This window comes from Papio anubis, chromosome 11 (genome assembly GCF_008728515.1).
Source record: "Papio anubis isolate 15944 chromosome 11, Panubis1.0, whole genome shotgun sequence".
In the NCBI taxonomy this organism is placed as follows: domain Eukaryota; kingdom Metazoa; phylum Chordata; class Mammalia; order Primates; family Cercopithecidae; genus Papio; species Papio anubis.
The window spans coordinates 85,925,829-86,062,027 of record NC_044986.1 but is presented as its reverse complement, the minus strand read 5'-3'; the positions used below and the strand labels follow the sequence as shown (position 1 = coordinate 86,062,027).

The 136,199-nt window shown below is 46.0% G+C and overlaps 1 protein-coding gene and 1 long non-coding RNA gene across 7 annotated transcripts; one reads left to right on the top strand and one right to left on the bottom strand.

The window, feature by feature from the left end:
* Nucleotides 1-31,140: 31,140 nt before the first annotated feature.
* Nucleotides 31,141-61,034, bottom strand: C11H10orf71 (chromosome 11 C10orf71 homolog). Of its 6 annotated transcripts, XM_031652361.1 has the most exons (4): nucleotides 58,658-58,813; nucleotides 51,576-51,643; nucleotides 41,870-41,972; nucleotides 31,141-38,940 (listed from the first exon to the last, which is right to left on the bottom strand). In XM_031652361.1, the coding sequence occupies exon 4, from the start codon at nucleotides 38,791-38,793 to the stop codon at nucleotides 34,486-34,488; it is 4,308 nt and encodes a 1,435-aa protein (XP_031508221.1). In that variant the 5' UTR covers nucleotides 38,794-38,940; nucleotides 41,870-41,972; nucleotides 51,576-51,643; nucleotides 58,658-58,813; the 3' UTR covers nucleotides 31,141-34,485. The 6 variants fall into 6 exon arrangements, with proteins under 6 accessions (XP_031508221.1, XP_021798948.2, XP_021798946.2 ...); XM_021943256.2 differs by lacking the exons at nucleotides 51,576-51,643; nucleotides 58,658-58,813 and adding an exon at nucleotides 60,938-61,034; XM_021943254.2 differs by lacking the exons at nucleotides 51,576-51,643; nucleotides 58,658-58,813 and adding an exon at nucleotides 58,879-59,317.
* On the top strand, nucleotides 59,314-63,728 carry LOC108587586. Its single transcript, XR_001906313.2, has 2 exons — nucleotides 59,314-59,422; nucleotides 60,954-63,728. It is a non-coding gene; the product is annotated as an uncharacterized LOC108587586 (long non-coding RNA).
* The last annotated feature ends 72,471 nt before the right edge of the window (nucleotides 63,729-136,199 follow it).

The window sequence follows — 136,199 nt, the reverse complement described above, 5'->3', positions numbered from 1 at the left end:
GCCATTGCTCTTTAGCACACCTCCTTAGGTCCTGGGCACCACCCCCTCCCTCTTGCTGGGTGCATTGTCAGACAACGCGGGAGTTGTGGCTGCCTGATCCTGGCCTGGTTCAGCTGGGTGCACCAGATGCCACAGCAACCCCTATCTTGGGACCTCTGCTATGGCTGGGAGAGGAGGCTTGCCAGCTGTTGGAGGGCTGCCAACCCTGCCTGGGCCACACTGCAGTGGGGAGTTGAGTGGGAGAGGGCACTCATCCATCCTGAGCCAGGGTCTAGAGAGCAAAGGAGGGTGGTGCAGGAGGAAATTACCCAAGCTGGTGGCCCACCGGGTCAAGGGCTGCCTGGCAGCTGCCAAGGGGGCAAGATGTTCCTTGCAGTCTCTGGTGGCCGCATTCCTCCACTCAGCAGAGAGAAGCAGCCCTTGCCCTTGCCCTGGCCCTGGAGACCCTCCTCTGAGGTGGAGTTCCCCATGCATGGTAACACTTGCTGCCTGGGGCGGAGGAAGCGTCACAGGCCTGGGAATCAGAGGCCTGACATTCCCAGCTATGTGACTGTGGGCAAGACATTTAACCTCTCTGTGCCTCATTTCTTTATCTGTATCATGGAAAGAATCATCCTAATTTTGAGTACAGAGGGTTATTATGAGGAGTCAAGGAAATGATGCATGTGAAGGCAGTTTTTGAACCACTCTCAGGAGAACAAGGTCATTGGCAGCACATGGTGCTGTTTGAAGCTGCCTCCTGCTGCATCAGTGTGGCCTGGCAAAATGCAATCTAAGAGCAGAGAGGAGGCAGCTCCAGGAAGTGAATTGCGTGGACTCTCCCCAGGGCTTTGCCTGCCTCAAGGCCCCTCCTCCTCCCAAGGTCTGGATGGGGCAGTGAGAGGGGGCTAAGTGATTGTGTAATGGCCACATCTGTCAGCGCTGGCCAAATGTTTTTTTTCAGGAGTCAGGGAGCTAATGGCCCTGCAGCCAGGAGAGAGTTTCTCCTAAGTGGAGCACTTTACCCGAGAACATAAGAGCAGCATGGCCTCAGGCCACAGGGACCCAGAGAACAGCTGCTCTGCTGCAGACTTGAATTAGTGCCCTCTCCCCACTGGCTTCCCTCACACCTGCTGCCAGAGGCCAGCCTGCAGGTGGCAGTCTGAGTGGTGGTGGTGGTGGGGGGCGATGGCAGCCCAGTGGGGGTGTCACCAGACCCAGCCTTGAGTCCAGGATCCCACACAACCCACTGAAGCAAATCTCTTGCCCTCTCCAAGCCTCAGTTTCCTCATCTGTAAAATGGGGGCAGTGAGGATTAGGTGGGATGAGACAGTGAGGGGCACTGTGGCCAGCACTCAGTGAGGTTGCTGCTGCAGAGGAGGGTGTGAGCTGTCCTGGACAATGGCCAGCGGCTTCAGACTGAGGGAACTGGAGAAGAATCTTCTGGGCAGAGAGAAGCCTTATAAGTGAGAGGGATGCAGAATTCCAGCGACTCTGGGCCACTGAGCGTGTTGTGCTCCTGTTTTCACCAAGAGTGCACCTGGGATGATATGCAAATCCTGTGTACAGAAGTCCAACAAGACCTTACACATGGTAAAGTGGCTTCTGTCTCCAAGGAGCTACAGAATATCACAAATTCTCCAACTATCAGATACATATTTTAATTTTTAATTTTTTAGGGTCAGGAAATAGTGGTACATATTTATAGGGTAAATGTGATATTTTAACATAAAAATACAATGTGTAATGATCAAATCAGGAATATCCATCACCCCAAATCAACTATTCTTTCTTTGTGTTGAGAACATTCCAAATCCATTCCTCAAGTTATTTTGAAATATACAATAAATTATTGTCAATTATAGCTACCCTATTGTGCTACCAAACACTAGCTCTTATCTCTACCATCTAACTGTATTGTTGTACCCATTAACTAATCTCTCTTAATCCCCCCATCCTCACCACCCTTCTAAGCCTCTGGTAACCTTCATTGTACTCTCTACCTCCATGAGATCAAATTTTTTTTTTTTTTTTAGCTCCCACATATGAGATAATATGCAATATTTACCTTTCTGTGTCTGGCATGTTTAACTTAACATAATGTCCCCCAGTTCCATCCATGTTGATGCAAACAATAGAATTTCATTCTTTTTTATGACTGAATATTATTCCCTTGTGTATATATACCACATTTCCTTTATCCGTTCATCTGTTGATGGATACTCAAGTTGACTTCATATCTTGGCTATTGTGAATAGTGTTGCAATAAACATGGGAGGACAGATGTCTTTTTTCAATACACTGATGTTTTTTCTTTTGGATATATACCTAGTAGTGAAACTGCTGGATCATATGGTAGCTTCATTTTTGGTTTCTTGAGGAAACTCCATACTCTTTTCCTTGGTAGTGGTACTAGTTTATGGTCCCACCAACAGTGTACGAGTGTTCTTCTTTCTCCACATATATGCCATTACCAACTTTTTAAAAAAATCTTTTTGATAAAAGCTACTTTAACTGTGGATATATTTTAGAAGTCTTTTTATTTTGAAATAATTTTAGAATCACTTACAAGTTGCAAAAGTAGTACAGAGTTCTCATGTCCTTTTCACCCAACTTCTCCCAAAGAGAACACTGACATAACAATAGTACAATGATCAAAACTGAAAATTGACATTGCTACAATACTATTAACTAACCTACAGACCTTATTTGGATTTCATAAATTTTTACATATGCTCATTTTGGGGGAGGAAGGTAATGATTGCATGAAATGTCATCACATATACATTTTCCATCAGGATGTGGAACTGTTCCTTCACCTTCAAGAGACTCTCTCATGCTACTCTTTTGTAATCATACCCTCCCCAGATGTAACCCCTGGCAGTACTCATCTGTCTTCCATCATTATACTTAAAAAATTTTGAGACTGTTATATACATGAGATCACACAGGGGTATATGTTTTTTAAAGAAGATTGTTAAACATGATTGTTATTCATGGTGATTTAAAACATTAACCGTAGAGAGTAAACACTGACTACATATAACATGTATTAGTCAGTTTGGGCTGCTATAACAAAATACCACAGACAGGATGGCTTATACAACATAAATTAATTTTCTCTCACTTCTGGAGGCTGAAGTTTGGGATCATGGCAGCAGCAGTGTTGGCTCCTGGTGAGGGCTCTCTTCCAGGCTTGCAGACAGCAGCCTTCTTGCTGTGCCCTTAAGTAACCTTTCCTCATGGGATAGGGGAGGAGTGAGATAACTCTCTGGTATCTCCTCTTATAAGGACAGAAATCTTGTTGGATCAGGGCCCCAGCCTTATAATGTAGTTTAATTTTAATTACTTCCTTTAGGCTACATCTCTAAATATAGCCACACTGGGAGATTGGGGCTTCAACATATGAAGCCATTGAATTGGGGGTGGGGACACAAGCATTTAGTCAACACCACATAACTTCTAAAATGCTTTTTAAACACCTGAATCTAATTCCATCAGATAGCATATAGTGACATTTAGGAAACAGAAAAAACTTTTAAATTAAAAATATATTTTATTGTGGCAAAATACACATGACATAAAATTTATCATTTTGACCATTTCTAAGTATACAAATCAGTGGCATTAAGTTCATTCGCATTGATGTGCTACCATGACCAACGTTCATCTCCAGAATTTCACATCTTGCAAAACTGAAACTCTGCACCCACTAAATGATAACTCCCCAATCCCTCCTATCCTTAGCCCTTGGCAACCACTATTCTACTTTCTGTTTCTGTGAGTTTGACTGCTCTAAGTACCTCATCTAAGTGGAATCATTCAGTATTTGCCTTTTTCTAAATGGCATATTTCACTTAGCATCATGTCCTCAAGGCATTCATATTATAGCATGTGTCAGAATTTCCCTCCTTTCTAAGACTGGGTAATATTCCACTGTAAGTATACTCCACATTTAGCCTAACAAGTCATCCCCCATGGATACTTGGATGAGCAACCAAACGAGGGTTGCTTCTGCCTTTGGGCTATTGTCATTTTTGAGACCCTGCTTTCAATTATTTTGGTGTATTTCCTATTCCCCAAAGTGAGATTACTGGATTATATGGTAGTTCTGTTTTTAATTTTTTGAGGGACTACCATACTGTTTTCCATAGTGGCAGCATCATTTTATATTCCCACCAACAATGCACAAGGATTCTAGTTATTTTTTATTTTTTTACAGTGACCCTTCTAACGGGAGTGAGATGACATCTCATTGTGGTGTGTTGATTTACATTTTCCTCAGGATTAGTGGTGTTGAGCATCTTTTCATGTGCTTATTGGAAGAAATTATTTCTGATGTGGAAAAAACTTTGCTGATGGGGATTCTTTCAACGTGTACAGGATTGAGTAGGACAATGCAAAATTGACTTTGGTGATGTCTTATCAACTTTTGGGAACAATTTGTCAAGAGGAGATGCAATGCCAGCCTGCTTGTCTTGGTAGAGGAGTCTGTGGGAAGCCACAATGTAGCATATGGACTCATGAATCTTCTCTCCATTTGGATCTGTATACTACAACCTACTCACGTGGTAAGAAGAAAACAAGGAAGCCTGGTGAATTATGTTGGATGTTTTCTCCCCATTGCTAACCTTCTCTCTTCTGGCCTCTCTCCCTAAAGACGTCCTCTGCTACCAGGTTCCTCGTATCCACCCAGAGACGGTGTATATGCATATCTCTCATTCAAACAAATAGTGGCAAGTCACACACACTGTTGGGTCTTTGCTTTTTCCTTCTTAAATACATATTTTGGAGGAAGTCCTGTATCAGGGCCTAAGCTTCTGCTTCTGGAATGTTCTTTTGCAGTTCATTCTCAATCCATGCATCTCTATTCCCTCCATCCATGCACTTAAACTCTAGAAACTTCCTCTCTGCTTCCTCCTGACATCTGGCCGCTGCTCTTCTCCTGGTTTGTTCCTTGCACAGATGGACACCTAGTGCCCAGACTGTTCCAGTGAACATCAGAGTGAAAGCAGTGGCTTGTTAGTAGCAGTGTGCCTCATGATTTATATTTTTTTCTGCTTTAATTTCTCCTTTCCCACTTTTTAAAAAGATAAGAAAGGCCAATAATCCGGTATAGCACCAACACTGTGGTATTGATAAAAATATGTTAACACTAAAGCACTGACTATTTAGCTTAAAGTGTCCACGCACGGACTGATGCTCTGAAGTCGAACTGTGGTACCAGAAAGTTGACTTAGGGGTGCAGGTACAAAGTTTGGAGACCCATCCTGTGGGAAAATTGATGTATTTATGTCAAGAGTCAATGTAGTCCCATCTGAGAAGAGCAAAGGTGTCCAGGGTGTGGTGGGGGAGGCCCAGAACACAGGCTTAGGCCAGAGGCCAGGGGCCTTGAGAAGCAGGGTAGGGGTCTGAGCTTTACACTGTAGGGGCTGCAAGGACGTTTTGGAATACCAAGGAAGTTTTGGAATACCAAGGGTTGCTGGGCTGAATTTGTCTTTGATTATGAAAATAAAGATTATTTATGGATACCATCTATGTGCCAAGCATTCAGCCAGAGGCTTCTCACCTATTATTTCTGATGCACACATACATTTATAAGGCTGGCATTATTTTGTTTTTTACTTTACATCTGGAAGAAGCAGAGGCTCAAAGGGTTTAAGTGACTTACCTAGAGACAAAAAGGCTAGTGATCAGCAGAGCCAAAATACATATGACATGGATGCCTAGGCTCCCTCCTTTCCTGGGAATTTGTCCCAAAGCAAAGGCATGGTCTTCCCGAGATCGGCAACCTGTCCTGAGCTCTCCTACCCGCCCTGCTGGAGAGAGGTGGGCCTGCTGCTGTCTGCAGTGCTGTCAGTGGATTAGAAGCTTCTTCTCCAGGACTGCCAAGCTGAGGAACCCCTCAACCCTGCCCACTCCAAGGCAGACAGCTTGAATCCCAACTGTCAACACAAGGAACCAGGCACCCCACTTCCTGTGCCCCAACGTGGCTACAGGGATCATGCCCTGGCTGTAAGAAGACTGGGAGTACCAGGCACAGTGCTGGAGCAGAATGTGGGGAGTGCTGCATTCCTGGTATGAAAAACACTTAGATGGTTCCTGCATCAACACAGTTTTTATGTAGATGTGTATCCATGTTGACATGCATTAAGAAACAGATAACTGGCACAGCAAAACATTGAGATAAAGTTTCCTTTTAGAATATTTTAGTGGAATAAAAAAGGGAGTTGATTTAAAGTAAAAGTATTACATCAACTGTGGTCCTGAGAGTACTTGGCCGAGGCAGGTGAGTGACCAGACTGATCTAGAGAGAGGGCGCTCACCCAGAGAGCTGGGAGCGGGATGCTGACACTCCTGTTTGTACCTCTTGGCAGCTGTGTAGTAAAAACCCAGACCTAAGCAGCCAGATGGGGTCACAGGAGGAGATGCCACACTCATCGCAGCTTGTTGAGGCAGCTGGACATGTCCACACAGCTGTCAGATGGGCCTGACAGGTCATCTCATGGCCACTGGCGCCTTCCTCCTTGTCTCTGTCCCATTCTCATTCCCACCGTCTCCACCAGTTCCCAGATCTGGACTGAGTCTACCCCATCTCCACCAGTCAGGGTCCTACAGGTGCCTTCCCATAGGTGGTTTCAAAGAGCTTCATGGAGGGAGGGTTTTCAGGTGTGTAGGTAAAGCTGGCAACAGTGGGGAGCCATTACATCCCTGGGCCCAAGTAGACAAGGGCTGGCAGGGTCCCTGAGCCAGTGTGCCCTACCACTTGGAGGGGGGCTGCTGGACAGGAGTCTTGGCCTGGGGAGAGGCATTCCACTACACTCAGCCCTGAGTCCCAGAGAGGGACAGGGAACACATATTTCTGCCAGGGTTTCCTCCTGCTTTGCTTCCCGGTCAATCCTGCACTGCCCGTCACTGCAGTGGAGGGGGCTGGAGGGTGTGGGGAGGAAGCCAGCTGGAGATGGGGCAGCAGGTCATCCTGTTGGTGTCTCAAGACTGGGGCTGGGTTCTGCCTTCCAGCCTATCTTGGGGGGGAGTCACCAGCTGTCACAACATGGGGAGGGAAACTTGACCCTAGGCCAGCCCTCCCCTGGCCAACTCAGGGGTAGGTGGAGGAATTAGATGTGGGAGAAAGTGTGAGAGTTCAGGAAGTCCTGGGCAGAGTTAGGAGGCTATTGGGACAACTCTGCCCACCTTTAGGCCCCCTGAGGCTGTCTACATCCCCGGCTCTGTGAGCTTCTTGGAGCTCCAGCTCAAGTGGCCATCAGTGACTCATGCAAATGAGTGGTACCACCACTCTCACTTTCATTAATATCCAGATCTTTTTCTCCAGATGTCTGTACAGAGCTGGCTCCCTAGTGTTGGGCCTGAGTCAAAGACCAGTGTTCCTGGTGGGCTCCTCCCTCCCAGAAAGCAGGCACAGTGATGGCTGCTCTGGAATGAATCGTGAGTGAGGCAAGGGAGACAGAGCCCCGAGCACAAGCAGGACCCCAAATGTAGTCCATATTGGGCATGTTTCTCTTATCCTGAAAAGGCCACCTTGTTCTTGGTTCCCATTTCTCTGTGGGCAGAGGAGTGCCAGGAGAGAAGAAGGTCACACATGACAGCCAGGCGTGGCTGCCAGTCATACTCTGAAGAGCCCGCTCATGCTCCCTTTTTTGGTATCTGTGTCACCATGTGTATGGGGGATTAAAGAGCAGATGTGGGGTTGACACAAATTCTCAAATTCCTTTGTTCTTTTAGGATACTTTTTTACCTCAGTGTTGTAGGGAGTGTAGGGGGAGAAGCAAACACAACTTGGGAGGAAATATTTCATCTTGTTGATGAATATCCTGCCTCCCTCCATCCCTCCCTCACTCCCTGATACCTTCTTTGACTCTGAGGACCACCTGCCTCTCAGCTGGTCTTTTTGCCTACCACCCCCATATGTAGTAGGTGTGGCAAGCAGCTTCTAAAATGTCCCCCAGTGATTCCTGTAGCCCCCTCCCCTTGAGAGTGGATTGGATTTAGTAACTCATTTCTGATGAATAAAATAAGCTATGGGATGCCACTTCCCAGATTAGGGTAGAAAACGATGGCAGCTTCCATCCTGGGTGCATGCTCCCACTTTTTCTTGGACAGATCCTCAGGAGAGGGTGGGTCCCCAGCTGACATATCTTGAGGCAGGAACTGAGGGAGGCCTCATACCAACAGCCCCAGAGGAGCAGAGGCCCACATGCATGAGTTTGAAAGAGCGCCCTTCCCCAGCAGTCTTCGGATGAGACCGCAGCCCAGGTCAATAGCTTGACTGCAGCCTCATGAGACACTGAAGGCCAGAGACACCCAGCCAGGCCACGCCCAATTCTCACCCAGAGAAATTGCAGGATAATAAGTGTTTTTTGTTTTAAGCTGCTACGTTTCAGGATAATTTGTTATGCAACAGTAGTCAGGGGATGCTGTTATTACAACTGAGAAAGGAGGACCTGGACTTGGTGTGCTTGGCAGTGGGAGCCATCAGGGTCCTGCCTGTGGCCCCAGGAGTGGGGCAGGGCAGCACATTCCCATACCTAGGAGCTCTTGTCAGTGCTCAGTGCTAGGGTTGAGAGCTGATGGAAGTCTCCACTAGGGTGGGGGAGACTGGGGTCCCCTCTTCTTTTATTATTGACTGAGCTCAATGACTATTTTATTAATAATACATGGCTGGCAGTGATGTCTGTGAACGCATGTTTGCCTCTCAAGCGTAATTGTTCTGTCGGGCCTCCCTCCTGTAGATTTATCATTCCGTCTCTGTTCTTTATTTAGCAGTTTTATTGCCAGTGATTAGTAGTGGCATCAGTTGGAGTCCCTCTTTATGGGGAAGATTCATCTCTGTTTACTCAGTGGGGTGACTTTGGAGGGTGGTGGTTTGTCAGAGCCTGGCGCCCCACTGGCCTCCCTCATCCAGTAGCTCCAGGTCTCCAGCGCCTACAGCACCTTCAGGCTGCCCCTGCCAGGCATTCACCCTCCTCTCCTGGCTTGGCCCAGATACCCCTGCAGGCTCGGCTCTGCCTCCTCATCAGGATGCCTCAGTGGGCAGGGGGTACATGAACAGCTTCACGCTTTACTCCCTCTATCCCCATTTAGAGGAATTTAGAATCATAATACCTTCTGAGTTCCCTTTCTGTCCCTCCAAGCACCACCTCCTAACATCCACTTCTTAGGAGGCTTTTGTGCTGGGAAAATGTTCCTGTAGTAGACCTGGGTCTGTGGGGAATTGGCTGTTGCCACCACTTGCAGATTCTTCATTGCCCCATTCACTATTGTTGCCCACCCCACGTGTGTTCCAGGCATGGAGCTTTCTAACTTTGGGTGAATCTGACCTTCCACTGTGGCAGCCCTCAATGACAGCTATGCCTCCAAACACTGCTTGAAGCCTGCTGAATCCAAGCTTTCAGGTTCACACCCTCATGATAACCTGCTGGCACAGGGCATCTCTCCCAGTGCACCTGTTCCCTATCTGATGAAGAGGACGTTCTTCTGCAGAAGGTATGTGGAGGGCTGGAAAGGCAAGGCAGGCTGGCAGCAGGGGTTCATGGGGAGGAGCATGTCTCTGAATGGATGTAGTCATGCCTGCTTGTGGAGGGAGTAGAGGTTTCTGGACAGGACTGGTCCAGGTCTCTGTGCAGGGTGGGGACCTTGCCACACATGGCCCCTGACGTGAGTTGGCCTCAGCTTGCCCCATGCAGGACCCCTCCCTGTTTCCTCCCACACTGCTGCAGTCTGCACAGCATGACTAGGCTCTTCCCTGAGCATCCGTGGCATTGGCACAGCCGCTTAGGTTTGCAGTTGGGGAAACGGAGGGCTCAGATCCCAGTTCCACTCCGTGTGGGCACAATGACCTTGGTGTGCACTAAGCCTCAGGTTTTTCTTCAGCACAATGTTGAGAGAATAATTGCTATCAATAAGTGGCTTACCAGGCCTCTAAAACATGAGTCCTGCCATGCAAGGCAAGGCGGGCTGGCTGGCCAGGGCTTACAGCCTCAACTTCTGCCATGGACGATTCCCTTCCTACTCTCGTACTAATCAGCCACCTCCTCCAAGCTGTCCCTGAGGGATGTGTCTCGTCTGACCCAAGCACGGACATTCCATCTTTCCCCTATTCCCTATTGTATAGTGGAGCATGGTGGAGACCAGCTGGAATGTTCCATTGCTCTATTGCTGAGTGACAAATCATTTTAGAATCAGTGACTTAAGGCAACGCCAATGCTTTATTATATCTCTTGGGTCTGTGGGTCAGGCATTTGGGAATGGTTTGGCTGGTGGCTCTGGCACCAGACCTCTCATGTGGTTGTCCTGGGGTGATGGCTGGAGTTGGAAGGTCAAGGGCTGTGGAAGATCAGGGGAGATCCAGCATCTTGTCATGTAGTCTCAGGGCCTCTCCCTGTGGTCTGCCTATGTGAGCTAGTTGAGCTTCCTCACAGCATGGTGGCCTCAGACTTTTTACTTAACCCTGGGTTACAAAGAGAGAAACAGGTAGAAACTGTATCACCTTTTGTGACCCAGCCTTGGAAGTCACATAGGGTCACTTCCACTGTACTCAATGAGTGGAGGCAGTCACAGAGGCCCATCTAGGGGAAGGCAGGGGAAGAAACATAGACTCTATCTCTTACTGTGGGAATGAAAAATTTCCAGGAGAGTATGTAGGATGGGAAATAATTTTGTAGCATTTTGGAAAATACAATCTGTCACATTCATCCTACAGGAAAGTAGACTGCAAAGAGACCTATGACCCAGGGCCATCAGAGTACAGGGTACTGCACCTTCAGTTTGGAGGCCACCATGGCTGCATCCTTCCTCTTTTTGCTCCACTTCTAACCTCCACTCCAGGCAGCAGCTCAGCAATCCCCACTGAGGACAGTCTGTGTCCTCAGTCAAGGTTCCAGGAAATGACATCTGAGACCCAGGCTGACCTGTCTCTCTGTCCCAGGCCTTCCTTTCAAGATCACTTCCTGTCTAGGGATCCACCCCTTTTGCTATGATTGACACCAGGATCCCCCTCTACCCTTGCCCCTAGGAAGACCTGCTCTAGCCACAGGCTTATGTACTGACACTGTGTTCCACGTCCAGGGAGTGCTGGTCCAGCAGCAGAGGCAGCTTCATCCTGGGGCCTACAGAGTGTGCTGACCCTCTTGCCTAACACATCCACAAGCAGTGAGCAGGGAGAAAAAATTCTTATTCCTTTGTTGTTCTGAGAGTTTCCCCAGTGACGTCCATTTTCTTCCCCCTCCCATCTGGCTCTGACTGTGATCTTCCTCACTAGCTCAGGGCATGTATCGGTGGGGGCATGACTGGCATGCCAAGCTGCTCCTTGGTTTCTTCATGAGCTCCAAGGGGCCTTGAACCCTGTTTTGTGACCGGTGGTCTACCATCTGATGCTAATCCACACTCCTGTCTTTCTGCCTGCTGTCCTCCCTCCCTGTTCCCTTCCTCTCTCCTTCCTGTCTTCCACACATGTTTACTGAGCATCTACTACATTCCAGGTGCTTTGGATACAGCAGAGAACAAAACAGACAGAGATGCTTGCCTTTATTTGGGTTGTATTCTTGTTGAGAGAAAAGAGACAATAAATGGTAGACTCAATTTAACTCTAAATTATGGGGTGCTATGGCTTGGATGTTTGTCCCTTCCAAATCTCATTTTGAAATTTGATCCCAAAGTTGAAGGTGGAGCCAAATGTGAGGTGTTTGGGTCATGAGGGCAGGTCCCTCATGAAGAGATCAATGTTCTCCCTCCAGGATGAGTGAGTTCTTACTCTGTTTGTTCCAACAAGAGCTGGTTGTTGAAGAGCCTGGCACCTCCCTTTCTCTCTTGCTTCCTCTTTCACCAAGCGATCTCTGCAAAGTCTGGCTCCCCTTTGCCTTCTGCCATGAGTGGAAGCAGCCCAAGCCCCTCACCAGATGCAGATGTGCAATTTCAAACTTTCCAGCCTTCAGAATTGTGAGCTAAATAAACTTCTTCTCTTTATAAATTACCCAGTCTCAGGTGTTCTGTTGTAGCAACACAAACTAAGACACATGGTATGTTGGCAGGTGGTAAGCACTGGGAAAAAAGTAACGAAGAGGAATAGGGGAGGGGAGCCTGGCAGTGCTGGGATGATGGACTTGGGTGATAGGAGGCAGAGAGGCGGTGAGGAATGGGAAGCCCTCATGGGTGGGGGATGCTGGTGGCCATTGCAAAGCCTGGTATGACACTTACCATGCCAGAAACTCTAGGAGTCCGAATCCCTCTGACTTTTCTCACACAGGTGCTGTGCACTTCAGGGCCTGCCTGGGAGCTTCAAGCAGAGCACCAGCCTATATCTCACAGCCAGCATTGCTCACAGACAGCATGAGGATGTTCTCTGCTCAGGGTCTGAGCCCTGAGCCTTGAATACTATCCCCAAAGCAGAGATGCTCCTTAGAGGCCATAGCCACTTCTGCCAAGATTGCTTCACCAGATTATGTTCTTGGAGTTGGTGCAAGGAAGGAGGGAGTAACTTTTTCCAATTAAGCCTCATTCACTTGGTCATCTGAATCCAATTCCCCTTCAGTCCCTCAGTCTAGGTGTTATCCTTTATTAAACTTGGGCCTTCCCTGTGCATGTGAGACTCCAACTGCAGCTGCTGCAGAATCCAGAGCCTCCACTGGGTGCTGAGAGGCCCTGTGCTCCTGGAGCTCTTCTTGCAACTTTTTCAGGCTTGTGTTGTGGGAGGAAGTGCAGAGAGCAGTGACCTTCTCAGCCTCCAGGAATGGGAGGGGTCCTGCCCCTGGCTCAGCCCTGCTAGGCTCTCAGGGCCATCACTGGACAATAAAACTCTGCTGAGCAGTGAGGGGCTGTGGCCAAAGGAACCAGAAAGTGATGGTGACAGTGCCTGACACTTATGAACATTTAGTGGGTACCAGACCCTGGGCATATTAACTCACCTAATCCTCATTGCCATTGTATGAGGTTGGGATTAGAATGATCCTCATTTTACAGATGAAGATACTGAGGGTCAGAGTGGCCTGCCCAATCACTGAGTAAGTGGTAGTCCAGTGGAAATGTGAACCCAGACAATCTGATTCTAAGCCTGTGCCTTAGCTCCTCATAGGTGGGGCTTCTCTTTGGTACTGACTGTGAGCTGCCTCCGTGGAGTAGGAGTTGGGTAATTGGTATGTTACTCTGGCATGCTTCGGTTGCATGTCTTTAGGGATCTCCTTCAGTGGGAGGTGGTGGTTGGGGGATACCTTCTCTCAGACCCCTTGACTGAGGAAGGCCAGACAAATGCTGCCCCAACAAATGCTGCCCCAGCTGACATCTTGCTTCAATCTCGTGAGTTACCCTAACCCAGAATATGTAGCTAAGCCACTCTTTCATTCCTGACCCTTGGTAGTATGAGGAAATAAGGTGGCTTTTTTAAAAGCCACTATATTTTTGGTATTTTGTGATGTATCAGTAGATAACTAATACAGTGTTTGTATGAATTAATGTTGTCTCAAGCAGTCTACTAGAATTCCCATAACTCCCTATTCTTGTCAACACTTGGGATTGTCAGAATTGATTTTTCCAATCTGATGGGTAGGTGATACTGTTTTATTTAGACTTTAATTTGCTTCTTGAACTTTAGAGCTCTATTGTTAGGCACATGCACATTCAGGATTGTTGTGTCTTCTTGATTAATTGGCTCCTTTATCATTCTGAAATGTCTCTATTTATTCTTTGTTCTAAAATTTACTTTTGCTCTTGCAAATGAGAGGAGCTCATTCTTTTTATGGCTGAATACTACTCCATCGTGTATAGGTGCCACATTTTGTTTATCCACTTGTCTGTTGATGGACACTTAAGTTGCTTCCAAATCTTGGCTATTGTGAACAGTGGGAGTGCAGACATCATTTCAATACACTAATTTCCTTCTGTTGGGTACATACCTAGCAGTGGGATTGCTGGATCATATGGTAGTTCTTTTTTTAGTTTTATGAGGTATCTTTAAACTGTTATCTATAGTGGTTGTACTAATTTACATTCTCACCAACAGTGTACATGGGTTTCTTTTCTCCACATCCTTGCCAGCATCTGTTATTTCCTGTCTTTTGGATAAAAGCCATTTTACCTGGGGTGAGATGATACACCATTATAGTTTTTTTTTTTTTTTTTTTTTTTTTGAGATGAAGTCTTGCTCTGTGGCCAGGCTGGAATGCAATGGCACGATCTCTACTCACTGCAATACCCACCTCCCTGGCTCAAGCAATTCTCCTACCTCAGCCTCCCGAGTAGCTGGGACTACAGGCACATGCCACCACACCCAACTAATTTTTGTATTTTTAGTAGAGACGGGGTTTCACCACATTGGCCAGGCTGGTCTCAAACTCCTGACCTCAGGTGATCCACCCACCTCGGCCTCCCAAAGTGCTAGGATGACAGGCGTGAGTCACCGCGCCCGGCATCATTGTAGTTTTGATTTGCATTTCTCTGATGATCAATGATGTTGAGCACCTCTTCATATGCCTGTTTGCCATTTGTATGTCTTCTTTTGAGAAATGTCTATTCAGATCTTTTGCCCATTTTTTGATCAGATTATTAGATTGTTTCCTATAGCGTTGTTTGAGCTCTTTATATATTCTGCTTATTAATCCCTTGTCATATGGGTAGTTTGCAAATATTTTATCCCATTCTGTGGGTTTTTCTCTTCACTTTGTTGATTGTTTCCTTGCTGTGCAGAAGCTTTTTAATTTGATGTGATCTCATGTGTCCATTTTTGCTTTCGTTGCTTGCGCTCAAGAAATTTTTGCTCAGATCAATGTCCCGGAGATTTTCCCCAACGTTTTCTTGTAGTAGTTTCATAGTCTAAGGTCTTAGATTTAAATGTTTAATCAATTTTGATTTGATTTTTGTATATAGTGAATGATAGGGGTCTAGTTTCATTCTTTTGCATATGGATATCCAGTTTTCCCAGCACCATTTATTGAAGAGACTGTCTTTTCCCCAGTGTATGTTCTTGTCACCTTTGTTAAAAATGAGTTCACTGTAGCTATGTGGATTTGTTTCTGGGTTTTATATTCTTTTCCCTTGATCTATGTGTCAGTTTTTATGCTAGTAGCATGTTGTTTGGGTGACTATAGCTCTGTAGTATAATTTGAAGTCAGGTCATGTGATTCCTTCAGTTTTGTTCTTTTTGCTTAGGATAGATTTGGCTATTATGGATCTTTTGTGGTTCCATGTACATTTGAGGCTAGGTTTTTCTATTTCTGTGAAGAATGCCATTGGTATTTTGATAAGGACTGCATTGAATCTGTACATTGCTTTGGGTAGTATGGATATTTTAACAGTATTGATTCTTCCAATTCACAAACATGGAATATTTTTCCATTTTTTGGGTCCTCTTCAATTTCTCTCATCAGTGTTCTATAGTTTTCGTTATAGAGATATTTCACTTCTTTGGTTAAGTTAATTCCTAGGTATATAATTTTATGTGTGGCTATTGTAAACGGGATTATTTTTTAAAATTTCCTTTTCACATTGTTCACTATTGACATATAGAAATACTACTAATTTTTGTGTGTTGATTTTGTATCCTGCAACTTTAGTGGATCTGTTTATCAGTTCTAGTAGTTTTCTTGTGAAGTCTTTAGGTTTTTTCAAATATAAGACCATATCATCTACAAACAAGGATGATTTGACTTCCTCATTTCCAGTTTGGTTGCCCTTTATATCTTTCTCTTGTCTGACTGCTCTAGCTAGGACTTCTAGTACTGTGTTGAGTAATAGTGGTGACAGTGGACATCCTCGTTGTGTTCTAGATCTTAGAGGAAAGGCTTTCAGTTTTCCCCCATTCAGTATGATACTAGCTGTGGGTCTGTCACATATGGCTTTTATTATGTTGAGTTATGTTCCATTTATGCTCATTTTTTGAATTTTTACCATAAAAAGGTGTTTAATTTTATCAAATGCTTTTTCAGCATCAATTGAAATGATCAAATGGTTCTTATCCTTCATTCTATTGACATGATGTATCACATTGATTGATTTATGTATGTTGAACCATCCTTGCATCCCAGAGATAAATCCCACTTGGTCATGATAAAGGATCTTTCTAATGCATTGTTGAATTTGATTTGCTAGTATTTTGTTGAGGATTGTTCCATCAATATTCATTAGAGATATGGGCCTATAGTTTTCTTTTTTTGATGTGTCTTTATCTGGTTTTGGTATTAAGGTAATACTGGCCTCATAGAATAAATTTGGAAGTATTCCCTCCTCTATTTTTTGGAATAGTTTGAGTAAGATTGACATTATTTCTTTAAATGTTTGGTAGAATTCAGTAGTGAAGCCATCAGATCCTGGGGTTGTCTTTACTGGGATACTTTTTATTATGGCTTTGATGTCATTACTTATTATTGGTCTGTCCAGGTTTTGGATTTCTTCCTGATTCAGTCTTGGTAAGTTGTATGTATACAGGAATTTGTCCATTTATTCTAGATTTTCCAATTTATTGGTATATGGTATATGGTGAGCTCATAGTGGCCACTAATGATCCTTTGAATTTCTGCAGTATCGGTTGTAATGTCTCCTTTTTCATTTCTGATTTTATTTACTTGGATCTTGTCTTATTTTTTCTTAGTTAGCCTGGCTAAAGGTTTGTCAATTTCATTTAACTTTTCAAAAAAATCAACTTTTTGTTTGATTAATGTTTTATATTTTTTCATATCAGTTTCATTTATTTCTGCTCTGATCTTTATTATTTCTGTTCTTCTAATCTTGGGTTTGGTTTGCTCTTTTTTTTTAATTCTTTAAGATGCATCATTAGATTGTTTATTAGAAGTTTTTCCTCTTTTTTGATGGAGACATTTACAGCTATAAACTTTTCTCTTAGTGTTGTTTTTGCTGTATTCTATAGGTTTTGATAGGTTGTGGTTCCACTATCATTTGTTTCAATACATTTCTCAAGTTCCTTCTTAATTTCTTCATTGACTCACAGGCCATTCAGGAGCATGTTTAATTTCCATGAATTTGTGTAGTTTCCAAAATTCGTGTTGCTATTAATTTTTAGTTTTATTCCATTGTGGTCAGAGAAGATGCTTGATATTATTTCAATTTTTCTGAATGTTCTAAGACTTGTTTTGTGACCTAACATATGGTCTATTGAGAATTATACATGTGCTGAGGAAAAGAATGTGTATTATGTAGCTTTTGGATCTATTAGATCCATTTGGTCTATAGTGAAAATTAAGTCTGATGTTTATTTGTTGATTTTCTGTCTGGAAAATCCGTCCAATGCTGAGAGTGGGGTGTTGAAGTCTCCATGTATTATTGTATTGGGCTTATCTCTCTCTTTAGCTCATATTATACTTCCTTTATATATCTGATGCTCCTGTGTTAGGTGACACTTCTCAAAAGAAGACATTCATACAGCCAACAGACACATGAAAAAATGCTCATCATCACTTGCCATCAGAGAAATGCAAATCAAAACCACAATGAGATACCATCTCACACTAGTTAGAATGGCAATCATTTAAAAATCAGGAAACAACAGGTGCTGGAGAGGATGTGGAGAAATAGGAACATTTTTACACTGTTGATGGGACTGTAAACTGGTTCAACCATTGTGGAAAACAGTGTGGCAATTCCTCAAGGATCTAGAACTAGAAATTCCATTTGACCCAGCCATCCCATTACTGGGGATATACCCAAAGGATTATAAATCATGCTGCTATAAAGACACATGCACACTTATGTTTATTGTGGCACTATTCACAATAGCAAAGACTTGGAATCAACCCAAATGTCCATCAGTGACAGACTGGATTAAGAAAATGTGGCATATATACACCATGGAATACTATGCAGCCATAAAAAAGGATGAGTTCGTGTCCTTTGTAGGGACATGGATGCAGCTGGAAACTATCATTCTCAGCAAACCATTGCAAGAACAGAAAACCAAATACCGCATGTTCTCACTCATAGTTGGGAATTGAACAATGAGATCACTTGGACACAGGAAGGGGAGCATCACACACTGGGTCCTATTGTGGGGAGGGGATAGTGGGGAGGGATAGCATTACGAGATATACCTAATGTAAATGATGAGTTAATGGGTGCAGCACACCAATATGGCACATGTATATATATGTAACAAACCTGCACATTGTGCACATGTACACTAGAACTTAAAGTATAATTAAAAAAAAAAAGAAAAAAATGATAAATTAGACTTCAGCCAAATGAAAATAAATTGCTTTACAAAATATACCACTACAAAACTGAAAATACATGCCACGAACTGGGAGAAAATATTGGCCAAACATATCTCAGGTAGAGAGATATGTTTGTATACAAAATAAAGAATTTTCAAAACTCAAAAAAAAAAAAAAAAGAAAAAAAAGGTGCATGTGTATTTAAAGCGGTTACATCCTCTTGCTAAATTGATCCCTTTATCGTACTGGTGTCTCAGTATGTCTCAAGCTCCCCCAGTCCACTGTCTCTGGGTCTGGTTCAGTACCAGGCCTCACCTAAAAGTTGCAGTCCTTATGGCATAGACTGCCTTTCAAGTTTACTTGGAAACACAGAGTAGTGTAGCCCTCAGTAGTGAGGTTTGCAGGGACTCATGTTTGGACTGCTGAAGTAGGCAATTCCCCTCTGGGTAGGGCTGGCTTAAATGCTCCCTCTGTGGGTGGATGTCAGCTGTGTTTGGTCTGGTTTTCCTTTCTGTTCTAACAGAATAGCCCGAAGTTCAGTGCCTCACAATTGTTATGTTCTTCCTCCCCCAGGGCCCAGAGAGGCTCTCTGTGCCAAGCCACTGCCAGGGGTGGAGGAGGAGTGGTGTTGGCAATTCAGGACTGTTTTTTCTGTCTCTTCAGTGTCTATCTCAGCGATACGAAGTTAAAACCAGGTACTATGAGTGCTCACCTGATTTTTGGTCCTTAGAAAGGTGTTTTTTCTGTGTAGATAGTTGTTAAATTGGTGTCCTTGCAGGGGTGATGATCAGTGAGCTTTCTATTCTGCTATCTTGCTCTGTCCTTCCATCTCTGCTATTGATTTCTAATTTAATTTTCTTGTGGTCAGAGAACATGCTTTGTATTGTTTGAACCCTTTAAAATTTATTGAGATTTGCTTTATGCCCCAGAATATGGCCTATCTTGGTAAATATTCTATGTGCACTTGAAAAGAATACTTTTATGATGTTGGTTGAAGTGCTATATAAATGTCAATAAGATCAAGTTGGTTAATGGTGTTTTTCAAGTCTTCTATATCATTACTGATTTTCTGTCTACTTGTATCAATTATTAAGAGACTGATGTTGAAATCTTTGTGATAGAGTTGGGATCTGTGTTCCCACCAAATCTTATGTCGAATTGTAATCTCCAGTGTCACAGGTGAGGCCTGGTGGGAGGTGATTGGATCATGGGGCAGTTTCTCATGAATAGTTTACCACTATCCCCTTGATGCTGTTCTTGGGATAGTGAGTGAATTCTCATGACAACTGATTGTTTAAAGGTGTGTAGTGCCTACCCCCAACCTTTCTATTGCTCCTTCTCCTGCCATGTGAGACATCTGTTCCCCTTTGCCTTGTACTATGACTAGAAGCTTCCTGAGGCCTCTCCAGAAGCAGAAGCTGCTATGCTTCCTGTACAGCCTGCAGAACCATGAGTCAATTGAAGCTCTTTTTTCAAAAAATAAATTACCCAGTCTCAGGTATATCTTTTTTTTTCTGTTTTTTTGAGACGGAGTCTCACTTTGTCATCCAGGTTGGAGCGCAGTGGCATGATCTTGGTGCACTGCAACCTCTGCCTCCTGGGTTCAAGCGATTCTTGTGCCTCAGCCTCCTGAGTAGCTGGGATTACAGGCACATGCCACCACACCCAGCTAATGTTTGCATTTTTTTTTTTTTTTAAGTAGAAATGGAGTTTGGCCATGTTGCCCAGGCTGGTCTTGAACTCCTGGCCTCAAGTTATCTGACTGCCTCGGCCTCTCAAAGTGTTGGGATTACAGGTATGAGCCACTGCGCCCAGCCTTCAGGTATTTCTTTATAGCAGTGCAAGAATGGACTAATACACTTTGACTACAATTTTTAAAATTTATCCTTGTCAGTTTATAAGTTTTTGCCTCATGTATTTTGAAGCTTTGTTTTTACTTAGGACCACTATAACTCTATTATCACCTTCACTCTTTGTAATATTTGTTTCTCTGAAGCCTGTTTGTTCAATTCTGATGTAGGCAAGTTAGTTTTATTTTTATTAGTGTTAGCACAATATGTCTTTTTCTATGCTTTTACTTTTAAAACTGTTTGTGACTTTACATTGAATTTGAATGTCTATTGACAGGTTATAATTGGGTTTTTCTTTTTCAATCCAATCTGACCATCTCTGTCTCTCATTTATATTTAATATCGTTATCTATTTTGGATTTAAATCTACCATCTTGATATTTGTCTCATATCCTCTTTGTTTCTTTTTTCTGTCTTTCCCTATCTTCTTTTGGAAACATTATTTTCTATAATTTCATTTCACTTCACTGTTGGTTTAATCTCATGTTTTTTTTTTTTTTTTTTTGTAGTTGCTGTAGAATTTACAATTTAATCCTTAATTTAAAATAATCTTATAAAACCTTACAGCAATATTTTTGTCTACCTCCTTTTATCCCTTGTGCTATTGTTGACGTATATTTTGCTTCTGTTTACATAAATCCACATGCATTGACATTATTTTTGCTTTAAACAATTATCTTTATCTCTAGTGTATATTCAGATTCTCAGCTTGCCATCAGATATCATTTTCCTTCTGCCTAAATAACTTACTTTTATATTTCTTGAGGTACATATATTCCAGAGATAAGTTGTCCTAGAATTTTTTGTCTGATTTTATTTAATCTTTATTTTTGGATGACATTTTTGCTGGCCAAACAATTATACATTGACAGAGTATTTCTTTTAATACTTTAAAGATGTTGCCACACTGTCTTCTTACTTGCATAGATTCTGGTGATAGGTGTGCTGTGATTCTTATCTTTGATCTTTTGAATGTACTATGTCTTCTTTTCCTAGAGCCGCTTTAAAATTTTTCTCTTAATCACTGGTTAGCATGATTGTCTTCAGATTTATTCTGCATAGCATTTGTTGAACTTCTTGGATTTCTGGGTATATATTTATTACCAAATTTGTGTTATACCATTCTTACATCACTATAAAGAAATACCTAAGACTAGGTAATTTATAAAGAAAAGAAGTTTATTTGGCTCACAGTCCTGCATGCTGTAAAGGAAGAATGGCACCAGTGTCTGCAGGGCTTCTGGGGGAGGACTAAGGAAGCTTACAATTATGGTGGAAAGCAAAAGGTAAGCAGGCACATCACATGGCGAGAGCAGGAGCAAGAACGAGTAGGGAAGGAAAGGTGTTACAAACTTAAATGACCAGATCTCATGAGTACTCACTCACTCACTCTACTGTGAGGATGGCACGAAGCCATGAGGGATCCGGCCCATGATCCAATCACCTCCCAGCAGGCCTCACTTCCAACACTGGGGATTACAATTTAACATGAGATTTGGAGGGGACATCCAAACTATATCACCAAATCTGGAAAAAATCAACCATTATTTCTTGAATTTTTTTCCTTATCTCTTTCTTCCTCACTTTGATTCCAATTACGTGTATATTAAACCCATTGATATTGTCCCACAAGCCATTAATACTATTAACTTTTTAAAAGTCCTTTTCTATGTGTCTCATTTTATATAGTTTCTCTTGCTATATCTTCTAGTTCACTGGCATTTTCTTCTAATTGTCTAATCTGCTGTTAACTTGATCCAGTATATTCTTCATTTCAGATATTGTAATATTTATCTCCAGAAGTTACATTTGGATTATTTTTTATATCTTACATTTGTCTCCTTATCATGCTCATGTTTTCCTCTACATTCTGGGATGCATAGAACATGTTTATTATAGCTGTTTGAATGCCCTTCTCTGGTTGCTCATTATTTCTTTCATTTAGGGTATGTTTCTATTGAGTGAATTCTTTTACCTGATTATGAGTTGTATTTTTCTGCTTTTTGCATGCCTGGTAATACTTGATTGGCTACTGAAAATTGCTGGATTTTGTTGTATTCTTCTAAATGGAGTCATATTTTGTATGGTGAACAACTAAGTTACTCGAAATTAGTTGGGTCCTTTAGAACTTATTTTGATAAATATTCTATAATCTGTCCAGAAGGATAGCCACTACTCACATGCGTCTTGTGAACACTTTCTGTTTAGCTAGTACAACTGAGTAACTAAACTTTGAATTTCATTTAATTTAAAACAGCCATATTTGGCTAGTGGCTACGCTATAGGATGCTGTAGATTTCAGGTTTGCTTTCAAGCTTTCTAAAAGGTAGAGCCAGTGAGCCTTTATTCTAAGACTTATTTAGCTTTACTCCAAAGTGACACCCTTCTGAAGATTCTAGCCAATGATCTGTGTCTTGTGAGGTATTTCCATTCTGATGCGTGGGACGTGAACTCTTCCCAGCTTTGTATGAGCTCTGGGGATTATTTTGTGTATGCATTACTGGTAGTTCATTTCCTAGCAGTTTCTTCTCACATATATGTGTACCATTACTCAGCCCAAGACTTTAGGAGACCCCTCTGCTCATTTCCAAAGCTTTCCTTTGGTGACGCTTCCTTCTCCCCAGTATTCTGCCCTGCAGATTCTGGCTTTTTGGGTCTCTTAAAACTCTGATCTCTGTGTCTACAAAGACAAACCACTAGGCTCTTCTTGGGTTTCCCCTCCCTGCATTGCAGCCTGAAAATTTCCTTCAGATAGTAAGGTGGTAAAATCCTAGAGCTCACCCTGTGCTTGTGCCCTGTCTTCAGGATTCCAGTCCTATGCTGCCTATTGCCCAAAATCTAAAAATTGTTTAGTTTTTTCATGCAGAAGAAAGGGAAGACAGAAGATACATGCCTTCATGATATATACTTCAGTTAGTTATGGTGGTTAATTTTAGTGACTGGTAAATTCAGCTAAGAGCTTATTCATAGAGTATGATAAAATTATTCATATTCCTTTTGATATAAAATTTCCATTAAAAGTTGAAAAGGCTTTTGGTGTAAATCAGAGTGACCCATTTTGATGGGTCTACTGATGATGATACCTTGAAAGGACACATCTCACCTGGGTTGCTGGAGTCCCTGTCTAAGTGGCAGAGAGGAACGACTCACACCTAGTAAATCCTCTCTACAGCCATCAACATAGGGCTTAGCTTTGCTTAGAGAAACCCTTACCCTTAGCTTCTTAGTCCATTTTGTGCTGCTGTAACAAAATACCACAGACTAGATAATTTGTAAACAATAGAGTTTATTTGGCTCATAATTCTGGAGGCTAGGAAGTTCAAGATCAAGGGGCTGCATCTGGTGAGGGCCTTCTTGCAGCATCATAGCATGGCAGAAAGCATCACCTGGCTCAGGGGGCATGTGTGTGAGAAAGGAAAGGGGGTCACACTCATCCTTTCATCAGGAACCCACTCCTGAGGTAACAATATTAATCCATTCATGAGGGTGGAGCCCTCATGACCTAATCACTTCCTGAAGGTTCCACCTTTCAACATAGTCACATTGGGTATTAAGTTGCCAACACGTGGACTTTGGGGACCATAATCAAACCATAGCCTTTAGCATCTTCTGCCAACAGCCTGAGAAAACTGAGACTAGATTCTAATATGATGTGGGCATTTTTGGGAGGGAATTTCTTCCTACCTTCTTTGCTTCTGGTGGCTTCTGCCCCACCCCTGACCCTTGCAGAGTGTGAGAGGCAAAGTTCTTTCCTAGGGCTGGGTGGGCCATCCCCGTCAGCAAAGATAATATGCTGTAGGAACACAGAGTGGTCTGAGTTCCTTCAACAAATTCATTTAGCTGGGTCAGCTGGTTTAAAGTTTTTGGAGCCTCAAGAATGCTCAAAGGAAGCTGTTGGAATTTTCTTGGACATTAAAAACTCTTAGTGGCTAATTTGACTTCCTAAAAGCCACCTGATTTGACCTTTAAAGCCACCTGTTTCAAAAACTCATAGAAAAATTGATGGAGATATGAACATGTAAAGCATCCTTTGGATGCTCTAGAAGTTTTGAAAGCTCCTCTGTGCTTCATAATGTTTAAATTCTACCCACAGATTTAAACATGGATGTGTGTATGTTTTGGGTAGTGATGCTATTTGCCTTTTGGAGCCATTTTTTCCTGTGATAATATTTATTTCTCCATCTATGAAACTAAAATTAGACAGATTCATTGGATTGAGGGGAAATGAGAAGAGAAATAAAATAACTATCTTAATTTACCCTCCTAGTCCTGAAGAATAGCACCCCTGTTCTTTCTTAGGTGACTTAAAAGTTAAAAGCACATCTGTACTAACTTGGCCTTCCCACTTGGTAAACAAACACAATGAAGACTGTAGTCTGCAGCTGAATTATCCCTGTGGTAATAAACACAGAATTCAGGCATATCCACCACTTTCACTTAATACAATTTGCCTAATGTCCTCGTCATTACAAAACCAAATAATACTTCAGTTCTAATTTGAGCTTTGGATGTTGTTGTGAGTGCTGGGCAAGCCTTTTGGCCTCCTTTTGTTGGCAGGCATGAGATTTCTCATCAAAGAACATTAGTTAGATGTAAGTACTTACGTACGTAAGTGTTACATTGCAGGACCCCTGTTCTTGGATACCTGAGATCCCATCTGTGGGGTTCAGTCTAGCCACCACATGGGGGTTGGGGGGAAAGCACTCACCGTGACTTGGAACTGGAGCTCAACTACATGGTGTCCAACAGCTAGTTGGGAAAAGTGAAGAAACACGGTCAACATGGCATTGGTTGCTCTTCCAAAAAATTTGTTTTACTGGTTTCAACCCAACAATTTAAAATAAGAAAATAAGAACTCAACATAAGAGTTAAAAGATGTTTACTAGTTGCCTGCCTTGTACCTGGCACTGCGTTAGCCTCTGGGGATACAACATGATGTGGATAGGCAAGATTTCTCCCTCCAAAACTGACCATTGCCTGGGTTAGGAAGACAAACAGTTAAATAGGCAATGACAATATGTCCAATGATGGGAGGAGTACACAGTGCTGGTGGACTAAGAAAGTGAGGTGTGTGATTAGGAGTTAGAGCATCAGGGACAGCCTCCTAGAGGGACATAGTATCTAATTAGGGTATTTGAAGGTACATAATAGATATACAAGAGAAGGTTATCTGTTTTGGGTCTCTAGAAATTAGAAAAGACTGCAAGGTTAAACTCTGGAGGAATTAGACAAGAGAAGGTTATAAGGTTGGGATCTGTAAGAATTAGGCAGGAGAGGGCTGTAAGATTAGGATCTGTAGAAATAAGACATTAAAGACTGTAAGGTTAGGATGTGCAGAAATTTCACAAAAGGAAGCTGTAGGGTTAGGATCCACAGGAGGTAGAAAAGAGAGGGCTATAAAGTTAGGATCCTTAGGAAGTAAATAGGAGAAAGTGTAAGATTAGGATCCATAGAATTTAGGCAAAAGAAGGCTGTAGATTAGAATCCACAGGGAACAGACAAGAGAAGGCTGTGCGTTAGAACCTACAAGAAGTGAACAAGAGAAGGCTGTAGGTCAGGACCCACAGGAAGTAGTCAAGAGAAGGCTGTAGGTAGGTCAGGACCCACAGGAAGAGGTCAAGAGAAGGCTGTATGTAGGTCAGGACCCAAGGGAAGTAGTCAAGAGAAGGCTGTATGTAGGTCAGGACCCACAGGAAGTAGTCAAGAGAATGCTGTAGGTGAGGACCCACAGGAAGTAGTCAAGAGAAGGTTGTAGGTCAGGACTTACAGGAAATGGACAAGAGAAGGCTGCAGGTCAGGACCCACAGGAAGTAGACAAGAGAAGGCTGTAGGTCAGGACCCACAGGGAAGAGTGTGAGGTTTCAGGGATTGTGTGAGGGTAGAGAGGGAAAGGAGACTGGGAGAAAGAGAGGGCTCTGGTTATCTGTTGCTGTGTTATAAAGCACTCCAAAACCTAGTGGCTTAAAATAACAACAATCTTCATTGCCTTTCACAGCTTTGCGAGTCAGGAACCTGGTCTCTGTCAGCCCATGGATGGAGCTGAAACAGTGTGGATGAGCATGCCAAACTGGCTGGCCACCTCTCCTTCTGATATGGTTTGAATATGTGTCCCCACCCAAATCTCATATTGAATTGTAATCCTCAGTGGTGGAGATGGGGCCTAGTGGGAAGTGTTTGGGTCATGGGGGCAGATCCCTCATGGCTTGGTGTTGTCTTCATGATAGTGAGGTCTTGTGAGATCTTGCCACTTAAATGTGTGTGGCATCTCCCCCTCCACTCTCTCTCTTGCTTCTGCCTTTGCCATGTGATGTGCCTGCCCATGCCTAGCTTTCTGCCATGATTGGAAGCTTCCTGAGATCCCCCACCCCGCTGCCCAGAAGTAGATATACTATGCTTCCTGTACAGCCTGCAGAACTGTGAGCCAATTAAACCTCTTTTCTTTATAAATGACCCAGTCCCAGGTATTTCTTTATAGCAATGATCACACCTGTAATCCCAGCATTTTGGGAGGGTGAAGCGGGCGGATCACTTGAGATCAGGAGTTAGAGACCAGCTTGGCCAACATGGTGAAACCCTGTCTCTACTAAAGATACAAAACTTAGCTGGTCATTGTGGCTCCTGCCTGTAGTCCCAGCTACTTGGGAGGCTCAGGCAGGAGAATCACTTGAACCCAGGAGGTGGAGGTTGCAATAAGCCGAGATTGTGCCACTGCACTCCAGTCTGGGCAACAGAGTGAGACTCCTTCTCAAACAAACAAACAAACAAACAAACAAAACAAACCCCAAAGCAAACACACACACACACAAAACCTGCCTAGTACACCCTCTCATATATGTGGTCCCAGGGCACCTCCAGACCATCTTTCCATACGGGCTGATAAGGCTTTCCTTATGGTGGAGTGACCTAGGATATACAGACTGTCTCTGTGGCCACTGGGACTTCAGGAGTGTGTATCCCAGAAGACCAGCGGAAGTGGCATGGTGTTTTCCCACCTTTGAGGGAGGGGGTCAAAGTTTCTCACCTTCTGAGGCAGGGGGGTTTTAACACAGCCACAGAAGAAAGGGCATGCGGAAAGGGCTAGAAATAGTCTGTTTGGTCATCTTGGAGAAGCTCAGGGAAGCTGAGGTGTAAAGAAGCTCTAGGGACAGGCAGGTGATGAGGCTGAAGAAGATGGGACTCCAATGCATGATGACTTTGCACGCTGTGCCCTGGAGCCCGGCTCTATCCTGAGGTGAGCAGGAACATTTTGGTACTTCCTGGATCAGGAAGGTGCATTAATCAGGACCTCAGGCTACCCTGTGGGAGCAGTTGGGAGGGAGGTCATAATAGAAGTGGGAGCAGTGAAGAGATGCCAGTCCTGTGAGGGATGATGGTGGGTGCAGATGGATGATGGACTGATAAATACCTGGAGGCATAATTGACAGGTTTGGGGCCTGACTGAATTGGGGGCAAGAGATTGGGAACAGGGGGTATGGCAACCAGGACTATGGCTTGGACCACCAGGCAGTGTACAATTTCTCTACACCCTTGCCAACACTTGCTATTTTCCATTTTCTTTTTGATAGTAGTCATCCATTGGATGTGAGGTGGTATCTTATTGTGGTTTTGATTTGCATTTCCCTAATGACTAGTGATGTGGAGCATTGGTCAAAAGGTTTCAATCAAGAGGTATCCACCTTTTGGGAAACTAGCACATTGGACAGTGGAGATGTGGTAACTGTGTGTGGGTCAGAACAGATTGGAGAGCCACTGAGATCACCTTGCCCTGTGCGTAGAGACATAGTAACTCTGTGTGAGTCAGGACAGATGGGGAGACCCACTATCACCTTGCCCTGTGCATGGAGACGTAGTAATTGTGTGTGAGTCAGGACAGATGGGGGGCAGGGGCACTGAGATTACCTTGCCCTGTGCAGGGGTCACTCCTCACACAAATACATGAGGACTACAAGTGCAAGAAAGCAGTAACGAAGTCTCCACTTCTGTCAGCACTGGCTGGCAGTCTCTGCTAGCAGCCAACCATTCGATTAACTATTGACTTGGCCTGCTGACTCTTTCAGGCTACATCAGTGAGGAGGAATGGGCTGGGAAAGCACAGGAATGCTGAAGGAGACCAACCACATATATGACCTTTCTAAATGGGAAAGAGGGCCACACGAGCCAAAGGTTTCCATATTCAGAGGAAAATAGAGGAATGATCATGAATGACAGGAAGGCATGTGCTGACAATGTTCTCATGAAGGGGCCTAAAGGAGGGCTCTAAAGCCCAGGAAGGATGGACACAAGGGATGGGAGTTGGGGCTGGGACCCAGGAGCAGGACTGATGCCAGGCAAGGACCCAGGGAAACGGCATCCATGTGACAGTGCCTGGAGCAAGCTGAGGCTCGAGAAAAATTCTGAGACAGTGCGAAGATTTAAAAACTAAACCACAGTTTGGCAAATGATGAGCACAAGAAGGTTAACTCTCTGCTTGGAGATAGTGGTCAGTGGAGCACTTTCACCCTCGGACATCTACTTGCGTTGGTCAGAGCCCCAGGCTTCACCCAGTTGAAGGTGTTACCCTCAAGTGTCGCACCTTGACATGCTGAATACTTTGAACTGAAGAAGCAGCCCCAGAACCAAGGTCCCTCTGACCTTCTCTCGACTCTGTCCCTTGCCTCTTTGCTTTTCCCGAAGGGTAAGGAGGAGCTTTCTTGACTAAGGGAAGTTCCTTCAGAAGGAATGCAATTGTCTTGGACCCCTCTCCCTAGCCTGTCAAACAGAGATGAACTTACAGGAAAGAAGGCTTGGAAAGAAGACTGGAGTGGATACTACATCCAGGACCCAGGGGAACTTTGCTCTAGGGTGTTGTCTGTTTTGGGACCATTTATCGTCTCTAAAAAATCATTTACTCTTCTTCAGAATTGCAAGTCCCAACTCCTTCTCCTCTACGAAGGGGGTATTTAAGTTTCAACCATCTGGTTCTTCTTAGAGTTTCATACTTTGTGCAACTCCCCTGTGCTTGCATGTTAATAAATTTGTAGGCCTTTTCTCTGGTTAATCTGTCTATTGTCAGTTTATATCAGCAGATTCAATTATGGAACCTACAGAGGGAAAGTTTGAGTTTTCCTTCAAAGGAAAGTCTTTATTTCTAACAATGCTCCTCCTCCCTTCTGTGGAAGAGTAGCCCCCGATAGAGCTTTGGGGCACACCTGGAGGAGGAGAGAAAGTTGTGGCAGCAGGAAGCAGACAGGCCAGGTGGCTCTGGGCAGGGCTGGAGGCTGCATTGGGTTGCCCTCGAGGGCTGTCATGCCTTTCCCCATTCACCACTTCCACATGGAGAAAGTAGTGCCTCTGAGTTCTTCTTGCCCCAGGTTCTTCCTCCACATAACCTTCCACAGGAGGGTGTCCCCTGGGCAGAACTCTGGGCCTGGCAGTGCCTGGCCAGTATGTGGGGTCCAGGTGTGGAACTGTGCTCTGGAGTGGCATTTGTAAGACTGGGTGAACCAGAACCTCTCAGGAACTTGCACCTCTACAGTGACTCTTTCCCACACTTGGAGAATCTGATGAGGTGAACTGGAAATAGGGCTGGGATAATAACAAGTGTTAATAAGTGCACAGATGATTCTGAGGCCCAGGTAGGCTGGAGCATTCTGCTGGGAGCCAGCAGCTAAGGGAGGAGCCCACTCTTCCACCTGGTGGAAGGTGAAGAGCCCACTGCTCAGGTGGCTCTGTGAGGTGACACTGAGGAAGCCTAAACAAGACTCTGGTGGTGACAGCTCGGGGATGTGGCTCCGAGTTTGCTCACTCACTTTGGACTTCACATCTGAATGATTTGGAAGACCTGTACAGACAGGCGTATCCAACTTCATGGTGTATCTGGGCCAAAATGTTTCCTACACACACAGAGTTCAGGTTTTGCCACAGAGCTCCCCTTTTGTATGCAAATGTTTTACATCGTGTGCCTATGGCCACTTCCCGTTGAGACCTTGCATCCTTGCCACTGGCATACTGGAGCCCCAAAAGTAGCCTGGGGTCCCAAAAGATAGTTAGGTCTCTTCTGATATCTGAATCCATCCTTGTCTTAGGAAAGGGGTCATCAGCTTCCATTGTACATTTCCATTGGTAGGGAGCTCAGTTATCCCTAGTGGTTGACGTAATATCAAGACGATGCTAGTGGCTGGATGTGGTGGCTCATGCTTGTAATCCCAGTACTTAGGGCAGCCAATGTGGGTGGATCACTTGAGTCAGGAGTTCAAGACCAGCTTGGCAATATGGCAAAACCTCATCACTTCTAAAAATACAAAAATTAGCCAGGTGCGGTAGTGTGCACCTGTAATCTCAACTACTCAGGAAGCTGAGGCAGGATAATTGCTTGAATCCAGGAGGCGGAGGTTGCAGTGAGCTGAAATCATGCCACTGTACTCCAGCCTGGGCAACAGAGCGAGACTCTGTCTAAAAAAAAAAAAAAAAAAAAAAAATATGATGCTCGTCCTCAGAGATGCCTTCTTCACATTGAGTGTCAATCAGCTCCCTGCAACTCCCCCACCTAGATGTGCTACTCTCTTTCTTTGCACAAGACATCTGCTGTGGAGACATGAAGACATCCAATGCACCTCCCTAAAATTTATCCAGGCTAAGCAGTGGCTGACAGCATGTAGAATTCAATGCACAAATGGATCAGCCACCCAGGGAAGCTTGTGAAGATGGAGATAGGGATTCTGGACTTCTCACAAGCCCCTGGTGATGTGGAGGCTGCTGCTCCAGGGACCACACTTACTGGCTGAGCATTGAAAAGTCCACTTAGAAGTAAGAGGGGCCCAAGTCCCTGGTGTGGCCCCTCACTTAGTGGCTCTGTGACCATGGGCAGTTAAATCCCATCCTGGTACCTTTGTTTCCTTTACAGTAAAATGTGGCTAATGAGGGCATCTCTCATGGGTTTGCTGGGAGGACCGAGTCCAGGCTCAAGCTCCCCACTCATGGGCCAGTGCATGGTACATGCTTGATGATGTGAGCCCTTGGTCATGTTTAGCTGAATAGCCTGGGACCTTCAACTGTTCCCTGGAGGTGCTCCACCTCCATGTCCTCTCCCCAGGAGACATTTAGAGGGGTCATACTCATAGAAAAGGGCCAGGGCACTACACAGAAGATGCAGACAACATCGGTAATTTTCACAAACAACATGTTCTCATAAATCTCACCACTGTCCTACTAAACACAATGGCAGAAATAGTGGTTTTGCTGGGCAACCCCTGTGAGTGAAATATCAATTCAGAAGCTGAAGGACATATCAACCAAGGTCTATCCTGTGAGGCCACACTTGTTCAGCTTTTGTGCTGATTAGAAATGCTGATGAACAATTAGCTAAATTAATACACTTTGACATGGCAAGACAAATCTATTAGTATTTAATCAATGTCATCTTTGATAGATTAAAGCTGGGGATATTCTGAATTTTTTCATAAATTAATGGACAGCTTTGTGTTTCTTGGCTTGGCTCAGGTGCCAACTCCTGGAGCCAGAGCAAGTTAGGTGTTCCTCAGAGCAATCTATTAAATTACTTAACATGTGGGATTGTAATTGTCTTTCTTCTCTGTTAGATTTTAACTCCTTGAATGCAGAGACCAGATCTTATTGTCATGGTACCATCAGCACCCATCAAAGTGCCTGGCACAGTGCAAATGTTTGTAAAAAGGAGGGAGGAAAGAAGAAAGGAAGAGAGAGAAGGGGAGAGGGAGGGAAACAAAGAAGGGAGAAAGAGAAGGAGGGAGTGAGGAAGGAAGGAGGCATACATGACCTCCCTCAGAAGCAAATGGAAAGAGGAAAACATCACTGGCTAGTGAGTTAGGCTTCACTGGATGGAGACTCTCTGCTTGTGTTCTCTGGAGGCATTATCCGCTTCAGGAACACAGGCCCATTGCTGTAAGGGAGTGAGGTGTCCTTCTAGCTGACTTGCTGGGAGCAAGTCTTTATGTGTTCAGTTCTACCCACAGTCTTGCCAATATCGGTTCTAAGGAAGAAGATTGCTTCCCCAAAATGAGTTCCCCAAAGTAATATTTTCTCCTGTGGGGACATAGTTACTATAAGTGTGGTTCTTATTGAATGGAGGGACTCTTCCTTTGTTAGATAATTCTTTTCCTCGGGTCCTGAGAATTGCAAAATGAGTTATTCCTTCTCATGTTTTAGTGAGATGAAAACAAAGTGGAGAGGATGCTTGAGGTGATTTGGAGCCAGGGTCAAAATGCAACTTTGTTCTTGTCTCTTGCACCCAGTGAGTGACTCATGTGAACCAGATTTTGGGATAGTGGTCTGCCTGCACTCCTGGCTGGTTGCCTGGCTGGCAACAGGTGTGGCCAAATTGAATGGCATTGGCTGGGGGGAAAGGAGGGGGCATTGTGTGGTATTTTCACAATGAAAATCAGGTATGGCTGCACTTGTTGGGAAAACAAAAAGATATAAAATCTCGAATCCAAATCATGACCTGAACTGTGCTCAAAGCCCCTGTATTTGTGTGAGTCTGGGACTTGGTTTACTGAATGCCTCCTCATCCTTCCAGTGTGGAAACGGTGCCTTTGCCAACAGGACAAGGACGATGCATCTTGCATGGTCCCCTGCGCCCTGGGCAGCACAGTCCTGGCAGCTGCTGAGGTTTCTAAACAAAGAGGGAAGCACGTTTTGCCCCTGTGTTTCCAGTAGAACAAGCATTAAGAGGCTTCTGTAGAAGCCATGGTGTGGAAACCTATCAGGACCCTGGGTGCTGGTTTTGCTTCCTAGCTGGCTGCCTGCCAGAGGGCACTTGCTCTTAAGATCGAGCAAGGACCCCTCCCCAACCATGGAAATACACGAAAATCTTGGCTTCTTTCAAGGGAAATTCCAGGCACCTAGCTAGCCCTGAGAAGCAAAAGAGCAACTTGATAAGCAGGAAGGTAATAGTAACCTAAAACAACAGCGAAGGAAGCCAGAGTCCTGGGGTGTTTGGTTCCCTCTGGAAATTAAAGAGAACACCTGAACTCGTGACTCTGAGATGTTTTTCAGAAACCTAGACCCCCACCAAACGGATCCACTAGCACAGAGACCTCAGAGAAGAGGGAGCTGAGGACTGAACTCTGAGAACGGCTCTTTGTTCTAAATTTCTTCCTGGGGGACTTGGGGGAAGTCCCACCCACAAGCTAGAGCTAACATTCCTTTCTGCTAACCCAAATTTTAAAACAAAGCTTCTCTTCCTTAACCAATTGCAATTCAGAAAATGTTTGATTCCACCCTATGACCCATAAGTCCCTGGTTCAAGATATCCTGCCTTTTTACGCCAAACCAAGGTGTACCCTCCATGCGTTGATTTACAATTTCATCTACTTCGGCTTTCCTGAAAATTTCCCTTGCCATTAAAAAATTCATGCTTGCAAGCCACGGGGGAGGTCAGGTTTTAAGCGTGAGCTACCTGATTCTCCTTGCTTGGTGCCCTGCAAATAAACACCTGCCTTTCTCTCACTGCAAACCTCAGTGTGGATTTTGGCTTTACTGTGCTGGGCCAGTGGACCTGTTTCGTTAGGTAAAACTCAAACTCTTGAGTGAATCCCGACACTTCACTCCAAATCCCCAAAGGTCAGGAACCGACAGGGGGTGAGGGGGTGAACACACTTTCTTTTTAAGTGGAGGGCACAGGTACTGGTCACTAAATTGGGGCAGCCAGGACCTACTGGAGGGCCTGGCCCTGCAAAGGCATGGACAGGTGTTGGAGGGACAAGGTGGGACACCAGACTGTGGTAGACAGGGAGGTGGCTCTGTCAGTCCTGACCCCCACTGCCCACAGAAGGAAGACAGGAGTCCAGGGACACAACCGTATCTGCAAACTTGTTTCACTTTTTAAAAAGTGGGCCTTTTCTTGATCAGAAAATAGCTTTCAGAGGCAAGTTTCTCCCTGTGAAGGAAACCCATTCTATGCAAATGATCATTTCTGCAAAATTGCCCTGCGCTGGTCCTTAGCCAGTTTGCCTGAGGTGACCTGAAATGGCTGCTGAGTCTGAGCTGGGGGCCTCACGGGTTTGCTCATCAAGGAGCCTACAAGTGAGTGGGTGGGTGCAGGTGCAGAGAGACCCTTGGGACCAGGTGGTGCCCTTACCACACCCACCTGGTTGGCAGGGCCAGGGAAGAGCAGGGCAGGCCAGGAGAGGGAGGAAGGAAGGGATGGAGAAGGGCTGGAGTAGAGTGCACCTGGGAACTGGCATGGAGGGGACTGGGCCAAGCAAGCAGCACCCCTCCATCAGAGGAGAGACAGGGAGCCCTTCGGGTGAGGTTGTCTTGGGATCCCTACTGCCTTCTGGATTTTACGGATCTAAAAAGGCCATGTGTTGACGATCATGTGTGTGTGTGTGTGTGTGTGTGTGTTTGTGTGTATGTATGTGCGTGTGCATGTGTCTGCATGTGTGTGTGTGTGTGTGTTGCTTGTTTTGGGATAGGGGGAAGTAAGCTCCTCTGGGTTCATCTGGGGGTGGGGCTCAGCCTGCGGTAACTCAAGAAATGCCTTCTGTGGCAAAGTCCTCTAGGTCGTCGGTGGAGATGATGCCCAGGCCTGGAGCTTCTGCACCCTCCTCTTCTGGGCTCTGGGGAGGCCCATGGGGGCGCTGGCCTGCAGAGTGCGGGGTGCAGTCACCATGAGGCCCTGAGGCCAGCTGTAGTCCAGACTCGTGGACACTCTGGGGCCTGGCACGGGCCGTGGAGGCACGAGGGCCTTGCCTGAGGAAGGTGGGTGCGGAGAGCTGAGAGGAGCAGCGCAGTGGCATCAAGGCCGTCACAGGCACTGGCTGGAAGCCGGGGTACAGCACATAGGGAGCGGCCAGGGCATCTGGTGGGGTCGGCTCTGGGGAGGCCCCCTCGGAGGACGGGATGGAGACCTTGACATACTTGCCTGTCTCTGGGTCATAGAAGGTCTTGATTTTCACCTGGAGTGGCAAGTCGAAGACAAAGTACTCCCCGGACTGCGGATCCTGGAGGACCTTCTGGGTGGCGGGGTAGGCAGGCAGGGGTGTGAGGGACTGGGGGCCTCCGGGCTGCCTCCCAACAGGCTCCGAGAAGCCGGACACGGAGTGGCGGTGCACGGGAGGGGGCAGGGAACGGACCACAGGGAAACTGTGTCGGAGCCTCTCTCTGGGGCACAGTGGCCTTTGCTGTGTCTGCTCCAAGTCCTCTGGGCAGGGTTTTCCCTCTTGTGACTCGCCGTGCTTCTCCTGAGCCTGGTCGGTCTTCCTCCTCTTACTTGCCAGCTTCTTCGCCCGCCGCAGGGCTTTCTCTGTTTTGGGTGGGACTGCAGGTGGCTTGCTTGCTGCCCTCTCTAGCTGTGCAGGAAGCTCAAGTCTCCCAGGGGTGCCTGCTGGGCTGGTAGCCACATCCAACAATGAACCTCTTGGAGAGAGGGTTCGGAGGTCTTCTGCCGACAGCTCAAGTAGGGGGTCGGAGCCACCCTCCCACACGAGGGCGTGGGTCAGGTCCTCCCTCTTGGTGACCCTGGCAGGACTGGAGCTGGCCCAGGGGCTGGCTTGAGGAGGCTCCTCGGGCAGCAGCTCTTGTCCTCCAGGGGCCTGGGAAGCCTCCTCCCACATGCTGCTGGCAGCAGGGGAGCAGGCACTGCTCTCCCCCGGGGAGCTGGGGTTAGGGGAATTTGCCATTTCACCGGGGACCAGTCTTCTGCCAGGGGGCCCTGCTCTGGGTGTGGACAAAAAGTGACTCTTTAAACCTGGGGTCTGCTCTTCCCAACAGGTTTCAGGCTGCCATGGGGGTGACTGGTCTTCTATGTCGCCCTCGGGTAAAGTGATGGTGGGAATGTGCCGTGGGTCCGCTGGCTTCCCTGAGTCTGCAGAGCTGCTCTTGCAATTGCTTGCCATGAGGCCATGTTCAGCATCTGGTGGTGGCTTCACCCTGTCCCCCTCTCCCACCAGAGGCACAGATGGGAAATTTCCCTTTGGGGCTGGCTGAGAGGCCTCCATCCTGGCCATGCTGGACCCCTGCCTGGGGTCCTCCATGACCTCGTTGGCCATGCACTTCACACGTGTGCTCAGTGTGTTAGTGGGTGTCGATGTACCAAGAATGTCCTGGTTTTCGGGGGCACAGAAACCAGGATCCTCACCCCATTCTGGCCTTGGCAATTCCTCCTCTTTGTGGCCACTGCTGAGGGAGTCCTCCGAGGACATGGTCCTCAGGAGAGGCAGCATGATAGGTTTAATTACAGGGGTGGCTCTGAGGGTGTTGTCTTTAATGGTAAACAGTATGTGCCTGTTTGAAGCAGAAGATGGTGAGGGAGTAAGGTCTTTGGCCTGTGAAAAGGTCGTACTCTTATTTTCCCCAATCCGAGAGCCTCTGAAATTAGCTTCCTCTGCCGATGCCTTCCTGGTTCTTCCTCCAGGCACACTTTCCCCTTCTCTTTGCAATGCTTCCCCCTGGCTGCGGTCTTCCAGGTGTGCGTGCCCATTGCTTAAGGCGCAGTACTGCGGCTCATCCTTCCCCACCACGTTCTCCTTCTCATCCTTCTGACTGTCACCTGCACTCACATCCTTCCTCCTGTCTTCCCGCTGGTTCTCAGTAAACCACGTCTTCTGCTGATCATCAAATGAGGCAAAGGATTGATCTGAAGAGCTGGTGCTGAATTTGGCCTTACCCTTGAGGCTTGGCATAAAATCGGATTGGCTGTCACTGTAAAACACATCTTCCTCCTCAGGAGAGAGGGGCCCTGGGGATAATTTCTGGTTCAAGTGTGTGTTCTGAAGTCCTGCCTCCCTCTCAGGTTCTGTCTCTTGGGACACAGATCTGGAGAGCCCATTCTCTAGCTGGTGAGTCTTCGTTTTCTCTGTAGCCCTTCCAGGCTCAGGATCCCTACTGCAAAGCCTGAGGGAGAGGTGTTTCCTGGGGCGGTGTTCCCTGGAGTCTGGACACCAGCCGGATCTGGCAGGACCCATCTCCAACTCGCCTTCCACCTCGTCATTCTCATAACTGCTCCTCTCAGCAGCCTCCCCGTTAACATAGAAGGGAACTTTGGTGATAGTCGAAGCTGCGCTAAGAGTTAGATAGCAGTCTGCAGAGGGCTCACTGGGGTCAGCTGTAGGGACCTTCTGGGGATTGATGTGTGATGCAGTGGGGTCATCAGCAGGTCTCTCCTTAGAAAGCTCGTTTGGAGGGCTTTCCTCAAGCCCATTGGATAGGATGACACCGTTGCTCACAGGTTCTTGCTTTCCATCAACCTTACCTCTAGTTTTCTCATCAAGCCCTTTCAAGAGAGGTGAGGAACTGTATGTGCTCTTAACACGCTTCCGCACGTCCTTGAGGTTAAACAGCAGGCTAGGGGCTTTGGACTTGTAGCTGTCTCGAGACTGACATTCACTGGGCTCCTTCTCTTGGTATCCGTTTAGCTGTCCCGGGGGTGATGGGGTTTGCTCTGCCAGCTGGCTCTCTGCTGAATCCAGGGTGTGCTTGCTGGGTATGATGGGGGTCAGGAGCTTACTGATATTAAAGGGGGGATCATAATGTTCATTGGGTTCCACAGGCAGGTCAAGAGCATCATTTTCTGGAAACTGTCCCTGGGGGTTGTGTTTTGTATACAAAGGTGGGCCTCTCCTTTTGGTCTGTGTCTTTTCTTCCGAGGTATCTTGTAGACTTTCTTTCCCTTTTTTGCCAGTCTTTGGCTTCCTCCATGGGGGCTGGGCTGGCTTCTCTTGAGAATCAGGCTGTAAGCTGGGAGCTTTTCCTTCCACAGCAAATACCTGGGATCCTGGATCCCTGCACCCCCAGGGTACGGATGTGGACAGAGCCCCTGCTGTGAGTCTGTTCTCTTCCTGACTGCGGCAGGCCTGAACCTGGCAGGGAGAGACTGTGCACTCAGGAGGACGGGGTTCACTTAGCAAGGTCGTGTCCCCATAGTGCTTGGGAGCTTTGCTTTCTGGGACGGTTCCAGCCACGTCCTTTCTCTCCAGCAGCTTTGGTTGGTGGGCATTCCATGACTCAAAAGCACTATTTTCACTGTGCAGAAAGGTGCCTTTGCCTCTCCCAGGCTCACCCGTGGCTGGCTTGTGGTGTGGAGAGGGGAATTTTGACTCAGATGAGGTGGCCGTGTCGTCGGCTGCCGGGAGGAAGCTGCTGGAGCTGTGACAGGCCATTTCTGGGTTCTTGGAGGACTCCTGTTCTCCGTGCTTCCTGCCTGGCTGGTGGCTGTTCTGATGGGTGTTGGAAACTTCAGCGGGCACCCTCCTGACTGTCAGAAATGCAGAATCAAAGCAGAAGTTGACACTGCTTTCTGGAAGAGGAGCGAATTTGGGGGGATTTTTCAGAGCCGGAGGCTTGCTGGTAGTGGGCCTGCTCTCACAACGTTGGCTCTCGGTCCTGTCGAAAGATTTAATTAGTGTTGATACTTTGGAGACCGGCTTGTTGCTGCTCCTTAGGCCGGAAACTGGCACCTCCAGTCTCCTCTGGACTGGCGTTGGTGGGGGGCTGGTTTTGGGGTACTTTTCCTCTCCCTGAACGTACTTGGGTAGCTGTCGGAAGGTGGCTGCCCAGCCTGAATGTTCCGTGCCCTGTGATGGTAACTGGCTCCAAATGCCACTTTTCCTCTGGGTGTGGCTCACTGTTCTCTGGTGAAAAGTCCCAAACACCTGTCGGGTGGTATCTGGGGACACGGCCAGATAGGAGTCATGGAAGGATGTATCCTCTGAGATGCACAAGCTCCGGAATGCCCGGTCTGTGAGGCTGCTCACTTCCCTGTCTGCATCATCCAACACGCTGCCGATGCTGGAGGAGTCACTGAACCCGTCTGTGCACTTCTTGTTTCCCTGCATCATCTGTCGGCTCCAAGAAAGCTGTCCTCGTCAGCCGGCAGGTGTCTCTGGTGATGATTCTGGCAAGTTTAGGTGTTTCCCTCTTCCCACAAAACTGGAGCTTCTCATTCACAGATGTAATTGCAAAGTGGGGAATTTTTGTTTTTTTCTCTGCAAAAGAAAAAGATGCAGGGTGTGAACAGAGTATACAGCTCTACGCAAGAATATGTGCTGGTTCAGGTGGAAAATGGTGCCTGTGAGGGTTAATTTTATGTGTCAACTTGGCTAGCTTGCTATACATCTAGACTGTAGACCAGTCTAGCTGTTTCTGTGAAGGTATTTTTAAGATGTGATTAACACTAAAATCAGTAGACTTTAAGTAAAGCAGTTTATCTTCTATAAGGCAGGTGGTCCTCATTTAATTAGTTGAAGGCTCTAAGAGTATAAAGGCTGAGTTCACAAGCAACACAAACAAAAATAGACAAGTGGGATTACATCAAGTCAAAAGCTTCTGCAGAGCAAGGGAAACAATTACAAAAATGAAAAGGTATTCTACGGAATGGACGAAAATGTTTTCAAACTGCATATCTGATAAAGGCTCCAGGAGATTGGGAGTAGCATCCCGGCATAGGCTCAAAGCCACTGGGCTGTCAGTAATGTTTGTCTTTCATCCTGGAAGCCAGGCTTCATTGGGGTCTGTTGTTTCCATGTCTTGACATTCCAAGTTAGCAATGCTGATTCATCGGCTGATTGACTTGTTTCTGTGAAAGACAGAACTAAGCTGGAGAAAGGATGGGACCTGAGTTCTAGTGGACTGAATGAGCTTATGAGGAGCTAATGACCTGCTCTGGGAAGGCCTCTCTGCACATGCTCTTCAGCCCTACCTTGAAAGGCAGGCTGCTGGCTCCCTGGAAAGTACACGCTCATGACAGCATGTGCTTTTTAGAAGGCTGCATACAAGGGGAGAGCATCAGCCCACGTGATGAGTAGGGGAGACTCTGAGGGCTGGCCAAGCTCACGCCTTCCCCAGTAGAAGACACACGCTTGGTCTTCAGACTCCCATGCAGTTAGCATGGCCAGAGGACATGGCTGTGATCACAGGGATGGAAGCAGCCAGCAGTCTGTGAAAGTTCCTGCCTCTCTAATCAAAGGAGCAATCCTGTTGTCTCCGCTCTGTTAGTGCTCTTCTTCCTGCCTTGAATGCAGACAAGAAGCCAGAAACTGCTTGACTTCTTTGCTGGGGCTGCCATAACAAACGATGGCTTAAACATTGAAAATGTATTGCCACACAGTTCTGGAGGCTGGAAGTCCAAAATCGAGGTGTCGCAGGGTTGGTTCCTTTTGAGGGCTGTAAGGAAGAATTGATCCTAGCGTTTCTCGTTGGCTTTAGGACACACGTCTTCTCCCTGTGTCTTCACATCATCTTCCCTCTATGCTTGTCTCTCTGTCCACAGTTTTCCTTTTTCAAACTTTTAAAAATTTTCTAATTATTAAAAAATTTTTTTTCATTCTGTCACCGAGGCTGGAGTGTAGTGGTGTAATCATAACTTACTTCAGCCTCGACCTTTTGGACTCAAGTGATCTTCCTGCCTCGGCCTACCAAGCAGCTGGGACTACAGGTGCACTACACCCTACCTGGCTAATTTTTCTATTTTTTGTTTAAATGGGGTTTCACCATGTTGCTCTGGCTTGTCTTGAACTCCCAGGCTCAAGTAATTGGCCCACCTTGGCCTCCCAAAGTGTTGGGATTACAGTCATAAGCCACTGCGCCCTGCCCAAATTTTCCCTTTTCATAAGGACACCAGTCATACTGGATTAGGGCCCACCTTAATAACCTTGTCTTAACTAAGTACAATACATCTGTAACAGCCTTATTTCCAAAAGGTCATACTCTGAGGTAATGAGAGTTACGATGTTTTTTTAGGGGGGCCATGATTCAACCGTAACATTGAATTCACTTTGCAGCCCTGAGAGACAAGCAATGGCCACTGAAGGCCAACCTGCAGAGGATGGCAGGGTGGACAGGTGAGGAGCCCAGGTCCTGGCCAGCACTGCTAAGCTGTGAGCCCATGGCAGCACCATCCCACATGAATTTATGTTATTGAGGCTGGTGTGGGGTTTGATGGAACCTGAGTGGCATTGACCACTATGAGTCAGGTTTTCTGTACCCTGAGATCCTATCAAAACAGTCCGGAGTCTCCTGATGTCCTAAATGCTGGGATTCTGATCTTGGCAATGGCTGAACTCAGTAATATTGGGGGTTTCTACACTTTGAATGAAAATAAGATAGTTTACATTAAGATGAAAATAGGTTAGTTGGAGACCTAAATTTAGAAGCTTAGATAGAGTCAACCAAGCCTCTAACCAATTAAACACACCCTCGTATTAGTAGGTATTTGCTATTTGGTTTTTGAATACTCAGCTTGCATCCTCTGAGAAAAAGCACTTGATACTTTGTGGGAAATTTCCTCACCCCTTGGCTTTCAGTCTTTGTGGGGCTGAAAGTCAAGGTGCCTGCAGAGGCTCCCCAGGGCCAATAGCAGGTGTGAGACCGAGGACAAGCCCATGGATTGTAGCAGTTCTCCTGGAGCCACACAAGGATGGAAGCATGCTCAGGCTTCCTTGCTGGTGGTAGAGCTTTCACTATGCTTAAGGACATACCTGACCCCTGATGTTTCCTAGCCTGGAACTTTAGCTGTCACCTTGAGTCTACAAGACCTGCATTTTTCTTTTAATACATATGCATTTCTACCTCATTTGTTCAGTTTCTGCTTCTGTTGCTTGTGGTTGAAGAACCCTACCTGATCCTGGGTTTACATCCTCATTCCAAACAGTGGTGAAGGATGTTCATGGATTTTTCAGATCATTCAGAAAATAACTACATTGCTTCTGCCTCAAGGAAAAGAGAGACTCCCTTCCCACCTTGCTAGCTTTATTCAGATAATTTCTTCAATTCTGATTTGATATACCTGGGGTCAGACGGGACAGTCAGAAACTTGACCTCATTCTCCCCCCACCCCCAGCCCCCACTGTACCTTTCAGCATAATGGCCAAAAACAAAAGGTGTTTCTAGATGCCTGCTCTTGGATTAGTTCCATACCTGTTACAGTACTGGAAGCTGCAGGTGCCTGCTGTGCTGAGTTTCAGGATGTGTAGTTTTAAAACATCTTTTTATGCTTATATTTGGTGTCATCACTGCCCATCTAGAAAGAAGAAAAATAATTTCAGTGGAACCCAACTGACCAAAGGGCCAAGCACAAGTTCAGTGGAAAAAGTATCTTTTATTTTATTTTTTTGAGACAAGGTCTTGCTCTATTGCCCAGGCTGGAGTGCAGTGATGTAATTTTGGCCCATTGCAACCTCTACCTCCTGGGTTCAAGCAATTCTTGTGCCTCAGCCACCCAAGTAACTGGGATTACAGGTGTGCAACACCATGCCCAGCTAAGTTTTGTATTTTTAGTAGAGACAGGGTTTCACCATATTGGCCAGGCTGGCCTCGAACTCCTGACCTCAAGTGATCTTCCTGCCTTGGCCTCCCAAAGTTCTGGGATTACAGGAGTGAACCATCACACCTGACCCAAAGTATCTTTAAATGACAGTTATACAACAATGTAATTGGCCTTCAAAAATGAAAAAGAATCCATACTTGAGCTCAACAAAATTCCAAAAATAGGCATATTTGACCATAAGGTCAATTTATATCCCTCCTAATATCCATTAATTTGTCCATGGTCCAAGACATTTTTAGAAACCTGTTTTAAGATTTTCAGTTTTCTAATATGATTGACCCAGTTGTGAATTATTTTTTGCTAATAAAATCTGACCTAAGGCCCTTTTCCCACTGAACTGATAAGTTGGGTTTTGCAGCAAAGAGAACTGGAGCAGTGAAAGTCAAGTCCACTCAGCAAGTGGCAGCATAGTGTTGGATTCATTGTTGGCAGAAGGCTTGAGACTTCTGACAGCTAAAAGAACCAAAAAGCTGCCCAGGAGGATTTTCAGAATGCTCAGAATGAAGAGTGAACTAATTAAAATAAATCCACTCTGCACATTTTAAATGCGGACCTTTGGGGTTTCCATAAGACCTTTCCCAGCTTGTAGCTCCTGGATATTAATCTAGTTCAAGGTAGTTTATTAATAATATTAATAATCATAATAGCTTGAATTTGTGGCGTCTATTTCTTTGGAGAATCACAGAGGTGCTCTGTGTCTACCACCATACGGCGAGGCCCTATCCCTGACTTCCCAGGCTGGCTTAGATGGGCCTCCTTCATGTTCCCAAAACATACTGGGTTTACCTTTTCCAAAGCTCAGCCGTGTTGTCACTTCATACATCATGACCCATATGTTTCAAGAACTGATGATCGCTGCTTTCTCTCCTCAACTAGAAAGGAAGTTCCTTGAACCAAGGAAGGGAGTCTTGTATACCTTTGTATACTGAGCTCAATAAATAGAAGCTAAATCACTGTTTTTGGTAATGCTCTGAAGTGGGTTATCTTTATTCTGATTTTTTTTTTTCCTGGAGGGCAAACTGAGGCACAGAAAAGAAGGGAAAAGATAATATGAATTTTGTTGAGAAAGACTCCTGGTCTTGGGTCTTATGGTCTTCCAAAAAATTCAGATCGATCCATTTGCATCTCTAAATAATAAGGCCACTCCCCTGCCTGAAGCTCCACTGAGATCTGACTTAGGGATGAGGATGAAACCCATCTGGTGTCACACACTGGTGAGATGGAGGTGCAGAATGACATAGTGGCATTTATTTTGTGAATGGTTAGGACACCCCTCACCCTGTGCTTAGGCTTTCCCCCTAGGCAGTTGCCTCATGGACTCACTGACATTGCTGCTGGAATGAATTTTCCAGATGCCAGTGGAAAAACTCTCTTGCTCACCACTTTGAACCATTTGAAGGAAGCCACTCTGAACTGGCGAAAATTCTTGCTGGTAGAGCACTTTGCCAGTGAAAGGGTGTGTTCCCTTCAGGCAGCATGATGGAGGATACAGTGCACATGGCAGGGCCATGTTCTAAACAAGGTCTTGGAACCTCGTCATGAATGCATAGAAATAAACATCAATATTTAATCACGACCTGGTCAATTCCTATTTATGTCTGTGGCCTTCAAAGACTGTTCTCTTAAATGCTTCTTATCTCTCCCCTCCATTATTTCCTTACCTGTCTCACTCGGCCTTTAGTGTCTGGCCCCCACTCCTCCCTGATGGATCTTCTGATGGCACTTTTGCTCCTCATCTGACTGAACTTCTAGACTGCAATCTAGCCTAATGGCCACCGTCTACTTGAGATACTCTCTCACTTTGACTCTTTCCTTCTCCCCTCCCTGTCTGGATGTTTAGTCTCTTCCTCTCCTTGACTGCTGATTTCCTCTGCTCCCAGTCCTGGAGCCTCTTCTCTCCTCACTGTACAGTCTACATGCAGGTGATTGTCCCCACACCACGGTCCCTGCAAGCATCCACACACTGAGGCTGCGTCCAGGCCAGGCCATTTGCCCGGCTGCAGTCCACGCCTCTGCCCACCCACCAGGCAGCTGGGTGCCCCTGTATCACAGCCCTTCCAACCCACACTTTTAAAGCAGAGTCCATGAGCCTTCTGCAAGCCCACTTTCTCCCTGAGGACCTCAGAAACCTGATGTCACTTTCGATTTCCTCCTCCTGTGCCTTCACCTATGACATCCATTTCCTAGTCCCATGAGTTTCATTTCCGAAGGTCTCTTCCTTACACACCAGTCTCCATCTCCACAGTCACTGTGTGGACCAAGCTGCTGTCTCAAATCCCTCGGCCACTGCAGCAGCCCATTCCTGCCCTGCACCAAGAGGCAGCTTTCAACACTCAAACTTGTTCATATCAACCTCTTGCTTAGAATCCCTTGATGGCTTTCCAGTTTTAAGGAATGAAGATCAATCTCCTTAACTCAGATCCTCTCTTTCCATCCACACCTTGTGCCATCTTTCCCCTCATGCTTGGCTTTCCAGCCACCCTGGTCTTTTTCCAGTTTTATGCCATCCTACTTCCTGCCTCAGGGCTTCTATACATGGTGTTCCCTCTGCCTGGACTTTTTTACTTCCATCCTTTCATCATTACCGGGTTAACTCCAACATGTGCTTCAGAGCCCAGTTCACATGTCCCTTTGATGATGCAGCTTCCTCAGGCTATTCCAAGTCTGCTCATTACACCCCTTTATCATAGGCTATACCCATTATTTTGCAGCACTTACCATAATTATAATTAAGCATTTAACTGGGTGATTTGTTGTTTAATGTTTGTCCCTCCTGCTAGCCTGAGTGCTTATTGGTGGCGGGGTCCACGTTTGTGTTTCTTTTTCATGTAGCACAGTGTACAGTGCAAGCAATATCTGTTAAATAAATGAGAAAACTCTTCCACTTGTCATGATATTACTCACACTGTTGACAGGCTTAGGAGGACTTGCTTTATTGACAGTCAATTATAATCCAATAATCGCAGAATTATCACAAATTTCAAATTAGTGAATTTGAATCCAAGTGGATTTTATTTACTTTCCACATCCCTCAAATATGTAAAATTCCCCCATGGTAAGAAATGGAAACAGGTGGACAGGATTGTTCTTGGAGACTATTGACAGGCTGGCTCTGGGGAAGGCATCCCTCAGCAGCGTGGCATGTACTGTTTATGTCCGGATTGCATTTCTATCAGGGGGAGATGAAAAGAGACTTCATCGTGACTTTGCCATTTCCCAGTTGGTCTCTCACACTGCTCTCAGTGCTCTAAGTTGGGGAGTGGCTTTGATGCCTTCTGGAGGGCCAGCGTCCAGCAAACTTCCACGTAATGTTGAGTATATTACCCGGGGCTCTGTTTACAGCCACAGTGTGAATGGTCATTAGGTGATGCGTTATCTAAATTACAGGGTCAGCGGATGAAATGCTGGCTTTGCCCTCTACCTCCAGGCAACTGTGCAGGACTCAACAGCACTTCCTCCACCGACCCAGGCCAAACTTGCATCAGGTGGAGAAGGTTCTGCAAAACACCAGAGCACACTAGGGGAAACAGGATCCCCCGGCAGGAATTTAAAAATGGACTCTCCAGTTGATCCCCTGGAGAAGAGCAAAGGGTCTGCCATGCCCACTGTGAATATGTGCACGGGTGAACTGGTGGTGCCCTGCAGCCTTGGAGCCCCAAGAATTACACTTAAGGATGTGTATTTTCTTCTCCTTATTGTAGGGTCATCTTTTTGAATCAGAATACTTCAAACAAACTCAATTTGAGCATGTATCCTCATGAATCAGCTTTTCTGTGAGATGAGCACTGAAATACCCTTTGCACAGTCATTGCTAAATTCTAACTCTTCCAAAATGTTTTCTCACATGATGCTTTTTTTCCATGCCACGCCTCATGATGCTTTTATTATTGACTGGGATGTGCTGCTTTTTGCGGATACAATTCTCTCTCCCTCCTAATCCTTTACAAATGCCTATGCATGACCTTCAAGTCCCTGTTGGCAGGGGAGCTCTGCCTGCTCCCACACCCTCCTTCCTCCAGGCCTGTGGTGCCCTGTGCCAGGGAGGGGCAGGGCCCATGTGTCCTGGACCGGATTCCTCAAGTAGTAGTCCCTGTGCCTGGAACATCTCTCCCTGTCCTCGGCCGCAACTGCTGACAACTTCCTCCTCTGTTCTGTTCCTCGTAGAATCTTTTCTTCCCTTTTTATCACTTACATTGCTTTATTCTTCCTGCACTGAGGTGAATCTATCTCTCCCACTAGACTTTGAGATCCTTGGTGTGAGGTCCCTGACTTGGTTCATCTTTTACCTACAGCGTGCCTGGTGCACCCTGGTCACTGGGAAATGTTTTCAGCTCTGGTTGCTGAGTGCACATCTTGGACCCTGGGATCTGATGACAGAGGTTTACTGTGGTGTGCAGAGGGACAGAGGTCCATGTTCCCCTTGTCTTCCTCAGGGCTTCTGGCTGGCAGCCAACCCAGGCCTGAGAAGGTCATGCAGTCCACCTTCTGCTGATCTACCCTGGACCCTCATGTGTCCCAGGTTGTAAGGACAGGAAGTGTAAGGAGAGAAGACTCATAACTCCTACATGCCAAGCCCTATTGCAGGTGTCCCCCACATAACTGAGGAGCGTGTCAGGTCCACAGGACCAGAGCCCCATTTGGTGATGCTGGAGGGCCCAGCTTAGGACCACAATCACCCATGAGGTGAGACAAACAGCCCTCAGAGGGAGGACCCGGATATTCCGTGTCTCACAGCTGGTGACGGAGTGGGCTTGGGGCCAGGTCTTGGTGGTCCTGGGGACACTGCACAGAGGGAACAGTTGGTGGTCTGGCATGGCCAGGCTGCTAGATTGAGCAAATTAAAAATACAGGACACCCAGTGAAATGTGAATTTCAAATAAACAATAAATACTTTTTTAGTGTAAGTGTATCCCATGCAATATGTGGGATACATTCATACTAACAAAATTATTCATTATCTGAAATTCAAATTCCACTGGATGACTTCATCATCATCATCATCATCATCTGGCTACATGAGGGTCTCACCAACTTTTAGCACTCAAAGTGGATCACAAATCAGAGGAAGCCAATGCGGTGAGTCAATACTGGGATGACACAGTGACGGTCATGGCTCAAGTGTATGCATCACCCTGTAGTTCATGACACACTTCAGCATCGTGATCTTGTTTGATTCCCATGACTCCTCTGAGGCAGGTTGAGTGGGCCTTGTTGTCACCATCTTCTAGGTTGAGAAACAAAGGCACAGAGAGGTGCAGGATGTTGCTAAGTGCCACACAGCATGTAAAGACAGGGAAGAACTGGAGATGAGAGTCAGCCTGGGCTCACCACCTTACCACCTTCTGCTTTCTCCAGGATGAAACCCTGAACCTCTGGCCTGTGGACTCAGGCTCCCATAGGCATGTCCTGGGAGGTGGTGCCAGCCCCACTCTTGGCTCATGGGAGAATTGGTGGCTCTGGGGGAGAAAACGAGGGTTTCATTTCACTTTTATGATATGTCCTAAGGATCTTCTTGGCTGAGTTCTCCTAGACATCCACAGAAGTGAAACTTTTGATTCAGCCCGTAAACATGAGTCCTTCCTGTTTGGAGAGGGCTCTGGTGCTGCGGGAGGCTCAGGCAGCTGGACTCTGCAGAGCTGGGGGCTCCCCTGCCGGCCCAAGGTGCACCCTTGAGCTACTGAAGATATGTTCCATTTTCCTCCTCATCCCTGCCCATCTTTCCACAGGAAGCCATTGGGGTTTGCTTCGTTGCTAGGTTTGACCACTTGCCGGTAGTGTGGTTTCTGAGCCCAAGATCTTCGGATGAATTTAATTACCTTAATTGAATGGTGCTTTCACTTCTTAGAGAAGGGGAAACAGGAAGACAGTGGAGATGGCAGGGGTTGGCTTTATCACACCCAGAAGGCTCTAACAAATTGGAATTGATTCCTCTTGCTCTTTTTTCTGGGTTGGTTTTCTGAGCCATCGACTCAGGCATGTCTGAGGAGCAGTTCAGTGGAGTGAAGTGTGACAGCTTCTCCCTGTCTATGCACAGCCTGGAGCCATGCTCACAGATGGTCCTCCACCCGCAGATGCACAGCACACACAGCCTCCGCCACCCCATGCCACAGGGTGCCTTGCTCTGAACCTTCAACTTGCTGGTCAGTTTTGGGCCAAGCTCTTGACCTTTCTGTGCAATTCTAACAGCCCTCTTGCTTTAGAGGGGAATGTCCTTGTCTATGGTCTATGCTTTATGAGGAGAATGTCTTAGCTTGAACTAAAATATCATAGGCTGGGAGGATTAAAATAGACATTTGCTCCTCACAGTTCTGGAGGCTGGAAAGTCCAAGATCGAGGCACTGGCAGACCTGGTTTCTGGTGAGGGCCCTCTTCTTGGATTGTAAATGGACATTTTCTTGTTGTATTCTCATACATCAGGGAGAGAGAGTGAGCGTGCACATGTATAAGCAAGCCCTCTTGTGTCTCTTCTTATAAGGGCACTGATCCCATCACAAGGGACCCCACCCTCATGACCTAATTACTTCCCATAGGCCCTACCTCCTAACACCATTCCACTGGGGTAATCTCAGTGAATTTTGAAGCACACACATTCAGCCCATAGCAGCCAACAATGAAATGGCAAAATTTACTTCCTCAGTTGAGGTCCTTCAGGTGAGGGCAGCAGACACGTGTTGAGTGTCTGTGAAGCAGCAGGTTGACCCCTGCACCTGCCTGTGCTCACTTATTCCTTGATAACACTCCGCATGATAGGCTCCCCTCATCATCTTACAGCTGGTGAAACTGAGCTGTAACTGGCTGGTCAATCATTGGTCCCCTGTTTAAAGCCTGGGAGTGCTGGGTGGGGCCTCACCCAGTCCTCAGCCTCAGTGCCCTGCTCTCTGGTTCCAGGATGATGCCTCCTCAGCTCCTCCCATGTGGCACTTGCTGTGTCTTTGTAACCCCTTGTGACTTTTGGAAATCAGAAATTATAAGTTCATTTAGACTCCTAGAAGAAAGCGTAGGATCTCATAAGCATGACTTGAAGCTCATTTTTGTATTGATCCATTCAACAACTACTCATTGAACACCTGCTTCATGTCACCTGTTTTGGTGCTGGAGATACAGCCATGTGCAGGGCTGACCTGGGCCCTCTCCTTGTGGAATTGGATGGATCCTGGGAGGTTATTGCTTTGTAAAAGCGCAATTACCTCTGATTGCCTTAGATTGACTTCCACTGGGCAGTGCCTCTTACGAGTGTAAAGCAGAGATTTGATTTGCATAAGGGTCATTGTACATCTGGCCTGGCCATTTTGGCTCCACTAGCCTGATATTTGGCACATGGGAGAGGGGTGTCAGCCTGCAGCCTGGCCTGGCTTGACTGGACCCAAACTCAGGTTGTAGACTGGGAAAGCCAAAGGCTCTCAAACTGACTCTGATGCCACTGTGCCCTGGGAGATAACAAGTTTGGCTTTGTCCAGCCCCAGGAACATGATGTGGTTGGGTGCCATGATGGCAGTGTTGTCCTGCCGGGAATCTGAATCTTCTACAACCACATTACACGTGCAGGGGCCTCTAAATCCTGTAGCAGGCAGAAGTCAAGTATGCCCCAGGGGTTGTGGTTGAAGAAACCAGCTTGCCTGGGCTTGCCAGACCCACAGAACTGGATGTGAGCATGGGTAGCAGGGGCTGCTGCCCTCTGGGGACAGACTGGAGGAGAGATGCTTTCTCTGTGAGCTCAGCCCAGCCTGAAGTTGACTTCTGGCTTGGGTAGCCAGTCTTCCGTGCCTGGATGGGTCATTCCCCGGAAGCTTCCACATGCTGCTCAGACCCAGGGCTGTGCCTGCAGTTAGAGGCCAGGGAACCAGGCACAGGGAAGGCTGGGCTTGATCTAACCCAGGACGTGAGGGTGCCCAACACCTGGTATCACAGACCCAGGGAAGAACCCTATGGCAGGAGAAACAAGAAGTCACAGGAGAAAAGAAGACAGGAGGAGAATCGGGCTGGATTCAAGCAGTCTCCCACAACCTGTCCCCTCCTGGTTCCTGTTCCCTGATGACCAGGGCAGGCCAAGCAATGCTTAATAACCAGCTCTCTGGGGCAAAAAGCACTGGATTTGTAGCACTGACTGATTTCTTGCTGCTCTCCTGACATCCCAAGCAGAGTTGGGACGAGGTGTGCTCAGTGGGCCTTGCGGGGTGCAGGGGGCTCTGGTGTGCCTCTGAATCCCAGCAGGCTCTGGAACTTGTGCTGCTTAGACTTAGGTAGAGTCTCACTCCACAAAGGCTAACCTGCGAGCTGTCAGCAGCACCTCTTCACGAAGTTTCTGACCACTTCTGGAGGTGGAGCATTATGGAGGATCACTCCTTAGAGCTCCTGGTGGCCAGATGGGCTAGACTCAGCCAGACACAGTCGCTGGACAGTCCCTTCCACCAGGAAGGAGCTCAGGCCTGGCACTGCCAGCTGCTCCATGACACACTCTCATGTGTTCTCTGCAGGCCTCAAGGGGCCCAGCTTCAGCAGCCAGATGCTCCCTGAGCAAAAGACCCTTGGCTTCTCCTGGTGAGCTCAGAGGTGCTTTATAGGAGCAGCCATGCCAGCATCACAGGTAAAAGTAGGAGCAGGAAAGATCTGGAAGGGAGAATGTGTGATCACAAACAACTCTGTTCACCCCGTCTTCCTCTCCCAGGGCTAGGTGAGTGCCAGTCCTGCTCTACTGCCCAGGAGCAGTTGCCTGAGGGGCAGAGATTTTGGGAGAAAGCAGGGTCAGCCTGGCAGCCATGGTTCTGCTGCTCATCCTTCTGACCCTTGCACCTCTTTGTTGTAACCAATCCAAACTGCAGGGCCACCCTGACTGCCAGGCCAGCCAGGGCAGCTGCTGGAGGATGGACACACGGCTCCTTCAGGAGCACAGGGGCCATGCAAATGGTGGGTCCCCCTGGGATCTGGGCACAGGTCCTAGTGCTGCTCTGTGCCCTTTAGCCATGGTTGCTGAGTACAACCATGCTCAAGGGACATGGCATGTGAGAGCCTTTCTCATCTGCAAGTGGACCCCATGCCATTCACCTGGCACAGGGGCTCCCAATAGACTTTCTAAGGCCCCATATCACTGGCGCTGCCTAGGTCTCTGGGCAAAATCACCCCTGGTTGAGAATCACTGTTAGAGAATCAGGGAGGGAGCACTAGCCCAGCACCAGGCTCTTTCAGCCTTCACTTATTCATGTATTCACTTGCTCTTCCCCTTCACATTTCCTAGGAACATCTTGCCCTGGATTCTGGAAATGGCAGGACCTGACATGAGAGTCATCAAATAGGCAGTACCGGCAGTGGGAAGAGCGGAGATCCAGCTCTAAAGTGCTGTTGTCATGGGTGTCACTTAACTGCTACACCTGGAAAAAAGGGATAATAAAAACCAGCCCAACAGTGCCTGCCCCTGGGACTGACCACTCCCAAGGTTGCTCCCCATGCTGGACACAGGAATTTTCATGAAATCGATCCCTGTGGCAGGTACTGCTTGAGAGTCTCCCCATGTTGGAGTCAGCCAACCCACCAGGTCCTGGGTCCCCACCACAGCAGGGAGGATGCCTGGACTAGAAGGAGGTTCAGAAATCCCTGACCATTGCAGCCCCGCACCTCACCTGCCAGGTCACCGGGGAGCAAGTGAATGGCAGGCACATCCTCCTCTCCGTGTCTCCACAGAGCAGAGGTTTCTCCTCTACATGTAGTAAGAAACACACTTACATCATGGCACAGAACATGCCTGGAGACATATGTATCAAGGAAAATTGGACGAAGCAAAGCTTACCCTTCGTGTATGTACTGCTCCATCCTAATCTAATCCATTCTATTCTTTCATCAAAAAAACCTCTTCACAACTTAGTAAGTGATTTCAGGACTCAGTAATGACTTATGAGTTATAGTGATTAAAAAAACTCTCTGAGACCAGAAATTTTAGGCATCCCTAATTAGGCCCAACTTATGGGTGCCCTGTTTCTGGTAATGCTAGATTTTCATCTGGATGGAGAATTGGAGACCTAAGGCCCAAACTCAGCGACTGATCAGATTCACCTGGGGAGAGGAGGATACCCCCCACTCCCTGGTGGCAAGTCCATGGGCTGGGCCTTGCCTTTCTGCTCTAGGTTGTGTTTCCAGTCTCCACACAGTGCCTATGCCTAGTATGGGGCCATTTATTTGCTAAACAAGTGAGTGAATGAGTAGATGAGAGAAATTTCTTTTATCCACTGAGTGGGGACTGAGTACCTGGTATAAAGGTACTTTATAACCTAGTATTATTAATTAATATTTATTATTTAATTAGTATTCACAACGGCCTCATTACACAGGAGTTACTCTTGTTCTTTACAGAGGAGAAACGTGTGTAGTGCAGAATTTAATACTGGTGGTGTGGGGCTGGAACCTGGGGCTGCCAGAGAAGTGGTCCCTTTCACCTGTCTTTAGAGAGCCTCCTGTAGCAGCTTCTTGAATGCCAGCTACAGGTTAAGAGTCTCTGGTCAGCACCACACTGTGCCTTTGGGGACCCACCTGCCCCTGGCTACCTTGTAGCCTCCATACTCCTGGTTCTTACCCACAGGTCTCCTTAGAGCTCATCTTGAGACCTGTGACCATAGGATGTCCTTCTATACCCCATCACACCTGGGATTCCATAGCATGGGGTGGAATTATTCCATATGGAAATATTCCATAGCAAAGAACTGGAAACCCTGCCCTGGCCCTTACTTACTGGGGCATACAGCTCTCCAGTTAAAAGCTTCAGAATCAGACAGCTTTTGGACTTGCCACTTAACTTGTGTGAGCCTCAGTCTCGCTTTGGTGACCTTGGGGCAAATGGAAAGGCAGATCCAGCAGCCTGATGCTTGTGGAAACCCATTATGGATCAGGAAGTGGGTGGTGAAGGGACAACTGTAACCTATGACAAGATTCCACCTTGGAGAGCCTTGTCTAGACAGAAGCCCACTTGAGGGCTCCTGGAGGAAGAGGCATTTGTTTTTGTTGGGATTGGGGTATCCCCTCAGGAACCATCCTCTCTCCAGCCCCTGGGAAGGGAGCCAGGCACTATGGGGAAGGGAACCCCCTGAAAGCAGTCCTGGAGAGTGCCAGGCTTGGCAGAGAGATGAGGTTCAGGCAGAACTCCTGAGAACCATGGGAGGGCAGGGTTTCTACAGAGTCCATTGCATCGTCTATAGACCAGGTCTTCCATATGTAAACTGGTGCCATGAGACTGCATGACACAGCCTGAGAAGCAGAGCTGGAAGAGCTGTCACCAAGCGTTAGCACCCTGGCAATCCCAGGCACCCATCCTGTTCATGGAACTCCTGCCACCTGTCCCTCACTCTATATCCATGGCCTCACTCAATGGGCGCAACAACTGGCAAATTGAGTAGGACTGATGCCAAAGGAATTTTAGGTGGAGAAATTGAAGGTCAGAGAAGTTGAGGAAGGAGCTTAAGGTCACACAGCCAGAGAGCAGCAGAGCCAGGATTCAGGGCCAGGTCTCTGCAGAATGCATCGAGGCAGAGAGTCAAGAGATGAGATGGTCTTCCATCTGCCACAGGTTTGTGCAGGGTGAGGAGTGGGTAGCAACCTCTCTCCTAGCAAATTCTCACCTATCTCTCTCTGAGTCTGGTCCCACCAGGGAGCATTTGCTTTAGTAAAGCTAGAGAAGGCATGTGTAGGACTTGGCTCTCCTGCAGAGGTCATCTTCCCTGCCCTGGAAACCACGAAGCTGTGTGCATCTGGGATAAGGAGAAGGGGGCCTCACACAGAGCACCCCTGGGAATTCCTAAACCTCTCACATAGGTCTGAAGCTGTGCCTGACCTTCTCCTCATGTCTCTGCTGGAGGCTGGGAAGTAGCTGGTAGATGACCGCTGTTCTTTCTCCAACCAGCACAGCAGGGTTGAGGCGGCTCGGCCAGGAGAAGGAAAGGGGAGAACAGGCTCCCGCAGTGCAGTGTAAGGAGCTGACCAACACCCAACTGCTTCATGGAATTCCTCGCGGCAAGGAAAGCCATTCAGATGTGGCCAGCCTGGTTCTCCTTTTCAAATTTAAAGCTGAAAGATGCTCCTCTAACAATCATGTTTATTTCAACCTATGGCTGTGTTTATGTGAAAAACTTGGCTCCTTGGAGCATCTCCTGTTGTGTCTGAGAACAGTGCCAGCCCCTTGTCCCACTTTCCCTTCGTAAGGAAGCATCCTCACACTTTTCAAAATGCCCTGGGGGCTGGCTTAACAGACAGCTCTTAGTCCTGCTCAGGACTCAGGAGATCTGCTGGTCCTGAGACCACACCTGGAGAAAGCTGATCTGGGTCTTGAGCGATGGGTTTCCCCTGCTTCAGGGAGGTTGTACTAACAAGTCATAGTCTCTTGGGCCACTCGGGTCTGATGCTTGTCAATGGCTGTGGTTTGTGCTGTGTCTGCCCTTGTACTGAGCCTGGCTCAGAGGTGGGAATATTACTGTCCCACTCAGGCTTGATCTTCCACCCACCCCACATGCTGAAGATGCTCAGATCCATGACCTCTTCTGCACAAGAGGGGAGGTGATCACCACGCATGGTCACCGTGGGGCTAGGGTCGGTCCTGTGTGGTGCCAGCTGCTCTCCCACTGAGTTGTGAGCATGAACTAGCTGAACTCTGAGGCATAGGACTTTCTCCTTGGTGACCTCTGGAAAGTATAGGCCCAAGTTAGAGTTTAAGTGGGAGGAAAAAAAATATCCAAATAGGACAGTGGAGTGAGGAGAGCAGTTCTTGTATTTCTACCACATGCTGAGAACTTTTCATTCATTTGCTCAGTTAATGCTCGCAGGACTGTTTGATGCGGGAGGTGTTATTATTCTTATTTTACACAGGAGAAAGCTGAGGTCTAGGGGCCCTGCTGAGAAGTGTCAGGGCTGACCTGTGAACCCAGATTTGCCTGTCCTGTGGCCCCTTCAGAGCCACAGGCTTCCCAGCACAGTGTGGAATCCCTGCGGCACCCTGGGCAACTTCCTGAAGTCCTGAGGAGCTGGGGTGAAGCCTGTGTGCCTCTCTAGGCATGCTCGACTTTCCTAAGGGAGGTTTTGACTCTTTGGTGATGGGACAGCCCCCTTTCTAGAGAATCTGTTGGGTGGTGATGGGAGCGCTAGGTATCAGGAAGCAATGAGGACAAGACATGGGCATTGCATTCAGATCTCAAGCCCCTCATTCACTGTGCATCCTTAGGCAAGTCACTTAACCTCTCCAAGCCTCGGCGCCTGCCTCCACGAGGGGGCTCACAAGACCTACTGTGCTGGATGGTTGAGAATGAGACCAGACACTCCAAAGTTGTGCACACAGGAGGTCCACAGCCAATGATTTCCACAGGGGAAATGGTGGGCAAACTGAGGGCAATAAATGGCTCGCATCTAGTGGGTGCAGCCCAGGGGGCCTGAGCTGTCACCCCTTGACCTCTTCAGTCTTTGGGCTTATCTGCCTCTGAGGGTGGCAGACACGGCCAGGTGAGAGGATGAGCTGGTGGTGCTACTGTGGCCTGGCAGCCCGGGACAGGGCAAGCCGAGGGCAGTTCCAATGTGACCTGGCATGACCTGGCCCTCGCAGGCAGGCTCAGTGCTGCCAGGTCTGGAATCAGCCTTCCAACACAGTGGGGAGTAGGGAGAGAGCCTCAGAAAGTGCTTCAGAGGCTTCTCAAGCAAATTGGAGAGGCTCCCCTTCCCCCTGCCCTCCACAAGCTTCAGGTGAAGGCTTTGAGATGGGAGATATCCTAGATTAAATCCTTCCCTCCAGCCAGCCTTGCAGCCGCTCAGCAGCTCAAGCCCACCTGGGAAGGGCGTTTGTAGTGAAAGAAGGGACCAACTGAGGCAAGGGAAGACAGCCCAGAGTGGGGGGGAAGCAAAGGAGCCCCTGGGATTGGTCAAGCAGAGAATGGAGGATGTAAGGAAGGCCTGCCTATCTGCCACGTGTCATGGCCCAGAAGAACGTCCCTTTCCCCTTCATCTAAGACAGGGAGGTGTCTAAGTCTGGGGAGGAAGCTATTCATGGTTGACTGGTTGTTGGGATTTTCTTTCTGTCAGACTCCCTGCAGGCCGTCTGACTTGGGCTTGGAAGGGAATGCACTTTGCACTGAGCTGACTTCAGTCTTTCCCCTGAGAACCCAGGTCTGCTGAGAATCTGCTCAGCCTCCCCTCGACATCAGGAGGCTGTGGATTGATCACACTGGGTTCTTCCCACAGGCAGCCCATTCCAGGTTCCAGAGTGATACCGATGAGTTACACTGGGGGTGACACATTTGAGCATCAGCATGTGCTCTACATGCTCCATGTATAGGTCCTGATAGGCCTCCACTGATCCCTTGTCCTTCCCGCTCTGTCCCATCCACCAGCTCATGCCATGCAATCCTTGGAAACCAAGTTGAAATGAGGGGGGTGTCAGATTTTTCCAATTAACTAAATGAAGCATATGATTGAATTAAGGACTATGGTCTATGGACTGGCTGGATTTTGTGAAATGACGTTTAAACTCTCAAATGGAAATAAAACCAAAATCCACTCCAGCCTCGGTGGGCCCTGTTGGGAGCAGGGAGCCCTGTGTCCCCCTGTAGCATGGCCTTCTCTCGAAGCCCTTTGCTTCCCTCCAGTAACCCAGGGCATATGGAGTAAAATCCCGAGAGCCAATGAGGAAGTACTGGTGCCACCAGTAGGCTTGGGTTCCTGAGATTTCTGGCAGAGACTGGATGAATAGGGCTATTTCAAGACATGAGGCTTCCCCTCTTCAGTAAGGGTCTCCAGGACTTCCTTAGGGTCAGGAAAAGACAAAGACACTTACTTCTGCCCTGGCAAAAAGGAATCAAGGCGGGAGGATACAAGGCCATCTTTGGCCTTCCTGTCTATTCTCAACAGCTCTCTCTCCCCAGGTTCCAGGAGACCTGAGCCCCTCTGCTCCAGGACACAGCATTCTACCAGCCCCCTTCCTACCCATTGCACACAGCTGTTCCCTTCCCAATGAGCTTCTTCTCCCAAAGAGCAGACAAACTTGTTTCCATCCCAGAGACCCAGGGGCAGATGTGTGTTGGACTTGGGTCACCCGGGGAAGGCTATTTATAAATCACCCCGATAAGCACAATCTGCCCTGCTCGGCCCAGGCCACATGGACACGCTGTGTGTCTGGTGATTCTACTACTAAGCTAACCCTCCCAGCACCAGGACAGCAAACTGGACATTTCCTGTACCAGTCAGGCCTGAAAAGTGGGCCCTGGAAGGTGCAGGAGGCTCAGAAGCCAGCCAGCCACTGGTCCTGAAGGGTCTGGCTTGCAAGCTATTCTAACAGCAAGAACTTTCACTGCTTTTTTTTTTTTTGTATTAAATTGACCCATCTCCAGAAGTGTTCTTGTAACACAGTGGTCAGCAAACTTTTTCTGTAAAGGGCCACATTGTAAGCATTTTCAGTTTTGCAGGCCATATGGTCTCTGCTGATATAGTGTAGAAGCAGCCTTAGACAATACGCAAATCAATGAGTGTGGCTGTGTGTCAATAAAACTTTATTTACAAAACCAGGTGCTCAGACCACAGACGAGAGTTACCAGCCACTACTGTAAAGGGAACTCAAATGCTAGAAAATGGGACCTCATTTACTACACACATAGGTTCCTATCTTATTGAGCTACCCAAAAGACCTACACAATGATTCTTCTTAAGGCTATCTAGCTTTCCACACACACTGACCACTGCCGTTCTCAATGATCAATTCTTCTCCACCAGAAAAAAAAAAAGGTAATTTTAGACTCAGTCAAGCCTACCCTGTGGGAATCTGGTGGGGGCCCTCCCAGGGTGTGTAAGAACTGGCAGCCTGTGGCATGCTTTGTTTTGGGGACACACATGCTCACAGAGCCCACAGGCCAGAACGTCTCAGTCACCAGTTTTCCTCTTTGTTACAGCTGGTGTGTCCCTGCCTGGCCCAGCGCTGGAGGAGCCAAGAGAGCCAGCCTCCCTCAGCCCTGACTGCCGAAAACCTGGGACCATGGGGAGCTCCCCATTTGACAACGCAGTGGCCTGGGCACATCTGTGCTCTCACTCAGCCATGTGGGAGCAGAGATCCCTGACAGATGACACCTAAGGACAAAGTCAGGCATGTACACAGTTCCCGGTACGTGGTCCCCAAGGCCCATCCAGCACACCAAGAACCTCAGCCCCAACACCAATGGGCTCTCGGCACACACATACCACCCTGCACAGCACCGTGGCACCAAACTACTTCCCCAGCACAGCACCCTGGCACCAAACTACTTCCCCAGCACAGCACTTTGGCACCAAACTACTTCCCCAGCACAGCATCGGCTCAGCGGGAACGTCCCTTCCGCCATGAGCTTGAGCCTCCCTGCCCACGCTAAGGAGCCAGACAAGTGTCTGGGCTGTACCTTCCGCTCTCTGCGTGTTCAGCTGCTCAGGCCTCCTCGGGAATGGGAGAGAACCCCGGCTCTGCCCAGCAGCCAAGACTTCTTTCCTCTTTAGCCAGGCTGCCCAAAGGTGATAGGAGAGTAGACTCAGGACCCAAGCCTCCTCTAGCTCACAAACCTACCCACCTGAGGAAGATCAGTGACCAGAAGCTGGCCAGACACGGGAAGTCCCCGAAGCTTACCTAAATAGAGACCCAGCCGGGGGAAACCAAATGGTGTTCTTGGTGGGGAAGAAGCAAACAGTCCGCACTGCAACACCCGCGTGGTGTCAAGTAACAGTCAGATTAAACAAACAGCCTCAGCTGCTATTTTTACATCCAGATCAGCCACGAGTAACAGATCACTTGGGGAGTGAGAAACTGCTTGCCGCTTAGCCGGACCCTAACCACGATTCCAACTTCAACCCAGAACGATTGCTAAAGCTATTCCAGCACCTAGAGTCAAATAAAAATATCCCAAGGTTGGAAGGAAAACATTTGTTTAGGGAAACATTAAAAACAGGAGAGTGTGTGCCTTGGAGCCAGCACCCGGAGCCCTGCTGATGTCCCGGGGCAGAAATAGCCCGTTTCATCATCGGCTCTGGACGACCGCCGCCCGCATTCCTCGAGTAAGGAGCCGTCCTCTGCTGTGCTTTTGGAGCAGAATAATATGCAGCTGGGGGAAGGCCAGGCTGGGTCTCAGGGTGAGAGTTACAGAAGGATATGAAATAATCGGGGAAGAGGCAAGGTAAGTGTCTACTTGGTGAGCTTGGCTACAGCAAGCCCAGTTGTTTGCAAAGTCCAAGCACCAGTGGACAAGTCCCGTTCTGCCAGGCAAGGGATCCCCTCTCCATCTCTGGGAAGGGCTGGCCTCCCCGCAACCTTGAGGTGGGCTCATGCCTGCCTTCCCGATGGCTGCTTTCTGTCTCGGCCTGGGGTCACCTGCTCCCCAAACTTCCCACAGACCCCCCAACTTTTTCCACTGGCTTTTCTTTGGCTTGTGCCATGCCAGCTCCCAGAGTGCCTTTCTTACTCTCCCAAGCTGGCTCCAGGATAGTCTGTTTGCTACTAGGATTTAATGCAAGAGTGTTTTTTTCCCCCGTTTCTTTCCAAGATTCTTTTTTATGCTTCCCTGCCTGTGGCCTGAGAAAGCGGAGATGACTGGCGCCCGCTGGGTGTCCAGCTCTGTGTAGCACTCAAAGCCTCTGCAAGTCTGCAGTGCGCTGTGTCTTTGGGTCTATTTGCAGACTGTCCCTTCTGCCCCTGTGGGCTCTTCAAGGGCAGCAACCTGTGTCCCAGCCCCAAGTTGGGGCCTGGCACCACCTCCAGCCTTGAACCGGCTGACAGCCAGGGTCATGGGGACCCAGGTTATGTACTTTTGTCTAAACCAAGTCAGAAAGAACAGCTCCTCCTTGCCCTGCAGACTAAGTTGTGAGATCCCAACCAGCAGGAGCATTCAGACCCGCCTCCTCCTGGGAGCCTCAAGACTTGCCTTTTGCCCTGAGCACTTCAGAACCTCGCTGTGGGGATGACTGCTCGCTGCTCCGCACTCAGAGATGCTTTGAGGGAGGCCTAAAGTGAACCCCTCAATTTTACCCACTCACCTCCCTACCTCCCCTGTTTGCCAAAACAAACACATGCCAACAGGGCAGATAAAAACCATCAACTTGAGATGGGAGCCAACGTTTAAAAAGTACACAGGATTTTGAGTGCTGGCTCCATTATTTCCTAGTCAGTTGACATGTCACATACTTACCCTTCCTGAAGCTCAGTTTCCCCATCTCTAAAGTGGAGAGAATGCCTGTGCTCTGTGGGCTTCAGGGTCAGAGGAGTTCCTGTACATGAATATGCTCGTCTATTGCAAAGCTTCCCAAAATGTTAGTCATTTATTTGTTATTTTTTCCCATGATTTTTGCTACACCTCAACCATCTGTATCAACATTTACTTACTATTTTCCTTTAAAGAAAATTTAAATTGACTTGCTTTTTGTCTTTAACAGAAGAAGTTTATGGAAAATGACAATACTTAATAGATCATGGATTTGATATATTTGTTAATTTCCCTTCCCCCATTACACATTGAAACAAATTTACAGTCAGTTCATATGTCATCTGATGTTAGAAAATGTTGCATTACTAAATCTCATTTTATGGAGGAGTTCGCTTCGGGGTGTGAGTAACATGAGCTGAAAGCTTCGGCAGGGCCCCTGGTCTTCCTAATTTGCTTTCCTCCCCTCCTCAGCACCTTCCTTCCCCAGCTTACGTTTCATTCTTCACAGGTGGAGAGCATGACCTCATGTCTTGTTTAGGATCCTAGGAACGGCAAGCTTTGCTCTGCAGCAGGAGCGAATGGTGTTTGCTTGAAGTGGCTGATTGAGGAAAGAGCACCGTGGGATGGCTGGGGAATGTTCCAGGGGCTGGGCAGTGGCGGGTAGCTTTGTTAATGACGTCAGCAGGAGGGGTCGGGAGAGAATAATAAAACACAGTTGACCCAGCAAGAGCCTGTCCTGGGAGCAGACAGCCCTCAGAGCTTGGCTGGAGGCTCCATCCAGCAAACCTGAGCATAGCTGACACCTGCAGAATCTGATTTCTCTTGGAAGTGCCCCCATCTGCCTCATGTAGTAGACCCCCATGTCTGTGTCGGTTACAGTGGTCATCCTGATGCAGACCATCCCCAGCCGGAAACACAGCTGCAGAACTGAGCCCAAGCTCCAGACCAAGAACGCTCAGGGTCTGCATGGCCGAGAGCTGGCATCTGTCCAGGGGACTGGCCCAGGCAAAGTGACCACTCTTGTCCAGTCCAGGAGCTGTGAGCTGCATGGAAAGAATGTGAATGAAGACACAACTCTAAATGTGGAACCATGGATGCTATGTGAGCCAGTGTGCTCCCTAGCCATCCAGAAAAACAAGGCCACTTGTACATTCTGCAAGAGCATAAATAAAGCTGTCCTCAGGCGGCGTGCTCTGGTGGCCCATCCTTGCAGTGGTGGCCCATCCTTGCAGTGGCTTCACTGGCTGCACCCCTCAGCAAGGCCTCTGGAACACTGTGAGGGCAGCACACCCACCCAACAGAGTGGGTAAAAAACGATCTAGCTATGGCCTTGCCACACGTGGTGATCGCTAACTTAATTTTGCAGCAAATTTAATCTGCTCTGTATTGGTATTAATTAGAAATGTTCAAAAGCTGGTAATAAGGGCAGTGCCGAATGGGTCCTTCAGGCCAATTTCTGGTTCTGGGTATTTGAAGCTCATATCCCTGCAAATGATAGGAAGCCACTCAACTGATTCTTTTAACTTTGCATCCTGGTTATATGTGACTTCCTGTCGGGGAACGTTTCTTTGTTATCACCCAGCTTTCCTTAGTAGTCATTTCTGTAAAGTTCTTCAGGAAGGTGGTGCATTTCCATGGCTTAATAATAATAATAGCAAAATGAAAATGCTAGCCAGCACATGTAGAATGCTTACTTTGTGCACCACATGGTTCTAAGTCCTCACATCAATTAACCCACACCGTATACACTCCTGATCACAGGTCCCTGCATGATTTTGTCCCATCCCTATGAATTGCCATCCATCAGGGAGCTAGGGAAGGATGAGATATGGAGAACTGATATTTCCTGAGCACTCATTATGTGCCAGGAAAACACTTTCTGCGCTTTGTTCCACAAAATCCTCAGTCTCCCTGTACGATGGCAGTTAATGTTTCCTTTTTAAGGATGATGAAACTGAGGCTTGCAGAGGTCCCAGGATGCCATAGCTAATAGCAGCACAGAGGATGCAGATGAGGGCTCACCTGCCCACCTATCCAGTTAGTACTCTCCCAGCCCAAGTGCAGGACACAGCCTTCTCTGACCCACCTGTTCTCCTTGCCTCTCCCTGCAGAGAGGGCAATGCCTGCAGGGCACCTCCTTAGCTACTGATTTGTTATGGGGATTCTGTGCCCACTGTGAGCACAGCACGAGTGTGTTTCCAAGGCTGACAGCAAGACGGTGCCTCACTGGAGGAGCCCTCGCTTCGGGGGCTCAGGCCCAGCTGCGCTGGCTGCCTGCCGAGGGGCCTGAGCAGGAGGACCTCTCTTGCAGGAGTGCTGGGTTGGTGGGGTGTTGCCTGCTAATGTGTAGCTCAGAGGGGCTAGAATTATGGGGGCAGGGCCCTGTTTGTAGCTCACAGCCTGAAAGAGCCCAGGTTGCTGAGGCCCCTTCTACAGGGCTGCCTTCTCCCCATCTGACCAGCCTGGTGCTGGGATGGCGACTGTCACAGTCAACTGAAGGTCACCCTGGCTGAGGCCTCTCCTCAAGGCTGTTCCTTTAGGATTCTTTGCTTAGGACTTTACAGTGGAAGGCTTAGACATAAGAAACAGAATCTGAAGGAAATCCAGTTTATTAAAGTGCTACCAAGTCTCACAACAAAGCTGGGAGGTCAGCTTCCTGGTGGATCTGGGTGCAGTTGCTCATTTCTACACACTCAGAGAGATCTGGAAGCCCAGTGTTAAGAGGAGCTACTCCCTAGAGCACGAGTTGGCAAACTTTTTCTGCAAAAGGCCAGATGGTAAATATTTTCAGCTTTGCAGGCCATCGGGTCTTTGTCAAAAGAGCTCAGTTAGGCCATGGTAGCATGAAATCAATTAGAGACACTCTAAACAAATAGGAATGACTAACACAGTAAATAAAACTCAGTTTCAGGGTTTAAAAGAAGAAAGTTGATTTTCATATAATTCCATGTATTACAAATATTCTTATTTTGACATTTTCCCTCCAATTATTGAAGTGTGTACAACCATTCTTAGCTCACAGGGCTGTTTGGAACAGACAGCACAGGGATTTGGCTCATGGGCAATTTGCCAACCTCTGCCCTAGAGCCACTTTGTCCACTTGAGTGGCCACCAACCCTATGTGGCTAATGAGCACTTGAAACATGGCTGGTCTGAATCCAGATGTTCTGTGAATGTAAAGAAAACCTTGTAAAATATCTCAACAATATTCTGTATTGATTACATGTTGACGTGACAATACCTTGGCAATTCTGGATTTAATAAAATATATTGTTAAAATTTACTTTCACACATTTCTACTTTTGGAATGTGGCTCTAGAAGATTTGAAATGACATATGTGGTGTGGGCTGTATTTCTACTGGACAGTGCTGGGCTTTGCTCCTGGTCAAGGACCCTCACCCTCATTGCCTGGTATGTCCATTAGGCCAGACTCGACTTGGGATCAGGGCTGAGCTGCTCATGGTGAAAGAGTTTCAATTTCTCCATTGCGATTGCTCTGAGTTCAGTTGTTAAGCAGAAACTTTTGCAAATGTGTTCCTGGATCTCAGGTATTGTTGTTCCTATTTGCTTCCACCATTGTCTCTAAAATATTGGGCCTTAAAATGAGACTTTATGCACATGAAGAAAAATATGGTGAGCATTGCCATTTTCCAAGCACCTCCAGAAGCTGCATGCTGGGTTAGCGGTCTCATACACAGTGCAGATTGGATCTTCACAACCATTCTGGGAGGGAGGCATTCTTACCTCCATTTCCAGATGCAGAATGAGGTCAAAGAGGTGAAGTCCCTCACCCCAAATTATGTACTTGGCAGCAGAGCTGGTGTCAAAGTCAGGGTTCCCTTTCTCCTCAGACCATCTTTTCCTTGGTGCCATGTCACTAACATGCTGGTGGAAGCAGGGCCTTCCTGAAAGAGGTGCTTCCCCCTCCAGTGCAGAGGCAGAGGAGGGATTCCCTAGATCAGCCTGGCTGAGGGGAAAGAGACTCTCAAGGCAGGGCTGGAATGCAAAGCCCAAGCGTGCTGTTGCTACTCTGCACCCCAGGTGCCACCTGTTCTCTTTCCTGTAAAGAGAATAGGGAGCAGGGAGAGGCAGACCACTGTCTACCTGTCCCACACCCACTGTGGCTGCAGGATTTGGTGCAGGATTGTTTTAGTCTCAGAGGTGGACCAAGGTAAGAGTCACCAGCTCCAGCCTCACGGGCTCCTTGCCCCTCTCTGCATGCAGCTCCACCCTGCCCCAGGGCCTTTGCACCTGCCTATTGGATCCTCTGCTTCGAGCGCTCTGCCTCGACCCTGACATGGCTGTTTGCTTCTCACCGTTCAAGCCTCAGCTCAAGTGTCACCTCCTCAGAGAGAGTTTTCCTGGCTATCCCATCTAGAGACCCTCACCCCTACCCCAGCTGACCTCTGTCACACTCCTCACTCTATTCTTCATGGTCATGATCACTAACAGAAACCATCCCACTTCTTTGTTCCTGGGCTGTGCTCTGTCTATGCACTCCCTTCTTCCAGAAAGCAATTCCAAGACAACATCTACTTTGCCTGCCTCATGTTCTTCTGTGCACCTCATGTGCAATAAATGAGTGTGAGCGTTGGTTCTCAAGTCCCCCAAAGGAGGAAGCACCGATTGCTGGGGCCCTCCCTCAGAGTTCCTGCTTCAGTGGGTCCTCTGTGGGGCCTGGGTGTGTGCGTTTCTAATAAGTCCTCAGGTGATGCTGATGCTGCTGGTCCAGGGGCCACCCTTGGAGAAGAAAATGCATCTGTTCCTGGACAGGCTGCACCGACTCTTCCACACTTGCTGTGGATGATTTCCTGGGAGCTGCTGTTTAAGAGTGGCTTTCTACTTAACTTGACTCAACAAATATTTACTGAGCACTTTCTGTGGATCAGGCGTTTCTGGTTGCTTTCTCATTTGTAACCTCCTTTTCTCCTCACTACATCTCTGAAGTGGTTTACAGGCAAGAGAGCTGAGGCTTAAGCGGTTGAATAAATGGTTCAAGGTCAGAGAACTAGTCATAAATGGGGTTTGGGCTGGGTGCAGGGGGTCCTGCCCTGTTGCTCTCTGAGGTCTGGCCTCCCAGGAGCCTTTGGGTATGGCTCACAGGTGCCAGGTATGTCCAGCCATCTATTTTCACTTCTCTGTGTGCTGCTGGGCAGAGCCACACAGAACTCCAGGTGGTACGGCCAGGAGAGTCTGTAGCTGGGCTGCTAAGTTTGTGAATTTTGGCGGCAGGGTCTTAAGCATTGCACTCTCAGATCTACCTCACACCAGCTGTGTGACCTTGGACATATGACTTGATTTCTCTAAACCTGCATTTGGTACCTACGTCATATGACTGTTGCAAATATTAAATGGGATGATGCAAGTGCTTAGTATGGGTAGGTACAATAAGCTAATGAAGTCATTTTGTCATAATTGTGATTGCCTTGGCTCTCTCGTGGTTGGGTTGGAGAGCAATAGCAGGTCTGAAATGATTGAGAACTTGGGAGCTTGGGACTAAGGAGGTGGTGAGTGGAGGACCAAGAAGCTGGATATCTCCCTGTCATGCAGCACTACGCAGCTGTAGAAAGGAATGAAGACCATCTCTCCATCCTTGCAGGAAGTAATTCCCAGGACAAGGGGGAGAAACATGGGTACATTGTGTTTACCATTCACTGAAGGAGAGATTATATATGTATGCCTATTTATATGGATTTTCTGATATTAAAAGAAAACCATAGAATAATTAAAAAATGATTATGGGGAAGACAGAAAACAGGCTGGTGGGATGTAGAAAAGGAGCTAGGTCTCCCTGAATCTACCATTTTTTTGGGTAGATTTGACTTGGACCCATGACATACCTTCCAGAATTTTAAAACTAAATTAAATAAACAATTTTAGAAAAGAAGCACCTAAAAACTGAGAGTAAAATGAAACAAATGAACTTAATACATAGGTGGCATGATTTCACAAAAGGAAATTATATCAAATGCTTTTCAAATAAGTAATTTGATTTAACCCATAATGGGAATATACCCGAACATAAAATTATTAACTTTTAAATAAAATCTTAAACTGTTCTTAGAAATATTGATAGATAACAGATAGAGCAAATAGGTAAGTATGGTTTTTTTTTTTTTTCTTAGAAATATTTAATATGGGCTTACAAACAGAAGGCATGTCTGTGTCTTGGGTGGTGACAAGACAAGATGATGGATTCCTGTGCCACTACCCCCAGACTCAGGGCTCATATACCACAGGGGAGGGGTGGCTCAGGAGGGATGTGTAAGACAATTGAAGTGTGATAACAACAACGTTATTTGACCTAAGGGCAGGATTTACAGTCAACTCAAGGAATAACAGTTAAATGGGAAATCTTAGAGAACTTCCTGTAACAGGGGTTTGTCAGAAGTCATTGTGGTGGATTAGCTTAAATTGGTAAGTATGTTCATGTCATTCAAAGCAAGATTTTTTAGTGTTAGAGAAAGAAGATGCAAATATAAAACCAAAATATTAAGTAAAACTCTATGCATATATTTGAGTATCAATATGAAGTCTTGATTACTTTCTCTTAAAAAAATATTTCTTAACTGATAAGATCTGGAAGCCATAACCAACACAACAGCAGTGAACATCGTTTATACCTAGATTTTTGTCTCTAAACACCATTTCTCATTAAAAAGAACAGAAAATGTGTAAGAAGAGTCTGGAACTTTGGCCTCCCCAGAAAGGCAAGCAGGCTGTGAAAATCTCCTGGGATCATGTGATGAGAGCCAAAGAGCTGACTTTGGGAGGCTCCCACTAGGAAAGACGATGGAACACTGTGTACAGCACTAGGGATGAAAACCGGAATGAATAGAAAACACATTCAATGTGTTCAACCCATGAGTTTATAACACTACTAAGAAAAATAACAGCTCAGACAGCATTCCATGGTCCCTTAGCAAGACTCAGGGAGCAGCTTCATTCTCCTGAGAAGTGGGCCAGGGTTGGGAACTTAGCCTGACTGCTGTATTAACTGTATCAAACAGTCCAACCCCCCAAGTGATGGATGAACGAGGGTTTCTCTAATAAGTAAAGATAAAGATGGAAGGCAAACTAGAATATTATAATTTTTCAAGTCTCTAATGAAATCACAGTTTAATACAATAATTGCTACTGGGTTACCTATGAAAAAACACAGGAAGTGTTCTTGCCAAAACACCAAATCTCAATCAGAACAAGCCTCTAAACCTTGATTTAACTCCCAGATGACAGGAAGAACAGGAACAGAGGAAACAGATAAATGACACCATAAGGGAGTAATTGGCAGGATCCAGGAAAATTGGAAAAATCTGTGGAAAATTCTGCAGGACAAGAGCCAATTTGCATAACAAACACGTTGAATATAAGGCAGGTGAGATCTATTGATTAAAAGACGCTAGAGACACATTGACCCAATGCCATATATAGACCCTCTCTGCGTCCTGATTCCAGCAAAAATTTATAAGACAACCAGGGATATGTGAAGGCTGCCTAGGTATTTGATTATATTAAGGAATTGCTGCTAATTGTTTAGAAGTGATAGTAGCATTATGTTGATAAAAGAGGCTTTACTGTACAGAGAGACCTACACTAATACTTATGAATGAAAGTCAACACCTGGGACCTCTTCAAAGTAATGCAGTGTAAGGAGAAGTGGTTTGAAGTATAGTTGAAGCAATATTTTTGAAATTGGGCATTTGTAGTACTATCCTCTTTACTTTTGTGTACATTTGAAATGCTCCATAATTTAAAAAATGGAAAATTCCCTGGGGCAGCGAGGACAGAGAGGGTCAGAAGGAGCTGACAAGGAGGCGGGCGCTCCCGGGAAGGAAAGAGATGCAGCCAGGGAATCAGAGAATGTGGGTGGGGCCCTGCGGGAGCCAGGGTGAGATCTGAGACTGTCCCTCAGGCCACATGGCAGAGGAGGTGGCCTGTCCCGCAGACTCCAGTCTGTCTGGTCACCTCACTTAGGGTTATTTGATATAAAGTGGCTTCAGGGAGGCCAACAGCCCTACAAACATTGGCAAGTACACAAAACATCAGAAAAAATTAAACATTCAACTTTAGAGATTGGTTGCCTGGGGCTGACCTTATAAATTAAAAACTTAAAAGAGGAGAAAGTATTTATGGTAGATTGTTAAGTAACCAAGTAAAAAATGGAGGTCAAATATTAATGTAAAAACATGGGTATTCATGCAAAAATGTATTTATGCATTAAGATAGTCTCAAATACTGTATCACCAGGCATTAGAGAAAAAAATGCCTAAAACAACAAATAGTGAAGAAAAATATGTGTATGTGTTGATTTCTCCTTTAAAAAAACAATGCATTTTTCATTGAGGTGACTTGCAGCAGAGTGAACACCTGGTCTTTGGACGAAGGACACTTTCCATTTCCCCATCCCACAAGGGTCCCTAGGTTTTTCCTGCTGGACCCACGTGAAGGTGAATGGCTAATTTCACCTGTGATGTTAATGCCCCTAGAATGGATGTATGGGATGGTGGGCATAAAAATACCCCAGTGCAGGTGGAGTTTCTCTAGAAAGCCCAGAGCTATCTACTTTCTCCCAAGGGCTGGTCACTGGACTTTCCCCAGGGGCCAGTGCTGTGGCCTGGTGACCTGTGTCTGGGGCAGGGAGCTGCTTCTTGGAACCTTGCAGATCCCAAGTTTCCTTTATGGCACTGTCTTTGCTTCAAAGGGTCACCTCGGCCCCAGCAGGGAGGCAGAGGTGCTTGTGTCCACAGATGGGCTGCCTGGGCTGCCCAGCTCCTGCACCTTCCACTTTGTCAGAGCTGAGGGGCTTCCTGCTGGGGAAAGGAATATGGCAATACCCCTGCCCTCACACACTAGAGGAGGTTCCTTTGCATTCTTCAGGCCAGTTTTAGAGTAGGAAACAGATACTCACATAAGGATAGGCCTTGCATGCTGTGCAAGGTCAGGGCAGAGCCAGACTGTGCCCCCTCTGATGAACAGGTTTGCATGCCACAGTCTCCTCCCTGGGGTCGCTATCTGACATTCAGGTCTCAACTCCTCCAGACTTGCTCTGTTTCTTGAAGCTTCGAGAGGCTTCCATGTAAGTTTCTGGACATTCACTGGTCGTTGTTCCTCGGTGTGGTGCTGTCGGTTCTGCAGAGGGCTTCCTGTCACTGTCTCTCTTGCACTAGTTCTTGGCACAGCCCCAGCAGCCTCATCACCCTCCACTTTCCAGCCTTGGGAGCACAGGCTTGGAGACTTATTGGGAGTCACATGGTGAGTCCAGTGAATAGCAGCTGGTGCCAGAGCCCAGAGCTGGGCACCCAGCCCCTTGGCCAGGGGCTTTTCCCACGGGTTCCCACTCCTGGCCTTCATGGAGGGCCCTGCACGTGCCTTTCTTGCACACCCCTGGTTCTGAGCTCCAGACATGCCTAGTATAGCCCCGGGCCAGAGGAGGCCCAAAATGCCACAGGTGTGTTTTGTCCTAAAATAATTTGGATTGATAAGCGGCATTTAAAAATCAAGAGATTTTTGTGTTGATTGCTTCATTTCTGGCTCATTTTAACGGGAGATCAGGCACCACAGGGTGGCATTCTCATATAGGGGCAGGGGCTGAGCTGAGCAGGGCTGTCCTTCAGACAGGGCCTGTGCCTTCCTGCTAACCACCTGCTACCTTCACTCATTTACAGAACCTGCCAGGCCAGAAGGCTTCTGCATTTGCGGCTCTATTCTTGGGCTTCTGCTGTATTGGAGACAATCGCTGGATCACAACAAAGCTAACCTGTCTCCCGGTCTCATCTCGAGCCAACTGCAGTGCCAGATGCCCTGACACTTAGTCTCGTCGTCTTCTCGATGCTGCCTGTGGCTGTCCCCGAACACGGGGAGCACTGGATGCCACATCAGCTTTAATTAAGTTCCAAGAGGACATAGAACAGGAAACCAGTAACTCTTCTGCTCACATTAATACTACATAAGGCTTATCTTCAGAAACGTTTACCTGCTGTGAGCAGATACGTCTTCATGAAATATGGAATCCACCCACATTTATTAAGACTGCCTGTGTAGTAGGTAGTGGGAACTCAAACTGAGCAGCCCTCCGTTAGAGTCTCATTATTATTATGGCATTATTTATTTATATCCTACCCTAAGACAGACATGATGTAATCCAGTAATTAAGATTGTTATGATTGAATATTTATTAAGCACCTACAATAAGCCAGCCACTGATTCACATAAAATGAGTCTTTACCCTCAAGAGCTCTCATCTTGCTGCCAAGGGGAGCTCAGCGCCTCGTGGAGGGGACTGGGGGGACATTTAATGGATTTGTCTTCCCCGAGCAAGCCTGAGAAATGAAGCTGATCAGAAATTGGTCTGAGTTTAGTCTCGCTGTTCAATTTGAATGAAATGAAAACGATCTATCGCTGGCTTAGGAGAGGACTGGGTGTGCGGAAGGGCTGTCCCCAAAGTGCCCCAGCCAAAGATGGAGGCCTCCAAGACACAGGTGGGTGGCAACTGGGTGAAGGTCTGAGCTTTAAATTTATCCTCAGGCTAAGATTGGGCTGCTCTTTTGTACTTCTTATAAACTTAGCCATGTTCTGACATGTTGCGAGCTAACACTTGCTGGGATCATGCTGTGTGCCAGGGGCTGGGGCTACAGAGGAGAGCCAGGCACAGCCCAGAGCCTCCTGAAACCAGCTCCCCACAGGACGCTCTGCAGCCTCCTTTCTCCCTCTGCAGGCCTCCGGTGCCCCCACAGCCTGTGGCGGCTTCCTTGGCCTCTCCTCTTTCTGGTCTTTCTCTCTATCTTCTTGCTTCTTCCTCTGCACTGGGCCACTTCTCCTAAAAGGGACCTGTCGGCTACAACCTGCACCCTGCTCCCTCTGTCTTTCCTTGACCTGGCGACACTTTTTTTTTACTCTACACTAGAGTGAAGAATAAACAAATGAATGAAGCATGAAGGAGTCAATGAATAGGCACAATCGTAAATGTGTACCCAGCATTGATACATGAACTTCTGTGACCAACGTTCTTTGCTCACAATTGTTCCCTAGATTATTTCTGTGTTTGGGAAGAGAGTGGAATGTCCCCTAGGTTCTTGGGTGCCTTTGGAAGGAGATGTTTTGAAAACTGACACAGACATGCCATGCTTCCCTTAGCACCAGCCCTGACTCAAGCATTTGGTTCAGATAAAATCTACATTTTTTTTTTTTTTAGAGACAGTATCTCACTCTGTTGCTCAGGCCAGAGTGCACTAGCATGATCATAGCTCACTGCAGCCTCAAATGCCTGGACTCAGGGGATCCTCCCACGTCAGCCTCCTGGATAGCTAGGATTCCAGGTGCACATCATTTATTGGTGCACCTGTATCATTAAATGCCTGGCTCATTTATTTTTATTATTTTTATTTTTTGTAGAGGGAGGGTCTCACTTTGTTGCCCAGGAGGGGCTCAAACTGCTGGCATCAAGCGATCCTCTCGCTTGGACCTCCCTAAATGTTGGAATTACAGGCGTGAGCCATCGCACCAGGCCTGATAAAAGTCTACTTTATCCTGAAAGGTGCCTTAGTCATTTCTACAAAATATCAGTTTTGTAAAAATGTTATGATTTTCTTTTTTAATTGTAGTAAAATACATGTAACATAAAATCTACCATCTTAACCATTTTTATTTATTTTATTTTTATTTGTTGAGATGGAGTCTTGCTCTGTTGCTCAGGCGTGTCGCTCAGTGGCATGATCTTGGCTCACTGAAACCTCTGCCTCCCAGGTTCAAGTGATTCTCCTGCCTCAGCCTCCTGAGTAGCTGGGATTACAGGCATCTGCCACCATGCCCAGCTAATTTTTGTATTTTTAGCAGAGATGGGATTTCACCATGTTGGCCAGACTGGTCTCAAATTCCTGACCTCAGGTGATCCACCCTCCTCGGCCTCCCAAAGCGCTCTCCTGTGGAAAGGCAGGTGAATACCCTGCCTGTGGGCAGGTTTCTCCTGGTGCTGGTAATGAGGCCACTCTGGGCAGTCCACTTAGGATCCTGCTTCCTGATGCCATCCGAAGCCCTCCACAGAGACCCCAGTTCCAGGCCTCATGAGGTTTCTATTGCCAGGCTGCAGGGTGCCTCTTCCTCACGGAAACTGAGCTATCACCGTTATCCATGTCCCCACTTGAGGGGGGCTGGACATTTGCTTTCCTATACTATTTTTTCGATTGGAGCTAGTTATGAAGCTGCAGCATCTCCCAAATGCCTCTGAAGAAATGACTCGCCTGGAGGCTTGGTACAAAACAGAAGACCAGGTCTTTCCCAGGAATGTCGAATTTGGTAAGTCTGTGTTGGGGCCCAACAGTCTGTTGTTTTGTTTTTAAGCAAGCACCCGGCTTATCTGGAGTCAGGAAAGACTGCACTGAAGTGTGTAGAATGGCAGTGTGGTCTCGGCTTCCCTTGGGTGGTGACCCACTGCCCTGTGACCCCACAACAAGTGCCTCTCACCACATGGTACTTCACTCCTCACCAGAAGTTCTCTAAGTTCTACATTCTAAGAAGTTCCAAGAGGTTCTCTCAGTGTGGGCCCCAGGTTGACAGCATCAGCACCTTGCATCTTGTTAGAAATGCAGATTCTCAGGCTCCACTGCATCAGAGATTCTAGGGGTGGGTCCAGAAAGCTCTGTTTTTACCAGTCAGAGGGTTCTCTACAACCTTTGGTCTTCACAGAACATTTTGACACATTGCCTCCTGCCACCCTCACACTCCATAGGTGGGGAGACTGGGTTGGGGGGCCACATGGCTTGTCCAGAGTCAAACAGCCAATGGGAGACAGAGCTGGAACCCAGGCTCAAGTCCAGACTCCAGATCAGATGTCCCGTGAGCCCCTTCCCCGGAGATCACAGGGGTCTATAAAGACAAGGGCCTGGAGCCGATGGGATCCAGAATGGTCTGATCCCTGGTTCTGACTTCACTGCAAGGGACATGAGGAGCCAAGAATGAAAGCAATGACATATATACCATACAGGTATGCCTTCCACATAAACTAGATTTGTCCAAAAAACATATAAACAACCTGCCACCTAGGACACCCCTTTCCCTCAAACAAAACCTCCATTAACTAGGGTGTAAGAGTCTCGATTACACCAAAGAGGAAGAGCTCTTAAAGGATAGCCTCACTAGGCAGGCCAGACATGGATGTGATGTCACCACCACCAAGGGCATCAGGGAGAATGACATCTGCCAGAAAATGAGACTGCCATTGACCATTGTTTTAATTTAGAGCAAGATAAAGTCACTAAACCCAGGCCACGCCCTTGGGGAACTATTTTAATAGCCATTGCTGTCGAAATGCCGGGCCTGCCCAGAGTGGAGAGGAAACCTCCAGAGCGGCTGGGTTTGAAAGAGAGCAAGACTTAAAGCAGAGCTGTGACCTCAGGGAATGTTTTCCACCTCCTCTAAGGAATGCTGGCCACCCCTGCACTCCCTCCCCACCCTCCCGGATGGCGGGACGGAGAGGCAGTCAGAGAAGAGCTGGCATCTGGCTTCAAATTCCAGTTTGGCCTCTTACTAGCTGTGCGGGTGTGGGCAAGTTATTTATCCACCCTGTACCTCAGTTGTCTTGTCTAGGAAGCAGGCATAATATGGCCCTGGCATTTTCGTGTTATATTAAGCATAGACAACGTGTAGGGAACCTTTAGCTCCATACTTGATCTGAGGTTGACAGCTCAGTTAGGAGAGTGATTTGTTGTTTGTGCTCCTTGAAAGAGGCTTTTTTGCACAGACCCTGCCTCTCTGGGTCCAGGCAGATGGTTTAGCAACAGACAGCAGTGCCAGGAGGCTTCTTTGCCTCCAGTGAGTCCACTGGACCCAAAGTCATCACTACTGCCTCTTGATGCGTCTCTCCACAGAAAGGTGAAGATGACCCCATCTTTGATCTAGTTTAAGTCACAATACAAAGCTGGTTGTCTCCATTTTCCTAGTGTCGTTTCCTCCTAATTCAGACCCGACCATCATCTTTTCCTTTTAAAATTCTGTCGGGTCATCCCATTCTAGAAGTTTTCCATGTGCCCTTACAATTCAGTCATTTAAGCAGTGGTGGTGATAAGGGAAATGCTTGCAGGTGTGTGTGAGTGTGTGCATGTATGAAAGTGTGAGTGTGCGAGAGTGAGTGCGCATGTGCGTCTGAGAGTGTGTGTGTGTGTGTGTGTGTGCACTTGTGTGACATGGGCAGTTTTGTGGGTTAGACTTTTCATTGTCATCTTACCAAAAAGATATGAAGCTGATTTCTGCTTTTGGGGCGTACTTTTCTGAGGCCTTTACCCTGAATTCTCTGTGGATGTCATTATGCATGCCATAAAAAATAAATGTGTCGTCTAAAATGTCCCGTATTTTGGAAATGCTTCAACACTGAGAGTTCGTCGTACACACAAGGGTCTCAGACGGAGCCATAGGCAGCTTCATGGAAGCCTCTAGGAGGTCATTGTGTCTGGTCACTCCATACGCGGGGAGACCGAGGCCCTGAGGCGAAGGAGTCCCATCCAATGTAACCTGGAGGTGGAGGGCAAGCCAGGCGTCTTTTCTCTGTAGCACAATTGAGTGGGACTGGCCCTTAGAATGACCTACAAAGAGACCAAAGCAGGTGGATATCGGCCACTCTTCCTCTGGGGTGATCTAATGCACGTGAACTCCATCATCACTGCCCAGAAAAACCCACTCCCCAGTTTAAAGCTCCTGAGTGCTGAACATAGCCTGCGGACCCAGCCACTCATCCAGCCTGTGTTCCTGCACCCCCCGGATTCTGGGTACCGGGGACCCTGAGATGCACAGGCACAGGCGGCCCCAACCAGGCTCAGCACTCTGCCCCCTGCTGGCCGCTGGCCGACCTTGCAGGTTGTGTTGTCCCCTGCAGACCTGGACACTGGGGCGAGGCAGTCTTCTCTGGTTGTGGCTGCAGGTGGGAGGGGTTCGGCATCCAAGGGAGAGATTGCCTAAGGTTCAGGGAGCCGGAGAGGGAGCCAGGAGGTTTCCCTAGGATGCAGGCTGGAATTTGGCGGGTTCAGGAGGTCTGGGGAGTTGGGAAAGCATTGTCATGACCTGCCCTCACTGGGGGAATATACTTGGGTCACACACTTAAAATGGTGAGGAATTCCAACAGCAGGTGAAATAAAAATGTGTACTGGCAAGTTACAAGTCTGTGTCTTTCTCTGAGTTGAAGGAGTCCTCTTCTTCCATTTCCTTTCTCCCTTCTGATAAAATGTATTTTTCTCATGATAGGCAATTTTGGGGGAAAAAACGGGAAAGTGGGGAAAAATCTGCACCCAGGGATGTTGCTAATGGGGAAGGCTATGTGTGTGGGGCAGGGGTATAGATGGGGACATCTCTGAACCTTCTGCTCAACTTTGCTGTGTATCTAAAACTGCTCTAAAAATAAAGTTTATTGATAAAAAACAAGCAAAAACTCCACCCATAGTCCTGTATGCCATTTCAATGCAATTCATTTATAGTTTTTACTTCCTTTTTTCTTATAGTTATGATCTGGATAATTTCATAATGTTTTTTGTCATGAAACTTTATAATAAAAGCATGATCATGTTACTACGAATTCTTCTGAAACACATTTTTTTTTTCTTTTTTGAGATGGAGTCTCACTCTGTTGCCCAGGCTAGAGTACAGTGGTGCGATCTTGGCTCACTGCAACCTCTGCCTCCCTGATTCAAGCGATTCTCCTGCCTCAGCCTCCCAAGTAGCTGGGACTAGAAGGGCACACCAACATACCCAGCTAGTTTTTGTATTTTTAATAGAGATGGGGTTTCACCATATTGATCAGGCTGGTCTTGAACTCCTGACCTCGTGATCCGCCTGTCTCAACCTCCCAAAGTGCTGGGATTACAGGAGTGAGCCACCGCGTCCAGCCAACACTATTTTTTAATGGCTTAGTATTCATGTGATGGGGTTTTGATGTTATGTGGCTCTTTACAAAATGCCACGATGAAGATGTTTATAGGTAAACTTATTTAGACTTATTACCTTCAGATATGTTTGCAGACATGTAATTACTGGGTCAAAGAGACACGCATTATTAAGCTCTCTATGCATACATATTGCAAAATCGCTTTCCACTACCACCACCAGCAATGAGTAAGCCTTCCTGTTTGAGCACATCTTTGGCAGCATTAGGTGTTTTCCTTTTACCAGTCCTTGCTAGTACGGAGCCTCAGGTCCACAGAGACACCCCTGGTGATGTCAGAGGCCAGATGCAGTGTGCTGAGTAGGGTTTCCGGTGAGCACATGGCACATAGATTGGGGGAAGTGGTCTTTTAGTCACCACCAGGGCACGGCACCCTTCCTGGGTTCCTGATTACTGACAGGGAGACCAAATGGAACAAGCCTGGGTGGACACAGACCCTGAGCTTCTCTTAGAAGGCAGCACAGGGTGCCCTGTGGCATTGATGTGTAATGCAGCGTGCTGCTTAGGGCGTAGTCCTAGGTTTGAATCCCTTCTCTGCTACGCTCCTGGCCATATGATTGTGGGAAGAGATCATCTCCTGAGTCTCTGTTTTTTTAATATACTGTGAGGCTAAAAAGCTCCCAAGCAGAGCTATTTGGGGAAATGAATGGGTGACATTCCCACAGGAGCACTGCAAGTCAGGCTAGCTCTTTTCTTGGCTTTGTTTCCAAATCCCCCAGAAGCCAGGTCACAGCCTACACCCAGATGCTGGACCTAAGAAGTACTGGGTGGCCTGGCCTCGCCTGCTTGTGCCAGGTTCTGAAGTCTCTATGTGCTGGGAGCTCTGTAGCAAGTAGGAGTTGCCATGGTGGGGGGTGGGGGACAGCTGTGTCTTCCTTTCCAACTCTGACAGTGCCTCAAATCTGGGAGAGTGTCAGGTAGTAAACCTGCCGTCATTCTTCCTCTTCATCTTTGGGATGAGATCGTGAGATGCAGGCTGGTAATTGCTCAGGAAAATAAAGCCTCCTTTTTAATCAGGTGCCAAAAGTGCTTTCAGCAGCCTCGTGCAGGGCTGCTGACAGGAGTAGTCTCGGGCCAATTTTGTAACACTTCAAACAGCAGAGGTAAGATCGCTTCTGGAAAATTAGTGCCCCCTGCCTTGATTTGCTTGAACCACTTAGCACAAGTCAACCCCAGAGATGGGAAACACTGATGCATCTGTAACTCAAATATTGCTAGAGTCCCCACTGAGAACTCAGGCAAACCACCTTCTTGGAGTGTTGCTTTCAGTTTCTTCATCTGTAGAATGGGGATAAATTGACAAAAAAAGGATGGAGGGAAGAGGAGAAAAAGTCATGGCGTTTATTGTGCTGCATGTTTCTCCTGTTCTATTTCATTTGATTTTTCCAAAAATTCTAAGAGGCAGGAGGCATCATTATCTAGGATTTGAGTCCATCCTGCTGAATGGCCCACGTTCGCTTCCCAAAAAACAACTCTGTGAATGCCAATGCACACAAACTACCTGGTAATGCTGTAATTACTCAGGGATGCTGAAGGAAAACTGGCTTTGCCACCCACAGCCGATGTGTTTATTAATCCCCTTGTGCTCAAATTCCTCCGGCTGCAAGCAAAGCTGATTGATTTTAGCTTCTGCCTCTTAACAAGGTTGCTGTGCTGCCTATTTCTCTCAGGTCAAAAGCACTAAGCAAATTACAAAACTTCCCTAACATTGGAAGCAAAAATGTGTTCAGAAAATGGAAACTTGCCCGGAGCAGCCAACTGAGGCTGCACAGCTGGGGCGGCATGGAGGTGAGGGCGGTGACTCTCTACCACCTCCCTCCTGCTCCCTAGTGCTATGGTTCTGCTGCTCATAGATAGCATCTTAGGTCAAGCAAATGGCTAAATATAGCCAGGCTCCCAGCTAGGCTGTCGTCAAGGCTGTCAGCAGCACTGTCCCAGGTTTTCAGACTTAGTTTCAGGCTTCAGCTTGACAGCCAAGCTCAGTTACGGGGTGGGGCTTTTGATTTCAAGAGGAATCCCACCTCCCCTCCACTCCAATTTTAGGCTAAGCGACAGATCCACAAAGCGCCTGGAAGGCAGATGGGGAGTGGAGAGAGGATGGAGAGAGTGTTGGTCCCCAAGATCCACGTGTGACTGAGTCTTGAAGATCAAAGTCTCTGACTCCCATGCCCCATGGGCCTCAGGGCAACACTGCTGCCCACTGGGAGCTGTTGGGCACATCAGCAGAGCCCCCATTGTCATTGTCTTACCACCAGCAGCTTGGGATCTTGGGCAGCCGCTGAAACTCTTTGGGCCACCAGTGACCTCATCTGCAGGAAGGAGTAGCGGTAGCTTCACACTGGCTGTTATAGTGCATAAAGGGAAGTGAGGCCAAGTCCACTGTGGCTGAACCGAAGAGCCTCACACTGGTGGAATTCATGCATACTGAGTCTGCCACAAGGTATGTGCTTTATGATCAGCCCTGCCACACAGAGATCCATTTCAGTGTAGCCAAAATGTTCTGAGATCTCTACGTGCTCAGAGCTCAAAGCTCAGAAAAATGGTGAGCTCGCGGTGCACAGCCCATGTAAATGGGACTGAAAGCAGGTTTGATAGTATCACAGTCTCCCCTCTCCCCATCTGCCTCCTCTCCAAAGCGATGATCAGTTGTGGTGTTCCCTGGTTTATTGGTTGAGAATTCTCAAGGAAGAAACCAGTTGAGGCAGAGACGCACAGCTAGGTCTGGGCAGGGCTGAGGGGGTGGGTCTTAGTGGGGGCATTCCCTGGTAGAGAGGTTGGGAGATCCAGGGCTACTGTACTTTACTGCTCCATCTGAAACTCCAGGAGTATTCTTCTGGGCCAACGGCACATCCCGGATTTGTGCAGCCCACAGTCTGTGCAGCTGATGCAGTGGACCCTCTCGGGCCACCTTGTTCCTTGGAGATACAACCTGGCTGTATGCAAACTTCTTCATCTGGGCCCACTGGCTCCTGGGTTAGTGGGAGGGACTGAAAGGAGCTGAGTTGAAGTGATTTATTTTTATTAGCATTCATTCCCTCTATCCAGTGGTGCAGTGCAGTACAGTTTGTTCACATGGATTTGAATCATCCATTTATTCTAGAAGAATTTGTTTTGTAATCACCATGAACCAGACAATAGGGGATACAGGAGTGCACAAGACAGACCGAGTCCTTGCTTTCTGGCATTTGCATTTGGGGGCTGGAGCAGGGGATTCCAGAGGAGAGCAGAGAGCAGACAGGGCCAGGCCACATAAAACCTCAAAGGCGAGGGCATGGGATGTGCATTTCATTCGATTACAGGATGCTAATGGTGGCTCCAATCAGGGGCCGATATGACCTACTACACATTTTAAAAAGACTGCCCTGAATAGAAAGCAGGCTGTTGTAGGATGAGACTGAGCAGGACAGTCAGTCAGAAAGCCACTGCAGGGGTCTGGTGGGAGGAAAGGTGGCCCTGAGGCTCATGGAGGGCAGGGAAGGGGTCATTTGGGACAGAATTTTTTATTTTTTCATTTATTTATTTCTATTATATTTTAAGTTCTAGGGTACATGTTCACAATGTGCAGGTTTGTTACATATTTTCCAGTTCTTCTCAATGAGTATGTATTACTGGCTGAAGGCTTGCCTGGGAGAGATGAGGAAGATGAGCTTGAGTGAGACTCCTAGTGCTGAACCCTTACTTTCTCTGTGAATGTGGGGATGTCACTTATGGTCTGGTGAAATTTTGGGAAGCTGGCACATTCCACAGCTAGCACATGGTGACTGGGCCCATGTGCCAGGTACAGCCCTGAGTGATTGTCACATATGGACCCTTTTTAATCATCATAGTAATCCTAAGAGTGAAGTACTATTACTGTCTAATAATTTGCTTAAGGTCGCCTGGCCAGGAGCCCGGGCATCCTGGCTCCTTTGGAAAATTAGTCTTATCAGTGGCCATTGTCTTCGCCCCAGGTCACCAGCTTGAGGGTCTTCGCTCACTTCCATTGCTGCAGGATCAGGTCTGTAATTGAGAATTCGATATGTGCTTTCCCCCCTCAAACATAGGTTTGTAATTCCCCCATGAGTTGCTAAAAGCTAAATTAACTACCCCAAATCCTGTCCCTTAAACAGGAGGTGAGCTTTGCCCTGGAGAACGCATGGGGTGGCTGGACTGCTTTGCACGGGCCCCTCTGCTGAGGAGAGGGTCTGACCCTGGAGACCCTAGTGGTATCTTTGAGCCCATTTGGAAGTTTCTGCAGGACAGAGGGCTGCCACTCACAGTGTCCCCATCCAGATGTCTCCAAGCAGTGGCTCTTTCAACTGCTAAGGAGCAGGGAGGGCTTGTGGGATCTGCTGACCATCGACTGTGGTGACTACTCTGGTCAGCATCACCTGAGGGCAGAAGAAGAGAGAGTACTCAGGGGCTAGAATCTACCAAGCCCCTGTCCTTTACCGTACACTGAAACTTTGTCCCTGTATGTTTTTCCATGGACCATTGGGCCAACTCTCTGTTGACAAAGGCCTATTCTTCAAAAAACAGTGAAAGTGCCAGCTCAGAGCCTTGGGATGGGCAGTTCCACATATATGTGTGCATTTGCAGTCCTCCCGTGGGCTGTCAAACAGTCTGAAGAAGGAAGATAGCATTTGAATCAGTGTTGGAGGAGAATGAGAATGAGCTAGCTGGTGCAACCCGGTGTGCAGGTAAGGGAGGAAAAGGGTGAGAGCCAGCCACCGCACGCTTGTGAGTTAAGAACCATAGTCTTTGCCTTACAGAAGAAGAAATGGAGGCTCCAGCTCACCCCAGCACTCGGTGGCAGAGTGAGCCATGCACCCAGCTCCCAGGATGGTGCCTCCTGCCATTTGCCCCCCCTTGGCTCCCACACAGCCGTCCATTGCATTAATTGAGTGCTTCAACAGTCTTTGAAGGCTGGGTTTTGTGCTTGAATATATTGCCACATTAATAACTTCAGAACATTTCAGGCTGTGTCGAAATAGTAAATTAGGACAGGACGGGCCATATATTCAGCGCAGAGAGCTGAAGTACCATTTTATTACATGTGCCATGGAATTAAAGGCTTAATTTTCTTTTAAAAGATGGCGATGCATCATTTCCCACAGCCAGGTAAAAACAGTTAGCAGAAATGATTTATCCTTCATTCTATTTAAACATCAGAAACCAGAATCCCTGTATCTTGCTCTCCATTATTTATCTCTGCCTGGAGGGCACTTGAGACTTTTACTTGCTGTCCGACTTGATGGACACAGCCAGGTCCTGGGCGTGGTTGGGAAAGAGGGAGGCCGATGGTGGCAGCCAGTGCCTGGCTGGGGCAGAAGCCCTTGTCTTTGGGATGAGGGATGTGGCTTCCCTCACATGGGCTCCAGGAGCTGACAAGGCTGCGTTTGACCCTCAGGCTGGGCCACAGGCTGTCTCCATGTTTGGACAAGTTCCTCACAGAGCCTGGCCTTCTCACCTACAGAATGGAATAATGGCAGAATAGAATAATGGAATAATGACCTTCTTTTGGGGCTGCTACAAGGCTCTCATGAGATTGCAGGTGGAAAGAAAGTGGGCTTGCAGTGACTCTTGCACAATTATGTGATATTTGCAGGAAGAAATCATTTTAGAACAGTTCCATTTTTTTTTTCAAAATAAAAGTAACACATTCATTGAGAAGCATTTGAGAAAAAATAACAACAAAGAAAGTAAAGAACATGGTATCATATTGCCCAGCGGTGGTCAGTGTTATTTTTTTCCTTTTTCAGCATACTTTTTCTTTTTTTTTGAGACAGTGTCTCACTCTGCCACCCAGGCTGGCATGCAATGGCATGATCTCATGATCTCTTTCAGGTCATACATCCCAGTCCCAGTAACCTCTGCCTCCCAGGTTGAACCAATTCTCCTGCCTCAGTCTCCCAAGCAACTGGGATTACAGGTGCCCACCACCACGCCCAGCTAATTTTTTGTATTTTTAGTAGAGACGGGATTTTGCCACATTGGGCAGGCAGGTCTCGAACTCCTGACCTCAGGTGATCCACCCACCTCAGGCTGCCAAAGTGTCAGCATATTTTTAAAAAACGAAATTAGATTCAGAGACATTTGCAATGTTATATTCTGATGTTCTGTTTTCCCACGTGATACCAGAATGTGAACATTTGCCTGGTTACTAACTACAAACTTCTTCCTTGTATGACTGCATGCTATTCCTTTGTGTCAATGTGCAGATAATCTATACCTATCTCTGATGATTGGATCTTTAGGTTTTTTCTTTTATGAACACTTAAAACATCCTCCCACAAAAGTAAGAGGTACGTATTACTAGCCCATTTTGCAGGTTGTTGTATTAGTTTCCTGTGGCTTCCATAACAAATTACTACAAATTAGGTGGCTCAGAACAACAGAAGTTTATTCCTCATGGTTCTGGAGGCCAGAAGTCTGAACTCAAGGTTTTGGCATGACCGTGCTCCCTCTGAAGGTCCCAGGGGAGGATCCTTTCCTGACTCTTGCAGCTTCTGGTGGCTTCCTTGGCTGTGGCTGCATTGCCCCAATCTCCGTCCCCATCTTCACCTGGCTTCTCCTGTCCAGGCATTTCTCTCCTTTTTGCGTGTCTCTTCTTATAACGGCACATTGCCACTCAATTTAGGGCCCTCCTGGATAATTATAATCTCCTCATTTCAAGATTCTTAGTGTAATTACATCTGCATTAGATTAGAACTTTGGTCACATTTACTGTCTCATTTAACCTCCCTAGCAGCTCAACGAAGTAGGCCTGTTATCTGCATTTCACAGATGAGAAACGAGACTGAGTAAGGTTGAGTGACTTGTCCAATGTCACACAGCTAAGGAGGGCATGGAGCTGGGATTCGAGGCTTACTAAAGCTGTCCCTTCTAGGCCTGAGCAGGTAAAAGGCTGCAACCATTCTTCTTCCTGCTAAAGCTCCTCAGTCAGAGATGGACTCCTTCAGGTAGAGGTGCTTGAAGGCCTGTAAGACTCAGGCATACACATGATATGGTCATTGATGTGAAGGAATCCAGGGCTCCTCACTGGTAGCTGGGCCAGAGGCCACTCCTGCCCTGGAGAAAGCCTTCTGCAGCTCCCAGGCCCCTGGTGCACAGGCGCCTCCCGGCACAGAGCTGTGGGAGGGGATGAGTAAACCAGCCAGTGTGCCCGGATTTCCTCTCGCCCAGCTGTGCCCAGCACCAGACGGGCTGAGGGTGGACCCTGGTCCAACTCAGTCACTCATCAGTAGGGTCCCTGTCCCCCTGCATCCCTGGCACTGTGCTTCCTGCCTGCCCTCTGTGTGATGGCCCGAGGCTGAGACATCGCCCACTAAGTCCCTCCAACCTGGCCTTGCCAAGAGAGCAGGAAACTTAGAGATGCACAGAGGCCCACTCACCATGACAGCATCCCCCCGAGACGGCAGGCTCAACTGCCCACAGACAGGCTGCGGGTTTTGTGCAGGGCGCCCGCCCTGGGCACTCACACTTCCTTTCTCAGAGTTGCAATGAGGCAGCAGGAAAGAATCTGCTCCCACCCACTGGGGCCTGCCCTTTGCCCAAGACACCAGATATGACTTGGAAGCCAGCTGAACATTCCTATGTTAGGCCTTTCAGAAAGAGACCACAGCCCCGCTACTCAGAGAGGCCCCGAGTGCCCTGGCACCACCCCCGCCTTCCTCTCAGGGCATGGCTCTTCTCCGTAATGCTCCTGTCCCCCTGGGACTGGGCCTCTGACCTTGGTGAAGCCCTCGGCCGACCCCACGCCTGCCCCCTGGCTCTGTTCGTTTATAAATAGGCCCATTTCTCATCTTGCTCCGGCCCAGAGCTCCACACCCAAGCAGCAGATGCAACCTTGGGATTCCCTTTCCAGCCAAGGGAAGAACAGGACCCGACCAGCTCGTGGGCCTGAGGGATGAGATCACAAATTCTCCTGCAAATAGCAACTCACGCTCCAGTCAGAAACCCAAGTCAGCTTGTGTGAGAGTTACTTCCCTGTGGCTGCTGTCACCAGTTACCCACATGCTGCACAGCTGAAAACAACAGAACTTCATTCTCTCATGGTTCTGGAGACGAGAAGTCCAAGCGAGGTGGAAGCAGGCACCCTCTGAAGGCACTAGATGCACATCCTTTCTGGCCTCTTCCAGCTTCTAGTGGCTGTATTTGTTCCTTCGTTTGTGGCTGTATCACTCCAATCTTTGCCTCTGTGGTCGCATTGCCTCCGCCTCTTCTATCTGTCTCAAATACCCTCTTTCTCTTAGGCAAGGACACCTGTCATTGCATGTAGAACTCACTGGATGACCTCCTCATCTCAAGATCCTTAATCGCACCTACTAGGACCCTTTTTCCCAGTAAAGTCACCTCCACATATTTTTGGGGATCTGGACCTGAACATATCTTTTTGGGGGTCACTGTTCAGGCCACTGAAGCTTGTTGTCAGGAATAAAGTTTACTGAGATGGCCATGGACAGATGGGTTAAACCAGGATGCTCGAGGGAAGAGATATGCCACAGAGGAAAGCAGACATTCGGGGTGCCTGCTGCTGCGCTGTCCAGGGCACCCTGGGCAAGGTAAATCATGCTGAAGGCGACTCTTTAATGATGAACTAACACCCACTAATCTGAGGGCTTGGGAGTAGGCTTGGTGGCGCCTTGGACCAGGAAGCGTAAGTCTGTGGGTCAGCTGCCCAGCTATCGGCTGGATTAGTGAATCGTCAATAGATCCGGTTGAGCTGAGACAGCTGGAGCAAGCAGATCACACATAGATTCGTGGCAACGTGGCATGATTTGTAGCTTGGCTCTTGGCCACCACGCCACTCACAAAGCCTGGTCAACTGTCCCCGTGTCATGCTCTTTGCTGAGTGAAGATGATCTGAGTGTAGCCTCCTGGGGCATGGTGCCCTGGAGTCACACAGACCCCCCGCCCCATCCTCCACATCGTGAGTTGCCCATGGGACCTTCCAGAAGCTCAGGCAGTTTTCTCCTCCATAAAATGAGAAGGAAAAAACCCACTTGTAGCACTGTTGCCATTGCAAAACTAGATGCTATGTCAGGGCCTGCCCCAGGGCCTGGCACATAGGAGGCACTCAGGAAATGGTAGTTTTGATTTTGGGGATTGGGGGCACCATCACACACTCATTCACACAAGCTTGGACATTTCCACTGCCTCCCTTCCCCTCCCCTCTCCCCAGGTGCCACCCAACTCTGGCCTGCTCCCGCAGCCTCACCCAGGTCCCTGCAACCGCATCCTGACCACTCTGCCTGCCCCGGGCTCCCTGCTGCTGGCTTATGTCACACAGCCCTGCCACTGACGCTCTGATTTTGTCACATTCCCTGCCCAAGTGTGTGAATGATTTCTCACCCCTGCTGGATAGGAGCCCCTCAGAATCAACCCTGCTCACGTGGCATCTCATATCACTGTCACTGATCCTCTTTCAAGTCATACATCCCAGTCCCAGGAGTCCTGCTCAAGGCTGCTACCTTCCCTCCCATCTCCCCTCTCTCTCCCCCCTCCTCTCTCCCTTCCCTCTTCTCCCTTCTGGTACCCAGCAGGCAGCCACACCCCTTCCCTGTGCTGCTGTGCACCTTGTACTTACTGCTCTGCTGAGCCTTTCGAGGGGCCAAGCACTGCACAAGGTTCTGGGATTTTGCAGTGAACACAGCATCCCAGCCAGCTTTCCTACCAGACATTGAAGGTCATGCACCAGGGCACAGGCTCTGGAGCCAGAGTGTCTGGATTGAACTACCTCTGTGACTTTGGGCCAATCACTCCACCCCTCTGGGCTTCATTTTCCTCAGCTGTGAAGTTCTTGCTTCTTTGGGTTGCTAAGAATTATCTATGCAGAGCACTGAGGATGGTGCTATGGGTGTTCGTCTGTGTGAGTGTGAGCTTCTTCTATCATGCAGCTCACAGCCCAGGGGGAAGTCATACAAACAATTGTGACATTCTTTGATGAGGGAAGCGTGGGGTGCAATGAGAGGAAAAGGAGGAGTACCTCGTTAGCCAAGGGCACTGGATGTGGCATCCACCTCCCTGGAGAGGCCATGAACTGCTCAAGGGCAAGGACTGTGTCATAGTCATTGATATCTTCCAGGGCCTGGCATCATGTGGGCTCCCAGAATGTAGCAAAGGTCTGCTGAATGAAGGAATGGATGGAAAGGTGGATGGATACATGAATGGATGAATGGATGGATGGATGAATAGATGAATGAAATAAAGAATAGGTAGATGGACAGATGAGTGGTTGGATGAACAGATGGATGAATGAGTGGGTGAGGGGATGGAGGGACAGATGAATGAATGAATGGATGGACAGATGGACAGATGGATGAATGAATGGATAGATGAATGAAAGGATGGACAGGTAGATTGACAGACAGATGGATAAATGAATGAATAGATGAATGAATGGACAGATGGATGGATGGATGGATGTACAGATGGGTGGGTGAGTGAATGGATAGATATATGGATGGATAAATGGGTTGATGGACAGGTGGATGGGTGGATGAATGAATGAATAGATAGATGGATAAATGGGTGGATGGACAGATGGATGGGTGGATGGATGAATGAATAGATAGATGGATAAATGGGTGCATGGACAGATGGGTGGGTTGATGGATGGATAGGTGGATGGACATATGGATGAATGGATGGATAAGTGGGTAGGTGGATAGATGGATGAATGAGTGCATGAACAGGCAGGTGAATGAATGAATGGATGGACAAATGGATGGGCTGATGGACGGATGAATGGTAGGATGGATGAATGGACAGATGGATAGTATTGTGATCTTGGACTTTACTCACACTCTCACTGTTGCAAGCAGGCGTACAAGGCTGTGTGATGTGGGTTCCTGACCCCATTCTTTCCTTGGGTCATTGTTTTTAAAAATCGGCTAGCACATTGTCAAGTCTCTTTCTTCACTTGATATGACAGGTTGTTCTTCAAGATATCTGGGGTTTCTGGACAAGTTTCTCCTTCATCCAATATCAGTTTTCAGCCTTTTGGATCAGGAGGACCACACCCTACCAAACTCCCTGCCCTTGTGAGGAGCCCCATTGGTTCTGGAGTGACCATCCGGTAACTCAGAATCTTCAGGCCAGTTCACAACCTCACCTATAGGCCAGCTGGTCACCTCCCAGAGGGTATTCATTCTTTCAAAGCCAGGTCTTTCAGCAAGACAAAAATGCCACCGGCACTCTCAAGGCTGCGTCTTTTTACCTGTGCCATGGGAGCCCCTGGATGCCAGATGCTGGATTCTGTCTGATACTCGTCCTTTAAAACCAGTGGAAGCTCTTGGGTGGAGTCAGGTGGGTCAGAAGACCTTTGAGAGGGGACTGACTACACCTAGATTATTTCTTGTGCAATGTTCTCTGTGAGTCCCCTGATTCTGTTGCCTTGCCTGTCACTCATCTGCTGGCTCTGACCTTGAACTTGCCCCTTGGAGGTGGTGTCCACCCTCCTCCATCTAGGCTTGATGTCTCTTGTCACCGACCTGGTTTCTGGCCTCAACTAGCTCCACCTGGGCTGGACTCAGTACCCAGTCTCTCTCTCCCTGTCTGACCTGCTCCATTGTTACTTCTTAACCTTGGCACCAGTGGCTTTAAGGGGACCGACACTACTCAGAGGCAGTGAGGGACAGGGTAGGCTTCTTTGGCTGTGGTACTCAGCAGCCATTGTTAAATCTTTGCTAGGCATCTTATTTTGGGTCATCCCAGCAGACAAAAACAGGCAGTGCATTTCGGAAGCGTTCCAGGGCTGCCAAGTCTAGGACTTGGGGACTGGGCAGATAAAAAGTCAGAGACATTTCCAGGATTCATAACAGGGTTGCTCACAGCTAAGGGAGAGAACTGGTACTCCACTGGCTGGAATCTTCTGAAGAGCCTTTTGAAATGCCTTTCAGAACTGTCTTCTTGGGGCTCAGGTAGGGAGTCTTTCATCTTTTGGTTCCTCTCCTCCCATAGGCCAAGGGTGGTCCTGGGTATTAACACCCCTGCACTTTGGGACTGTACCTGTGTGAATGCACAGTGGATCCCCACAGGAGTCCCCACATGCTCTGGCATTAGGAAGGGTCTGAGGCAGAAAGCGAGAGAGGCCTGAGGTGTGGGGTCCAGGAGAGGAAGGTGCTGTTCCCGAAGTAGGTTGAAAACTGCTAGTTTGTCACAGGCTGAGGCAGCAGTGACTAAACCAAGAGGTCTGGACATACAGATAGGCAGTGGGGCACAGAAAGTGTTGAACAGCATGAAATGAGGGGTGTTCCTGAAAACAAATGCCATGAATGTCATGCCCACACATTCCTTCTAAACAGGGTTCTCCATCGGTCATCCATCGTCACTTTCCTTTGGAACTGGTCAGTTTCCACATTACCCAACCACTTCCCAAGCCTTGGACTTGGGCTGTCACAGGCACAGGATTTTGTGTGAAGATAAATTTCCATTCCTTTGGGCTAAATGGCCAAGAGTGCAATGACAGATCATATGATAATTGCATATTTACTTGGTTAAGAAACTGCCAAACTGTTTTTCAGAGTGGCTGTACTATTTTATATTTCTGTCAGCAATATGTGAGTGATCCATTTTTCTGCATCACTTTTTAAAGATTGTAAAAGGCCAATCTGATAGGTATGTAGTGATGGCTCTCCTTAGTTTTAATTTGCACTTTCCTAGTGATTACTGATACTGAACATCTTTTTGTGTGTTTTCTTTTTTATCTGTGTATCCTCTTTGGTAAAATTTATGTCTTTTGTCCATTTTAAAATTTGATTATTTGCTTTGTTCCCCTTGAGTTTTAAAGCTCTTTGTACTTAGCTATAAGTCCTTTGTGAGATCCGTGATTTGCAAATATCTTCTCCAGGTCTTTTTATCCTCCCAAGGTCTTTTGTAGAGTAAGTTTTAAATTTTGACATGGCTCATTGTATAATTGTATCATTTTTCTTTTTATAGCTGGTGCTTTTGGGGTCAAATCTAAGAATTCTTTGTCCAGCTCTAGATCCCAGTGATTCGCTCCTGTCTTTCTCTAAGAGGTTTAGGGTTTTTTGTTTAACATTGAAGTCTGCAGTCCACTGTTTTGTGTTAATCTTTGTATAAGATGTGAGACTTAGGTAGACATTTATTTGGATGTCTCATTGCTCCAGTCGTAAAGACTCTGTTTCTTCCATTGAGTGGCTTTTGTACCTTTGTCAAAAATCAGCTGGACTTGTTATGGGCTAAATTCTGTCCCCTCTGAAATTCAGGTATCAAAGTCCCAACCTCTAGTATCTCAGAATGTGACTGTATTTAGTGGTAGGGTCTTTAAAGTGGCGATTAAGGTTAAATGAGGTCATTAGAGTGGGTCCTCATCCGGTAAGACTGGTGTCCTCATAAGAAGAGTTGAGGACACAGACATGAGGAGAAGACAGCCACCTATAGGCCAAGAAGAGTTCACCAAAAGAAATCAACTCTGTGGATACCTTGATCTTGAATATCCAGACTCCAGAATTATGAGAAAACAAATTTCTGTTGTTTAAGCCATCTCATCATGGTGTTTTATTATGGCACTTCTAGAAGATGGACACAAACATTTTATGTGGGTCCACTTCTGTGTTCTCTATTCCATTCCATTGTTTTATGTATTTATCCCACACCAATACCACAATGGCTGAATTTTGTAGCTCTAGAGTAAGACTTAATATTGAGTAGAGTGATTAACCCTCCTTCATTCTGTTTTTTCTTGATTGTCTGAGTTATTTTATTTGAGGTTCGTATACATGAATTTTAGAATACTTTGTCTATGTCTACAAAAAACTTGCTGGAATTTTGATAGTAACTTCATTAACCCTATAGATTAATTTGGGAAGAACTGGCACCTTTACTATGGCGAGTCTTCCAATCCATAAACATGATGTAGCTCCCTTATTTAGGTCTTTTTTGATTTCTTTCCTCAACATTTAATGATGATCAGCATACAGATCTTATACACACTGTCAATTTTATACCCAAGTGTTTCATTTTCTTTGGAGCAATTGTTAATGACATCATGTTTTTAATCTTAGTTTCAGAATATTTATTTGTGTATGTAGCAATGCAATTTATTTTTGTGTGTTGGTCTTGTATTTTGCCACCTTCATGAACTCGCTAGTTTTAGATTTTTTTGTAGTTTCCTTGGGATTTTCTATGTAGTCAATTATGCATCTGCAAATAGGGGCAGTTTTATTTCTTCATTTCCAATCTGTATGCCTTTTATTTATTTTTCTTATCTTATTGCAGTGGCTAGAATTTCTGATACTTTGTTGAATAGGAGTGATGAGAACGGACACCTTTACCTTGTTCTTGATTTGGTGGGAGAGGATTCACTTTTTTTCACTATTCAGTATAGTGTTAGCTGTACATTTTTTTTTTTTGTAAATACTCTTTATCATCTTGAGATGATTCTCTTCTATTCCTAAATTGCTGGGAGTTTTTTTTTAATTGTTATTATCATAAAAGGGTGTTGTCTTTTGTCAAATATTTTTCCTGTGTCAATTGATAGGATCATGTGATTTTTCTTCTTTAGCCTGTTGATACGGTGGATTACATTGATTCATTTTCAAATTCTGAAGAAGTCTTACACAGCTAAAATAAACTCCATTTGGTTGTAGTATATAATTATTCTTATACATCATTGAATTAGAATTGCTGTTATTTTGTTGAAGGTTTTTGCATCCAATTTCATAAGGTTTTGGTCTATAGTTTTCTTGTGATATCTTTGTCTGGTTTTGGTATCAAGGCAATACCTGTTTCATAAAATGAATTACGGATTATTCCCTCTTCCACTGTCTTATCAAAATTGTGTAAAATTGATATAATTCTGTTTGGTAAAATTATCCAGTGAAGACATCGGGCTTGGAGATTTATTTCTTGGGAACTTTAAAATTACAAATTCATTTTCTTTAATAGTTATAGGACTATTCAGGTTATTTATTTCATCTTGGTTGAATTTTATAGTTGTGGTTTTTGAGAACTTGGTCAAATTTCTTCTAAGTTGTTGAATCCATGAGTGTTAAGTTGTTTGTAGCATTTTAAAAAAATTTCTTTTCAATGGCTGCAGGATCTGTAGTGAAATCTCTTCTTTTCTACCTGATATTGGTAATTTGTGTCTTCTCTCTTCTTATCTTTATCAGTCCTGGTAGAGGTTTATCAATTTTAGTAATTTTTTTAGGCAGTAAGTTTTTGTTTTTATTGATTTTCTCTATTGTTTTCCTGTTCAATTTTATTGATTTCTGATCTTGTTTTTATTATTTCATTATTTTCACTTTTTAAAGCTTATTTGTTTTTCTTTATTAGCTTCTTCAGGTAGGAACTTAGATTATTGATTTGAAACTTTTTCTTTTTTTCTATGGTAAGCATTCAGTGCTACAAATTCTCCTGAATGATAGTTTCACTGGATATAGAATTTGAGGTTGACAGTCTTTTTCAGTTAGCACGTGGAAAATGTTCCATTTCCTCCTAGACTCCATAGTTTCAGATAAGAAATCTACCATAATTAAGTAAAGTTTCATTTTCATTCTCTCTGGATACTTTTAAGGTTTTGTTCTTTGTCTTTAATTTTCAGAAGTTTAATTGTCATGCATCTTGATGTGGTTTTCTTTTGATTTGTCCTATTCGAAGTTTGCTTAGCTTCTTGAATCTGTAAGTTTATGTTTCTCAGCATGCTTGGGAAGATTTCACCCATTCTTTCTTCAAATACTTTTAAGTCACCTGTTCTTTCTCCAGTTTTGGGGGAACTCTAATGATGTGAATTTTAGATCTTTTGTTAATGTCCAATGTGGCCTGAGGCTCTGTTAGCTTTTTGCTTTAGTCTAATTACTTTCTGTCATTTATGTTGAATACATTTTATTTATCTATCCTCAGGTTCATTTATCTTATCTTCTCTCATTTCTACCCTATTATTGAGCCTTTCCAGTAAGTTTTAAATTTTTTGCATTTTTCAGTTTTATGGTTTTTATGTAACTTGAATTTCCTTGCTGAACTTTTATACTTTTTCATTTGTTTGAAGAGAATTCATAATTATTAGTTGAATCAATTTTATGATGACTGCCTTATAATGTTTGTCAGATAGTTCCAATATCTGATTCATCTCTCTATTGATATTGGTTTATTGTCCTCTTAAGTTATGATTTTCCTGGTTCTGGTATGATAAGTAGTTTTCAGTTATATTCTGGATATTATGCTAGGACACTCTTGATTTTATTTGAATCTTCAATTTTAGCAGGATGTTTTCCTGTTTAGGTTTAGCATGCAGGTTCTGGCAGTCCTCCCTGCTCTGTTGACATGGCTGATGTGGGGAGATAGGCCTGCCACTGTAGGTGGTATGGTAGGCAGAATAATGGCTCCTCAAAGGTGTTTACATCCTAATTTTTAGAATCCATGAATATGTGATGTTGTATGGCAAAAGGGAATTAAAGCTGCAGATGGAATTGAGATTGCTAATCAGCTGACATTAAAATAGGGAAGTTACCCTGGTGGGCCCAAATGTAATCACAGAGCCTTTAATAGAGGAGCAGAATTGGAAGAGATGGCAGCATAGGAAAGATCTGACTGGCCATTGCTGGTTTTGAAGATGAAAGGGGCCAGGATCCAAGGAATGCAAGTGTCCTCTGGAAGCTGGATAAGGCAAGAAACAGGTTCTTCCTAGAGCCTCCAAAAAGGAGCACAGCTCTACCAAAACCCTTATTTTAGCTCAGTGAGACTCACAACCAGTTTATGACCTACAGAACAGTAAGATAATAAATTTGTGTTATTTCAAGCCACTAATTTTATGGTAATCTGCTGCCACAGATACTGAATACATAGGTGTGATATGGGAAATGGGTTGGCCCCCAGCCCCATTGTCAACACTGCTCCAGGCAGATTGGACCACTGTTGTTGGCTGTTGTGAAGCAGGAGATGGGTGTTCCCACTGGGCTCTGCTGGCTCTGCATCTGCAGGCAGATCAGGCCCAATGCTGCTGGCCTGTATGAGGCAGGATATGGATGGGCCCGCCTGGCCCTGGCCCTGCTTGCCACACATGGGCGCATTGAATTCATTGCTGCTCCTGAGTGTAAAACAGCGGGTGGGCTGCTCCTCTTCCCAGCTCTGCTGGTGCTACAGCTGTGGGAAGGTTTGCTGACACCTTGTATTTTGGCCAGAGATGGGCTTTTTGTTCATTTGTTTCTCTTTTGTTTTTCTTTTTGCCTGTTGGCATTTCTGGGCTCCAGGCTCACTGGTGCGTAGTCTGAAATATATGGTAACAAAAAGAAAACCCCAAAAATTCACCATGGTCATGTTCCTTTTTTTACATCCTGGAACCCCCATCCTCCTTTCTGACCTGGGCTTTGGCTCTCAGTACTGTCTGCAGCTGGCACTGGGCACTGCCTTCCTTTTTTTCTTGGGCTTGCTCAAGCACTCCCTGTGCAGTGTGTCTTCCTTAGCCTTGGTTGCCTCCCTTGTTTTGCTGGAGTCCATTCTCAAGTAACCATAAGAAAGGGTGTGAGGCAAGTCACTTTCCAAACCTTGGCATCTGTAAACATGGCCTTTAATCCTTTCTGACATTTCACTGTTTGTATGGGTGCGAAATTTCAGGTTGAAAATAAATTTTTCTCCCAGGATTTTAAAGGCATTGCTTCATAATCTTTTAGCAGTTAGTGTGGTTGATGCAGAGCCAGAAGTGTGAATGGTTTTACCTCCTTGCTAGGAAACCCAGTTTTTTTTTTTTAAATTTATTTATTTTTATTATTTTTTATTTTTTTTTGAGACAGGATATTACTTTGTGGCCCAGGCTGGAGTGTAGTGGCATCATGTTGGCTCACTGCAGCCTCTACCTCCTGGGCTCAAGCGATTGTCCCATCACAGCCCCCAGACAAGTAGCTAGGACTACAGGCACATGCCACAATGCCTGGCTAATTTTTTTTTTTGTTTTTGTTTTGGAGAGACAGGGTTTCACCATGTTGCCCAGGCTGAGGCCCATTTTTATTTTCCCTTTCTGAAAACTTTCAGGTACCCTTGTTTATTCTTATGCCCAAACCTGAACTGCTAATTACTATAGCTTTCTAGTAAGTCTTGAGATCTGGTCCTGCAAGTCCTTAAACTTTGTTCTTTTTTTTCAAGGTGACTTGCCTACTCTAGGTCTTCACATATCCATGCAAATTAAGAATCATTTGTCTTTCCAGAAACATAAAATGTCCTGGGATTTCACTTGGAATTGAAATAAATATATAGATCAATTTGGAGAGATTGATTTTTAAAGAGATTAAGACTTTCCATCCAGTAATAAGATATGTCCCTTCATTTCTTAGGTTTTCTTTTATTTTTTTCACTTATATTTAGTAATTAGAAAATGTATAGATTGTGCATATTTTCTGTTAAATTTATTAATAAATAATTCACAGTTGTGGTTGCACGTCGGTCCTCTCATCCTCTTCCATTTTCTGACTGGTTATTGAGATCTTACCAGGAGCTCTGGGGCCCTCTGAAGTCCTGGGCAGTGACATAAACAGGTCCTATGAGGACCACTGGGGACACCGACCTCTTGGTGTGTGTGGCAGGTAGCACTTTATGGGTTTTCAGAGGTTGTAAGCAGGAACAGGACAAGTTCAAGGAGGAATCTTCTGGCTGTGGTGTGTGTGTCCAGGGGCACAGGGGTTGGTAAAACCAGGCTTGGGGCAGGGACACTTGTTTGGGGATGTTGTCCCAGGAGTGGTCCTGGCCTGGACAACTTTGTAGTGGGGCCTCTCACTCAGGAGGCGACGTCAAGGGTCCTGACTGAAGCTGCTTCCCCAAGCTGTGGGCAGTAAAAGCCTTCCCTTTCTAAGCACTGGAAGAATGCAAGGAATTCCTTCCTCACTAGCATATGGACTCTGGAGTGGTTTGCTCTCCATCCTCAGTGTGAATGTCCAAGACTGGCCCCTTTCCTCACCCCATCTGTGTGACCAGTTTGCCTTCCTTGGTCCTGAGTCCCTTTCCAGGTTGCTTGCTGGGGTCTGGTCACGTGGACTGCACCTCTGAGCTTGGCTGCTCAATGCAAGCTCAGCCCGGCTTCCCTGTGTGGCTTGGCTGCTGTCTGCTGCCAGTCGTGTTGAGTGTGAGTTCATTGCACATCCTTGGACCTTGAGTCCAGGCTTCTGGTCTTTCTTTGGAGAGGCCCATGGGGGACGCAACTCAGTTTCCAGCAGTCGCCATCCAACAGCTTGCCCACATTCCAGTCTCTTCCTGGAAAGACACTGCACCTAAAAATCTAGTGACTTCTCACATAAACCCAGATCACATGCCCTTGAGGCCAGGTTGGAGAATTTCTGGAAGCAGGCAGGGCATAGTTCCTGTTTGCTGTTTCTTCTCTCTTCTATTGAAGAGGCAAGGAAAATAAAGAGCCAGTGGAATCCCCCAGCAAATGCCTACTTGCTCGGCCATGCGGCCAAACCCGCCCTCAACAAAAACTGACCTGAGCTGGTGGCGGTGTTTAATCATTTTTCCTTGTCACTAATGAAAATAGCTCCGCCTGTGGCTGGGTAGTTCAAAGTGCCCAACAAATGAATTCTGAGTCCCAGGTGAGAACTAGATCTGGAAGGTCTTGGATCAACTAATGACACACCTTGTGCAAATTTTAAACCTCCCAATAATGTCCATGCATGTGGCCTAATGGTACTACAGAGATTTTAGGATTGGTACATATATTAGTCACTGTAATTAAAATCCTGGAGTTATATTATGTGTTATTTGTATGGCAGTTTGTGATGTGTTTAATGCTCCCAGTTTCAAAATTATTAAAGCTACTGTCCCCGGGCTGGCCAAAGTGATAAGCAAAATAAGAATGTGAACTTATTCCCTCTTGATGGGGCAAGCGGGGAGGAGGATGCATGTGGGATTTTCTTATAAAGAGACCAAATGCCAAATAAAGAAATCCAACTGTGAAACAGGAAAGTTGAAATGGTTTGTTAGGATCATTAATATTGCAATGAAAACTAATTAAACCTGGAGCTAGAAGGAGTTCATTAGTGGTTTGGAGCCAAGGATTCTGCTTCTGCAGTGTTGGCTATAGCATAGTGGAACTTGGAAAGTTGTCAGCTGGGCTTGGGGGTCACACGGCTCTCTCTTTTTTGCAACCTCTGGAATTGGGCTTGCGCTAAAGACAGATGTTTGGCAGACACAAGCTACGAGATTTCCTTGGGGTACCTGAAGTCCTCTTTGCTCCTCTTCCTGAGAGGCCCTAGGCATTGCCACCGCTGCCTGGGTCAGACACACCTTGCGGGCTTTGAAGATGGGGAAGAAGGAAAATTGGCAGGGTTTTTTTTTTTTTCTTTTTCCCAAGCAATTTGACTCACTCCAAACCACTAGAAATAAAGGTAACCCACAGCTTCAACAGTAGTTGTGTGTTGCTAAAGTGCTTTCACACATATAATCTCATTCGCTCCTCTACACAGTCCTCACAAAATTGCTTTATCATTTATCTCCTCAACTTGGTGGCCAGAGAGAGAGAAGCCTGCTTTATCTCAGGCTGGATTTCCTGGGAAGTAGACTCTGAGATAGAGTTTGGTGGGCAAAAGGTTTATTAAGGAGGGCCCTTGGGACCAACCCCCATGGCAGAGAAGGGCTTGAATCATGTGTGGACAGAGGGAAAAATCAAGGTGTGATTCCTGGAGGCCCAATGGGGACTCAGACCACACCATGGGGAGATCTGGGGCTAGCATAGCCCTTCAGAGGCATCTTGAGTTGGGTTAATATGGTCAGTTTGTCATCCTGCTTCTTTGATCTGTAATTGGATGGGGGCTGCCTTGAAAAGGGTGGGCCTTTGGGCAGGTGGCTTTGTGGCGATGGGACCCTAAAGGGGCCAACTGCTGGAGGCTGCCCACCCACACCCCCCACCAGCCTCTGAGCAGCAATCCTCCCTTCAGGAGTTCTGGGCAGCACATTGCACATCACACCGGGGCAGGCTTGCTTATCATAATCTCCCTCCACCCCAGCATAGCACCTGGCATGTAATAGGTTTTTAATAGATATTCGTTAATGTCAGTAGCACATTCCTATTTCACACAGAGAAAAGCAACAGTTAGGAATGTGAAGGAACTGGAATTAGAAGGAAGGCTCCTAACTCCAGAATCCCAGCCCTTGCCACTATCCTTCATCTGAGCTCACAAACAATGAAGAGGGACATCTGGATGACAGTCATCTGACCCTGATGCAAAACAAAATCAAATTAATGTTTTCAGGTCCAAAGAAGATGGTTGGAGACAGGTAGTCTAGCACTAGAAAGGCAACCCCATGATGTCATTGTGGAGCAGGCTCCCCTCTTTCTTCTCGGCACCCTCATGTTGCTCTCATTCTCAAGGTTACTTCATGGTCCAAGATGATTGACAAAGCTCCAGCCATCATGTCAGCATTCCAGGCTGGCAGCAGGAAGGAGGCAGATGGTAGGGACTGAAGGCTGCTCTTCCTAAGTGAAGGGATTTTCAGCACTTTTCTCTCTTATTTTTTCCCTGAATCCCCAGACCATCGTTTGGTGGAAGATTGACACTGGTCACAAGAGGAGGGACTGGGACTTGTCCTTGAGGCAGAACAAACTTGGGCTTGAGTTTGAGGACACCAGAGGGAAGGATGGGACTGCTGTCCACACTAGGGCTTGGCAGCTTTGGCCAGCCAGGGGGTTTCCCACAGCCAGGGCCTGGGCAAAGAGAATGAGAGCCCGTGTACAGACAGGCCTAGGGTTTGGGGAAGTTGCTCTGAGACATCTTTGCATAGTTTGTTGCAAGGTCCCATCCCTTGTGCTTGTATATTAGACAAAACCAAACCAAAAAAAGTAAATCTGATACCCAGACAAATAAGGCAAAAAAGGTTTACTTTTCTTGATTTCCTGGTACTTGAATCCAGCACTTTCCAGTGTGCCATGAGTGGGTTATAGATGTGCCATGTATGGTTCTCCTCAGACCTGGGGACAGCCAGGCAGGTGTGGGGATGGCGGTTGGTCCCCTCCAACCACAGGCAGCCTCAGCTGCTTATCCCCATGACATACAGGTACCATAACCCGGGCAAGATTGGGGCATGCCACTCAATTCCCTTTGCTGTCGCGAGCTTGTTTGAATGTTGGAAGCAAAAAGTGCTGTGCATTTCCAAGAGGGAGAAAAAATCACTTTCTCATTATGGTAAGATTTTTCTCAGATTTCCAAGTCAAGTCTCAGGTGGCAAAGTAAATGGCCCCATTTCTGCCAGTGCCCAGAACTGCAACAGTTTACCTGCCTGATCCATACATCCAAAGGTTCCTAAGAGCATCTTGCTCACGTTCTTCATTTTATAGATGAGGACACCAGGCCTAGGGAGGTAAATGCCTTGGCAATGGGCATAGAAATGATGTAGGTTTAATTTGACAACATTATTAACCCTGCTCATTATCTTGAAATGATCCCATAAGAGCTTAAGAAAAATGGCAATTATTTAATTGCATACTTTACATGGTATATTTTATATATCGTACAATTATCACCATAATGATTAATGGTGGTTAATTCTTCTGTAGCTGAAGGCAGTCAATGTAAGGTGGTATTTCAATATCTTTTCTTTTTTACTTTAAGATTAAGCCTAGAAAGTCTTTTGCCTTTCTGTTCACCCACAGGCAGCAGGCAGAGGGTGTGAACAGCAGGTCTGTGGACACCACTTACCAACTAGCCATCATTTCCCCTTGCTTGGGAGAAGAACACATCTCCAGAACATTTCAGGGTGCTCTGCAGTGCCTGAATATTCGATCTGACTTTACTCTAATCTCCCAAAGGCCATAGTTGCAGAGGAGTAAGAAAATTCTACAATCAACTCTGAACCTTCCTAGTCTACCTTTCAAGATTACTGAGATCATTTACTGAACATTTTGGGTTAGGCTTAATTGCAGTCGAATAGGGAAATCCCAGATCTCTGTGGTTTAAAAATGTCTGGAGCCTTGCGGCCCAGCAGAAAGGCAACCTTATGGTATCATTGCGGAGCAGGCCCTTCTCTTTCTTCCTGGCCCCCTCATGCAGCTCTCATCCTCAAGGTCACCTCATGGTCCAAGATGGCTGACAAAGCTCCAGCCATCATGTCAGCATTCCAGGCTGGCAGCAGGAACGAGGCAGATGGTGTGGACTGAAGGCTGCTCTTCTCAGTTGAAGGGATTTCCAGTATTCTCACAGAACAATTAATTTCCATTCTGTCAGACAGAATCGGTCACATGACTACCTTTAACTGCAGTAGGAGAGGAGAATAAAGATTTTGACCTGTGCCATTTAGCCTTGCTGAAAATACCGGGGCTCTATAACTAAGGAGGGAAGAAAAATAATGATTGGTGTAGACAAGCACTATCTCTGCCACACGATTCCAGGAAATAACACAGCAAGCCTTTAGCAAAACGCCTGGCACATGATTCTTGTGTGTTTAATGATTGCTTATGGAATGCCTACAGTGGTTAGGGCCAAGGCTGTTGAAGGAGGGTTGTCCCTGTTCTCAGGGCACTCTTGATCCAGTGCTCAACCAGCATAGAGCTGGGGACATTCTGCTGAGAGGACAAACCATCTTTAGGCAGATCTGTTTCTGACCCATAGTACCCTTGTGGTTTTAAAGCATGGAGTTACAGAGCCACCCAGCCAGGGTTCTGCATATACCTATGGATTGCCAGTGTCCTGTTGTCACGAGAAAGCCTTGGGGGCTGTTGACAGAGGCTTCTCATGATGAGCAGTGAAGGGAATGGTGCAGGCTGGGAACTCGAGAGTCCTGGGTTTAACCCCTGCAGTGATGCTGACGTCAACCTTTCATATGGTGAGCCTCAGGTTCCTGGTCCGCCACTTGTAGATTATGACATTTACTTTGCAGGACCGTTGTGAGAACTAGTGCCCAGCATGGCTGTTGTCTGGATGCTGATGTGACATCTGGCAGGGCCAGCAGAACTGGGCCACCCCAAGAGCGTGGTAGGCCCTTTGGTCAGATTTACTATAGACAAGGAAAAAGACAAATGGACAGGACAGCCGTATCTCCACCCTTTTGCCGTCACACAGAAATCAATTTGTTCAATGCCTTATTAAGAACAGCAAAATAGGCCAGGCTCATGCCTGTAATCCCAGCACTTTGGGAGGCCCAGATGGGCGGATCATGAGGTCAGGAGATGGAGACCATCCTGGCTAACACGGTGAAACCCTGTCTCTACTAAAAATACAAAAAATTAGCCGGGTGTGGTGGCGGGCGCCTGTAATCCCAGCTACTCGGGAGGCTGAGGCAGGAGAATGGTATGAACCCAGGAGGCGGAGCTTGCAGTAAGCCGAGATCGCGCCACTGCACTCCAGCCTGGGCCACAGAGTGAGACTCCGTCTCGAAACAAAAATAAAACACACACACACACACACAAAAAGAACAGCAAAATAATAGTGCTGTTCAATAATAAATTCCTTACCACTCAATACTAATGTTGAAAAAAGTTTACGGGAATCCATTGCTTTGGACTAGGCCCCAGCAGACCAGACCAAACCAAAATGAAGCCACTCATACAAAGTGACACAAAATCACACCAAAACTTTAAGGAAGCAGGTAGAGCCTCAAACAGACCAGTTTTTCCTAAAAACGGTAGATTCATAGCAACCAATCAGAAACAGCCCAGTCTGTCTGAGTCAGTGTCATAATGAAGTTCCTCTTTATAAGAAAAGTGACCTGCTGTTCACCGAAAAGCACAGTGACCCACTGTTCACCAAAAAGTGTAGTGAGCTGCTATTCACCGATCTGCTTTTTTGATGGTTCCATTTCCTTTTTCCCACCTTCCACACACTAACCAGTCTGTACTGTCATCCCCAGCAGAACACTCATTCTAATTTATGGAATGAAGTGTTGTCCAATTCTAGAATTCCAAGTAAAAGCCAATTAGATTTTCAAACTGAATTTGTTGTAATTTTGTCTTTTGGCACTAATACAAAAAGACCACTGAATCCTAGGTAAAGCTAATGGACAAAAGGAATCTTCAAGGTCCCATTGGTCTCCCAGCACTTGAGTTCTGTAATTTGGCCAAAGCTGACTTATTTCCAGGAGTGTGAAGCTCTGGGTGTGTGGGTGAAACTCCCACTAAGGGAAGTGGGAGCCCTTTAGACAAGAAAAGCAACAAAGCAGCGGGCGGCTGTTTCCTCCACTGGAGTGGGGGCAGGTTGGTTTGGAATGGCCTCTGGGAAGGAACACCCAGGAGACTTCATGCTCCCAGGAAACCGCCTATACTGGGGTATTCAAAACACTCAGAGCTTTACGTTTTCAATGGATGAGTTCATGATTTTTCTGAAGCCATCTAAAACTTCTTACCTGCAGTGGAGTGTGCCTAATTCGGAGCAGGTGCTGAGGGTCTCCTCCCCAGCTCAGAAGCAGTGTTCCTTGGGGTGTGGTCATGGGACCATCTCCCACAGACTCACCTGGGGCAAAAGCAGGAGCCCCACTCCAGATGGGGTGGTGGGGAGGGCAGAATCTCTGGTGCCGAGCCTGGAATTCTGCATTTTGATGATTTCCCTTCTTCTACCCACTAATGTTTGAGTTGGTTTCCAACCTTGTTCATTCTGTATTAGCTGAGGTCCTATAGAAAGACTTGATGTGAAATATTCCACTAGGTATCCACTGCGTGGCTACTTTCTCTCTCTGTGACACTCATGATAAGCCTCTATATACCTCTAGAATCTCCTTGTCATTGACAGTCTTGTGCAATTGCTCCAAGAACAGGACTAGGGTAAGGATACCTGGGCTGCAAAATTGAGAAAGTGCTCACTCTTAAGGAGGCATACTCTCTGGGGTGTGCAAAGGGGGGGTTCACACCTCAGAATGAGCACCTCCTTAAGTCTGCCTCAGGCACTCCCTTTGACTCATCCTGTCTCTGTCTTCAGAAAGCCCTCCTCCTTTGCAATGGCCTGTTTCTGGATGACTTTTTCTGATGTTGGAGGAACATGACACCCCTTAGTCTACATTACACTTGACATTTTTAGCTAATTCATTCCAGGGCTTGGTAAAGTACTCAACTTTGCTTAGCATTATCCACTATTTCTTTTCAAGGAATCTTGGATCTGTGCAACATAGGCAGTCATGTGTTAGACATATTTAAAAAGTTGTAGAATCTTAGAACCGAAGGGGTATTGGAGACAGCATAATGGCTCTTCCTTTCACGTTTATCTGCCTTCCTTTCTCACATGTGCTTTAACTGGGATTATATAGTATAGTTAATTTTGCATCATGCTTTTCCATTTCAGTGGACATAACCAGTCGTTAGGCCCGGGTTTCGGTTCTGGCCCTTCCACAGGCTTGGTATAGGATCTGGAGCAGAGGTTCTCAAAGCCCAGTGCCTCAGCTATTCAGGGGCAAGGCTGAGAATCTGCATTTCCAACGACCTTCCAGGCAATACAGACGCTGCTAACCTGGGACCCCGGGTTTAGGAAAAACCCTTAATTTCACAATGAGTCACAAATGGGAAGACAATTCCTTAATCACGGGGTTTTTGCCTAGATCAAATGAGACAATGTGTGAAGAGAGCCTCATCTAAGAGGTGATCCACACCTGACCCCCTTATTCCAAGCTCTCGTCCAAGACAAGGATGTGGTACTTGACATCCCCAATGTGTGGGCTTCCATTCTCACCTTCAGAACTTCTTGGGTCAGGTTCTCCAGGAGCAGCCCTTGAGGTGAGGGTTTGTTAAGGAAGCACTCCCAGGAGAACTCGGTGGGGGTGGGGAAAAGAGAACAGGGAAGGATTTCAGGCAAAGTCCTGCAGAGCTCCATCAGTGACTCCATAGGCGGTTCTGGAGGCTGTTTCCTCTCAGAGCACAGAGGGGGCACAGGCAGGATCAAAGCACCTTCAGAGTTGGCAGAGTGGGGCTTTCCTGCAGGCTGAAAGGACCCTGGGTCTGGAAGAGGCCTCTCACCACACAGTCGCCTGCTGGAGTAGGGGGTGGTGCAGGTGGAGGGCAGTGGGTGCCTCTGTAAGCGGCAGGGCGGAGGCTCCAGCCAGGGAAGAGGACTCCAAAGACTGCATGCCCAAGGGCAGGGACTAAGGGGAGACATGCAGAGAGATAGAGAGAGAGAGAGAGAAAGAGAGACACACATTTGGACACACACATACACACACAGAGAAAGACAGAGAGAGAACCACACAGCCGACATGAGGGGATGGCGTCAAAAGACCACAGGAAACCTGGTGAAATGATAGAAGGCCTCTGCACCCACCTCTTCCTTCCTCCCACCCAGTCCTGGAGGGTGCAGGGTCGGCAGACTGGCGAGGGGAGGGGCAGAAGCTGGGGAGGAAAGGCCACACACACAGACACACAGAGACACACGTACAGAGACATCCACACAGAGACACACACAGATACACACACACATCCACACAGAGACACACACAGACACACACAGAGACACAGGGAGACATACAGAGACACATACACAGAGACACACAGAGACACAGACACGGAGACACACAGACACAGAGACATACAGAGACACTTGCACACAGAGAGACACACAGACACATACAGAGAGAAACACACACAGACACACAGAGACACACAGAGAGGCACACATAGACACAGAAAGGCACACAGAGACACACACACAGAACTGAACCTAGAAACACTGGAGACAGAACGGTACGCGTTATATGCATGAAGACATACACACATACACAGGGACACAGAGAGAAACACATACATGCACATACATACTTACACTCTCACAAACACATAGACACACAGAGATACATACACAGAGATACACATACATACACACAGATACACACACACAGACATATACACACATACATATACTCACAGACACACACACATACTCACATTCATACACAGAAACACACACATACACACACAGAGAGAGAGAGAACCACACGGCCGACATAAGGGGATGAGGTCAAGAGACCACGGGAAACCCGGTGCAACGGTAGAAGGCCACTGTGCCCACCTCCTCCTTCCTCCCACCCAGCCCTGGAGGGTGCAGGGATGGCAGACTAGCGAGGGGAGGGACAGCAGCTGGGGAGGAAAGGCCACATCACATCCCCCTTCCCCCTGGGTGGAGGGAAGAAGATTTTAACTGGATGAAAGGGAGATTTTGATTTAGAGTGCACAAGACTTTTTAATACTTTAAAAATGCATGATCAAATTCCTGAAAGGAACCAAAAAAACTGGTTTGTGTCCAAATGTTGCTCAGGAGGTCGTTGCTCAAGGAAGAGAGGTCGTCAGACGCTCCATTCCTGAAGCTGGTGGCTGAAGGGAAAAACAGAAAGTCATTTTTTGTTTGTACCTTGGAGTCTAGCTCATTTAATATTCCAATTAGACATAACTTTTAATGACACCAAAATATTCAGTTTGCCCTAATTTATTTAATTATTTCCCTATAGTTGGATGACATTTGAATTCTAAATTGTGTTTCATTTTTATTTATTTTTTGCTCTTGAAGATCATACTGTAAAACCTGTACACAAATGTTCATGGCAGCCAAAGACTGGAAAAGACTCAAGTGTCCTTCAGTGGGTGAACATTGAAAAGTGGTGGTACCTCCATCCCCCAGAACCCTCCTCAGCAGCAAAAAGAAACAAACTGTCCATGCACAGCTGGGGTGATCTGAGGGGATTTTGCTGAGTGAAATAAGCCAGTCCCAAGGGTTATGTCCTGTCTGATTCCATTTATATGACATTCCTGAAATGACATAATGAGAGGGATGGAGAACAGATTAGTGGTCGCCAGGGCTCAGGGTGAAGGGGGAGGGAAGCTGTGAACTGTGAGGGATCCCTATGGCACCTTTGCTGTCGTGGTGGTCCCTCTAATCTACACGTGATGAAATCGCATTGAATTACACACATGCACACACATAAGTACATGTAAAGCAGGGGAAATGTGAATAACATGGAGTTGTCAGTGCCCGTTTCCTGGTTGTGATTCTGTGTTAGTTACACAAGATGTTCCTACTGGGGGAGGCTGGGTGAAGGGTACAAGAATCCCTGCACTGTATTTTATAACCGTACATGAATCTCAATTTTCTCAAAATAAAATGTTAAAAGTATAAATTTGTCTAACTAGAAAATGTGAATCAATGCAAAACATGTATTAGATAATGAGGGAAAGGTACTTGGTACAAAGCTAATACTGTGTTGATTGTTCTCGTATTTGCATCTGGGTGCTGCTCTAAATTCTTTTTTAGGATACATTTGTAGAAATGGAATTATTGAATCAAAAGGTATAAATTCTAAGTCTCCTAATGCATCAAATTGTTTTCAGAAAGTTTGTGCAATTTATTTGCATCCCTCAGAGTTTATTTTATCCTGCCACCAGCAGTATTGAATCATCACATTCAATATTGAATCATCGCATTCAATACTAAAAACAAGAACAAAAATAACTCTCTTTCTCCTTGCCAGTTCCATACGCGCTGGACAATATCTCATTGTTTTCATTCCCACCTCACTGATTGCCGGTGTGGCTGAACATTTAAAAAATATATTTATGGCTTATTGGACATTTTGCTTTTGTATATAACCCACATTTCTATTGATGTCTTGAATCGCAGTAAGTTTTTTCTTAGTTTGTAATTAATTTTCCTTTAATTTGTAATAGTCTTAAAATAGTAAGACTATTAACCTCTTATCATATTTGTTGAAAATATTCCTTTCCAGTTTGTCCTTTTTATTTTTAAATGTGGCATTTTTTGATACAATCTATATATGATATATGTACATAGATTATGTGACTTATCAGTATTTTCCTTTGTGGTATTTTTATTGCTAATCTTAGAGGTGCCTCCTCCGTCCCAGTATCAGTAATTATTGAATTGTATTTATTTCTTTTATCTAAGGTTTCCTTTATAAATAAAAATACCATTTGATGACTAATCCACTCCATTCCCCTTGGGTGTCATGTTCCCTTTATCATCTTCTTAGTTCTTACATTTTTTTGAGATTTCTTTCTGTGCATATTTAGTTTGTTGCATTGATCTGTTTGCAAATTCTTCTGCCAATAAAACACTTAATTGTTCGAACTTTAGAATACACTTTAAAATTTGGCAGAACAATTCCCCATTTAAAAAAATACTTCCAACCTTTCTCCCTTGTTTATTTTTTAAAGTTTAGAATTATTTCATAAATATTTGTTTCATTAAGAAATTCCACTGGCATATTGATAGTAATTGTATTAACTATTTAATTGGAAAGCAATGAACATTCATTTATTTGTGCCTATTTATGAGACCCTATGGCAAATTTGTAATATACTTGCAATTTCTTTTCTCCATTTATTAAAATACTACTTTATATATTTCAATAAACTTTTGTCATTTCTTTATGTTGATTACGCACATATATTATAATAGTTTTTCCTGGTTATTTTATGCTTTAAAAATCCATTTTGAAGAAGTCATTGTTATTAGGCCTTTTTAGTAATTATTGCTGGTGTTTAGTGATATTCTTGATTTATGTTTATTTCTCTTGCACCCAACAATCTTACTGATTTAAACAGTTGTTTTGGTCAACCCTCTTGAGTCTTCTTAGTTTATAACCATACTGTCTGTAAATAACACAATGCTGCTCTCCTTTCTTGGAGTTATTCCACATCTCTCACCCCATACCTTACTGTGCCAGTGAGAACCTCTGATTCAGTGTTCATTAATGCTGATGATGGCAGTGGGTCGCTTTTTGTATGCTCTATTTCAAAGGTAATGAAGCTGTGCATTAATGGATTAAATATTCCTTTGGAAGGTTGTCTTTTGCCCTTCCAGAATTTACCATTCAATTTTTTTAAGTGACAAGAATGTTATCTTTGTGTGTGGTTTCATCAATGTCTTTTCAGTATCTGTTAACATCATCATTTTATAATCCATGCCAAATATGCATTACTAGATTTCCTAATTTTTAATCAGATAAAATCACCTTGATCAGAGTAGAAATTAGTTTACTGTGCTATCATATTTGATTTGCTAGTATTTTTGCCAGAACTGGCTATGTAGTTTGCAAATCCCTGAGCAGAGCGAAAATGTGGAACCCCTTGTTCAAAGATTAAGAATTTCAAGATGGTGACCGCAGAGTATTAAACCAAGCACAGAGCCCCTCTTGTGTCACTGCACGGACAGTGTGTGCATGAAGCTGGCCCTGAGTTTTGCGTTTACATTCATACATGAAGCTGAAATTGGTCCATCGTAGCTTTTCCGTGGTATCTTGGTCAAGTTTTGGTATCTGATTTATGTTCATTTCTGAAAATGAATAGGATGACTTACCATATTTTTCATCCTCTGGGAGAGTTTATTTGGCATGAGGACTGACTGTGGCTTGGAAGTGTGAGAGGGGACATCCAGGCATGGCCCTGTGGCCATGGGGCATCTTTGTGAAGTTACTTTACAATTAAAGTAAATTAAAAAAAATCTTTTGATGGGAATATTGTCTACCCCCTAACTCCCAAGTCTCTAATTTTCTAAAGCTGGTTTTAACCATTTGCTTTTTTTTTCCCCCAGAAAATTAAGCAATTTATCTGTATGTTTTCACTTTTTGCAATCAATTTCAATGCGAAGTTTCATAATAATATTTGTAATTCCCTTACGTGGGTTACATCCCACATAACGTGACTAGTTATTTTTATTTGTATAACTCTCCCCGCTTTTTTTGGTTAGCTTTACCAGATATTTTTCTATTTTGCAGCGATTCTCCTCCAGCTCCCTCTCTCCACCCCCCGCCCCCACCCCACACACATGAAAAGCCAGTTTGAGGAGGATTTATTGATGACGTCCTCTTAGCATGGGGCATTTTCTGACTATTCTGTTTGATTTGCTCTCGGAATTGATTTTTGCTGTTATCTTTATTGTTTCCCTCTACCTGTCCTACTTAGCCTTGTTTTTGTTTTCTTTTTCCTGCTAACTTCTCATGCTCTTGACTCATACTTTTAAATATAGGAAAGCTCTTCAGATTATGCACTTGTTTCTGCTTCCACTTTGGGCCACATTCCATATTCTTTGAAATCCAGTGTTTTTGTTTCTATTGTTTATTCCCAAGAGTCTTTAATTCCAACTGTGACCTCCATGATTCAAGAGTTAGTTAAGAGCAACCTCCCCTTTTCTCTTTAATTTCCAGGGGGAGTGAAAGATCTCATTTGCTTGTTTAAACTTTGTTATCAACTTTTATTATTGTACTTCTGTTTTAGAATATTGCATGGAAAATTTCTGGTTTTTAGGTTTTTGTTTCTTCTTTTATAAATGTCCCAGGATGCTCAACAACCAGTAGTATTGTCTATAGGGTACAGAGTCTAGATTCTACCTGTTGATCCAATCTTATTAATTATAAATCTCATAATTTCTATGTCCCCTTTTTTTGAAGTACTTGATTTTTCAGCAGTTAGAAGGTGTGCGTTAAAACCTATTGCAGTCACAATTTCCCCTTCCAGTCCTTTCTTCCACACTCCTTGCAGGGCTTTCTATCTTCTGATGCTGTGTGACTACGACTGTGAAGTCTTATAACTGCTACATTTTCACTGCGAATGGCTTCTTTTGTTAGCTGCGATGTCCCCCTCTAAAATGGTTTTCCCTAACGCTAGGCGCCCTCTGCGTTCTCCAGCGCGCTCCCCACCTTTACGATTCACTGGTCCACTCGTTTGTCTTCGGCTTAGCTCCTCGCTGTCCATCTCCCTGTCCCCTTAGGCGTCCTGAAAGCAGGGCCTGCCTGCTCACTCACCACTTTCTCCCTGAAGCACGTGAGACACTCAATGCACGCGCAGTTCAGAAACGGATAGGATGGTCCTCCTGGTCGTGTTAAATAATTTTCTCACCTGAAGCTTTGTTTCATCTGAAAAGAATCTGATGCCTCGGCATTTTCTTTCCTTACCCTTCCCTTGCCAGACAGGAGAGTGGGTGTCCATCCCGTCTTCATGGCCTCTCCACCTTCCCTTCCATATGCTCCTCCTGCCAGCTGACTCTGCCATTGCTTCTCTGGTCCCTGTGGGCTGCCGGGCAGAGTGTAGGGGCACTGGGCTGGGAGCAGGAGGCCAGGTCATGAAGTCGGCCCCGGGATACCAGCCAGCTCATTGACCCTCAGCTCCCGCTCTGCAGTGAGGACATGTGAGATAACACATGTGAGATGCCCAGGGACACAGTACTGGCTGCCTTCCAGCCCCAGCCTTTAGGGGAAAATGACAATAAAAATGCCACCTGCCAGACGCTTGTTAACTGACCGTGGGTGGGTCTGAGGTCTTGAGATTGTTGGCCGTTAGATCTGCCAAATGCCACCCCTGGGCCCCCAAAGAGGGACTAAGTGCCATCTTAGCACCAGGGACTGACCCGACACTGGGATACATAACTCATGTGCCCATTAGCATGTCAGGGAGTCTGCCCTCCACATGGGTGGCAAAGCGATAGTGATGGTTATCCTTGTTTTATCGTTGGGGATGAGGTTAAGAAGTGCGTCCTATGTCATGCAGTGAGTTGGTAGGGGAGCCAGTTATTAACATCTTCAATTAACTCAGGGCTCTGCTTTGGAAACGTTCCACATCCTCTCCTCTCTCCTGATTTCTGGCTTGCATCTGCAGCATCACATGCAGTGGAGAACCCAGGTCATGTCTGACACGCAGAGGCTGCAGGCATCTCATTGCTTCTTGGGAAGACAGTGGACAGGCCTTCTGATTCCCACTCTCAGGAGGAGGAAACCCAGGTGGGTTCAGGACCTCTCTCGGGTACCAGAGAGGGGAGACAGTGTCAGAACTGAGATAAAGGGACCAGGAGTCTCAGTCCTCTGCAGTATGAAGTGCTCCAACACCCAGCCTCTCCTGGCCAAACCACCCTCATCCTCAGGCCCCTGGACCTGACCCTGTGTGGCAGCCTCTCTGAATAGGGTTTCTTTCCTGACCCTTGACGAGGGAGTCCTCTCCTGCTGTCCTGAGTTCTGCTGCCCTGGCCAAAGTCAGGTGTGAACCCTGACTGAGAAGGGGCCTCCCTCTAGGCCTGGTGTACTTGGGACAGTCCTGGAAGAGGAGGACATCCCTGGACTTTACATGGACATGGCCAAATTCTGTGTCCTCTCCTTCCTCCCGCCCCATTGCCTCTCTTCTCCATGGCTGCTGGTCCCTCTCCTGGAAGTGTCTAACCTACTCCAATGCCAAGTACCTTGACAGTAAGAAGTCACTGTGCGTTTTCCACTCCCAGGCTCTATTTGTTTATTTCTCTGTGCTTCTCACTCATGCAAACCACAGCCTTCGGTTCCAGAGTCTTACAGACTGACCAGAGCCCACAAGAGCACAGCCTTGCTCTCAGTCCCGAGCCTGGCGCTCCTAGGTTGGAGCAGCTGGGCCGAGCCTGTCCCAACCCAGGGAGCCACAGGGATCTAAACTTGGCTTTGCAAGGACTTCTGGCTGAGCAGCCCCAGCCAATGTTGGATCTTAATTTGTCTAAAGTAAGAGGAATGCTTTCTTGCTTCCCGGGGGTGTCCTGAGAATGAATTATTTACTATTTGTAAAGCACTTTGTAGGGTTCAGGATCATTACACAGGGACCACAGGTTCAGAAGCAGCTCTGGATGCCTGACAGGGTGGTTGTGACTATGAGCCATTTATATAGCACTTTACATTGGCCAAGTGCATACCAATCATTTATTAGTTAATTCTCCCACCACTCCAGAGCTGTCAGCCACCTTTGGTTGCTATGTTCTCTCTCCTGGAAATGAGGTTGGGGAGGTCAGGAGAGGCCGGCAGCCTTGCCCAGGGTTACCTAACACGGTGGCTTGGGGCTCAGGCCACACTTGGTGTAGGCTGGAGCTGCTGGAGGTTTCATTTCTTAGAACCTTGTCATCAACCCACCCAATCCCCCGAGAAAGGCATCCTGCAAGGGATTGCTATAATTTATGACCCCGTGACACTCCCAGGAACACCTTCGATTTGCTACCTACTGGACCGCACAGGACTGAATGTTGGCTTTGAAGTCAAAATCTGCTTGCGCAACTTACAAGTATTTTGACCCTAAGCAAATTTCTTAATGCTGCTGAAGCTCCGGTCTTAGTGATCAATTACGGACAGAAAAACCAGCCAGGCTTTTGTAAGGATCAGATATATTAAACGAAGAGAACTTGAAATAAAATAAAGCTTAATACTTGTTAGCGCTAAGCTTTTGATTGCTGCCCTGGTGCAGACAAGACTTTCCCTCCAAGGGTGACACAATAAGCCCATGGGAAATGACATTAAACAAAGTTTTTGATCAAAGTGATCCACTGGGACTCTACACATTTCCTGCCTTTAGTGTAGGAGTCTAGAAGTAGAAAGGTAAGGAAAAGGCAAAACTGAAACTGTCACTATTTCCTTTATATGCTCATGAATCAAATTGGTTGGAATATTCACTATTCTTCAATATTTTTTCATTACTTAATCCATATTTACTAAGCACTTAATGTGAACCAGGCAGTTTAAGGAGTAAAGGAATTGGCAGTGAACAAGAGAGACAAAGTCTTTGCCCTCATTGAGCAGACACCTAAAGAATGTAGGAACACAAATCGGGAGGGAGTTGAGGGAAGCATGTGCTAAAGGGAGGGATGGTGTGTGGAGATGCCCTGGGGAAGGGAAGCCTTCAGAATGCAGGAGGACCTGAGAGAAGACCACTGTGGCTGGGGTAAGGGAGAACATGGCAAGGAGGGTGAATTGGGTGAGGACACCCTGAGCAGCTCACGAAATCCAGAACACCAGGATAGGGGGTGGGGATTTAATCCCCACGCAACACCACTGAGGGCCTATAAGGAAGGCTCATCCCCATGTGATGGCTTGGGTTACTGCATGGATCCTCAAACCCTCAGCAACTGAGAATCTGAGCCCTGGCTCTGTTAGATGGTTGATTTCTTGGCTCCAAGAAACCTGCAGTCCAATTCCTTTGAACATACTCAAGCATGCAGAGCCCAGCGAGGGCGCTCAGGAAAGCCCTGCAGATGGGCTGCTTCTTGCCAAGCTCTTAGCCACCAGCAAGAGCCATCACTCAGGGCTGGCATCTTCAGAGCCCTCACATCCCCCAACTCCTATTACTTATCAGGAAAACCCAACGAGCTCAGGAACATAAAGTGACTCATGTGGGTTCTCAGCTGCCAAGATGTGCTGAGAGCTGACTGCAGACCCCGAGACTGAGGATTCGGCAAAGCCATGGGCTCCTCCCAACTGCACTCAGTTGTCCTTTTCCTGTCACCCTTCGTGGGATTAATGCATAGACTGGCTGGGGAGGGCTCACCTACCTTCCTTTTCTTCCCTGTGGCTGGGAAACCATGCTGGGAAACCAGAGCATTTCCTCATCTCAGTGCTCAGACCAATCCCCTCGGCTCTCGGATCCCTTTTATGGGGCTCCTATATGGACTATGGGTGAAAGACAATATGCTGGGGAGTAGTGGATCTGTCTAAGAAGGGTTTCCTGGCCAGCTAGTAGCTTGTAGTATGTTGGAGAAAGAAGACTTCAATGTCTTAGAAATCATAATTATAAAGTGGTAAAATGCTATGACTGGAAAAAAACCCTAAGATTTTCTGGTGCATCCTCTTCCTGCTTGCTCAAGATAATGGCTACAATTACCAGGCCATACTTAGTTAATTACTAGGTGCATCATCTTGACAACATATGTCCATGAATCTGTGCCTAGCCCTGAATGTGATTTCTTTGAAATCCCAGTAGTAAGAGAACCCATTGTTGAGAAGCATATGAGAAAAATAGGGTTGAAGACGGAGGTCATAAATGAACACATGAAGCACTTATACATATATTTTTAAAAAATCTTTGATGCAATAAAACAAAGGCAGCATACTAAATAAAGACAATAGCATTGGTCTGTTATACATCATACATTTGTAATAGCATGAAGTTTGCAATTAATTTCCATTTACCATCCCTTCTTCTCTAGAAACTTTTGATATCGCTTCCTCACAATTTCAGCAAGATGCTTGTAAGTTCCCTTGGCTTGCTTATAGAACATGTTTAAAGATAATCATATTTTTGACTTATTTTCATCTCTAGGAACTCTTCATACCATGGGTTCCCTACCTATGTTGGACAGAGTTTTTACTAGCAGGCAACAAAATCCATACTAGTTAGAATAATCGGAAAGGGAATTTAAAAATCATGTTAGTTTGCTTACAGGATCTCCAGGGAAACCAGAGAATGAACTTGGCTGCCACACAGCCAAGAAAATTGCCCAAGCATACACAGAACTGTTCTAGCAAAATATCACTGCTGTCACCACCCACTGCTTGGCACCCATGGCACCAGGGCACTCAGAATTCCATCTCAGCTGCTGAGAAGAGTCAGTTGCTTCTGCAATCAAGTTTTCTGGAAGATATCGTGTCCCATGGTGTGGCCAGGGCCTCTCGCTCTTCACTTCATTTTCCAGTGTGTCAGCTTGGTGTCCACTAGGTCACACGTGGAACTCTGTCCGCAATGGAGCCTTGGAAATGTAGTTTCTAGCCTCCTAGGAAGTCCAGTGAGAAGGAAGTTGGCTGGGGGACCAACTGCACACATGGTAGGAGAAAGGTAGTTATTAGCTAGAACTCCACACCACTACTCAGCTCTGACTTTTTAGATTAACATGCTCTTGTGTCCCTAGCAGGACAATAGTCTTGAGGGCCAAGATTCGTAGAGAGAGAAAACGTCTTGTACGTTCTTGAAGCTGCCATCAATGTGGTAGCAGGCAGGTCCAGCCAACATGAACATCAAGGTTACAAAAAGACACAGGGCAGAGAAATTCATGATGTAATGTAATCATAGTCTCTACTACACAGGAAAAGGAACCAAAGGCCCATCCTGTCCATCCTGGTGTCTGTAAAAAGAGAAAAACGAAAGACGTGACAAATCCATCAAATCAAGGTCTTCATCTTCCTCCAGAATGACTTGGTGGGGAAGGGGTGCTTAAAATATGTCTCAACTCCCAGAATATCTGAGATTCCTGGCTCAGTTTCTTGCATGTTATCCCAGGGCACAATAGACCTTGGCAGAGACAGGTGTCAATTATCACCATAGTTAACCCACCATGAGGCAATAATTTACAACATGCAGGGTTGCACCTGGGTTCCATTCAATCATTCAGGGATCCAGGCTCTTCCATCCAATGGCCCTATGCTGTTCCCTTAGCTCTGAGTTGTCTGCTGTATCCTCTCTATCTGAGCAGCCAAAAAAGCAAATAACCAGAGATAGCAAGCCCATGGAGGGTCACATGAGAGCTTTCAGGACCTGGCAGATGCTGGTGTGCACCACTTCTACCATCATCTTTGGCCAGAACTTAATGACATGGCTTCACCTCATTGCAGGGGGGCTGGGCAATGTAGTTGAGCTATGTATCCAGGAGGGAAATGAATGCAGAGTTAGGATCCAGAAGTTTTGTGTACCTTGGTGGGAGGATACTAGATTCTAAGGCAGCACAAGTAAAATGTTCTTAGTAGAATGTTCGGCTGACTTTGACCAGAACCAATATTGCTGTTCAAATGGCAGAAGTTTGCCTTTGTCTCCAGAAGGCCTTGTTGTTAGTGGAGGAATTGGAGAAGGTCAAGGGATTGCTTGACTTTAGCAGGCTCCCTACTCCACCCATTGAGGAACCCCACTGAAGACACCATTCAGCTGACATCTCTGCTCCCCAGTCAGCACTCACTTGGTTATGCATCACCCAGTAAGTGTCCAAGAGATAAGAAATGGGGAGGAAAGGGCAGGGCCTGGGCAGGTGAGCCCTGGAGCAGGAGACCTAGATGCTGGGGAGGGAGGGCCATCCACTGGACGGTGGTCTGGCCAAACCATGCACCCCCCACTGGACTTCACCACCTAACATTGACTGCTTATTGGGAGGAAGTGGGGGGTCCAACCCCACCCTGGCACTCTTCTGCCAGTCTCAGGTAGAGATATTTAGAAATCCACCCTGGAGAAGCAGACCTACATTTTTCCTGTAGAAACAGAAGCTGTCACTTTGTTTTCCTATGGGCTGACTTTATTTGGCTGCCATAATGACCTGCTTTTATTAATCACGAGATTGTCTGATTCAATGGTTAAGAAAGCAGTATAAAGACCACATCAGCCATTTTAAAAGCTAATTACTTTGATTATGAAGACATATCCTGGGTCTTCGGTCTGTTTTGTAGTCTTTGGTAAATTATCTCAAGAGTAAGTCCTTTCATAATAGTTTACGTTCTACATAAACTATTTTGTTTTCTAAACAAATGATCACTTCACCAAGATATTTATAGGGGGAATGTGAGAGGCAGTATGCATAATGGCTGTCTACTTTTTAAAACATAGCAACATGTTCTTCTCCCATTTAAAGTGAGTTTCTTGGAAAAATATTTGAGGCTAACATGATATGAAAGGTAATATCTTTATGACTTGAAGAGCTCATGCAGATTTTGAAGAACATTAAACCCCCGACAGAGGCATGGAGACAGAACAACTCACAAAAGAGGAATCAGAAAGATGCATGTAACACAACCCCAGCACCAGTTAAAAAATTAATGCTAATTCCCAATGGTTAGTCTCATATGGTGTAAATTGGTACTACTTTTTGGAAAGCAATTTGGCAAAATGCTTTAAGGTTCATAAACATGATCCTGTCTGTGATCCAGAAATCCCACTCCTGGAACTCTTTCCCAAGAAAAGATCACAAATACAGAAAAGCAATATATATTTGAGTGCGCTGTATAAGCAAGCTACAACCTCAACAATAAAGGAGTGATTTCTTATATTATCTGTCTTATGAGCTAATATGCAGTCATTTAAGAGCCAATTATGAAGACTCTGGCAGCAAGAAGAGCAAAATGAGCAGGATTTAAATGGTGTGTACATAAAATATATGCGTCACTCTAAAGACCAGAAGAGAATACACAAAAATGACATTAAGTAGATGAAGTTTAGAATTACTTAAAAAATAGCCTTTTATTATAAAAAAATTCAAACATACACAGAGGCAGAGAATGTAATAAACTCTCACCCATCATCTTGATTGCACAATTACTTTTTGCAGTACAGATGATCCCTAACTTGTGATGGTTTCACTCATAATTTTTTGACTTCATGGTGCAAAAGCAGTACACAGTCAGTAGAAATTGCACTTCAAGTACTCATACAACGATTCTATTTTTCACTTTCAGTACAGTATTCAATAAATTACATGAGATATCCAACACTTTATTATAAAACAGACTTTGTGTTAGATGATTTTGCCCAACCCTAGACTAATGTCAGTGTTCTTAGCACATTTAAGGTAGGCAAGGCTAAGCTACGGTGTTTAGTAGGTTAGGTGGATTAAATGCAATTTGACTTATGATATTTTCAAGATATGATGAGTTTATCAGGATGTAACTCCATTGTAAGTCAAAGAGTATCTGTGTGTGTTTCATATATATATTTAAAATACCTAATTTAAGTAGAAAATTATTTTTTAAAAGCATAACCAACATGCCATCATCACAACCAGCAAGATAATGTCTTCTATGTGTGTGTGTTTTTAAACATTTGACATAATTTTAGACTTACAGAAAAGTTGGAAGACTAGTACAGAGAATTCCTATATGCCCTAAATCCACAGTGTCCAAATATTAATGTTATACCTCATTTGCTCTATTCATCCTTCCCTCCCATATACACACACAAGTTATTTTGTCTAAACCATTTGAGAATAAGGTATAGACATGATGCCCCTTTACCTCTAAATATGACAGTGTGTATTTTTTAAAAACAAAGACATTCCCCTGTATAACTTGAGTTCAATGGTTACAACCAGGAAATTAACATTATGGTATTATAGGTTATTAATATATAGTGTACATTAACATTGACATACAATCATGAGCATGTCACCTGTGCACATGGGCCTGTACTCAGAAGGGTACTATGTTTGGTTTAATGTTTTTTGGTTGCCATTTTGATATTCTTAATTTTTGAATAAGGGACCCACATTTTCATTTTGCACTGGGCCCATTTGCACTGGGCCCCACAAATTATGTAGCTATTCCTGGCCATAATACTATTTTTAAATATACAGGCTTTATTAAACTTTCTCTGGTTAGCATTCTTTATCGCAAAAAATCCTGAATCATGCACTGCACTCAGTTATTAAGTCTCTTTAGCTACTTCTCATCTGGAATAATTCCTCAGTCTTCCATGACATTGACATTTTTGAAGATTATAGAATGTCCCTCAGTTTGGGAGTCCTGATATTTCCTTATAGTTAGACTTACGTTATACATTTTGGCAGGAATATTGCAGAAATGTTGCTGTGTTCTTCTCAGCCTATCGTATAAGGAGGCATCTGATTTTAGGTTGTGCCCTTCTTGGTGATGTTAACTTTGATCAGTTAGGAAAGTGTGAAGTTACCATCTTTCCTCTTTGAAATGACAAATATATTGTGGGGAAACACTATGAGTCGGTGTAAGTATTCTGGTACACCTCACATTTTATCCATTCGTTTTAGCATCAAATGATGATTCCTGTCTGAATGAATTTATTGTTACAATGATTGCCACGTGATGATATTTCTAATTTCAAAATTTCTTATACTTTTATTAGTTGTTTTCTACTGTGAGGAAGAGGCTTTTCTTCCAATTGATTGATTCATTGATTGACATCATCATGGACTCCTGGATCCTTGTATTATTCAATTCATTATCACCCATTACTACTATTATTTATTTTGATGTTCTATTTGTCCCAAATTTGACGACTAAGAGCCCTTCATGCTCAATCTGGTGTCCTTTAGACATATCATTAAAAAATTTTTGAGCACTTTCTAACTTTCCAGCACACAACATGTTCTAGTCTCATCTCATATATTCTATACTCCAGCCCTGGAAACAACTATTGTACCAAGGATTGCTGGGTTCCTTTGGTAAGATCTGGATGCCAAATGTACTCAGTGCTGTGAATGCATCACTGTTTCCAGTGGTCCCTGCTAGGAAACAGACCTCTGTACAAACACCTATATTTACACATCCACCACATATATGCATGGCTCCATATCTACTTAGCTATTTTTTTTGTGTGTGTGTGTGTGGAGATATCCGTATCTCCATCCTTACATTGGAAACTCTAATTTCTAAATTTTAATAGTCTGTATTTTCTCAATTAGCAGATACTAAAAGTGTAACTGCTTTCAAGTGCGTGTGCCTTACATGTATTTTTTTTTTTTTTTTAATTTCAATAGCTTTAAAAGTACAAGTGACTTTTGGTTACATGGATAAATTACATAGTGGTGAAGTCTGGGCTTTGAGTGTACTTCTCACCTGAATAGCATACATTGTACCCAATGGGTAATTTTTCACCCATCATCTCCCTCCCACCACCCCCCCAATTCTGAGTCCCCCATGTCAATTATGCCACTCCGTATGCCTCTGTGCACCCATCACCTACCTCCCATTTATAAATGAGAACATGTGGTATTTGATTTTTCCATTCCTGAGTTACTTCATTAAAGGTAATGGCCTCCAGTTCCATCCAAGTTGCTGCAAAAGGCATTATTTTGCTCCTTTTTATGGCCGAGTAGTATTCTGTGGTATATATGTACCACATTTTCTTTATCCACTCATTGGTTGATGGGCACTTAGGTTGATTCCATATCTTTGCAGTTGTGAATTGCGCTGCAATAAACATACATGTGCAGATGTCTTTTTGATATAATGACTTCTTTTCCTTTGGGTAAATACCCAGTAGTGGGATTTCTGGATCCAATGGTGGATCTACTTTTAGTTCTTTGAAAAATCTTTATACAGTTTTCCATAGAGATTGTATTAGTTTACATTCCCACCAGCAGTGTTCCCTTTTTATTACCTCTGTGCCAACATTTATTGTTTTTTGACTTTTTAATAATGGCTATTCTGGCTGGGATAAGGTGGTATCTCATTGTGATTTTAATTTGCATTTCTCTGATGATTAGTGATGTTGAGCATTTTTTCATTTTTTTTTTTTTGCCGTTTGTATATCTTCTTTTGAGAAATGTCTGTTCATGACATTTGCTAACTTTTTAATGGGATTGTTTTCTTCTTGTTGATTTGTTTGAGTTCCTTGTAAATTCTGGATATTAGTCTTTGTCAGATATATAGTTTGCAAACATTTTCTCCCATTCTGTAGATTGCCTGTTTGCTCTGTTGATTATTTCTTTTGCTGTGCAGAAGCAGTTTAGCTTAATTAATTAGATACTATTCATTTATTTTTGTTTAGTTACATTTGTTTTTGGGGTCTTATTCATAAATTATTTGCCTAGGCCAATGTCTAGAGAGTTTGTCCAGGTTTTCTTCTAGTATTTTTATTGTTTCAGGTCTTAGATGTAAGTGTTTAATTCATCTTGTGGAACTCAAATTTCAGTCCAACACCTTATTTATCCTTCTCATTTTCTCTATGTTTAACTCCTTTACTCTGGCCACAATAAATGCATCTCCTGTTACCCACAACACACTTGGTTCTTTGTTCAATCAACTAATTTGAAGTTTGGATATTTTATGCAGTGGGTATCAGTTTTGTATACTTTTATTTGTTGTTTGTATTTTTTTCTGTGTGTGTCTGTCTTTCTTTTGGAAGTTGTGTTGGAAGATTTGGATTTAGTCATCACCATCATGTTCGCCACCAGCAATAATTTCTTAACACTATATCAACACCCTGTGTTTAATTTTCCTTGATTTTCTATAAAGAGACTTTTTATAGTTGACTTGCTCTCATCAGGATCCAAATATTCCACATGTTTTGTTTGGTAACAAGTCTATAAACGCTATTCAAATAATCTATGAGAGTGCCCCTTTCTCATGCTGTGTATTTGTGGGAGAACTAGATCATTCGTACTGTGGATTCTGGATTCATCTGACTTTGTTGAGCAGGCATCACTGAGCTTGTTTCTCTGGCTCCCAGGTTTTCTTTACGTGGCAGCTGGACCTAGATGCTTGCTCATGCTCAGGTTTAGTTTCATTTTGGAAAGAGCCCTTGGCAGATGGTGTGGTGTTCTTCCTATTGCATCATATCATAAGGAGCATGGGTGTCTGGTGGTCCCACTCTGAATGATGCCTGATCAACCAATGGATGTGCAACACTGATGACTGCTGTCAAGACTCATTGCCTTCAGATGGCAAAAATGTGATTTTCCAATTCTGCAGGAATGACATTCCATCTCTTTCTACATTTTATGTAACTTTGTAATATACTTGTAATTAAAAATATAAATACATAAGAGTGAAAGTCATACCAATATCAGTAGTAAGCTAGGGCCAAAAACATCCGTGTGAAAGATTTTTAATCTAGTTTCCCAGAAAGCCTCTTGACTAATTCCTCCTGAGAGTGCACTGACGTCTCCAAACTCTGAGAGGTTTATTTTGGGAATGTGTGTGGCCAGTTAAATCCCTTCATAGAAGAGAAAGGAATTAAAATGCACGCACCCCATCCTGCAACAATTCCTCTTTAGGTATTACCCACTGTGAAACAATGATCTTTCTCAGGATAATGGCTTTCCTAGCCTTGAAGACAGAGTAATTTTGTGTGTCAGTTTAAAGGTAAGAACCAGGAGAAATGTACAGGATATTCATGGCAGCTATGTTTGCAATAATTAACAGCAACAATCTAAAGGTAGTGCAGATGGGGGAAAGGACACATTTAATGTAATCCTTGCAAACGTAAGAACATTGTACAGCAGGCAAAAAGCATATATTTGAGGCTACCTGAATTAACATGGGTAGATCTCAAAACCCAATGTTGAGTGAATAAAACCAAAGTACGGAAAAATGAATTTTTGCCAGTTATAAAAATAGAAACATGCCTAATGATATGATTTATTATCAATGGTTATATATGTACCCACCAATATATATAACTAAAAATAAGTTGGAGGCAATAAGGAAATTATAATAGAGATAGCCACTGGGGGAGGTGAGGGTAATGGGACTTAATTTTAACTAAAATGTCCTAACATTGTTTAGTAGAATGAATTAATATAGTATCTGTGCAATTTAAAAAATGTATATATACGCACAGAAACAAATGGAAAAATATACCAAAATAGTTACAATGGTAGGTTCTAGGGTTTGAAACATGAGTCATTATTTTTCTTTGTATTTTTTAAATTTCTAAAAATTAAAAAGAAGGGCAGAAACTTGCTTGGCAGCAGCAAACAACTTGTTCGAAAAAACATGTGCAGCAGGTCCCTTGAGAAAGGACGGCTCTTGTGCAGCATGAAGGCTGGACGTCTGCCACTCTCAGGTGTAAAGATGCTTGGGAATCACTCATGGTGAGTGGAACAGAATCTCAGCAGCTTCACCCAACACCTGTACACCTCTCCTGTCCCTCTCCCCTTTCCTCCCGGGTCCCTGTTTTCCTAACAGGGACCTCTTGTTAGAGTCAAATAGTTCATGCAGTGTTTACCTAACCAATGACACACCTTCCCATCGATGAGTCTGTTCTCAGAGATACCTCACCTGGAAGGCCCTCCCCACTCTCCTGGCTCAAACTGGCTCCTCTGTGAGCCTCCTCTCTGAATCCCTATGCCAGGGGTCACCCATGCCTCTATGCATCTCTTCCATACCTATTATAAAATAATGATAAAGTAATAGCTACTGCTTATTGAGTACCTTGATGTCAGATGCAGGTGGAGTTATTAACCAGGCCATTAGTTTGATGGAGGGCCAGAGAGAGAAGAAGCCAGGGAAGGGTTGGCAGGGTCCCAGCCCACAGGCCTTGGCTAGGAAGGGCTTCCTCTGCTTGTGGAATTCCACAGGCCCAAGAAAGCCAAATAGAAGAGGGTCTATTTGAGATAATCTGGGGAGTCACTTTGGGGAATATAGGAGGAATTCATTTTCAGATGTCTAGAAGGGGCTGGTTTATGACATGCCCATTGGCTGGAAAAGTTGTCCTCTTGAGGACCACTTCCATGCCGACCCACAGAGGGCCCAGGACCCCAGCAACAGGGAGAAAGGAACAGACCCCAGCATCATCCCGAACTCCTCCCTCCCAGCCCAGTTCCACTCCCTGGCCTGTGTGACTCCACTGGCTCACCCCAGAGTCACCTGTGGCCTGCTGGCCTACCCTTCAGGGAGCAGGCCTGGAAAGCCTGACTGCCGGTCACCATGTCCCTCCTGTCCCCAGCCCAGGTGGGCCACCATGCAGTTTTCTGTCCAGCAGACATGCTGCTTCCCAGCCTGCTGTCCAAGCCTGGGTGGGTGAGGTTCCCCAGGGTCTATGCTCCAATATCCTCCTTTTATACCATCTACATCCCATCTTCTACTTCCTGTGCCTAGAGATGACATGAGGTCTCTTTCTCCTTTAAGTCCTGGTTCATCTTTCAAAGCATTCACCATGTTTCTTGTTTCAAGGCCCCAGATACTCAGCAGCTTGGTGGGACAGGGTTGAGAGACAGGCGGGCAGGGTTGGATTCAGACCCTAAGGTCTGAATAAGCTCCTTTCTAAGGTTCTGCCTGTTTGTCCAGGTGCCTCAGGTGTCCTCTGAGCTCACACACACAAAAAAAGAGCAACAGCAAGCATGCTCACACACACACACAAAAAAACCCAAAAATGTGCACGCATATGCGCACGCGCGCACACACACACACACACGCACACACACACACGCACACACACACACAGAGCAAGAGCAAGAGCAAAACTCCCCGACAAGGCTGGAGATTGCTTTCCCTATGTAGTCCAGTGGGTGATGGTCAAGGATACCCTGGGAGGCTGCAGGAACATGCCTGGAGGGCAGGGGTTACCTGAAGCTTGGACTCCCTGGCTCAGCAGGGGTGTGGCTCACTCCAGCTGCCCAGCCTCCTGCTGGCAGCTGGTGGCATCAGCCACTTATCGGGAAGCTTTGGGAAAGGTAGTGCATTTGAGGGGGCGTTGGGAATGCCGTCATCTTCCGGAATGGATGACGGTGGAGTTTGCACGTGGCTAGTTTTATTTTTACCCCACGTTTCTGGAGAAAGCCTAATGGCTTCAAGTGCTCCTCTCTGTTCACGAAATTTAAAAGGGGGGAAGAAGCGCACATAATTATAATCCCACAGCAGGGCCATTGGCTTGCCTCCGACGATTAGGTCCCATTAAAGATGTAATATCTGTGGTGTCTCAGGAGAAATTCTTACTTATTTATGCTTAGTATTAGGGCAAATATTAGTTAGCATCAAAACAGGATGCAGTTAAGTCTAATCTGATGTCACCAGCAGAGCTTGCCTTATAAACAAAATAAGTGGCAATTACTTTCAAGCTGAAGTAATAATTTTTTCAAGCGATTCCATTTTGTGTTGATCAGAAGCATCCGCCAAAGGTAGGTGTGTTTCAGGAAATGTGCAGGGTGTGCTTTTTAATCACACTTTATTTAAATGTACAAATGAAGGCTGTGAGGCTGGCTTCTCTGCCTTCCTTCTCCCTAGGTTTCCCTCTGGGATGGTAATTAGGAAATACAGCCCAATATAGGAAATGAGCATTGTTGCTTTTATGAGGATTTTAAACCAAATGGCTTTGCTATGGTAGCGGAAGGAGCTTCTTGCCCTCAGAAACCCAGCAGGTTGCTCCAGGCTACCTGGTACTTCTTGCGTTTTTGAAAATGGCTTCTTGGCCTCCTGCAAGGCATTTCTGAGAGGAAGGTGGAAAGGCCCCATTGAGGGCCTGGAGCCCCATGGCTGAGGAGTGGGGCCCAGCACTCAGCTGGACAGCGTATGCCCCGGCTGACTGTGTGGGTGGCAGTCCTGTCCGCTTCCACCTTGCGGTCTTCCCTGGCAGCTATTGGCTGCACACTCTATTTCTTTACCCTAGACTCTAGCAGCTGGGATTCCAGAATATTCTCCTGAGGTACAGAGTCCTTAACCTAGGCTTGCTTGCCAAGAACTTTCTCAGGTTGTCAAAGCTTTCACCCCAGGGCTCTCTTTGCCTTGTTGAATGTGCCCGTGCAGCCTGACCATGTCCACGCAGCTTAGAGATGTAGCAGTGCCCCCAGGAGGGTTTGGACTCTGAGGGCTGCCCTGGGCCCCAGAACTCCACCCTAAGCCAGCACCTGTGTGCTGTACCCTGCACACTTGGCCCAGGATGGCTGCTCTGCGGATTTATGCCACAGCCCCACAATGTCGGCTACTTTTCTGCTGTCTTGTGGGACATACAGGGCAGATTTCCAATCCACCACTACAGTTCTTACGGAGGAAACCAAGAGACTTTCTTGCCAAACTCTATATTCCTCTAAGTGGCGAAGTTAAACCAACAGCATGGAAATGACCAGGGAGCTATAGGAAAATATGCCTGGATACTCAGAGACCTGAGGAGCTGTAACCCCACTGGGGGACACTCAGACACCAGGACAGTAGATCAGATCTGAGCCCTGAGGCAGCCCCATCTGAGTGTGCCTCCCTACACGCACCGGTTCCAACACCATCCTGTTCTGGCTCCTCCCCTTTTTTCTGAGGAGGTCTGGGCCATCCTGAGTCCTGTTCCACTAGCAGGTTCAGGAACTCCGGGGCTAATGTGTTTTTCAACAGAAGTGTGACCGGACCCCCTGCTCCCCCATTAACCCCTCTAGTCTCTAGCAAACTCCCTTCACTCCTGTTTCGCAGGCAGCTTCTTGTGAGGGTTGTGGACTTCCCCATCATCCCTAACCTCCTTCCACCTGCTCTCTAGCTCACTGAAGTCTTACTTCCATCTCCCCACCCCAGTGAACCTGTTCTCACCAAGGAAAGAAATCCCCAGGGGGAACCGCTTCAGTGGTCAGGGGACACGTTTCAACCCTGTGCTATTTGACTTCTCCGCTGCATTCAACACTCACTGGGCAGCCCTCGCTTCTTGCTTTCCAAGGCACCTTCTCCCAACTCTCCTCCAAACTCCCGGACCATCCCATCTCAGTCACCTCTGTTGGCCTCTTGCCAGCCTTATTTCTGAGTGTTGGTCTTCAGGCCATCCCCTTGCCCCATCTTTGCTTTTTGTGCTTTTAGGCTACCCATCCAACATCTTCCCTCTGATGGTCTGATACCCGTGGAATTGTTGCTGGGAAACTAGAACTTTCACCTAAACTCTGCCTGGGGATCCCACATCACAGAGGGTGAAGGCTCAGGACAAAGAGAATGGCCACACCTCCTTCTTTTCCTGTGTTTCCATTCAAAATAAATGGCCTCACCATCTTCCACTCACTCAAGCCAGTGCCCACTCCTCCTCCTTCATGCCCTGCATTCAGCCCCTTCCTCACCTTTCTTGTTATCGCACCATAGGTCAGGCCTTACCCTCTCGACTGCAACTGCAGCGCCTCATCACCTGCAAAGTAGCCTCACTCTGTTGCACAGGGACTCTCTCTCTCTCTCTCTCTTTCTCTCTCTATATATTTTCTATATATTTTTGAAAATAAATATTTCAATGCTAGGCATTTCACCCTAAATACTCTGCAAGGTCTCTTCTAAGGATAAGAGTGGGGCAGTCTCCTGCAGTGGAAAAGGACTGGGATTGATAGAAAGGCCTGGACCCACAGCCTACCTGGGTCAGTTACTTAGCCCCTGTTGACTTCCCTGGTAGAGTGGGGCTCTGTGTATCTCTCTGACCCACTGAGTGCTGTGGGGCTGTGTTGCTAATGTGACTGATCCGTTGGAGCTGGTCACACTGGAGTTGCAGGCTTCAAGTTCAAGCCCCACCAACTTTCTTCTACAGCTTGTAGGGGGAAGGCAGGAAACCACCCGGGGGCAGTGGCCAGCACTGAAAAGGAGAAAAAGGGAGGCCTTGTTAGTTTAGGTAATGTGTCCAGAAGAGAAATCTTGTGAGAAGGTCTGTATATGGTTATGCATGTTTGGAAATGTTTTGCATGTCATGTTGGCTTGGTAGGAATAGAATGTCATGATACAGCAGAAACCAGTGGATTTCCACAAACACATCACAATCAGCAGGAAGAGAGTGTCTTGGTCAGCAGGACAGCAGAAGATGCAGGGCTGATAAAGAGGAAGAGCTCCCAGGCTTTCCCCACTTCGGAGAGGGAGGACTGGGTGGAGCTGGGAGCAGTGGTGCTGGAGACAGAGTGGGCTCTCTTGGGAAGGGATTGGGCATGGACTGAAGTGACACTGAGCCTGTCAGCTAGAGATGGCCCTGAGCTGTCCCTTGGCCACTGTGTGTGAGTCACTGAGTGACGTGAGTCCATGTGCCCCAACCCGCAGTCTTGGTTGCATGGAAGGAGACCTGGTTGGAAGCTGCGGTGTTCGTTTCCTGGCTCCTCTGAGCTAACTCCTGCTGGCTCCAGGGCAGCCTGTGTCCAACCACTCCTTGCCCACCCTCTCAGCACTGAGCTCCCAGGTCCAGCATATTTTGCCTGTTACCCTTTGCTTTACATATCTGACAGTCACAACATCTACTTGAGAACTATTTTAGGAGCCCTCTGGTGTTATCAGGAAGTGGCAGTAACATAGCAGGGCTGCCCGAAATTTTTCCCTGGTGTTTGTATAGGAGCCCACCTAGGGAACATTGCAACAATCAGTGGGGCTCTCTTCTTGCTGATGATCTCATGGTCTCATGAGATCATAACCCCCAGAACGGGAAGCTGCCATAGGCTACCACTTGTAGATTTGGTGCTCAAAGATTTTTGGCTAGAGGAACCTTATCAAGTACAGATGATCCCTGATTTAAGATGATTTGATGTAAGATTTTTTGACTTTATGATGGTGCAAAAGCCACATTTATTCAGTAGAAACAGTACTTTGAATTTTGAATTTTGATCTTTTCCTGGGCTAGTGATATGCAGTATGATACTTTTACGTGAGATATTCAATACTTTATTATAAAATAGGTTTTTTTGTGTTAGATGATTTTGCCCAACCATGGGCTGATGTAAGTGTTCTGAGCATGTTCAACAAGGCTAGGCTGGACTATGATGTGCAGTAGGTTAGGTGAATTAAACACATTTTTTTTTTTTTGAGACACAGTCTCACTGTGTTGCCCAGGCTGGAGTGCAGTGGTGTGATCATGGCCCACTGCAACCTTGACCTCACAGGTTCAAGAGATTCTTGTGCCTCACCCTCCATAGTAGCTGGGATTACAGGCATGTGCCACCATTCCCAGCTTATTTTTGTACTTTTTAGTAGAGATGAAGTTTCGTTATGTTGGCCAGGCTGGTCTTGAACTCCTGGCCTCAAGTGATCCACCTGCCTTGGCCTCCCAAAGTACTGGGATTACAGATATGCACTGCCACACCCAGCCTAAAGGCATTTTTGACTTACAGTATTTTTCAACTTAGATGGTTTTATTGAGATATAACTCCATCATAAGTTGAGGAACATCTGTATCATATTTTTACAGTAATATTTTCTTGGCCACAGATGCCAGCACCATGCTTCCTGTACAACCTGTAGAACCATGAGCCAACTAAATTTCTTTTCTTTATAAATCACCCTGCCTCAGGTATTTCTTTATGGCAATGCAAGAATGTAAGAATGAACTAACACGGAAAATTGGTACCAAGGAGTGGGGCATTGCTATAATGATACCTGAGAACGTGGAAGTGGCTTTGGAACTGGTTAATGAACAGAGGTTGGAAGAGTTTGGAAGGCCCAGAAAAAGTCAGGAAGATGAGGGAAAGTTTGGGATTTCTTAGAAGCTGGCTACATGGTTGTGATCAAAATGTTGATAGTGATGTGGAGAGTGAAGTTCAGGCTGAGGAGGTCTTAGATGAAAATGAGAAAGTCATTGGGAACCGGAGTAAAAGTCATCCCTGTATTGCCTTAGCAAAGAGCTTGGCTGCATTGTGTTCATGTCTAGGGATCTGTGGAAGTTTGAACTTAAGAGTGATGACAGGATATCTGGTGGAAGAAATTCTAAGCACCAAAACATTCAAGATATGGCCTGGCTACTTCTAATAGCATATGATCAGACATAGGAACAAAGGAATGGCTTATAGTTGGAAATTGTATTTAAAAGGGAAGCAGAGTATGAAAGTTTGGAAAATTTACAGCCTGGCCCTGTGGTAGAGAAGGAATCCAAGCAGCCTTTGGAGTAACCACTTGCTAGAAAGATGTGTACAATTAAGAGGGATCCAAGTGCTAATATCCAAGACAATGGTAAAAAGGCCTCAAAGGCATTTCAGAGATCTTAGAGACAGCCTCCAATCCCAGGCCCTGAGGCCTAGGAGGAAAGAATGGTTTCAAGGGCCAGGCCCAGGACCCCACTGCCATGAGCAGTCTTGGGACACTGCTATCCACATCCCAGCTGCCCTGTCTCCAGCCTCAGTTCAAAGGGGTCCAGGTACAGCTCAGAGTGCTGCTCCGGAGGGCACAAACCACAAACTTTGGCAGCTTTCATGTGCTGTTAAGCCTGCAAGTGTGCAGAAAGCAAGAATGAAGGAGGCTTGGCAGCTTCCCCCTAGATTTCAGAGTACTTATGGGAAAGCCTGGGTGCCCGGAGAGAAGCCTGCCACAGGGGCAGAGCCCCCACAAAAATACTCTACTAGGGCAATGCCAAGGGAAAATGTGGAGTTGGAGCCTGAACAAAGTCCCCACCCGGGCACTGCATAGTGGAGCTGTAGGAAAGGGGCTGCTGCTCTCCAGAGCTGAGAATGTTAGAGCCACCAGCAGCTTGCACCCGAAGCCTGGAAAAGCTGCAGGCACTTAAACCCATGAGAGCAGTCACAGTCACACAGACTGTGCCATGGAAGCTGTAGGGGCAGGGTTTCTCAAGGCCTTGGGAGCCCACCCCTTGCGCCAGTGTGCCCAGGATATGGGATATGGAGTCAAGGGTTATTTTGGGACTTTTAGGTTTTATGTCTGCCCTGTTGGGTTTTGGACTTAATGGGGCTTCTTGCCCCTTCCTTTAGGCCAATCTCTCCCTTTTGGTATGGGAATATTTACTCAGTGCCTGTACCACTATTGTATCTTGAAAGTAAATAATTTGTTTTGATTTTACAGGCTCAGAGGTGGAAGGAGTTGAGTCTCAGATAAGACTTTTGACTTTGGATTTTGATAAGATTTCTAAGGACAACTAGGAAGGGACAATTGTATTTTGCAATACGAGAAGGACATGAAATTTGGGAGGCCAGAGGTGGAAAGATACAGTTTGGATGTTTGTCCCCTCCACATCTCATGTTGAAACATAATCCCCAACGTTAGAAGTGGGGCCTAGTGGGAGGTGTTGGATTATGGAGGCGGATCCCTCATGAATGGCTTAGCACCATGCCCTTGGTAATGAGCATGTTCTCACTCTGAGTTCATGTGAGAACTGGTTGTTTAAAAGAGCATTGCACGTCCCTGGTCCTTGCTGTCTCTCTCACCATGTGACATACCTACTTCCACTTCAGCTTCCACCATGAGTAAAAGCTTCCTGAGGCTCCACCAGAAGTTGAGCAGATGCTGGTGCCATGCTTCCTGTATAACCTGCAAAACCATGAGCCAATTAAAACCACTTTCTTTGTAAATTATTCAGTCTCAGGTATTTCTTTATAGCAACGCAAGAATGGAGTAACACAGTCACCTAATCTTAAGACTAGAAGGGCCTTCCTTTAGAAATCACCTTGTCACACTGGGGCTCTGAGATAGACATTAGTCTGCCCAGAACCACTTAGTAAGGCAGCAACTCCAGCAAACCCACACAGATCCCCTGATAGTCTGTGATTCTGGTGTTCATCACGTCTCTCTAAGGAGGAGGTGACAGGGCTTCAGGAGAACATGTTACATCAAATGTGGCCGGAAGGTCTGGAGAAGTATGTTTGTTGGCCACCTATCCCATTTACAAACAAGGAAGCAGAAGAATGCAGTGACTTTCCAAGGGTACACAGCATGCTAGGGAGTCATTGCATTAATGCTGTGACCTGAGGACATTCTTCCCACAAACAGCACATGGGGTATGGAGGCAGGACCAGAGCTAGACAGAATGATGAGAACCTACAAACACAGGCATGGTGTCCTCCCAGGGTTCTCTGAATTGTCCTTGCATCTACTCTCCAGCTCCCCAGGTCTAGGCTCCTCTGGGGCCCTGCCTGAGCCCACATACCTAACCATCCGGCTGCTCATGACAGTGATGGTCTGACCTTCAAGCGCTACCCTCACTGGTTGCTCTGAGGCTCACAATCAGCTTCCTGGGCCATGGTGTTGAGTGAGAGAGCAGAAAGACATTCTTATGCTGCAGGAGGGGCACAGAGCTGTGGGATCCTAAGGGTTTTTTTTTATCATGACAGAAGGAAGTCACCTGCATCAGGTGGCAGAAGTCCCATGACATCTCCACTCTGTGGGGCTAGAGAACATAGGTGAGAACAGATGACTATTTATCTAAGGGGCAGGGGACTGAGGACTAGTGACCTCAAGCTTCTCCCCAGACTGAAAGATGCTTCAGAAGACTCCCATAGCCTCAAAGCTAGAGGGGAAGATGGGAAGAGAAATGCTGAACTATCAAGGTTCCAGTCCTGGTTCCCTAGCTGGGTCTTCCCGAGCTGCTCTGATGGGGTTCCTCTGACTGGTTGAAACCCAACTGTCCTGGCCAGAGGCTGTCCCATGTGCCATTCTTTCTGCCAGCCCCAAACTGTCTTGTACTCCCAGGGAATAAAGCTTGTTTCTTTTGAGGTCCCAGAGCTGTAGGGGTGACAGGATAGGGGCATGCTTTTGAATATGGTTGGTAGCAGCACATAGATGTGGGTTCAAATCCTGGTCCCACTATTTACTGCTGTTTGACTTGATCAATTAATATAGTCCTTACCCTCAGTTGCCCTGTGAGCAAATAGTAATAATGATAGTCCACACCACATCGAGCTATCATGAGGACTAAATGGCATGGGTGCAAAGCCCCTGGCACTGTGCCTGCTGCAGAGTACAGAGCTCAGCGGTTGCAGTGGTGACCATGACCAGCTTCAGAAACCCATGGAGCCTTAGCATTCTACAGACCTGAGGTTGCACCCCAACTCTGCTATCTGTTGGTCACCTGTCCTTGGGCAAGTTCTCTTCCCTCCCAGCCTCAACTTTCCATTTAATCGTTGCCCCATAAATACCTTTCCCACTACAGGTACTTTGCTACTTAGGAGAAATTTTGATATGAGAGAATGCACATAGAGTCTTGCAACTGGGACAGTTTAAAACAACCATTTTGGCTTTAGTTTTGTGAAACTTGATACTCATGTTGATACTAGATAAGATTTGGCTGGCTAAAATCAAAATGATAAATTAACCACATTCGTCACATGTATTGGAAGATAACTCATTCAAGTCCCTCAACGAAGCTTTTAGAATTCAAATTAAATATGAGTATGCTCAGATTATTTATTTATTTGTTAGCTTATTTTTGGTTTTTGAGATATGAAATAAGAGTTCAAGGTTTGACCATCACTGAAAAAATAAGTATATAAAGAAGACCTGGCATAGAGTTTGAATTTTATACTAAGACTACACAGACAGTGTTGAAGCATTTATGCAGGGGAGTAACATGAGCTGCTTCATGTTTCTGATATGTTTATGCATTACTGTGGTTGCTGGATGGAGAAGAGATCATAGTGGGGAAGGAAAGGTGCCAGGAGAGGAGTAGAAGGTATTGAGGTATTGAAATAGCTCCAGTGAGAGGGGGTGATGACTTGGACCAGGGAGGTCACCATGAAGATGCCAGCTATGGGGTCTGTTGTGATGCTCAAGCATGGTGCATTAAGGAGACGGGATCAATGTGTGCACCTCCCAAATTAGGGGTGGGAGAAGCTAGCTGGGTGGATAATTAGGTCAAGAGACAGGCTGCAGGGAAGGGGCCAGCCAGAAATTCTATTTTCATCCTGCTAGGTTTCAGATGCCAGCTGGAGATGCAAGTGGAGAGATCAGAAAGGCAGTTGGGTAGGGAGCTTTGCAGTCTGAAAGTGGGGATTGGCTTGTGAGTAAATATGAGAACCAGTAGCATTTGGAGGAAAGCATAGGTGAGACTTGGAGAAGAAAGACCAGAAATATGCTTTGGTGCTAATGTTCATAGGTTGGGGGTACCAGAGGAAGACAGCCAATGAGGCTGAGAGGAGAGCTTCGGGGGAGAGGAGGAAAACAAAGAGAGGGTGGTGTTTACAGGAGCCAAGAGAGGTTGTGTCCAAGAAAGAGCTGTGGCCACTGTGCCATTCAGGAGGCAATAAAAAGATTTGACTCTAGCCAGGTTTATGGTGACACTGACAAAAGGAATTTCAGTAAAGCAACAGAGATGCCTGCCCACCTGGAGTGAGTTGAAGAGAGCAGAACAGGTGAGCCAGTGTAGAGCCAGTGTAGATGGCCTTAGAGAGAGGTTTTGCTGATACGGAGTGGAGAAATGGGACAGTAGTGGAGAGAAGGAGGAAAGCCAAGGGGATTCTTATTGGCTTTCAGATGAGCCCCTAGAGCACGTGTGCTGTTGGGTGATCCAGCAGAGGGGAGAGGCTGATGCGGTAGGAGAGAAAAGGGTGGCCGAAGAAATTAAAACCTTCAGAAGGTGAGTGGGGATGAGACTGAGGATGCAAGAGGTGGAATCAATTGTTCACCTTAGGCAGGGCACTGTGAGGGGGACTCATGAGACACTCACCAGCATCCTTTTCTTCCATGCCATGTCCATGATATGGGGTTGCCCTGAGCTGCAGTGACACTTGTCACACTGAACCAGAGAACACAGAGGCCAGACTCTGGGTCCAAGTGCTACTGTACGAGTGCGCACTGGGAAATCCTTGAAAGGAGATGTAATCCAGTCTCTGGCTCTCCCCATTCCCTCCACATGGGTCTGCAAAGACCCTCCAAACTGAGGTGCCCCCATCAGTCAGGGCATGTTGGGGACACTCTACTGTTTGCATTCTCCTCATAAAGTTCAGGATGGGGAGTAGAGAGGACTTGTATCACATTTTCTGCCATGTAGCCCAGCAGCAAGCTAGTGACATCTACTGTGCTGTCCTGGGACCACAGAGAGGTTGAGGGGTAGGCATACCTAGCTATGACAGGGTTAGGGATAGTCCCTTTTCCCAATACACCCCATAGTTTCCCAAGGCTTGGTAGAATACCCCAATTTTTTGAGGTGTGCCTAGTGGGACCAAGGAGTTAGTAGAGACATAGACACACTACAGTGGGTCTAACAAGGGTCTAGTGGCTGAGACATAGAGTCTTGCAGCTGGGACAATTTCTAGTAGAAACTGGCTGGAGATATAGCTGAGTCAGTAGTCTGATATCCCTAGGGGGCTACCCTGCAGATCAGAGAAGCCATCACAGAAGGGAGCACCCACCGTACACTGTCCATGCCATGGACCAAGTGGGATGAATCCTATTTAAAGCATGAAGTCACTGGAGACCTGATAGAGATGGAAACTAAGAAGAGGGCATCTTCCTCCTTTTCTCTCCTCTGTTGCTGTATAAACTTCAGAGTTTAGCATCAGCCCCGGGAGCAATGAAAAGCCATGAAAAGGGAAGAATTCCTGAAAAGGGAAAAATCCTGATATAAATGAGTTTTAAATCTTAAGTGATGAGAAATCATACAAAGACTGAATTTATAGGAAAATGAATCAATTAAGTGGTATAAAAGATAGGATGGGGTAGGGAATCAAAAATTACATTGAGTGGTAGAAAAGAAAGTTTCCTTTTGCACACCTGTGCTGGGCAACTTTCCTTTGCCTCCACCCCCAGTTGTCTTGCCCACCCGTCTCCACTACTCTCTGCCCAGAGAGGCTGAAGTATAGGGTTTGTATCAGTGGTCTTCATTTGGACTTGGCCAATGGAGAGCCCTGGGTGGGAAAAGAGCGAGGTTGGGATGTCAGCTCTCAGATCCCTCCTAGCAGCTGTCCTGAGCTTGTTGCTTTTCTCAAGGCAACCGTCCTTTCTATAAGCACTCCCTTCTCTCCCCACTTCAAGCCTAGTTTGGGAACAGTTCTAAAATACTAGGTGACATATTCCATATTAGCCAATTGAGTAATTTTTTTTACCTGTGATGTTCAATCTTCTATTTTCTTGCTGAATTTTATGATCTCCTTGCTTTGCCAGTTACTGAGGGAGATGTTTCAAACTTTAGCGTGCAGAAAGGAGCGCAGGAAAATAAAAACAAAAACAAAAACAGAGAGAGAGAGAGAGAGAGAGAGAGAGAGAGAAGAACAAAGAAGTAAAACAACAGCAACTCCAAGTAAGTACTGTAGAAACAAACTGAAAGTAGGGCTAGAAAAACAACACAGGAAGTTCAAGACCAGCGTGGGCAACATGGTGGAACCCGGAACCCCATCTTCACACACACACACACACGACACACAAAATATTAAAAAATAAAAATGTAAACCATTGTGGTGGCATGTTCCTGCAGTCCCAGCTTCCGGAGTGGGAGTGGGGGACCGGAGGTAGGAGGATGGCTTGAGCCCAAAAGGTTGAGTGACCCTGTCTCAAAATAAATAAACTAACCAACCAACAGTAAACATAATAACAAATGATAAACAACAATAACAATAAGCAAGTGAAAGTGAACAAGGTAAGACCTCGGTATCTCCTCTCTCTCTCTCTCTGTCTCTGTCTCGCTCAATCTCCTATAGTTTCAGCTACCCGGTGTGGGGCTGAGATGGGAGGGATCACCCGAGCCTAGGGAGGTTGAGAGGCTGCAGTGGGTCGTGATCACAAACCTGTACTCCAGCCAGGATGGGTTTGCCTATTTCCATTTTAGTTTTGTCAGTTATTCTTGTACATGTATTGAGGCTATGTTGTTAAATGTAAAATTTTAGTATTATTTCATCTTTCTGGTGAAACTTTTCTTATTATCAAATGTCCCTCTTTATTTCTAATAATGCTTCTTGCCTCAAAGTCTGATATTAATACAACTTCAACTTTTATTTTAACTTCATATTTGCCTGACACATCATTTTCCATTAACTTTATTTATTTATTTATTTATTTTTAAAGCAATTTCAGGTTCACAGCAAAATTGAGAAGATACAGAGATTTCACACACACCCTTTCCTCAACTTATGCATTCTCAACATTGCCACAATGGTGCATTTATTGTAATTATCAACAACAAATTGTGCATTTGTTATAATTGTCAAAAACAAATTACACATTTGTTACAATTGATGGACTACAATGATACATCATTATTACCCAGAGTCCATAGTTCATATTAGGGTTCACTCTTGGTATTTTACCTTCTGTGGGTTTTGATAAATATACAATGACATATATGCACCATCATAGTATCATAAAGGATAGTTTCACTGCCCTAAAAATTCTTGAAATTGTCTGTGCTCTGCCTATTCATTCCTCCCTCCCCGCAGCCCTTGGCAACCACTGATCTTTTTGCTGTTTCCATAGCTTTCCTTTTCCAGAATGTCATATAGCTGGAATAATACAGTATGCAACTTTTTCAGACTGACTTCTTTCACTTAATATGCATTTAGAGATCCTCTATGTCTTTTTCAACGTTTTATTTTAAACTGTTCTGAATCATCCAAAGTGTGTCTTTTGTAAGTAGTTATTTCCCTCCAGTCTAATGATCTATGTCTTTTATTGAAATATATGTTATGTTTAAACTTACTGCATGTGCAGAGATATTTACATCTATAATTACCCCTTTTGTCACTCTTTGCTATTTCTGCCTGCTTCATGTTCTATTTTCTCTTCTTTCTTGCTTCCTTTGGATTATAATTATTTTTAATTCTTCCATTCTTTCTCCTTTACTAGCAAGTTTCTTATGTATTATTTTACTAATTTTAAAGGTTATCCTGGAGATTGCAACAGGCATCACTGACTTACTAACATGATGTAGACTGATATTTTTACCACTTCCCATGCAATGTAAGGATGTTATTCTTCAATTCCATTTACCCATCTGCCTTATGTGCTTTTGTTGTCATGCATTTCAATTCTACACCTAATAAATCCCACAAGCCATCATTCTTATTGCTTTACACAGTCAAGAGTTATTTATGTTTACTCACATATTTCCTCTTTCTGTTGTTCATTATTCTTTTTTGTGTGTCTCTCTGCTCCTATCTGGAATCATTTTCCTCTGTCAAAAGAAAACCTTCTGGCATTTCCCTTGCTTG

What these genes read in the sequence shown, in the direction of transcription:
- C11H10orf71 (XM_021943256.2), bottom strand. Translation starts at nt 38,793, where the DNA reads ATGATGCAGGGAAACAAGAAGTGCACAGACGGGTTCAGTGACTCCTCC.